This window comes from Nelumbo lutea, chromosome 2 (assembly GCF_056320005.1).
Source record: "Nelumbo lutea isolate HS-2025 chromosome 2, American lotus-T2T, whole genome shotgun sequence".
Taxonomy (NCBI): Eukaryota; Viridiplantae; Streptophyta; class Magnoliopsida; order Proteales; family Nelumbonaceae; genus Nelumbo; species Nelumbo lutea.
Window position 1 is genome coordinate 21326338 of NC_142685.1, and position 104090 is coordinate 21430427.

The 104090-nt window shown below is 36.2% G+C and overlaps 2 protein-coding genes, 1 long non-coding RNA gene and 4 pseudogenes across 10 annotated transcripts; 2 read left to right on the plus strand and 5 right to left on the minus strand.

Annotated features, from left to right (window-relative positions):
• Window positions 1-7670: 7670 nt before the first annotated feature.
• On the minus strand, window positions 7671-10384 carry LOC148869082 (uncharacterized). 4 transcript variants are annotated; one of them, XR_016107447.1, is made up of 4 exons: window positions 9039-10384; window positions 8615-8921; window positions 8456-8527; window positions 7671-8259 (listed from the first exon to the last, which is right to left on the minus strand). It is a non-coding gene; the product is annotated as an uncharacterized LOC148869082 (long non-coding RNA). The 4 variants fall into 4 exon arrangements; XR_016107448.1 differs by having other exon boundaries at window positions 7671-8921; window positions 9039-9155; window positions 9270-10384; XR_016107446.1 differs by having other exon boundaries at window positions 8456-8921.
• Window positions 10385-10743: 359 nt separating this feature from the next.
• Window positions 10744-17327, minus strand: LOC148869083 (protein MODIFIED TRANSPORT TO THE VACUOLE 1-like). Of its 2 annotated transcripts, XR_016107449.1 has the most exons (6): window positions 16447-17327; window positions 15388-16137; window positions 15011-15166; window positions 12147-13121; window positions 11192-11312; window positions 10744-11116 (listed from the first exon to the last, which is right to left on the minus strand). XR_016107449.1 is itself a non-coding variant. In XM_088970901.1 (5 exons), the coding sequence occupies exons 1-5, from the start codon at window positions 16651-16653 to the stop codon at window positions 11271-11273; spliced, it is 2130 nt and encodes a 709-aa protein (XP_088827027.1). In that variant the 5' UTR covers window positions 16654-17247; the 3' UTR covers window positions 11031-11270. The 2 variants fall into 2 exon arrangements, 1 of the variants encoding a protein (XP_088827027.1); XM_088970901.1 differs by having other exon boundaries at window positions 11031-11312; window positions 16447-17247.
• Window positions 17328-28044: 10717 nt separating this feature from the next.
• LOC148869084 (tRNAse Z TRZ4, mitochondrial-like) lies at window positions 28045-43724 on the minus strand (annotated as a pseudogene). Its single transcript, XR_016107971.1, has 10 exons — window positions 43443-43724; window positions 43129-43218; window positions 42533-42585; window positions 42372-42403; window positions 40210-40253; window positions 39539-40047; window positions 39135-39404; window positions 38883-39030; window positions 38700-38750; window positions 28045-28408 (listed from the first exon to the last, which is right to left on the minus strand). The product of XR_016107971.1 is annotated as a tRNAse Z TRZ4, mitochondrial-like (transcript).
• Window positions 43725-60714: 16990 nt separating this feature from the next.
• Window positions 60715-62506, plus strand: LOC148869085 (E3 ubiquitin-protein ligase ATL42 pseudogene; annotated as a pseudogene). Its single transcript, XR_016106568.1, has one exon. The product of XR_016106568.1 is annotated as an E3 ubiquitin-protein ligase ATL42 pseudogene (transcript).
• A 6972-nt stretch (window positions 62507-69478) lies between these two features.
• On the minus strand, window positions 69479-72739 carry LOC148869086 (uncharacterized; annotated as a pseudogene). Its single transcript, XR_016106602.1, has 2 exons — window positions 72174-72739; window positions 69479-69667 (listed from the first exon to the last, which is right to left on the minus strand). The product of XR_016106602.1 is annotated as an uncharacterized LOC148869086 (transcript).
• A 7874-nt stretch (window positions 72740-80613) lies between these two features.
• Window positions 80614-82236, minus strand: LOC148869087 (aquaporin TIP2-1). Its single transcript, XM_088971104.1, has 3 exons — window positions 82031-82236; window positions 81304-81554; window positions 80614-81186 (listed from the first exon to the last, which is right to left on the minus strand). The coding sequence occupies exons 1-3, from the start codon at window positions 82155-82157 to the stop codon at window positions 80815-80817; spliced, it is 750 nt and encodes a 249-aa protein (XP_088827230.1). The 5' UTR covers window positions 82158-82236; the 3' UTR covers window positions 80614-80814.
• A 13693-nt stretch (window positions 82237-95929) lies between these two features.
• LOC148869088 (protein JINGUBANG-like) lies at window positions 95930-97478 on the plus strand (annotated as a pseudogene).
• The last annotated feature ends 6612 nt before the right edge of the window (window positions 97479-104090 follow it).

The window sequence follows — 104090 nt, forward strand, 5'->3', positions numbered from 1 at the left end:
TATTCATCTATTTAAATAATATCACTATTTAGTTATTTCAATATTGCTTATTTATTGAATTTCATAATCCATAAAATTATAAGTTATACTACTATTACATAATTTTGTTATTAATTTTGTATAACATAAATTAATTATTAATTCAAATATCATAAATCTATTATAGTGATTTTCTACTTTTAATAAAATTTTTAAGTTTATTCCATAATTTTGTTATTTAATATTTTTCAATATTTAAATTTTATTTATTTTAAAGTTATTAGATACTATTAAATATTTTTATATATAATATTTTTAATATTTTGTTATTTATAATATTAAGTTATTGAAATTTTTAAATACTACTTTTAAATTTTAAATTTTATTATTTGAGTAATATTTAAATTGAATAATTTATAAAATTATAATTTATATTGTTAGTACACAATTTCATTATAAAATTCATAAAAGTATAAAATTATTAATAATATTTATAATATTAAATCTGTGATATTTTTTGTGTTTTTAATAAATATTTTAAAGTTATTACATAATTTTATTATAATTTTTAAAATTTTTAATTCAAACTTTCTTTTGATAGATATAGATGAAATGTGGGCGAGAGGATACATAAGAACTATAGATAATTTAGGAGAGAAACTCTATTAAATTAGAGATAATTTAAGAGATAAATAAGAATTATAAAAAATTTAGGAGAAAGTGGGGGATAGTGGTGCCACTTGGCTAAATTAGATTAAAATTTGGTAGAAAGAGATTTTAGGAATAGTTTTATGAAGGATATCCAAAGGGAAAAACATACAGGAAAGAGGGGTGGGCCAGGCATGATGAGGTGTGATCATGAGAGAGGGAGAAGGGAGTGATGAGGTGGCTTCATGAGGGAGCAAGGAAGGCTAAAATGAGAGGGGCTAAGAGTTCTCCGTTGGGGTAGTAATGGAGAAAGCTTAGGCCATGATGTGACATCATTTTATTTTATTATGTGTGTGTGTGTGTGTTTTGATATGACCACACCATTGATGATTTAATTTGATATCTTAATAAGGGTGATTTAATTTGATATGGTCATACCATATTTTGTATCTTTCGGTATTGAGGAAAATATGACTAACATTTTATTATTTGGGGTAAACTTCAGACAAATAAAGACTTTATTGTATAGGTAGATTCAAATTTGATTCGTCAATATTTGAAATTAAGGTTGCATTTGTTTGCAGTGTAAAATTATTATTTTATACTCCGGTTTAGTTTTGTATCCATTTGGATGGAGTGTAATTGAATACTGAAAATCGATATAAAACTCATGCATATCGAGTTTTACATCAACTAGTAAAAGTGTACGCACGTTGCACGTGGAAATATCAGATGATGATGATAGTCAACAACCAAATAGACTATGATTAAGACATTGATTCATTTTTTTATTTGTATTTTAGCCATTTCTATCTTTACTAACAATAATTCTTATTTTTTAAACATATTTTTGTTTAATATGAAAAATATATAATATTAATGCATGTTCAAATTTTTCTATAAAATTTATAAAAAAAATCTATATTTTTATTTTTTATTATTTAATTTATGATATAGTAAAAATTACTTATTTATCAAGAGGAAATGCAATTCTAATGTATTGTTTGAATATTGGTTTTTAATATTGTGGTCAAATCAATTTATATATATATATATATATATATATATATATATATATATATATGTTATTTATTATAAATATATTATTTATATTGCATTTTTATAAACTTCTTATATGATGAAAATAGTTGATAAACTACTTATATTTTTTGTTTTTCTTTGTTTTAATTATTATATTTTCTTTTCTTTTTAATAATTTATTATTTTTTAAATTAAATTGGGTTGTATTAGATTCAGATATACAACATATTGATCAGATTCAGATTTGAATCAATATTTATGAGATCTTATGAGATCTTTAGATTGAATCGAATTCAAATATATATACACCGATTCAAATCCGATTCAATCTATTTGCATCCCTACCTAACTACTTGCCTATAATGACCTAGCTAATTAAATCATTGAACCATTTGACATGGTTAGTGGGGTCATGTGTTAGACGTTAATGCTCTTTATTTTTTATCCTAATTTTTATCCCATTTCTATCATTAATGAAAATAATTCTCATTAATCACACTTTTTTATATGATTAGTATATAATATTACATAATGAACCCAAAATTATTTACAAATTTTTACATTTTCTAGAATTTTATTTATTTTATTCTTTAACAATAATATCATGTGTTGATCCATTTGACATGGATAGTTGAACCACTTACCCACCACTTGGATGGAAAAACCATTTTTTTTTTATTTTTTATGTTGATTTTAAATCACGTATTACATTTTCATCATTAATAAAAGTAATTCTTATTTCTGCATTTATTTTTGCACGTAGTAGTACCAAGTGATGATGATGATAATAATAAGTAACCAAATGACCTTATTTAACTAGGAAAATAGATTATGATTAAAACATTAATTCTTTTTGTTCTTGTATTTTAACCATTTTTATCTTTACTAATAATAATTTTCATTTTTTTTCAAACATATTTTTGTTTAATATGAAGAATATATAATATTAATGTATGTTCAAATTTTTTTACAAAATTTATAAAAAGTTCTATATTTTTATTTTTATTATTCAATTTATGAGATAATAAAAATTACTTATTTACCAAGAGGAAATGCAATTCCAATATATTGTTTGAACATTGGTTTTTAATATTGTGGTCAAATAAATTATATATATATTATTTATATATAATATATATGTTATTTATTATTTATTTACAAATATGTTATTTATATTGCATTTTTGTAAACTTTTTATATGATGGAAATAGTTAAAAAAATTCTTATATTTTTTGTTTTTTATTTCAATTGTTATATTTTTCCTTTTCTTTTAATAATTTATTACTTTTTAAAAAAATTAAATTGGATCGTATCATATTCGAATATCTAACATCTTGATCGGATTTGGAATCAAATCGATATTTATGAGATCCAGTCGAATCTTTGGAATAAGATAAGATTTGAATATACCTTAATTCAAATCTAATATGATCTATTTGCATCCCTACCAAAATACTTGTGTACGATGACCTAGCTAATTAAACTATTGAACCAATTGACATGGTTAGTCGAGTCATGTGTTAAACTTTAATGCTCTTTATTTTTTATCCTAAATTTTATCCCATTTATATCATTAATGAAAATAATTCTCATTAGTCACTTTTTTATATGATGAATATATAATATTATAGAATGTACACAAAATTATTGACAAATTTCTATATTTCTAGAATTTTATGTATTTTATTATTTAATAATAACATCCATTTGACATGTAGACATGTTCATGGGTCGGGCTAGGCTAGGCTTTTTACTCTTCATAAACAAGATTTTGTTAGGCCCGAGACCGAGACCAGCTCCAATAAAAAGCCTGAAGCCTGGGTCCGAGCCCAAAGCTTGACCTAACAGATGAAAGGACTCACCACCGGTGATTGTGTTCGTCAGTGCTGAGTTCGCGTCTAGAGAGAGAGAGAGAGAGAGAGAGAGAGAGAGAGAGAGAGAGAGAGGACTCACATCGATCTACCTGAGTTTACAGGTTGCATCAGGTCAATATGAAAACTGAGAAGATGTTCAACTAATTGGCTTAGACAAGAAAGAGATGAATGAGAATAGGGGTTAGGATATTAGGGTTTTTTTATTTAACCTATAGGTTGGGCTAGGCCAGGCTTTTTTAACAAATCCCGAGCCTGGCCCGCAACATATTCGGGCCCGGGCTTTTAGGCCAGAGGTTAAGCCCGTGGGCTCAAATGTGTGTTCAAGCCCCTTGGCCCAGGCCATCCCATGAACAAGTCTATTGACATGGATAGTTTAACCACTAACCCATCACTTGGATGGAAAAACCATTTTGCTTTTCTGATTGATTTTAAATCATGTATTCCATTTTCATCATTGATAAAAGTAATTATTATTTTCAGATTTATTTTTGTTTAATATGGCGAATATATAACAATAGAATTGTATCGAAATGCTTTATAGAAGGCTTATACTTTTATTTGAGTTTATGTATGTATGTATGTATGTATGTATGTATGTATGTATGTGTGTATGTATGTATGTATGTACGTGTGTATGTATGTATGTATGTATTTAATATTCATTACTTAGTTATGACATCATAGATTGACCCATTTGACCCGAAATGTTAATTGACTACCTACCATGTAGATATGGAAATTGTTTCATTTTCAAACTGGTTTTAAATTTTGCATTTCATTTATATCATTGATAAAATAATTAGTATTTATTATACTTATTTTTGTTTATATTATTAGTATATAATATTATAGATGTGCCCAAAATTGTTTCATATTTTTTGTACTATTCTATTTTAAACATTTTATTTTTAATCAAGGTTCATTGTATTGATACATATCGGCCCGTATCAATTGATACGTATCATGACGATGGCTTCCCAACACACCCCTACAAGAGATGTATCGGGGTTCTGACTGGTTCAGTGGGTGGAGGAGCCTTTAAACCGCCCCCCTGAATTGGTTTTGAAAAAAAAAAAAAGGCAAAAAAAAACACTATCGATATCGCCTGATATACCCCTACTGGCGTATCGGGCGTATTGATATTTTGAACATTGTTTTTAATTGTACATCATGGTTGAAGTACTAATCCACCCCTTAGATAGAAAGATTGTTTAATTTTCCACCGGTTTTAAGTTGTATATTTGATGTCCATCATTAATAAAATTATGTTTATTTTATCATAGTTATTTTTTAATATGACAAATATATAATAATAGAATTGTGTCCATTTTTTTTCAAAATTTTATTTTATTTTATATTTTTTGTTTCTTATTTTTCTAAATTTGTATTATTTATTTATGACACCATGAAATTATCCATTTGACCCAAATGATTGAAATACTTACTCATGACATAGATGGAAAATATGATTTTATTTCTAAGTTTATTTTAAAACTATAAAATTTCATTTTGTTAATAATTATTGTGTATGGATTTATTAGTGGAATTTAATGATGATAAACAAAAGTATAAATGTTGGATTCAATGAAGAGAGAATGTGATTTATTTAATGACTTAAATGTGAGGATTAATGAGAGGTAATTGAATGTAGTTAAATGTACTCTTTTAGTTACATTTTCCGCCATTTCAATGGAGATGAACTAAATTCAAGAAGAAGAATATTTCAATAAAGAAAATTTCTAAATACCAATATGTCATCATTCACACTTTTATAAGTAGTATAAATAGATCGATAATGGATGTAAATGTAACTTTGATAAAACGATGTAAAAGTTTACATCGATAATAATGCTTCACATTTAAACTTTTATACCAAACGATGTATAACTCCATAAGTACATTTACACCGCTTTTAAATGCCGCCTGGTAGTTATCCGATATTTAAAACATTCGACTAGAATCTGGTGGAGGTTGACTGTGCAGGAATTTTTTTAGTAAAAAATTATGCAGATTTGGTGGATTTATTGATAAAAAGGAAGAATTATAATAGGAAAACTATAAGTTCACTTTTAAATCCTAGTCCACACTTATATATGGAATTGCCCGAACCCATGTTAGTGGTTTTACATGTAGAGTAATCACATAAGTCATGACACATGGAAGGTCTATAATTGGGTAACCAACAATTGACCTAGCTAAAATTTTGAGCATTTTTGTTTTAGGCATGGATGCTTTGCCTCAACTTCTAATAGAATTCATTTTTCAATTAAGTTTTGCATTCCTACACTTTTTTCCCAATTAAGTTATTGATGGATCCTCAATTCAAATAATATTCAATTAACTACCATTTTTGTAACATTTGAACCGTTGATAAGGTATATTTGTTGCAGAAGTTTTCAGCTATTTTTCTTCACCATACAAAACCATATTGATGTAGGCATATTTACTCGTTCTATCAAACCCTAACACGTGGCATCGGCTAGGGTACTTTCGTCAGTTGACAATTCCCCAAAGGGTAATGGGTTAACTCCCGCCCTGAACGGTTGCACAGCATTTAATACAGATGCACGATCCTAGTGCATTTGCTCCTGGGTTGCTGATAAAGGGGTCGTGATCGGCTGATGGATGCTTCTCTAACTCCCCTTACATGCCTCTCTAACTCCTCTTTTGGGTGATTCTAACTATAAAAAGAACACTACAGCTACTCTCTTCTGATGACTTTAACTTACTCTAAACCCTTAGCTAACTTGATCATCGGAGTTCTTGCTCCTGAGAACACTCCCGGGAGCCTTTGATATCTTTTTACTCTCAACAGGTGGAACCCACAGCCCTCGGACCTTGAGAATTACCTCACTGCCCTCGACTCCAAATTTGGCGGCAACACATATAATATTGCAATTAGGTGCTCTCCCTCCGATTAGTATTTGCCCCACTTGAATCTTAACTGGACGTCTCGGCTTCCTCCTTCGATCCGTCTTGCAAGTGCAGGGTCACCCTGGGCCGGATCTACTTCATCGACTGTGTGCTTGCCGCCCAATCCTTCCCAACTCTGGCCGCCTGTAGCTAATGTTTTCCCAGTAGCGTCTTGTAAACACCTTCGTGCTGAGCCGTCAGAGCACAAAAGTGGATGCTAAACTAAAGGTGCATCAATTGATACCTTCTGCCTCATCAACTTCTCGAATTTCATTTATTAAATAAAATGTAGCTTCCTGAATGGACAGAGACTCCACTTCTCGTTGTTTCAATTAATACTCTACATTTCATTTTCTCGAATTTCATGTTGTGTTTGCTTGTGAAGTTTCTGGGTACTTTCCCTTAAATTTTTGTTTCTTTTATTTTTTATCAAACCAAATACAGACTTAAGGTTAGGGGTGCAACTCAGGTTGGCCCAAGTTAATTAATGTTTTATACTGCTTAGGGATTTGGATTTCCCCAGGCCCATTCAAATTTTGACAAAAGCCCAACCCAAGCATACTCAAGTTGCACCCTTACTTAAGGTTCAATATAAGACCTTGGAGGCGTGGGCCCTAGTATACATCAACCACTCTTCTTGGCACCTCACCTCTAACTCTATACCACCTAAAAGGCTAAAACAACTCAAATTAGAAGATTGGCAACTATCAAATAATTAGAAAGTAAAATTTGACCCAGAACATGAAACTACTCAAATTTATGAAATTGCCCCTCCATATTAGGAAAAAACTAGGGCATTATATATTCTTCAAATGTATAATATAGTAATGCAGTTATCAACTAACCAATAAATAAATATTGTTCAAACTACTGACCCTATCAATATCCCAAGACCATCTTAGTTAAGGTATAGCAGGAAGGCCTCTTTTCTTCTTCACTAGCAATACTTATTCACTACCTTAAAATAAGGGAAGTCCTTGCATCTGAGAGACAAAGGAAATTCATTGGCAAACAACTTATCAAGATCTGTTGTGAGGAAGGATCTTTTATGTAGTGAGTTTTCAAAGAACTCAGTCATGATTATAATCAATTTTACCAGGATCCTGTAAGAGTTCTGAGAAAAATGATCAATTACAGACCTAGATTGTGGTCAAATTGATTAGAATTGCATAAACCATAGTATTTAAGATTTTATTAGAAAAAGTTTTTCAACATAAACACTAGCTAAAATTTTATTAAAAAAATGTATTGTGTCAAACAGACAGTCTGAATTGGGCAGATGATCTTTCCATGTGGCAAACTGAACTATATATAGCCTATTTGTAAACAATCTTAATAACCTGACAAAAAACATCAAACTGAACCTGTCAATTTTGAACTACTCTTAGAAAAAAGAATCAGAGAAATCAGGTGGTGCTTCTAAAGAGCTGCTACTGGGATTTTTCCTTCATGGAGCTTGATGGGGCTTCTCATCTAGTGTGCACTAACAATGTTTTTCTAGAACCAATGCTCTTGGAACAGAAAGCTTATCTCCTCTATAGGCACCCGCTTCATTTCTGGTAGGAGGAAGTAAATGAAGCAACTCATGATGATGATCAAACAAACAGAGCAGGAATATACCATAACAGAGGTGTGTGTGTGTGTGTGTGAGAGAGAGAGAGAGAGAGAAGGAAACACTAAGCAACCAGATCCGTGAAGAAGATATTGGCACAGACCACCACACTCTGCCCAGCTGACCTTATGTCCAAGGGGAAGAGCGCACTTGGGACTAGCCAACCTAGAGGACCCAATGACCACCCATAACCTAATACAAAAAAGCAAATCATGACTACAAGAAGGATCGAATCTCCCTTTCAGTGCTAGAACAATGGCCACCACCAATTGTAGCAGACAAAGAAATGACCAATCAGATTAAACAGTTTTCCATTTTATTTGCAACAACAACAAATGGCTTGAAAATATACAAAACATATAAACAAAGACAGAAGAAGTGGAATCACCATGGGGAATATCAACTAGGTACTAGCTTCAAGGAAGAAAGCCCTCCTTCCCCACCCATCTAACAGAAAATTCTATAACAAATAAACAGATAATCCAAGATTAGTTACACAACTAAGAGGATGACATAGCTAGCACTAGGCAAGGTCATGAAAACTTACAGTTGCTAATTTGTCCGGCCAAATCTCTCGACTGTTAAAGAAAACTCAGATCAAAACTTATTAAAAAGCGGAAAACAAACGGATATCATACCAAAAACACAGAGATCATATCCAAAAAGAGACCCTCCAAGTCCAAGGGCTGCAACTAAACAAGCAAAAGTAAAAAGCCCTAGTGACTCGATCAGTACACGTACGTATAAGTAAGCCCTCTTAATTAGCACCCTCTACTCTACATCAACAAATCCTGCTCCTGCCATCTTTGTTCTGGAGTGGTAGAATCTCTGGTTTTGGAATGGTGGAATGCTCGCTGTTTGATGGTTTACATTTAAATCAACAAAAACGTGATGAATATCTAAATGAACTGATAGACTGATAAGGATAGTCTTAAAAACAAAAAGAGAGAGATGTATAGAAGAGTTCTTACCATTCAGGGAATTGATAATAGTCGATGAGCCTAATATCCATCAACCACTACCCAACCGGCCGGCCAATAACAACTTCACTCAGGTGAGTTAAACGTTTGCTTCTTTTTGTTTTCTAACTACAACATAGATACGAATTCTATCAGTGGCATCCAATCGAGACTAGGTTTGAATATAGGCAATGTTTTCTTTAAAAAAAAATTGAAGAGAAGAAATCATCGTTTTTCGGAGACCTTGACGCAGAAGGGTTGATCTCTGGATACTCTCGACTTGACTCCATCGGTCAACGAGCATTGTATCTTAACCTTCTGAACACTTGAAATCACTGTTACAATGGCCCGCATGAAATATCCGGGCGAAGAAGAAACCTTTTGGACCCGAATTCGGCCGTGCACGAGAGTCGGCCCGAATCCCGATCCATCATGCTGACTGCGGTTTGTGAATCGTGTTTGACCGGACCGAATCTACAGTCCCAGAGACGGTTCCAATTTAATTCAATGTCTTTCAACTGTGTTACCCTTACCCACTAACTATGCCAATTTCGCTTCGATTTTGCTTGATTTGATTCTGACGCTCCTAGACCCAAACCGCTTCATCATATGAGATCAATTCAGATTGACCAAATCTGATCAAGCCGAATCAAATAGAATGATCCGAACCTATCAGAGGTCATCCAGACAGGATGACAACAAACCGAACTGGTCTGAGCTTGATCTATATAAAAACTAGTTCAGCTTAGATTTGCCCAGATTCTGAGCCAATTATAAAATCCTAGGCCCACTTGAAGGAAGTCCAACCCAGGTTAGATCATGACCGGACCCGATTCAGAGACCCATTCTATTCAATTGTGGGTCTAGTTTAAGCCATTTATGGGGGCATTTATTTTGGGTCAATTTTAATTTTAATGTTTTGGGCATTTTTTTGGACAGTATTTAAGGCAGAATTTCAAACTTTTCTTAGTTAAATCTAAACCAATTTTGGACTGCTCCAGGGGATGGCTTTGGGGCCAATATCAAACTAGATTGGGAGCAGTTTTTAAACCATATTTTCAGTCAACGTAACTTTAGAAGCATTTTAAGGCAAATATAGGCTTATTTTTGGTTGATTTTAAGAACAATTTCAGAATTATTTAAAAGATGTTTTTGGCAAATTTGGACAATTTTAAGGACTAACAGAAGAAACAACTGTCTTGAATGTATTTCCATATGGCTGTACCGTGGTTGCATTTCTGTAGATAAATGGAACCAGATCAACCCTGACCCATTTGCAATAGACAAAGATTTCTTAGATTTTTTGTGTTCAATTTTTTTTTTTTTAATTTATGCCCATGTCCTTGTACAACTCTATGAGTCCTTGGTTTACAGCTTCACAATCATACGCCTTTATCCGCGGCTGGAAGAAATTTTGTCAAGCACATCAGTTGAGAGGTGATTTAGATCACATAATATTATGGACATTCCGCCATGCTTAAACTGGGAAGCTATGTTTCATCATGACTTCAAGACAGATGCACCTAAACTCGAAAAAACAAAAGGAAGACATTCAAAAGCTTAACTGCAAATCTGCAATGGTTTGAGTCTAAGGGGTATAACCAAAAATTAGGTAGTCTCTTGTATCCCAACTCCTTGTAAGATATCTATTTTCTTGCTAGTCTCTTGGATTTTTTTCATACATCTTATGTCTTGTTCCATACCATGAAATTCACAGTGAAACAAAAACGGAGAACTTTGTTCATGTACAGGGCTGTCAATCGATGGAATTGCATCTGAGTTCAATTTCAATCCAATCTCACAAAGTCGGATTCAGTTTTATCACAAAAAGAAACTTATTTCAATATAAAACCATAAAAGAAATTTATAACTTTAAGTATTTCAGATTGAATAAAATCCTAACAAAAAGAATCCTTAGAATGGCTCTGTAAGGAAAGCTCGTGCTTACAATAGAACCCAAACATGCCATTACCCATATACCACCTGGTGAGGAGTGAGGACACATTACTTCCAATTCAGATTTTCATCTCTTTTCTGGTTATGAGATGACTGCAACTCCATCAATAATTGACAAGATGATGGTTTAAATCCTACATTACAATAGTTGAGGCATCAAAACTAATTATTGCAAAAAGAATATTTTCATCTTTGATTGAAAAACTCACTTGAATCTGCATATACAAAATAAAGTATCCCATCATGTAGTAGAATAGCTCTGCATTCAAGCACCGATTGCATATAGTTTCAAATAACCTTCTTTGCATTACGAGCTGCAGATAAATGATCCTGCAAAACAAATGAAGGGTTCTGTAAAATAGCATGTCCATCTGTAGATCTTTTTTGATACTGCACACAAAAGGTACTCGGTGACTCTCCCAGTGCAATAACTTTAGTCATTTAGGTAGCAAGTAGGGGTAACAAAAATATGACTAGTTGCTGATTCACTAAGGTTTTTGGTGAACATGGATCAGAGATATGCCCTTTTTCACAGAAAAGAACATTGAAAACTTCAAAAATATGGGGAATTATTCAATTATGAAAAGAAATATGGTATAAGAGCAAATTGAGATAAGATGGCCTAAATCATCATCATCATCCAAGCTTTATCCCAACTATATGGGATCGGCCACATGAATCCTGTTTTGCCATTTGGATGAATCGGTTTATGGCAAGGATTAAAATATTAATACGATTGTATTGAATGTATCGTATTCCATATTGGTGCATGTGCATCTAGATACACTTGGATAGACCAATACAGAAAACTTATTAAAAACATTATAACTTTAAAATAGCAAGTGGGACCCTCTAATACCTATAAAATTTTAAAAAGTAGAAAAAAATTATAAAAATAGAGGGTATTGGTCACGGATACCCACTTGAAGGTATCAGGCATACTGATATTTTGGTGTATAAAATGTGGATACTCGTTACAAATTAGTATTTCTGTTGTAATTTTTAAAAGATTTTCAGCAAAAAAAAAAAAATCACATTAGGGTAGTCCAAGTGTAAAACAGTTCTAAGTCTTAGATCTTTTGATGCTATTTTGTTAACCAAATATGATATCAAGACTTCCTTTAAGATAGAAAATTCAGTCCAGACATAAGATCTTAATCTTACCGAGATAAAATCAAAGGCTTTTGTCTCCTCTCTCTTTGAGCTGTTCATCACTGTACTGGAAGCTTGAGTTGGAATACTTGGATGGAAAATATCAGGAAGTGGGGATGAGTATCCTCCTTCCCTACTATTACCAGAAGAATGTTCTAGACCAGCATTTCCTTGAGCATTTAAATTTCCAAGGTGTTGGAAATTAGACATTGTTGCTAGCAGCTGTTGTTGAGCAAGATAATTTCCCATAGCAGCATAGTTCATTGGCTGTGAAGCAAAAGCTGGGTTGAACGTCATGTTAGGAGATGCGTTGTGCATGGGACCTAAAAGCATAGCACTTTGATTCATTCCAGCCATTTGAGAATTAAATATGCTATTCAAAGAATCATTTGATGCCGAATGACTTGGTTGAATGCTTGGGTTTGAGAGGGTAGCTTCTGAAAACAACCCAGAGAAGCTTCCTTGTTGCTTAGTCTCTGAGCTCTTGTCAGCTACAGATAAACCAGCCATTAAATTATCCATACTCCCTTTATCGCCTGATTGTTCTGAATCAGAAATGGAACCAAAAATATCCAATAGTTGTGCTCCATTTTTATTTGCTTGCATGTGGGTTTCACTAGCAGCCTTCTTATCATCAACCGCCAACCCTGAAAATAGGTCATTGACAGGTTCTCTATCCTCAGTCGTATGAAACGAGACATCTGCAAATGGGTCCTCTTCAGTCTTATGTCCATTGGTGCTCAAGCCAGTAGCTGAACTATCTCCAAACAGATCATCAATTGTAGGGATGGATGGTTTCATCAGATCTGCAATATTATGATCACTGTGCTTCTGGGCTGAATCCTCCTTTCCATAATAATCATCTGAGTCACCAGTATCTATTAAATCAGGCATCTGAACAGTAGGGGGTTTTGCTCCTACACTAGATGACTTTTCTGGAAGACTATGTGTTTCAATTGTCTGGTCTCCATTCAGAAGGCTTAAGACCTGTCAATTAAAAGTAATGCTAAAGTTAACTACAACTAATACACTATAATCTTGCATGCCTCTCAATGTAAGAGATTACTCATACGAATGATTTGAAAAGGAAGTCAAGAACTAGATCACCATCATCTAAGCCTTGTCACAACTATATGGGGTTGGCTATATGAATCGATTAGGGAGATGAAGTTGTGCTTTTTTTATCAATGGAGAAGAAGTTTGTTAGCTCAAAGGTGGTGCTTAATGGCACTTTCCCAAAGTCCTCACCATTGCATCATAGGACCCTATTGTATGTCTGCCCAGGTAAAGGAAGGCAGTCCCATACTCTAATTGGCAAACAGTGATACGTTTTCAGTGTTAACTACATAATCATGGAATTAGAAAAGTGCAAAACATGAATTTTCTAATATCAACAAGAAAACAAAATTTGAAGATAAAAAGCAATATACAACATGATTAATTATGTAAACCCTAAACTCATGTACTCATACACATGGCAGTTGCCTCACTCCTAGCTAGGACTGTCAATGGGTTGGTTCTGCCCAACTACCCGACCCAAACTGAACCGGTTATGTCGGCTCTGGTTCCATGATTTTGTCCTGATTAAAATAATTGGGTTGGTTCTGGTTCTTTCTTGTTCCAAACCGGTTATTTTATTAAACATATACAAGGTTTTCCCAATTTTCTTATAATTTTTATCATATTTTATGTTTGAAATGGTAAACTTGAGAGAGAATATATAATATAATATTAGTTTAAAGTGTTTAACTTATTAACATATAAATGATTTAGTATTTTACTATCATTTTTATATTATCAAAATTTAAGTTTTAAGTTATTATTTAAATAAATAAGTATGACTTTCAGTATAATTGGGTCTATCAGGTCAGACATTATCCCGATTATTAACCAGGATGTTTCTTGGGCTGTGATTTTGTCTCAATTAATAATTGTTTCGGGACTAGGACCACCATGTCAGCCTGTCCTGATCCAAATCTGACCTGTTGACAGCCCTACTACCAGCTGGGTATAGTTAAAACTAAGTATATGTATCCAGATATGATAAAATATTGATCAAGCTCAAAAATCTTGGACAGGGCATATCATAGCCATTTATCTTGGTTGATCTGTGTTGCAGTGAATCCACTATCCAAAGGTACCTAATCTTGTCCAATATGTTCACAAGCCTCGACAGAAATATTCTTGACAAGAAACACACTCAAATATCCGAAGGAGTAGGGTTTCGTTTCGGAAGCCCAATATAATGGAGTTTCATCTAATAGAGTCCACAATTTCATCCACCCTTGAAGGAGTAGGGTTCCGCTTCGGAAGCCTAATATAATAGAGTTTCATCTAATAGAGTCCACAATTTCATCCACCCTTGCATTTTCGATATAAGCAGATCCTGCAAGTAAAATGCTCAAGATTTCATGGTAAATGGACCCCTTAAACCTACCAAAACTAGATAATTACAATGTCAAACAAGCTAGTTTACACAATTGCATTGCAATGGCTTGGAGTGTGAAATGTAGAAACTCATTATTGTGGTCATTATGAATGCAGATTCTGAAGTTGAGATAGTCAGAAGTGAACAAAGAAACCCATGATCAAATTAAGTAAAACAATTTTGTGAAGAATATAAATAAACAAGTTAGGGGCCACGATATGGTGCAATTGTAAAATTTTTGGCTGACAAACCTGAGAATGTGGATTTGGGTCTCAAGAGACCACTTTGTATAAATAAATATGAAAGGTTAGGTCTGTATCCAGTCCACCCCTCTGAAAACCCTGAATAGCTAGGACCAACATTGGGTAATGACCCTTTATGAACAAATAGGTTCTGCTTTGAAATAGAACCTAAAATCCGAATGTATCTAAGATTGCAAGACATTTACCTTGTTTGCCTTTTCCCTCAGAGAAGCTTGGGGAGACTCTGAACATCTTACAATAGCATCTTTATTTTCACTAAAATAGATAGCTATGGTTGAAAAATTCGCATCATCCTTTTTCCTCAAAATTGAGTCAAGGACACAGATAGCTTTCATGCGGACCTGACAAGGAGTATAAATCCAATGACCTTTAGTGTTAGTAAGTTCTAGAAAGAAAAATATGTCATCCACATGACTTTTTTTTCATAAAAAAGATCAAACAAATTTGCTGACTGCTGCAGCCCAGTGCCCCCATAGAAAGTAGCTACTTTTAAGCCATGTGCACCTATCTGTATCATGCATGCATGCATAAGTACGTATTGTTATTCAAAATAGAAACACACCTGCCATAAATGAGATTGCAACTTTGATTCAAGGGCATAGCTCAAAGACATTGCGTCCAGCTTTGAGGCCTCCACAAGGAAAGCCTGAATGGCGTCACGAGTGGGTTGTAGACGAACACCACCAGATGTAACAATCGTCTCCAACAGCTTTTCTTCACGGCTCTTGCTCCCCGTATAACTTGAGCTGGAGTCTCCATTTGTTGATATTGACATGTTCTGTCTTGAATCCTGGCCCCAGGTTCCAGCACCATCACTCTTAGAGGTTCCAGAAGAACCCTGAGTTTCACCATGAGGTTCAAATCTTTCATATCTATCAGGGCTCTCAATTTCTGTTGTCAACGACCTCCTCAAGGTTGGGCTTTTGTAACTCCCACTGTCATTCTTCCGCAGGGAATGAGCTGCGGTGATACTACTAATCCCTTGTATGATAGAAGCGCTTCCAAGACCAACCACCTCGCTGAGAAATGACTTCTTATCTTCTGATGGCATGTCAAAATTTGTGTTCCCAAATCCTTGTATTCTTTTAGAAAGATCTTCGGATGGTGCAGGCTTGTTTTCCTCTGCAGCAAAGATGGCCGAGATCGCCTCATGGGCTGTGTCACGAACAGCCTTATTAAGTGCATCTCCCTTCAAAGGATCCAATTGACCCTTGTAATGAAACAACTGGCGCACTGCCACTGAATGACGTTGCATCTCCCTCCGGAATTCCACACCAGATTTTCCCACGGCATATTTGATCAGCCTTAGAGCCTACACGACCAAAAACAAAACTATTATCAGCATTTCCTATAATTCAAGGTGAAAATTACTTTATAATATTAATAAAAAAATTTATGTTCCTTATAAATGCTTCACTGCTAACTCAATTTTCATCTGTAAGTGATGTGTTTTCCATTCGAATGAAAACTGAAAACAAATGTACCAAGTGAATGAGGATTTTATTAATAGCCCCTCAAAATCTTCCTAAATTATGCCATCAAGACCTATGCATTCAGCCAATAAGACCTCCGGCACTAAAATTACCATAAGAAGAAGCACAAAAAAAAATGTATTAGGTACCTTCTGTTTGACTATCGGGCTCTTGTGTTCTAGCCGTTTGAAGATAAATTCGGAAACTTCTTTCACGATACTGACATGAGAAGATCGAAGAAGCTCGCAAACTTCCTCCAATTTATAGACAGGAGTGACCTTATCCTCATCAGAAGTGGCTCCATCAATCATGCGGGATCTCCAGTAAGATTCGACAGCTCTTCTGCTCGAATCCATTTCGCGCTAAACCACCAAATAAGCGTATTCCTTGAATCTCCCAGCCGAATCACACCAAGTTCTAAATCAGCTGGACAACTTGGAAACTAGAAATTAACATAAGCAATACGCAGATCGATTCGAAATCAGGGTCTTAGGGCGCAATTTAAATAGCAGCCCCAGTTCCCCCGATCAGAAAATCCAATCACCCCAAGTCAAAGCTTTTGATCGGGAAGAAAACACACAAGGAAGAATATAACCATGAAATGAAACCCTAATTCCTTTGATCTTAGAAGGATTATTGAACACCATGAACGATCAAAGAAACACTATGAATGGGAAATAATCAAAACCGGTGCAGGCAATGAATCAGAGATTCAACTCCATAATTACTGAATTGGGATATTTCCTGGGTCTGATTATGACGAAATTCGAAGGGAAATAAGGGAGAGAGGCGGAGGAATGGAGGAGAGACACCACAGAGACGACGGAAGCCACGAAACGAAGGTTCGGTGGGACATAGAGGCTTTGAGTGCAGCCAGCTCCTCCCGAAGGACAAGAATGATCGATTTCGCTGGCGGCCGATTTTATGGCGCCGCGTGCCATAAAAGAAACGAAGAAATTGAGAAAAATTTTAATTTTTCATCGCAGCCTTTATGGCCCGTTTGGTTGTCGAGAAATAATGGGATGAAAATGGATGGATGAGAAAGGATGGAATGAGAAAGTAAAATTTAAGTTTTCATTTTTGGTCACTACATTTGTTTGTTGTGACACACTATCCTACTTCCAACATTTGGTTGGTGAGAGTTGGCTGATCCGAGAGCATATCTACAAGAGAAGTTTATGTTGTTTGGACAAATAAACCATGAAAAAATTAAATTCATGTTAGATCTATAACAAAACACTTTGGGTTTAGCATATTGATACAATGAATAGGGGTTTATAGCAACAAAAAAAATAAAAGGGTTTTAGATCTGGCAACCCAATAGCAAAGGGTTTAGCAAATGGAGAAGATGTGGGAAGAAGATGAAGATGAAAACTAACCTTCATAGAAGATGAGGATGAGAACTCTAGTCTCCATAGATGAATCCGTGCTCCTTGTCCGCTAAGCACCTAAAACACATGGAAAGGAAAAACGTTATTGGTAAAAAATGCAAAAAAAAAAAAAAAGACGTCAACGATGCATAAAATGGAATCCTATCTCCTTGCCATCTGAGAAGACGAAGATAAGGTTACCTTTGCCGAAGAAGATAGACAATATCCTATTTCCTTGTCGTCTGAGATTTGAGATCAAAGTTGAAGGAGGAAGAGAAAGGTATTTATTGGTGGAATAAAACACCAAATAGCGTGAAAGGAGATGTTAGTACTTACCAGAGGCCGTAAACCTTGCTAGAGATGAAAGATAAGGTGGTCGGAGTTCAAACCATTGTAGAGATGGGAGATGAGAACAATCCACCCTTGACAATTTTCTCACATTCGTCACACAACTTTCACTTCTCACTAGGGCCGCACCTATTTGGTGAGACCCCGCACCCCTTATTTTGATAATACTAATCCCATCTCATCGCATCATATCTCTCAAAACAAACATGAGAAAATAGAAATATTTGCATCCACGTCACACAAACCAAACATACTGTTAGGTTCTGTTTGTTTGATAGAAAATAAAAGACAAATAGAATGCTCTTAAGGTTGTATTTAGTTTGAAAATAATTACATCAAATTTCAAGAAAAAAAATTGCGAAAGGTAAATTTTCTAATTAAAAGTTTATTGGAAAAAGACCGATTTAAAATAAATAAAAAAATATGGATAATAATATATTTAATTTAATAAAATAAAACAATAAGTAATCACAACCATCGAGCAATAGAGTGAAAGAGGGAGAGATGACTTTAGTCATTGTATTTTTGTTTTATATAGTGGAATAATTATAAATAATTAAATAATTATTAATTTAATAAATAAATAAATAAATTTGTAAAATAAATGAGATAGGTAGACAATCAAGTGAGAGAGTAAATATATATAATTATATACACGCTTTTATGTCTTACTTTACTAGCAATTATAATTTGTTACATTACTAAATTATTAACTAATTAAATAATTTAGTAAAATAAGTAAATAAATAAATAAAACTTTATGTATTATCAACACAAGATTGGTAAAGGATATCTCAAATTATTTAATTAATTAATTTAGCATTGTTAATGGGTTGGGCTGAACTACTAGGCTATCAATCCCATGAATAGGCTTAGCTTGGTTCGTGGCCCAACTTGGCCTAAGACTTGGCTTGCGGAGCAACCTAGCCCGTGGCACGACGCAGGCCTGTGTAGGTTCGGACTAAAATAAAATTTTAAGATCTTTATTTTTTTTGCTTATTTTTTTTAATTTAAGTTAAAAATTTCATTATTTTCTTTCAAAATTTTTAGAAAACATGGCTTAGCCCGATTCATGGATCGGCCTGGCCTAAGGGCCTGTTCGTTTCCTCTTAACTCTTATCTCTTAAGAGGAATCTTTCAACTTTAAGAGAAAAATGGTTGTTCGTTTCCTCTTATCTCTTATCTCTTAAAATGCAATTATACAACTTTTTATTTTTCAATGATACCCTCAAAAAGACAAACAAAAACTCTAATATATGGGGTCAAAATGGATATTTGATAATTTTCAGAATTCATAATTCAAAGTTCAGAACAACATTCTCTGCATTCAGAGTTCAGAGGAAATAAAAGTTCACCAATACCAATATACCTCTTAATGTAATTATTGCACACGACACGATACGGGCCTGCGTGGGCTCAGGCTGTATATTATATACAATAATTATATAATATATAATTTTATTTTCAATTTTATTATATTATTTCATTTTATTATTACGTATATAAATAATTGTATACATCAAAATTCATATAAAATAAAATTTAAAGATATTTTTTAATTTTTATCTATTTTTTTATTTTATTTTAACTTTTTCATTACTTTTTTTTCAAAATCTTTTAAAAAACATGGATTAACCCAGTTTGTGGCCCTACTTGGCCTAAGACTTGGCCTGCAGCATGACACAAGCTTGCGCAAGCTTGAGTCGACCCTCTAAAGTATCCTAGGGGAAGGAAGTATAACCCGCATGGCATAGCCCAACATGGCTTGATTGTAAATAAAATGAGAGATAGAAGACAATTTTTAACAAATATGAAAATGGTAGAAGTTTAGTGGCATCATTGTAAATAGTTAGCAATAACACCATTGTAAACAGTTATATGTCAAATATGAAAGAGGAAAAGTAGAAAGGATAAGTAATGATTGCTTATTTTGTTTTATTCAATGGCATCATTGTAATTAAATTTATAATGGTAATGGTAAAAGCATGAAAAGGAAAAACTTACAAGATTTTATTTAGGTTATATAAAAAGATTCCATTTGGAAAATGCATAACAATCACTATTTAAATGTTTATCAAATTTCTTAAACTATCTTTACCGTTTGTCTTAAATAGATAGAGGGAGATCAAATTTCTTAAACAATAGCTTGACATTGGAAAATGCATAGCAATCCAATGTCAAGCTATTGTTTCAAATAGATAGAGGGAGATTGATCTGAATGTTTTTGTTTGTTAGTGTGCCAAACACATTAGAACAAACCTTTCTAGATCTTCTTCATTTTGGCCCCATTCATGTGCCAAACACATTAGAACAAACCTTTCTAGATCTTTTCCCGTTTGGTTGGGAAAAGATCTAGCCACTAAAAGCTACAGCCTTGAAAAGACACGGGAAGCCCATTTTGGGCTATTTTTGGGAAGGTCTAAGTAAAGCTTTTTGCCTTTTTTTCAATTCATCTTCGTTCGGAAAGACGCGTAGACAGATGCTCCTTAACCAAACGGTCTTCAAGTTGTTAAGATTTTGATGCAAAAGCTCACATCGTCTTTTGAGTGTCAGCTTCCAAAAGATCTTTTAAAAAAGACTTGCCAAACGACCCATTTGTCATCCGAAACACATACTCTATCTTTGGTAGGAGGTCGCATTCTGTGCACTCATGGGTGCACTCATCCGGTGCACCCACAAATGAGAGGCGAACACGTGTTAACCACGAATTAACGGAAATTTTCTCCGTTATTAATAATTTGGCTAGTTGAACCGGCTATTGTTGACTCTCATCCGGTTGAACCGCCCATAAAGGGATTTCATTCGAACTCCCTCAGTCCCTCCCATTTCCTCTTCTCCGGTTCTCCCAATCCTAGTCCTAACCCATAAAATCATCCCATCAGCCATTCACACACACCGGTGTCCATTAACGTGGTCCACCGGTGGCGGCAAGAATTTCGACGTTAAATATAGAAAAGTTCTCTCTAGTCTCCTAATGACTCTTATTTCTTCATCATCCTCTTCTTTCCATCTTCTTCTTCTTCCGAGAACCATTATTCCTCAAATTGGCAGTCATCAGTCATCAGAACAAAGCTAATCTCCTCAAGCCCCAACCCCTGTTTCATTAGTCGTTGTTTTTCACTCAAAACTGAGAAACAACGGTGGGATGTAGGATGTGAGATGTTTCTGGTCGACGTGTCCTACCTGTTCGTCCTTCAAATCAGACCTACCACCGGAGAAGACGAAGAAGAGTCGAATAAGAAGAAGAATGGAGAGTCGAAGATGAAGATAAGAAGGATATGTCGTTGTTGCCAATGGACAAAGGTTACTTTGTTGTATGGGTAGGGATCGGTGGAGAGAAATAAAAGAAAGAACTGAAAGAAGAACCGAAGAAACTGGAAAAAGGGGCTTTTTGATTGGATACTCGACTGGTTCGTGTTTACGCGATCTGGTTCGTTTCCGCATGAATCGACCAGACCACGTTAACACTCAAACGCACGTTAACATTGGCCTGGTCGACGTATCGATCAGCCATTCGCGGGTGCAGTCGTCCAGTGCACCCACGGGCGCACAGAATGCGAGCTCCGTCGGTAGTCTTGTTGGACTTCCGGGATGACTGTTGGTCCAACTCCTATATGCGCTATACCTTGAGCAACGGCTCAAATTTCGAATACAAAGTAAGCACTGCAACGTAAGGCAATTAGACGCGAGTCCGCGTTCTGTTCACCCATGGATGCACTGTATGCGTGAACCCAACAATGAGAGTTGACCACGTCGTCTAGGCCAATCTTTCTAATGTTAACGGATCTTTGGCCGATAACTGGAGTATTCAGTTGAACCGGACACAAAAAGACAAAATCAAATAAAAAATCCCTCAACCGAATCCTACCTCTCATTTTGTTGCTTCTCCTCCATTGAATCCTACCCCACGCACTAGCGTGCATACCTAGGAGAAGGTGATCCAAACCATCGGCGATGATAGCTCCGGTGGTACGTTCTCTCGCCTCCTCCGTTTCTTCTTCTTCTTACAAATGGATTTCTGTTTTCTTTTTTCAGCAGATCGAAGCCTTCTTTTTTCAACACCGGTGGGTGGAATTCCGACATATGGAAAGTGGGTGAAACCTTCAACAGATCGAAGGTTTGGGATTCATTCCTGTCCATATGGTTTTAGAAGAGGGCAACCATCTTGATGAGTATTCAAATTTCAATAAGATTGCTCCTTCATCGTTGACTCTTGATGAATCGATTTTTGGTTGATGGCCAACTTTTTGGGCCCTCGTCATTTGGTCTACTTCCAAGTGGCCGATGATTCAGGCCAAAGTGGAGAACTTTGGCTGCCTAACTGACTGTGAGGTGCTGAGCTGCCTGTGAGGTGCTGGGTTGACTAGGTGTCGATCTGTCTGGTGGCGAGCTGAATTGATGAACTTCGTTGCTCTTTAGAGACCTGCAATGAACCAATGTGAGAGGACCCGAGGTGGGTAACCCGACGAGGTCGCTCCGATGCTTAAGTCAGTACTCTCATAGTAGATTGCGAACTAAAAATCACAAAGTATGAGAGTTAGAATATGCTTACTTGCCCCTCCATGTCATTGGGGTTGGTGCCTTTATATAGGCATTGTTTGGCGTGGGCTTCACGCACCATGCACGTTGACCACCCTTCGGATCGTTCAGCACGTGGGCCAACTTCCAAGGATCATGAGAGTGTTAGGATATGCATGCCGAATTTGTTGCCGAACATGTCTCGCAAGTCGCTAGGTCGGCACCTGGGCCAGGCTGCCAGGTTGCGCCTGTGCCAAGCTGCTACATCGCGCTAGGGCCAGGCCGCCAGGTCACGCCTGTGCCAGGCTGCTAGGTCGTGCCAGGGCCGCCAGGTGGGACACCATCAACTTGACTAAGGTAAGTTGTTGCCAAAGTGGTTCCGGGTGTCACCTAATTGTTCTGAGATGCCATGTATCACAATATCATTGGAGGGCCAAATCCGGCCTCATCAACTCTAATATTACATAATTGCAAAGAATATTTTATCTTAGTTAACTAATAATTATAGAGAAGATCAAGTTGATCAACAATGTAAACTACAAAGTATCAAGACAACAGATTGGCTGATAACTAGAAATAGAAACGCAAAGAAAGCAGGTGCAAAGTCTCTTTCCTAGAATCCTTTTCTATTTGCTTTCTTTTCCCTATATAAACCCGATAGCATGAAGATCCCAAATAGAATTAATGCAGGAATACAACACTAAAAATCCTTGCTGAAAATGGCTAAGTCATGGATTAAATGCCAAATAAGCTGAAAGATGATTGATGAGTCTTAAAGACCCACTAAAAATTCAAAGAGATAACTCTCAACTAAGAAAAGATAATTCTCATAATCATTTAACCAAGAGAAAAATTACAACTTAAATAGACTCTTCAATATTTATCACTTATAATCCACTATCGTACTCAATGCAATCACTCTCTACCTAACTACCAAAATTGACCCACAAAACCCAACGGGAGCACAATACATGGATTTACAGGTCTTTAACCACTCAATTAGATGACTCCGGATCTCCTGAGAACATCTCTCTATATAATATATTGCTAGAGGATGAAATATTCTCTATGTGTGGCTGCAATAAAAGTAGGCAGAATTTGTGTAGGCAGGAGATCCGGACTCAAATTAGATACTTGCGCCTAAAACTTTCAACTAACAACCTTTTTAATTATTCTCCCCCTAATTCCTAGATAGATGGGCCAACTAATGGGTATGTGACCACAGTGGATCATTCCGTGTGGTGGTGTATAGACCATTAGAAGTCTCGAGTGTCAACCAATTGGGAAGAAACATGAATCGCAAAATTAGGTGCGTCAATTACTGTCAGTCGGTTAGTATATGCTTTAATGGTGTTATATACACAGAAATAGCCATTGGTATGTGGGTTCGAAGAAGTGGGGCGGTTCGGTGGGCCTCCTTCGAGAAAGAGCATTATGTATATATAGCTGCAGAGCCAATTCTTTTTTTGCTCAGAACAAACCATTAAGAGAAGAAAAGAAAAAACTCCTACTTGGTCTCCTTATTCATCCTCTTTTTCTTTGATCGGAGGCTTAAAGCTTGTTTACATGAGTGTAGACGTTTTGGATGGGCAACCATTCGCAGCTTTGTGGAGGACGAGCAAGCTTTTGAAGACAGTGTTCACGACCAATTCACTCAGCTCGACACCAATCAGGACGGCCGCTTCTCGTATGCAGAAATGGTGCTGAATGAAAGTCCTCTCGCCGCCGGTGACTTCCGAGTTGACTGACGCCGGTATGGATTGAGATCGTGGGTGCTTGTGGGGTAGGGTTCGGTGGAAGAGACAAAAAATGAGAGGGAGGAGAGAGTTTGAACTAAGAGACGATTCAACATTTTTTGTCATTTTGTGTCCGATTCAACCGGCCACTTTAGTTAACGGCCGACCCATTAACGTTACCTTCACTGTCGCCCAACAGACGTGCTCGCCTCTCATTGGTGGGTTCACGCATCCAGTGCACCCATGGGTTCCCAGAATGTGGATTCACTAGAAGCGGAATTGCTTGTTATTTTTTTCACCAATTCAGATTCGGTTCCCTCTCTTTTAAGTTGACGCATTTTTTCAAACATTTGTTACACCATACATTTGAATGATAGGTTCATGAGATAGGTTCAAACATTTTTAAGTTGACGCAACCTGCTCTGAGATAGGTTCATGAACTCTTTACTTGTTTGAAGAAGTCTTTTTCTATTTTTCACTCACCACGAGTAAGTCATCTTTTTCCATTTTTCACAATAACAGGTGTTTCAAAGAAAATACAAATGTACTAGAGAGAAAATTGCAGAAACCACTAATATTGAATTCTCTAAGATATACGAGAAGATGGGATTGAATAATTGTTTGCTTGTAGGATCAAATCCTACTGCCACTGAGGTGGGGGGTAAGCGAAGTCGATGGCGAAGAGTCCAGGGCATCTACGTCCCTGCGCTCCACTCTGGTCCATGAGATGAAGATCGAGTGCACGATCCATGAGATGAAGACCGAGTGCATCTTTAACAGGATTCAACACCTGCAACGGGCATGGCCAGGACTAACCGGTTAGTGATTGTCGCTCCGTATCTAGTTGCAAAAGAGAGCTTCCAGATATACTATGGCATAGCAGAGGTAGTGGCTATCTTGGTAGACTGGTTTATGGAACTTGAAGTCCCGAACTACGTGAAGGTGCATGAGATCTTCACCCAGCTATCAAAACAGTTCGAATCCTCTGAATCAATGGAACTAGCAAATCCATTCATACTGGTTTTGGCTTTTTTACCTGTAACGACAGGTGCGGATGCGCTCCTCCTTGCCCCAGTGGTCAAACTTGCAGGTGTAGCTACAGTGCTAGTGCGGGTGAGCGGGAGACACAACGTATGAACACTACGGCTGCAACCGGCAACCCCTACTCATGTTCCAAAGTTGACGGCTTAAGAAGTTCATACAGAAAACTAAAAGTGAGCTTGTAGGTATTAGATTCTCAATGACCCATGCGAACACCTTTTGGTTAGGCCTTGCTCCGAGGTCAGGTTAAGAACCTTCAGAAGAAGCCCAACTGTTGAAGTTCTCTTTTAAAAATCACCTGCTCCTAAGAAGTTTTGAGTGTTTGGATGTACTACGAGAGCTTTATAGCTCTCTGTATACACATAAGACTGATGATGAAGCATCGCAAAAATTTTGAAGGAAAATAATTAGTAAAATAGTCTTTTTTGTTTTTCCATAAATGGCATTAATGTCAGAACTTTTAGACAGTCGAGGGAAAACTTAATTAGGGTTACTCTAAGACTTTTAAACAGTAAGGGTAGAGTTAGTCAATTAACTAAACCATAAGTATAGTTTAAAAAATTTTCTCTAAATTATTTAAAGTCAAGTAAGATTTAAAATTTAAATAAGCATTTTAATTTATTATATATCCTTTTGTGTTATCTTTAGTTTTGTAAATTGATGTCAGTTTTATACAGTTGATACATGTGTAAAATCTAAAATCAATCAATATGCATCCAATTCTTAGGGTATGTTTTGGTTGTGGTTGGAATCGAAATTGAAATCCCCTGGAATCAGAATTTGAATTATGTAGGTATTTGGCATAAGAGTGTTTCACAAGTGGGCCCAGATTTACAAGTGATTCCTTTCACCTTTAAAAAAAAAAACACAAAATCAAAACTGGGATGTAGGGTGAATGGGCATTTAAAGTGATTTGGCTTAATATTAAAATATATTTATAACGAGAATTGTGTAACATCATAGAAAAGTAGTCAGCTTTTTCAAATTTTAATGTGCCATTTCACCGGGGCGATTCAGGATCATCAACACAATTCAAGAAACGAAAATTTGACATTTTAAGAAACCCCTCCTTTACCAAAAACGTTTCTTTGAGAAACAAGTCAACCAATGCGATTTTTTGCCATTTCAGTTTAATTGCTGATGTGACATGTATGACACATCAGCAGAAACAAAATGCTTGTGAAATGCTATATGCCAAACACCTAACTATTTTGCTGCAGGTTTGATTCAAAGGATGACCAAAATTAAATACCTTTTCATATTTGTGTGGGGGGACCAAGGAAAATTTATTTTCTTGGGTATTCTCATAGGGAAAATTTACTTTCCCACTTGGGGGAAGTTTCCAATACTTGAATGGGACAAAAATGCCCCTTTTAATAATGTATTTTAATGGATAAAATGGTTATTGTCTTATTTACATAGAAATAAAAGAACATTGGTAAATGCATTTACTCGGGTAAATGTTTACTTACTCGGGCATGTGCATTTACTTGGATAAACAACTTATCGAAAAGCAAACAGGGCCTAAGAAAAATAGGGTTTGAGGGGTTTTTAAGTCACTTATCTTTTCTTTAAGCATGCTAGAATGAGATTCTTATTTCCAAAGGAGGTTAAAATGAAAATTCCCTCAAATGGGGATTGTTGTTCCACCAAGGAATGGGAATCAGAATCCTATTTTGCCCAACCAAATGACTAGAATCAGAATGGACCATTCTAGTTCTGATTTCAGACCCTTATTCCTGTGAACGAAATGAACCTTTAAATTTATTAACAAGCTGCTTCGTTAGGGGTATAACTAATTTGGGCTGATTTTGAGGTCAGTCCATGCCCAATCCAACATTTGGACCCCCGAATTCAAGCCGAGCCTGATATGGTGCCCAAATATGTCCAATCCAAGCCCAACTCAAATTAAAATTCGACATGCTCGGATTGGGCGCAGGCCTGAGTTGGGCCTGGGTTCATCATTTGGGCTCATCTTGAGCCTATCTAACTGGGGCACGTTTAGGTTGAGTTAGGGTTGGGACAGCTTAGGGCTGGTCCCAGCCCAAAAATGAAAAACCCGAGATTTTCAGCCTGGGCTCAACTCAAGGACTGAAAAATCAAATCATACATTTTGTGTAAAATTTTGGGTTGGATTGGTCCAAGCTCAGATTGAACCAACCAAGCCACACCCCAACAAAGTGGGATCATGAAATTCTTAACCTGATCGGGCCTGATTTAGTGGGTTTGTTTGGATGCATATCCTTAATTTACAAGTAGGGGTGTCAATTGGACCAGACTTGGTTCAATCCAATCCAGTCTAACATGAATCCATCAGAGATGGACCAGGCTCAATCCAATCCAATAAATACTCTAGACCATTTTGAACCAGTCCAGTTCAATATTTGGATGGTCCAATCTGTTCAAATTGGTCTTAATTTAGATTAATTCCAACTAAAACCCAGTCCATTGACACCTCTGCACCTCTATTCTTATCTTCTATCGATAGACTAGATATTGGTTCAAACCAACCCAATCCAATATAAATCCATTATAGATTGACCAGGTCCAATCCAATACAATAAATCCTTTGGAGCATTAAGCCTAAATTGGTTCAATCCAAAACCGGTCCATTGACACTCCTATCTACAACATAGTCTATCACGCATAGGCAATGTTGGAAATTTTTTCTGCTTGTTGGGTGACATTGAACCACACATAGAGGCGATGTTAGTGGGAATATAAGCTATCACACTACTCAAGAAAAAAAGATATTCCTTCCCATTTTTAAAGAGGAGTTTTTGAACATTGTTTTCATGCTTCTGAACCAATGACTTCATCAGATTCATCAGCCATTGTTTGATTTTTAAAGAGGAGTTTCAGATATGGAAGAACATTTGGAAACAGAGGTAAATTTGCTAAGTTCACACTCATCATGTCAAAAGCAATACATGTTTTATGCATGTGTTTCTCATCAAAAACTGGGATTTTCGGGTATCTCTGGCTGAAATGTGTAAGAATGATGCGGTATACATCTGCCGAGGCCCCCACTTCAATGGCTTCTTTTGTTGTGGTGCGATTCCTTGCAATAGCTTCTTCTGCCCATCCTCAGATGTTGCCTGCAATAATGACAAACATAAACCATTTAATCACCAATGCTTCCTTAACATTCTTTCCACATGATTCATAAAATAACTAGCAGATGGAATGAGTATTTACAAACTTAATTTTTCTTTTTCACATGGTGAAATGTATTAACATACATGGAGACACTGGAGAAAGGTACAAACACTCCAAAACCGAGGCACCGAACATGGTTGTCAATATGGGTGGCCACAAGTTGAGCTTCTCACAAGCTATTCGAGCTCAACTTGTGAAAAGCTCAGCTCGATTTAAACCGAGCTTCAAGTCAAGCCCGCAAGCCTAATCGAGCCTAGTATAATAAATAAATATTTTTTATTAAATACATAATACATGCATACGTACATATACATATAAATATATAAATATATACATAATAAATATTTTTTATAATTTTTAATTTTTTGTATGTAAAATAAAAAAATATTGTTATATGTATACTTTTTTATTTTTTTAGAAAAAAACTTGGCTTGCAGTTAAGCTCAAGTCAAGCTGATCTCAAACTTGTGATCTTTGAATCGGGTCGAGCTCAAATAGCCAAGTATTTGGCTCGGCTCGGCTTGAATCCACCCCTAGTTGTCAACATGGCAGGCAACAAGGCACCCAATACCCAAAGAGGGTTGCCTTACCCAAATGCCTAGTTTTTGTACAAGACACCATAAAACTTTCATATTTTTTGTCTCATGAGATTATAATATTGAAACAAATTTTACTACTTGTTGATATTATTATATGTGGATTTTGTACAATGGCTGAGGGACCCTCTCCCTTATCAGTAAATACAATTTCTTTTTTTTAGGGTAAATTCCACTTTAGTACTTTGAAGTCTGAACTTTGGGGGTAGTGTCAAGTTAGTACCTGAACCTTCAAACATGTCACTACAGTACCCAAACTTTCAAAAAGTGTCAACTTAGTCCCTATCGTTAACAGTACTTCAGTGTTATTATCACGTGATGACATGTGCAACTTAAAATTTTCCAAAATGTCAAAACTACACTTGAAAACAATACACTATTCATTGTCTTCTACGTCAAGACTGAACCATAGTAACACTGAGCCATCACGTGATATTCTCAAGACCATATTGAAGGATATTCTCCATTTCAGATAGCAACTGGAGACTACTACTATGGGGAAGAAAGAGAAAGGTACTTTGAATCGAAGAGGGTCCTTGTACAAGGCATTCAGTGGGTTAACTCGCCATTACAAGTCTGGCGCTTCCAGTGACGAGGATGACCAAGTGATACTGGTGAATGCAGTGCATGGGGAGGGGTCAGATGAGCGCTATGAGGGACGTGCAGCTGCATTGGTGCTCACCCTTACATTGTTTAATTATTACAGTTGAAAGTTGCAAAAGGCTTTAGTAGTGGCTCCAATGGCGGAAGCAACAGAAAAAGGAACAAAGCTAGAAGCTAAATTTGTAGGATGGTTAGATACGGCTTATTTGTTCATAGCTCTTGTTCATCATCACAAATTCCCTTGGTTGGAAGAGAAAGCAATGCCTTTGATTTCATGATGGCTTTGGATGGTTTGAAAGTCATGGTGAGATGGGTTTCCATTGCTATTATGTACAAGTCATCCTCAAGCATGGATTTGAACATAAACAGAGAGCCCATCTTGTCTTTATTGTCTGCTCCTCCTTCGACGTTGTTCCTAGTCCATGAAACATCATCTTTTTCTCTCCTGGTTCCTCCATCCCAACGACGCGATTAACCCTTGATAGCATTTCTCCTCTGCTTTTCTTCTTTGGCTGGGTTCACCAACAAATTTAAAGCCTTCGGAAGAGAGAGAGAAGGGAATCCTCGGAGAGAGAGAGAGAGATGTGGACTGAGATGCGGAGAGATAATTTGAAGGTGATTGAAAGGTTTTAGGAGAAAAAATGGTGGGAGAAAAATAGTGGGAGAATGAGAAGGGTTTCTGTTGATTCGATATTGAACTGGTTGGTAGATTAGGAAGTGTAACAAGTTTGACTATTAATCCTTGTGCTGGCTTGAACATTTGGCATCCGATTGAAACAAAAAAATTTGATAAAAATAGAGAATGACGGTAGTATTTGGCTACTACTACCTCAACTGATTACCGATGGTGAAATGATGGAAAGAAATGGAAGATAAAGGGGGTCCGGTGTAAGGTGAATTGACAATGAAAGAATGGCTGGTCATTGTTATTCTATTGAGAACAGCTGGTGCTGCAAACAATGATGTGAAATTGGGTGTTTAGAATATCATCAACGAGCTCTGATGACTCTAAATCGTAGGACCAGATTTCCATTGGCTATAGGATGTCGGAATGTAGACCGATTAGGGACTGCAGAGCAAGACTGTCTCACTGCTGCTTTAGTAGCGTTTTCACGGCTGAGGATGAAATAAAGCTTGGTGGTGGAGAGACCTGAACAAAGATTCAAAAATGGAGGCTGTGAGATTACTTGGTTCAGTTATAATAAAGAGGGAGAGGGCAAAAAAATAGGGGGAAAAGATGATGTGAGTGAGACAGAGGGAAAGAGATGAAGAGGAGAGGAAGAAGAAAGAGAATAGGAAGAGACAGAGGGAGGAGTGGGTGGTACACCGTACATGTTAGATGAACAGGGGAATCACAGCCTAGAGTAACAAAGAATCAAAAGCATGTTAGATATCTCAATATGATACTTAACGTCGGTTAACGGTTTTGGAGCAACTTGACACTTTTTGAAAGCTTGGGTACTGCAGTGACATGTTTGAAAGTTCAGCTACTATCTTGACACTACCCCCAAAGTTCAGAGTACTAAAGTGAAATTTTCCCAAAGCCAAAAAAAAAAAATTATTGTATACTAGTTCTTTCAATTTGATCAACACACTAGTTACTAGACATTGTGTTGAATCCTTGAAGGTCTCAAAACCTGAACTGATAAGCAAGGAAGAACTTGAAAATCTTATTCAATCAACACACAAGAGCAACTGAGGTATGCCTTCTTCCGCCCCTTTCATTTTTCATTTTCTGCAAAAGAAACATGGGTACCGGCCCCTTTCTTTCTCTAGGACAATCTTCTCTTCAATATCCAGATTTTCTATATTTTGATACAAAGTTTGAAGATTATTGGTAATTATTAGTTGTGAGCACTGGAAGGTGGCCCACTTCATGGCAGATTGCTGGAGCCGCCACCCATCATTGGATAGAAAAAGGAGTGATGGGACTCCCGGGGAAAATGAATTTTTTTTTTTACTTGTCATGTAATGACTCCAATGCCGAGGAAAAGATTATCCAGTAAGTTGGGAAGAGAGGGAAGGGGTTTGGCACCCCTCTCTCTTTTCAATGTGGATGCCACTCTCACGATGATGAAGAGGGTAAATGGCTGATTAGTGGAGCTCGTATTTTAACATGAAAAAGGGCAAGGGACTAAAAAAACAAATTATGATAAAACATTATATACAAGAGTATGGGCTAGAAACATGTTGGGGTTAACTACCAAAAAAAGGAGAATAAAAAGGTACTAGTCAATTTTTACATGAGAGTGGAAATTGATCCCATTCGATACAACAGTTGAAAGCCATTAACAGTTCTTATACCATACACAAAATAAATATATATATATATATATATTTCTTATTCTTTTAAGGCACATGATTCATTCCCAAAGCTAACAACCTAGCCACTGACAGAATCTGAATATTCAAGAATGTTTTGTAATCTGAAAGTTGTTCTAAGAGAGTGTACTGATAATCTGGAAAAAAAACAATTACTTATCATAACGGTTGAGAACCACAAACAGTCCAGGTAAGAGATGATATCAAGAATAAATAAGATAGTTGGCCATTGAATTAGATATTTATTTCACTACAAGATAATGGGAGGTCCAAAAGAAGTTTAGAAAATGTAAAAGGTATCCTCTGGTTCCCATTGAGTCATTTAATTCATTTCACCAGATCCAGAGAATTGTTTTGAAAACACACATCAATTATATACTTGTTGGGCCACTTAGGGATTTACACGAACACTTGGCCGGCAGCCAAGGAAAATGGTTAGAAGCCATTCCAATATGCCATATTCAGCAACTAAAATCAATATTTTTGAGGGACTTCTAATTCAAAGGTCAACCCAACAAACACGTGAGTGGAACCCTGTACCATGAAACTCATCCAAATTTAATGTCTAATAACCAAAACATAATTGTAATAAGACAAAAACAATTGTAGGATAGAATAGGGGTGAGCGTTATTCGATTAAAACCAAAGACCGAATTGAAATTTTTTGTTTCGGTTTTTTCGATTTTTGGTTATTTCGGTTCGGTTATTTTGGTTTTGTAAAATTTCAGTTTCAATTTTCAGGTTTATATATATATATATATATATATATATATTAAATTCTATAATATATTTTATTATATTATATATTGCAACATATAATTCATTATATACATTGTATAATATATATTATATATTAAAATATACACTATAGTAAATATTAAAATATATATACAGTGTTGAAATTCGGTTTTAACCGAAATAACCGAAAACTGAACTGAAAATTTCGATTTCGGTTATTTTGGTTCGGTTTTCATTTAAATTTTTTATTTATTTGATTCGATTTTTAACCAAATAAACCGTTTGCTCACCCTAGGATAGAAAGTGAAGAACGAAGTCTAAGAATTAAGCTATCCAATGTTATCTACAAGATGCCAAGAAAAATAGAGAGGGCTCGAATTCACCAATCTGCTCAGCCTGTCTCAAACTAGGAGTGTTCCCCACTCCCTCCTATGCTTAGACGCATGCTTGGCGAGACACGAAGCATAAAACCAAAGCCCAATGAGTGGGGGTGGTACTGGGGATTGGATGCCTACTTAGGAAGGCAAGAGTACAGACGTGAAAAGCCAATCTGTAGTGGGAACTGGGAAGTTCAATCAAAACTGGCCAACGCTTAGGAAAATGAAGAACACCGATTTTATTTGAGAGGGCTTACCTATTTCTTGATGCAAAAGGTAGTTGACACCTCCAGTAGAACCTAGAATCGCTATTGCCATTTGAGGGAAATGAAAATTGGGTATCACCTGACTCAGGGGATTCCAACTTTGGTCTTGGCACCTCCAACGCCGAACAATAAACGAATAAACCCAGTAAGAAGAGAGATGTGCTGCTTCCAATTCAGATGGGAGAAGGTCTTCAATCAACTTGCTCAAACTCAATGTTTTGGGTTGTTTTGTAATTGTTTCATGAATTCGGGTTTATAGGGTATCAGGGGATTAAGATTTTTTAGCTCCTTACCTTGCAATTTAGCTTTTCCTTCTTTTTAATAAAATTCACTGTTACTGATAAAAAAAAAAAAAAAAAAAAAAAACTTGCTCAAACGTTCAAGGGTCCTCAGAAAGTGTTGGCGGGAGGAGAAATGCAGTGGTGGTGGGGTTTGATGGCGGTGGATGATGATGGTGCTTCCTCCCTTCGACATTCAAAACCCCCTTCCCCTTTTTCCAAGATGAAGAGAAAATTAAAATAAAAAAAAAAGTGAAAAAAAGAGGGTTAAATGAGGTAGAGAGTTTTGCTAACGTGGTAAGGGGAATCTTGAGAGGAGTTGAATATCTTGATGCCATGCCCCTTTGGGCTCCCTTTCACAGTTTCACCCCATATTTATAGGCCAAGGGTAGGGGTAGTTTGGGAATTTTGAAAAGGTTTAAGGGTAGGAGGGTCAAAAAGTGGTAAAAGTAAGAGTATTCTAGTAAGAAGAAGGTTGAGGGGGTATTTTGAAAAAGGTCTAAGGTAAGAGGGTCCAAAAGTGGTAAAAGTAAGGGTATTCTAGTAAGAAGATTAAGGGGTATTTTTGGTATTTTAAAAAGGTTTAAGGTAGGAGGGTCCAAAAGTGGTAAAAGCAAGGGTATTCTAGTAAGAGGCAAATTGAGGGTAATTCAGGCATTTTGGATTTTTTGAGGGCAAAAGTGTCTAAATGCGGTAAGAAGGGTATTTTGGAGAGAGGGAGAATAAGGGCATTTTGGGTATTTCAAGTTTCTTAGGGGGTGAAATAGTCCAAATGTGATGAATATGGGGCCTTCTTTGGTAAGAGGAAAGGTGGGCGCATTTTTAGGTATTTTGTGGGTTTTCAGGGGCAAAATGGTCTAAACGAAGTGAGTTTGGGGTATTCTAGAATGAAGGGTGAAGGGGTATTTTGGACATTTTTAGGTTTTTAGGAATATTCTTGTAAAAGTTGTAAGAATGGAATATTCTCATCCCTGTTAGCAGATTTGGGTGGCCAAGATTACTTCCAGAGAGGTTATTGTGTTACCACTATACGTCAAGGAAGTTGTGCAAGCAAATGACAGCTTGCGAAATAGAATCTTGCTTGTTTTGAAGTTCAGGGATGGAAGTTTTAGGTGAATTTTGGTAGAGTGGGGTCTATGGCCGGTTTATGGTTTAAAGGGATGGGATGTTCAATTTTAGGTGCTGGCATTAGGCTATGTTTGGTTTGAAGGAAAATGTAGGGAAAGGAAGGGAAAGGTATCAAAACCCATACAAGGTTTGTAAAGGTTTCCTTACCTTTCCATCCCTTTCTCTACTTTTTCTTTCAAACCAAACATAGCCTTAATGAAAGATGATTGCTGGTTGCTATGGAGCATAGGGAATTACCAGATGATAAATATAAGAAAATAATGAAGGACTTTCTTTGGGAGCTTGGGGAGGAGAAGAAAGATCACTTAATTAGATGGGAGGTGGTATATAGGAGGAAAGAGTGTGGTAGGTTGGGTTTGGGAAGACTGAAGGAAAAGAACTAGGCTCTATTAGAATGGCTTTGGAGATTTCCAAGTGAGACAGACAAGCTATGGCATAGAGTGGTAGCGAGAATTCATGGGCTTTCAGAGAACGGTTGAGATGCTGGAATATCTAATAGAGCTTTTAGTGCTTCTCCTTAAAAGGCTATCCACAAAATTCTTCCACACTTTTTGCCTCATACCAGGTATGATACCAACTTGGGAAACAAAATCAGATTTTGGGAGGATCTATGAGTAGGAGAAGATCCTTTAATGGAGTATTTCCCTTCTCTGAGTAGGAGAAGCTCCTTTAATGAGTAGGAGAATTAATGGGCTTTCAGAGAATGGTTGAAATGCTGGAATATCTAATAGAGCTTTTAGTGCTTCTCCTTAGAAGGCTATCCACAAAATTCTTCCACACTTTTTGCCTCATACCAGGTATGATACCAACTCGGGAAACAAAATCAGATTTTGGGAGGATCTATGAGTAGGAAAAGCTCCTTTAATGGAGTATTTCCCTTCTCTGTTTGCTATTTCATCTTCCAAAGGTAGACCCATTTCTGAGTTCTTGGTCCATTCCCCGTCTCAGTCTGGAACTGGTTGGAATTTGGGTTTCCGTAGGAATGTGAGGGATTCAGAATTGGATCTTGTGTCACAATTGCTTATATTGTTGGATGGTGTTTTTATCAATAATAGCAGAATGGGTAGCCAATTATGGATGGGTAACTCCTCAGGAATTTTCACTTGTGCTTCGTTCTTTAAATTGCTGGTTCACTCTCCACTTCCTATGTCTTTCCCTATTAAGGAAGTGCGGTAACGTCCAATCCCCCTAGGTGAGGTTCTTTTTGTTGAGAGGTTTACCATCATGCAATTAATACTCATGATTTTTTACAGAGGAGACCTGGATGGTGTCTATCTCCAAACTGGTGTGTCCTATGTTTATCAAATGGTGAATCTGCTCATCACTTATTCATTTCCTGTCCTTTCGCTTATTGTATTTAGGATTGGTTTTTTTCCTTGTTTGGTTGCAGGTGGAACACTCCACTTAGCTTGGATAAATATCATAAATTGTTTGATCCCTCAACTTTAAGCTTGCCAAGAAAAAGGGGAAGATTACTTTGGAAGTGCACAAAAGCTGCAGTGATCTGGACATTGTGGGAAGAAAAGAATAAGAGAATTTTTGAGCAAGAGAAAAGAAGTAAACAGGCTCTGATTGAAAGTATAATGGTAAAGGTGACACATTGGGTGAAGACAACTAAATTGTTTCTAGACTTCACATTTGATGATATTTTAAGACAATGGGGCACAATTGCTGCATCATCCTCAGCTACGAAGAAACAAATGGTAATCTGGAAATCTCCAAGTGATGATTTTTTTCAAGTTGAATTTTGACAGGAGCTGTTTTGGTAATCTGGGTGCTGCTGGAATGGGAGGGGTGATAAGAAATAGTGAAGGAAAATTGGTGTTCTTGTTTTCTGGGCCCGTAGGGCAAGGGGACTCAATGGGTGCAGAACTAATGTCTGCTTTTTTTGGAGTCCCAAAGGCATGGGAAATAGGGATCAGGAAGTTGTTGATTGAAGGTGATTATCAGCTCGCTAAAAGATAACAATAAAATTCCATGGTATTTCAGAAATGAGATTAAAAAGTTTAAAGGTTTCTAAAAAGACATGCAGGTGAATGTGCAGTGGGTACCTAGATCAGCAAACAGTATAGCTGATCATTTTGCTAAGCAAGGGGTCAATAGAGGGAATTGTTTTTGGGCTCAGCTGTAACTGAAAGAATATGGTTATGCTATTGTCCTAGAAGTTTGGGGTAGCTGAGGCTACTCATATTGTAAATTTTCTTCCTAAATAAAAGAAGTTTTCTGTTGCTGATCTATATATATATATATATATATATATATATATATATTAAGTTGAAATATGTATGTAAGAAGGCCTGAGGATGAGGGAAATGGAATCTAACAGCATTTTTTGCCTTTTTTTCATAGAAATTACAAGAATTCCACTCTCTCCTACCAACTCTCTCTCTCTCTTTCTTACAAATTACAAGAATGCCATCTCTCTCTCCTTATAAATTACATGAATACCACTCTCTTTCCAACTGATGGAGACCTCAGCTCGGCATCTCAGCTACTAGGGGGCCTGTAATCAAAGGTAGTCGAGTTCGAGCGGAGCCGAGCCTGAACTTCTGAGCTCAAGCTCAAGTCTCTAATTCGAATCTAGCTCAAGCTAGACGATACCTCGACCACTGAGGGAGACCTTGGCTCGGCACCTCAATCACTGAGGGAGATCTCGGCTTAGCACCTCGACAACTGAGGGAGACCTCAGCTCGGCACCTTGTCAACTATAGGAGACCTTAGCTCGACGCCTCACCTGCTAGGGAAACCTCAGCTCGACACTTCAGTAGCTGAGGGAGACCTCGGTTTGGCACCTCGGCAATTGAGGGAGACCTCAGCTCGACACCTCACCTACTTGAGAGACATGCAATCAAAGGTAGTCAAGCTCGAACTTCCGAGCTTTTGACTCAAGCCGAGCTCGAGCTCGAGCTCAATTCTCTTATTCGAATCGAGCTTGAGCCCGATAGTTTATGAGCGAGCCCCTGCAACGCAGGGCCCACATAAAGGTCTCACAAGCAGTCTCTGAAGTAGCAGAATTCTCAGTCGACATGGTCAAGCAGTTACTCAGTCCCACACACCGGACTTAGGACCCCTCCTTACTCCACAAAGCAATGCTCCACTCAATTCACACCCACACACTCGGGTTTACCAACCAGATTGTGCACAAACAGTACCAAATTCCTGACAAAGTTGAGGTAATATTCGGTAGTTTCAGACCTGTATGGTTTTATCAGTCCTCACCTACCAGAATTCCAGAATGGCTAACAGCCACTAATCAGCAGGAGAGATCCTTCTTGCTTATAGTCAACTCAAACCATTGAGAAGACAGGTCAGCATTGACCTACAGTTGTCTTAACACATGAACAAGATCACACGATCCAAGAAAACTAGGGTTACACAGGTTCGACAGCATTCAGCCGCCCCAGATTCATAGGGTTTTCACTCGGCCCATGACCAAGGAGAGTGAAGAAGAGAAAAATATTGGGAGAACTGTACCAGTCATAGCTATTCTGTAGTCTAGAATCAGATTTCCTTTTTGCTAGTCTGTTCGATCTATTCTTTGGATTGATCGATCTTCTCTTGACAGTAGGGTTGATCGATCTGCTCTCTTTTAATCAGCATTCCCGCTCTGATACCATCTTGACAGTGTAGCCGGCCAGAGATAGTGGAAGAGGAGAGAAGAGAAGAGAAGAGAAGAGAGGAGAGAAGAGAGAAGGTTTGCAATGTAACAGTACTGGCAGCGCTAGTGTTTATTTTACTATATATAGGGCGACAGAAATAACAAGGGAAAAGACCCTTGTGCCCCTGAGTACAATAACAGACATAACAGAAATAAAAAAACACTTTAATTAGACAAACAATCCCTAACAACTGCAACTAAGTTATTTTAACATTATTCCAACAGTATGAATCTCCAGAGTTTAACAGTTCACTAATTTCATACCTTTAGAAGATTTTCAGCAGAAGTGCCTTCACAAAGCTTTGGAACAGAACCCTGGAAAGAAGAAATCAACTGCTCAATAGCCCTGAACATGTTAAAAGTAACGATCAACTCCTAACCATACAGCGTAATCCGGGAACCAGTTTGGTATGGTAATCTTACTTAAATGAGAAACCACATAATTACCTCATTTAAAGCAAAAGTGTCTGGTTCAAAGTTGTTAAGGTGCTGAAGAGACCAAAAACCAAGAGCTGGAAAGAACTGAGGACACAGGTAATTAAGCCTTGCTGAAACTCTTGCACTAGATTTTAGAATTGGAACTTCCAAGTTCTTTCTGCAAATAGGAATAAGAAACCCCATAACAAGTTTGCAAAGGCAAAAATGATGATTACTTGCAACGAATTTGATAGTAATACTGAAAAATGAATAAGTTCTCACATTTCATGTCCAGCCATGAAAATGTTGGGCCCCACCAAATCTGTTCATCCATTTCTGGTAATAAGGAGTCTTTGTAACAAAAGATGGACTCAGGTGAATTACACAATTTACAGATTTAACACCATCCATCTTGTCATCCAGAGAATCAGCATAGTAAGAACTTAGAGATTGTAAAGACAACAACTCTTGTAAATGAGATAATGTAGGGCAGTCGACAAGGGGTACAATTGGGCCAGGAACCGAAGGACCAAGCACATCACTTGGATGAACCTGCATAACCAGGCAAATGAAGCCATATGTTAGAAAAAAATATAATTTAAACATTGGCTGAACAACCATGTACTGGTATGTCCTTCATGTGTGTGCAAGTGCCAGGATATTAACAATAGTTTGATCTAACCCACAATAATATTTTGACGATCTGACATGACTGAGTTCCCGAGTTGTAGTTCACGATATTTTGGACCAGGTTTCAATCCAAGGGCCACAGCTTTTGCTGGGTCAAACTTCCCCTTATTTCAGGCAACTCACAAACATAAATTACAGAAACACCACCAGGCTTCAAAACTGGTAGAACTTTTCTATATGGACTTTTTGGATGTGGCAAAAAGGGTTTTGTAAACTGATCCTTTTTCTCCTGCAGACCTACAGAAGGATTCAACAAAGTGGAATCTTCACTCATGACTTGATGCCCTTCAAAGCAACTTGGCCATAGGAGAACTGCAGATATCTTAACAACCTCATCATCAATGAGAACAATGGGGCCTGTAAACTTCCCCATATCAGAAACTACAGCTCCTTTGACACTTGGTGCTGGCCCGAAACTACGGGTGTGAACCATGGCAGCATTTGGAATAAATGAACGCATAGCATCAACTAAATATTTGAGATCAGAGGGGCCCCATATGTTAACCTTCAAAACAACAAAGCCATAGGTTATAGTTCTATGATTGCATATAAAGCATAGGACCCGATATTTGTTCCAAATAATGGTTCAGAAAAAGCTAAATAATACACAAGTTAGAAGTTAGAATGATGATGGGCATTTTATGCATCTCAATTTAAGTTAACTTACAGACATTCCTTCCTCTCCCATGCCAGCCAAAGTCAGTAGAAGACCTGTGATAGTACAAGATTACAGGTAAGGAACTATCCGGATAATCATGTTTTACTTCCAACTAAATGTGAAACAAAATATGAATATTTAATTAAATAAAATATGCATATTGACGCTACAGTTTTTTCTGCTTTATTTGAGAGACTTAATCATGAGAAAGAACCCAGCCTAAGGTTCTTCTAAGTGCAATGTGGAACCTGAGGAGCATATTGGTCTGCTTTTAATCTGTAAATTGGACCCATTATATCAATCATAGCAAAAGTGAGGCCTTTAAATCCAGCGTGCGGGGGAATTAATAGAAGCTTGCATTGTAAGTCTATCCATATAGCAACTTCCTTCCAGATACTTGAGAAGCCCTTTGGGAGAGCCCAATGTCATATGGAACCCAATAGTAGAGAGATTACACTAGTAGATAACTGGCTTGAAGAAGGGTTACTTATTGAAGGGAGACAAACATACTCTGGTTAAAACAGAAATTTGTTATTTTCCTGTCTAAAATTTATAACTCTTTTCCATCCATTACCTCTCCAAAAAAATCTGAATATCCAGAAAGAGAAAGAAAAGGAAACATGTAGATGGAGAAATCCCAATATTTTTTGGACAGTCATTGCAAGCAAATATGGGCATGACGCATGGGTGAGAATTCCTACCAACAACAAAATTTTGCGGTTCTATGATTCATTGTTCCATCTTCGGTTCTCCTTGGGTTTTAATATGCATATTTCTTTTGTGGTGGACCAGGGAACAAGCTATGACTTTTAGAAGATAAAAGGTGCCTTTGCCAACACTTCAGCTAGCGTTTATTCTTTCCTATTTTTGTACCACATGACCACAGATAAAAGTGAGTCAGTCCAGGAAATACTTTGAATTGTAGCCATGAAGTATAATGGACCCTATTTTCAGGCTTCATATGAATGATTAAGAAACTGACTCCTCATGGACTTCTTGGTTTGACTGCCACAGGTTCTAATATGCACGGAGATAATAGAAAGGTGTGGAGCATCGATCCAGAAGGAACTTCTCCTATTAAATCATGCTATCTAACTCTTATTGGTGGGAGAAGCTGTCTTTCAGTCTTCCCATGGAGGTAGATATCAACGCTGAGATACCTGCTGAAATATCTTTCATGCTATCTAACTCTTATTGGTGGAAAAACATATTCTTCCCATTGAAATGGATGATATGGTCCATATGGAAACCAACAATACAACTAAGATATCCTTTTTTCTTTTTTTGAATGGTGTTTGTGGATAGGGAAAATCTATGATGCGGAAAAAACATGGTATGGGAAGAGTTTTGACCAATCAAAACCCACCCATGAATTTTGATAAATAAAACCTTGATTGCTACCACGTTTATGATTCTAGTTGACTGGTCAGAAAATTTTCAGATATCATATCTTTCCCATATCATAGTCAAACCCTTGTGGATAAATCTCTAACAACAGGTCATCTCACATCCGGGAAGAGAGATTCATAGAATGTGTGCTCATTATTCCACTCCTATCTTACCTTCTCCTTGCTTGCAACTATTCTATACATATATGTGAACCTTGTATAAAACCTTTTTTGGAGGACAAGTGGTCATCATGAGAAACAAGCCTTCATTTGTTCAAGAATGTACAGCAAAGAGCTTTAGTAGGAAAGGCTGTATCCTCTAAAACTTCGCTCCCATTGGATCTGTTGGATATTTGGAAGGAAAGGAGCACTTGTTTTTGTAAAGGCAAGATCCATTGATGATAAGGTTACAGAGAAAGTTGAGCACATATGCAATTTTGGTTCTCCATTTTGAAGGACTTCAGATTCCAGAGGCCTGATTCTCACAAAATTGTAACAATCCGCACAGTATCATATTTTCTTAAAATGATGTTAAGCTTTACATAAAAATTGATATGGCACTGAATAGAATGGAATGACAGAACAAAATTCATGCAGTCAACCCCATACAATTGGGACAAGGCTTAGATAATGGTGATGATGATGAGACAGCTGTACATGCTTGTACATTAAGGATATAAGAAAATCTGAAGATTCTTAGTTATGCCCTTCTTCTGAGTACAATAAAGAATTCTGATCAGATAATGAAGTAAAATACATCATAGAAAGCTCATTTGCACTGACCTGGAAGTCCACCTGCAGTTTCTGAGCATACGCTGGAAAGGAACATGTGATCAATCTGAAGACATTTAGAGAACACTACCAGGACGCATTTCCACAATTTATTAAGAAAAGCTTCTATCAATACAAGAAGGAACAGTGAGCAAACAAAAGATATACCATACCTTTGAGGCTTTGATAACTTAATCTTATGCTCAGTACAGAACCGCTGCAACCCCTGGAACAAGAAGAAACCATTCAGAAATAGAACACCATTACAAGGTTTCATAAAGTGCTCTTTGAAGGACCATCACTAAAACATCGTTAATTTTATATGCAGGCTTGCAGAGTTATAGTCAATACCAGCTTTTGAAATGCTTAGAGGTTAAAACTTTCTTGAACAATTTTGATTTTTGAATAAGCCGTTTGGTGAAACGAACGTACTAAATAAAAGAGAAGAAATGATAACCTACATTTCTTCTAGTACAAGAGAAAAGAGCTACACAAAATGGAGCACAGCCTCTCAATTCCTTGCAGATAATTTGTAACTAACAACTTACTACTATGGGGAAGAGGAAGTGGAGCTGGTGAGAAATGAGATTTCTTAGATAAAGGAGGAAGATAAGAACAATTTTTTTTTATGATTTTCCACCTCAACAGAATTTAGGAAATTGTCATCATGATATAAAAGACTAAAAGTAAAGCCGATTCCTGGTTTTTCCTCGTTGAAAAAGAAAAAAAAAAAAAAGGAAAAGAAAATCTTAGTGTTTCTTCAACATACCTCTACTGCATTAAATATAAATCTTGGCTTGTCAAAAAATAGTAGAACTGATGGCGATGTATCCTGAGTATCCATCCCAGTACCTAAAATCTGTGAAAATAAAAACCAGAGATGGCTAGATAAGAATTAAAAGCAAGGAAAAGGATAAGGAAAAGAGCAAACCATTAGCACAGCCAAGGATACAAGTCCTTCGTTTCTACAAATAAAACGGAAATATTGAACAATTTCCAGAGATCAATTATTATGACATAAGGTTTGAAAATTTTGGAAATAAACGCAAGCCCAGATGCCATGAACCAAGTCCAGAGAAATACCAAACTCAAAATATGAGAACTTTTCATAAAACAAGTATTCTCTCTGTTCTTAGCCTCTCGGAGGGTACTATTGCCTCTAGTCCTGGGCGGAGGAACCTTTCGTTCTCTTCTGATAGAAGAAGAGGAGACAGTGACGAGATAGAGAGGTTTTTGAAGGGTTTTGGGCTTGCGCAGAAAAGAAGAAGAGAATGAAAGCTTGAAGGGAAAGTAAAGAGGAGATGAGTAACCGCTCGGAAAGAAGAGTCTGAATATTCCAATTTGAGACATTAACGCATCATTTTCCAATTGGGTGGGGCGTTTTCAGCGAGTTGGGCGTGAACCCGCCAACTAGAAAACACCACGTCATCAACTTAAAAAGTAAGGAAATTTGTGAAAAACTCACCATCAATTTTCACCATTCTCTCAAAGTCTTAAATTCTATACATCATTTCATCATTTCTCTTAAAGTCTTAAGTTCAATACATCATTTCTCTAAAACTCACCGCGTGTCACTAACTTGACGTTAAACAGATTATCGGATATATTATCATTTTAACTTTCATAAAAAAAAGTTAAAAAAAATTAATATAAAATATATAAAAAAATTATAAACAAAATAAAAAAATATATTTTTAAATTTTAGAAACTATAGAAATTGAAAAATAAAATCAAAAAATAAAAATTGTAAAAAAAACATAAAAAATTATAGAAAACCATAAAAATCGTAGATAAATAACAAAAATAGAAGAAACTTTATAGATTATAGAAAATAGGAAAATACAAAATAACAGAAATTATAAAAACACTGAAAATTATAACAAAACACTGAAAATGCAAAAAAAAAAACAATAAAATTGAAAAAGACTATTTTTCTTCTAATTCATTATTCAAGGGTAATTTGATAATGAAAATAAGGTGAGTTTAAGAAAATTATAACTTATACATGATGAATTTTAGACATTTTAAAAAATTGTGATGAATTTAAAAAAATATTAAAAAAATCATGATAAATTTTGGACAATTTCTCAAAAAATAATTAACATTAACAGCAATTCCATGTTAAGTGGAGCAATCCAATTGAACCAGCGCCTCCTGTAACCACAGTCCGATTTATTTTAATTTGCCGAACAATTTCCACCTGATTGGGAGCAACGATGGCGAGGGGATCGAATTCGATTGTTCACAGTTGGATCAGTTCTTTCAAGCTGCTGGGTACCTCGAATCCAACGAATCACAGTCCACGCTGACGATATTGGCACGGCTCAATCAGCGATTGCAATTCCCAATAGGAAAGCCGCTTCAGAGAGCTGCGTTTCACTTCAACAACGAAGCTCTCCGTTCACTTCTTTTTTTTATCAGATTCATAGAAAAACTCGTATCTTTCGAGTACAACTTAAACCCTTTAAAGAGAGAAACTAAAAAAAAACAAAGTTACAGCTTAATCCAAAACACTGCTTTCCTTTCTATCCTTTCTTTAGCTAAAATATCAAACTATTTTAACTCTCCGTTCGTTTTTCACCGGCTCCAACCGAATCAACTGTTCACTGCAATCAATATCCCCTTACTTAGATCTTTGGAAGTTTATAAAAGAAGCAAAAAAAAAACGATCACATTATAAGAAAAGTAAAAACCCATAAGAAATCCAATAACAAAAAGAAAATAAAAAAGAAGATGAAACTTAGGTGAAAAAAAAAAAAAAGAAAAAGGCGATGGGAGTGACTGGAGTCAAAGTAGTGAATCGATATAAGAGAAGGGAAATCTGAACCTCGTCTTTACCCACAATGAACCGGTGTCTTCGGTGGAATGTTGGAGCCAAAAACGAAAGACGAGAGAGAGGGAGACGACGGACAACGATGAACCCAAAAAGTGAACCGAATCGAATAGGAAAATGTCGTTAATCAACCAATCGGTTCAATTTCGGTTTGGTATTTTTAAAAAATTGAAGAATTAGTTCAGTTCTTGGTTAATTTATAAAAAAACCGGAGATTAGTCGAACCGACCAGTATATATATTTGTATGTATATTTTATATATATTTTTAATACATGTCACATATTTTCTATATATTATATATAAATATATATTCATTATATATACATATATAAATATATATATTGTATTTATAATAATCTATTTATAAATATATAATATATTTTTATAATATTTATAATATATTATATATCATTTATATTTATAATATAATATTATATATCTATAAAATATATATTAAATATAAAAAACTGAAAAACCAAATAACCGAACCAGTCAAAAATTGAAACTGACAGACTGGTTAACTAGTGGTACTGGTTCGGTTTACAAAAATTGCCCATGCTTCGGTTAACCGAACCGTGGACACCCCTACGTAGAGATGCCGCAATGTCGTTGTTTCATTAGAATTTCATTGGCAAGCTTGAGTTTTACACTTCGGTAATGGAACCGATTGACGTTGATTGATAACTTCTTATTGATTTCTTACCGTCGCCGGTGGATGTCACGTTCATGGACGTCGGTGTGCAATGAGAGCACCAGTCGGAAGCTTCTGGATTAGGGCTCGGCAGAGGAGAGAAGAACATGGGAGGGAGTTCGAAAATCCCAAAATGATTCAAAAATTTGGTTTTGTCCTTTTGTGTCTGGTTCAACCAAATTGCTTCACCTAACGATAGAATCCCATTAACATTAATCATATTTTAAGTTGATGACGTGGTCATTTTTTATTGGCAGGTTAATGGTTGTGAACTCGTTTTCAGCCCTAAAAGCGTTATAACATAGAGAGTGTGTGTGTGTTCCACACAGTCTAGAGTACTTGACTAAGACTAAGAGGGTGTTTGGAACCATGGGCGTTTATTCAATAAACGATGGCAACCTACCACATAGGCGCCATTTCAGCAATTCCCCTCTCATGCCCTTCCGTCCGCATCGAAAATAGAAAAATGTGACTTTGGTTTTTGTGCATGCCTACCGCTTTGGGAAATTATTTTTAGAAGATTCCCCCAACTATTAGGTGTTTTTCGTTGTAATGCTAATGTGGTGTCTAGTGGCACCAAGTTGTCATAAACTATTGTAATCATTACCTTTATCGGTTTTGCAAGCAAATAAAGTACAAACATTAAATGGAAAAAACGCCCACGGTTCCAAATACATACTAATTTGTGGGCACGTATGGATGGATCGTTTATTTGTACTTTTTTGCTTTAAACATTTATTTATTCTTTTTTTCACTTTAAATGTTTTTTGTTTTTGTTGTTTGGTTGGGTTTCATTTTAAATGTTTTTTACTCTCAACTTCATATTACCCATTAAAGTGTGCCACATCAACATTTGGATTCAAAAAATGATGGGGCATTGGGGGAAACAAAGTGTTTCAGTTTTCTACCATTCTATTGGTTAGAACGATTAGACCGTTCAATCCGAATAATTGGCCTGTTTTGACAAAAAATAAAAATAAAAAATAAAAATTTGGAAAACGGTCAAAACCGTTCGAACGATTATCCGACTGGTTCAGCAGTTTGCTAACCAAAATCATCAGTTTTGAGGGAAAAGCAGTTTTGGAGGAAAATAGAACCAGTTAGGTAACCGGTTCCCAATTTTTCCGGTCCGGTGTAGTTTTGAAAACAGTGGTTGTCACCACCTGGACTTTACATATGTTGTTCACGCAATAATGCAAATGGTTGTTCACATATCCAAATGGATGGTCCAACCTTCTAGTCTGAACGGATGATTCTTTCTGACAAAAAATTAAAAAAATGATCAAAACCATTATTTGGATTGATAGTTTGCTGATTCAACTGCTTGGGTCAGTGGTTTACTGACCAAATCAACGGTTTTGACTAAAAAGAGGTTACGAGGAAAAACAAAACTGATGAGATGATCCGGTTCCCGATTTTTCCACTCCAATCCGGTTTTGAAAACATTGTATCAAAAGGAAGGAAATGTCGTGAAATACATCACCCGATCCAAAGGAACAACAAAGGTGGGTAGATAAAATAGCCCAGACTTAATTGACATTTGGATTTGACATCTTTGTGAACAACCACCTGCTCCCATTCTTCATGCCGATAAAATAGCCTAGAGGCTACTCCTTTGATTATTTGAAACCTTTGGGCATGTAATCATTTACCAATAAGAGCTCTCATTTATGTTGACAATTAGGGGTGTCAATTGGATTGGATTTGGTCCAATCCGATTCAGTCCAATGTGAATTCATTACAAATGGGCCAAGTCCAATCCAATCTAATAAATATTTTGGACCGATCCAATTTGTTCAAAAATATTTTAATTTAGATTGATTTTAACCTAAACTTAGTCCATTGATGTTTATATTCTTATCTTCTATCAATGGACCAGATATTGTCTAAATCCAACCCAATCCAATATAAATTCATTATAGATGGACCAGGTCCAATGCAATTCAATAAATACTTTGGACCATTCCAGACCGGTCCAATTCAATATATCTTTTTGGTTCTTTCAATCCATCCAAATTGATTTTGGTTTGGAAGGGGTCCAATCCAAAACCAGTCCGTTGACACCCCTACTTTGGCTAATATATATTATATTTATCTCAATCTTTTAAAACCCAATTTTCTATATGGGTTCAGACCATAAGCATTAATCCTAGGTAGATAAATTGATAAATCATAACCTAAGTCTGTTTAATTTGCTAAGGGATTTGTGTTATCTATATTAATATATACATATTAAGTAATACATGCCACAATCAAAGCCTAAGCTTTCTCCTTTATCATGACTGAGAACTCTAGCCCCTCTTCATTTTAGCCTTTCTTGCTCCCTCATGAAGCCACCTCATCAATCTCTTCTCCCTTTCTCATTTTGACATCTCAACCATCCTTATTTCCTCCACTTTTATCCCTTTAGACATCTCTTCCTAAAACCATTCCTAAAATTTCTCTCTACCAGAATCTAATTTAATTTATCTAAATGGCACAGTTATTCCCCATTTTCTCCTAAATTATCTATAATTCATATTTATCTCCAAGTGAGTTTCTTTCTTAAATTATCTCTAATTCCTATTTATCTTATCCCCCACTTTTTATCTATATCTATCAAAAGAAAGTTTGAATTAAAAAAATTTAAGAAATATTTAAAAATTATAATGAAATTATGTAATAATTTTAAAATATTTATTAAAAATACAAAAAATCACTATAGATTTAAGGAAAAATTCTCAATAGGTACCCTATACTTTAGGCCAAGTACCAATTTAGCACCTGAACTTTAAAATGTAACAATCTAGTACCAGACTTTCATTTTGTGACGAGCCGATGTCGTCAAGTGGCATGCAAAAAGACAAAAATGCCCTTCAAGTGTCATCTAATTTTCTTTATCAACCATCCAGTAAAACCAGAGTGCCTGTTCATCGTCTCACCTCTTCTCTTCAACGGAAAAACCAGGGATTTCGCTCTTTGTTCTTTCGGTTATTTTGCTCAGCAATCCATTTATTAAGGGCTCTGTGTTCAACCCAATATTTCAAGGGTTTAACAGCATTACAGGTAATTCTTCTCTTATTTTGTGGTCATTCTCGTTTTCGAACATTTCTATTCTTTCTTCTTTATCTTCTCGTTCTTCTTCTTCTCTTTCAGGCATCCGAAAACTCCACTGATGTATTACAGACGGGTGTTTCCTTAATCCATATACCCGCCTTACACCGGTAACCCTCCTTCAGGAGGCAGCAATGGTGGTGGTCTTATTGCCTAATTGAGATGGTTCATTTTCATCCATCAGAAATTGGTCAAATAACATAAAATTCGATAATCAATTATGCACTTTCCCAGAAATAGTTACCAACAAAACAGGAATCAATAAAACTTAAACAAAGTCGCTAAAACGAAGGATGATGCCATGAAAAAGAAAATTGTCAGTCACTTGAATCGTATTGGAACCGTAATCGTGAAACACAATAAATGACAAGATACTCATATGAGGGATGGAATGATTACATGATTTAGCCAATTTGTAGAACGTCGCAGCTTTTTCGTATAAATCTGCGGCATTTTCGTATTTATTGCCGAACAAATTTCAGCTACCGATCTTCTTCTCTGTTTTTTTCTCAAACTCCTCTCCTTTTACAATTTGATCATCTCCCTTCCCAATGTCCTCCGCCATTTTCTTTCTGATCTGTCGTGTCCCAACTCGCAAAAGCGAGAAGGAGATGGCAGTAGAATGAATGTGGGCTGTGATGTCCATTTATTAGAGAGAGACGACGAAAACATTTCTTTAAAAGGCTGTGACGGGTCCTCTTCGGAGGACGAAAAATCCTCCACCTTCAACCAGTCCAACATGCTCGATCAACGCGTTGAAACTAGGGTTGTCCTTGGATTTTCTTGGTAGGTTGGTATACGTCAGATTAAAGAACCCAGTAGAAAATGCTTGCTGTACAGTGCGTGGAGGTTTGATAGAGCTTGAAGTAACCGTTTACCTTTCTTTTATTTTATTGAGAAAGAAGATGATAAACAGTGTATAAGGGTAATTTTGATATTTTAAAAGTCTTAAATCTCATTTGAAGTCACATGGTATACATAACTGACGGTCCATTAACAATAGATACTAGATTGTTGCAAACTGAAATTTTGGGTACTAGATTGTCGCATTTTAAAGTTCGGGTACTAAATCGGCACTTGGCCTAAAGTACAAGGTACCTATTGGGAACTTTCCCTAGATTTAATAATATTCATATTATTAATAATTTTATACTTTTAAGAAATTCAAAATGAAATTATGTACTAACAATATAAATTATAATTTTTATAAATTATTAAATTTAAATACTATTCAAATAATAAAAATTTAAAATAAAAAAATATTATTTAAAAATTTCAATAAATAAATAACAAAATATTAAAATAGATAAATATTATATAACAAAATATTTAATATAATGTAATTGCTCTAAAATAAATAAATTTAAATAATGAAAACTTTTTAAATATTTTACATTTTATTTAAATATTTAAATAACTAAATATTTTTAATAATAAAATGTTTAACATAACTAAATTTTAAATAGATAAAATAACGAAATTATGTAATAAACTTAAAAATTTTATTAAAAGTGGGAAATTGTTATAATATATTTCATAATATTTGAATTAATAATAATTTTATATTTTACAAAATTATGTAATAATAGTATAACTTATAAATTTATGGATTATGAAATTCAACAAATAAGTAACTAAATAATGATATTATTTAAATAGATAAATAATATTGTAAATAACTAATTTTAAATAATAAATAAATCATATTTTAAATATCATTTTAAAGCAAATAAAATAGATTGAATAAAGAAATTATGTAATAACCTTAAAAATGTTATCAAAATCTTGGAAGCCATAGACAGTTTGGCTGAAAGCACATATTTCTGCGCAAAGTTGAGGAAAAAAGGCGAGAAACTCCAATTCTAGCTTCCCGAAATAAGCTTGAGTCGAGCTTTTTGTGTCTTTTTTGGGTACAGTCTTTTGGCGGCTAGATCATTCCCCAATCAAACGGAAGAATACGAAAATGTGTACTACCGGGCTTCTAGATAGCCGACAGCCCACATTGAAATACGCACCAAATGGGGCCTATGTTATTATTAGTAAGCACTTGGGTAGTTCAGCTTGCCGAGCAAATCAATTTTTTGAATTTTAATCTTTAGGTTACACTGCTTTTGTATATATTAAACGTTTTAGTTTTCTGACTATCATTGGAGCTTTGTTTGGTTTGAAAGAAAAGAGAAAGGTAGGGAAGGTTTCCCTAGAAGGAAGGATGCTCTACCCCTAGCCTTCTATCCCTAGCCCTAGGGAAAGACCAAAAATGGTGATAGCCAAAATTTTCTCAATTTTCTTCCTAATAAAAGCCTTGCAAATATAAATTACAAACTATGCTCCTGCAATTTATAATCTTATGGTACGAACATGGTGATCAAGGGCCAAGCTGGGCTTAGCTATAGACTTGGGCATAGGTTTGGGCCTGATTTCGAGTCTATGTAATATATAAAATATTATATATATAAAATCTATTTTATACATGATATAAATATAAAATATTACATATAATATGAATTATAGGTTTGATATTATAATATTTATATATAAAATATACAATATAACATAAAATAATATATATTAATATGTATAAAATATATGTAAACTGGGTTGGGTGTGAAGTATTGAGCCCAAAAATTTACAATGCCTAATACGAGTTTAGTCCAGATTGGGCTATGCACAAAACCTAAGCCCAAACCCAGAATTTTGAGGCTGAAAGTGATCACCCATTCACCCCTAGGTAACGCGACTTATTTCTAAATTTAAACATTTTAGACCATGTAAAATTTTGATGTGGGGGGTATATTTAGGGGTGAAGAAACGGTTTGTTTGGTTTAAAACTGAAATTTCCAAAACCAAACTAATATAATTGGAAATCGAATGAAAACCAAAACTTGGTTAAACCGAACAAATCGAACCAAATTTTGTTTTGTTTTTTTTTTTATTAGTTCGATTGTTTCGATTAAATTGAACTTCAAATAGGTGGGTCATTTATAAAGACCTGTTATAACTTCAAAAAATTGAACATAAATATCAAATTACAAAGAATCGTTATCAGTATTCATTGCTTCATAATTTCTATGATATGAGGAAATAATTAAAAATTTAGAAAATTATTAATATCAAAATTTTAATTAATTCTCAGTTTGACAGCTGAACTGGGAAGAGAGGAAGACAAACTGACGAAGTGGAAGGGGATTTGCATTTTTTTGAATACCCTAGTGCGCCCATTTTATTAAGATTTAGGAAATCACTAATTTACGTATAAAAGTTTGATTTTTTTTATTAAATTAACTGCTAAATACAATAATTGAAACCGAAACCAAACTTCTAAGAAATCGATGTTTATAACCGAACTGAACTGTACTCAAATTAACCAACCTAAAAGCACCGAACCCAAAGTTTCGGTTTGGTTATTCGGTTTTAAGCGAAGTATGCTCACCCCTACATATATTCTGGAGGGAGAAGAGAGCACGTGAGTCTAGACAATGGGCTCTCAGATTGAGGATTGGCTGGAAGGTGCATGCACCGACTACATATTCCTACATTTTTGACCATAGAAGCCTTCTAAGGAAGTATATGACTTGACCCCTAAAATAGGAAAATGAAGTAAATGCAAGGTGATAGCTCTTGCACGTGGAGGCCACTGACTTACTGACCCAATTTTTAATATAAGGACAAGACTAAGGATTCGCCCCATGAATACAGAAAAAGGAAAGTTCTTGTCCAAAGCGCTGATAGTTGATGCTACAATTAAATCATATTAACTTTTAATTATTGCTTTTTAAATTTTGATTCCAGCCATGGTTTCCAAAGTCAGAAAGTCGGAAGCCATAAACCTACTACTATTCTTGTTTCATAGATCAAGTTAAAATATTTAATTAGAAGCTAAGACATTGTCGGGTTAGAATTTGATAGATTAATATTAGGATATGTTCGATTTACAGTTAGAAGCAGAATCAGAATCCCTTGGATTTGAAATCAGAATGGTCTATTCTTTTCACCTATTTGATTTATATTAGAATTGGAATCAAAAACATAAACGGATGGAGTGAATTCTCATTCCTAGGAGAGGGGGAGAGAATGATCATTCCTTCAAATGAAGAACACCATTTCATCAAAAATGGGAATGAAATTTTGATTTTACCCAACCAAACAGTTGGGAGTTGTAATATCCCAATTCCGAACCCCTATTTTCAGATGTTGATCTTTCATAGTTGATATCAATGCTCCTGCATCTGAAATATAATAGAAGATTAGAATTGATACGAAATCTCTACTCTTTAATTAGATATAAGAGTCCTTGCCATCCAAGGAAAATCAGAAAAAAGAAAAGATGACAAACTACATATATACGAAGAATTGGGTGACCAGAAATTAAAGAATATTATCAAGTTGACATGTGATGTTTGGAAATCTCTGAAAGACTGAAACCCAACAGCCGTGTCTGGGCACATCTAGTATGTCTTCAGAGTGTTGATCATATGCACATGAATGGTTGGCTTGTTGTCATTTAGAAATACTGAAACTATAGAACATGGCCAATTTGACATCTGGGTGGAGGAATTTTGACTTAAATTTCTGAGGACGATTCATGAGCACTGAGCTTAAATGAACACAGGGATAATGGTTGGAGTCTTCTCAATGGAAGTTTCTTTCTTACATCATTCAACTAATCTGGGACTGAGGAACGAAAACTCCAACTGGTAATAGTTGGCAGTTGATATTAAAAGCACAAAATATTCTGTGTTTGTTGTAGATCACTTGGTTTTCTGAAAATATAAGAGGTGAATGAGCAGAATGTTTCAACAGAATACCAACCAAAGTATTTTATTATAATATTAGTAAGTAAACCCATATACAATTAATGGATAGGGTTAAATGAAATTTTGGTTGATAAATTTGGGTTTTGACATCAATTTGGCTTGAAGTTAGGGTGGTCAATGTTTTGGGTTGATACCAAGTGGCCTTTAACCCGATTCAAATTTTGTTTTTACTTTGTAGGAGAGACCTAAAAGTGGTTAAGACCTAAAAAATAATAGTATGTGCGCACGTGCTTTGCCCGTGGTAATTCTAGATGATGATAATGGTAGTAATAATATATCCAAACTTTCTTTTATAAATTTTATGTATTTTTTTATTTTTTATTATTAATCGGATGCAAATTGCAAAATCCAAATCTAATTACCTAAACATCTCATCCAATATATGTGATAATCAAATTGAGTTGTAAAGTTTTAAGTATCATTAACATGCCTACTTGCTTGGCTAAACTATTCTTTTTGTAGTGTTTTATCATTTTGGTGTATCTTTTTGTTTTGTTCATTTATAAAAAAAAATGTAAGATTTAAATAGAGGTAATTGAATGAAGTGAAAAGTAGTAGTTCAATTTACAATTTAAACCTTATAATTAAATAGTGATTAAATTAAAAAATGAATATTTTTGTCAAAAGAAAGTTCCAAAATCTTATCAATATTTTTAATAATAATGTAAATATAGAATTATAGATGTGTTCAATTTTTTTCTATATATATATATATATATATTTTATATTTTTGTGTGCAAAAATAATTTTGGTATATCACACTTACTTTTTGTTTAATATGATAAATATATGATATAATACATGTGCATGAATGCTTTTTTTACAAAATTAATGTATTTTTATATTTTATTAATTTTTATGATATTAAAGGTTAACACGTTTAACCCAAAACTTAAATTATTGTTTATTATTTTTAATATTTCATTTTTGGTCAATTCTAAATTATGTATTTCATTTTCATTATCAATAAAAATAATTCTTGATTATTACACTTATTTTTTAATTTGAATAATAGAAATATCATAATTGAAGTTACATTTTCAACTCTTATCATTAGAGATGGACTAATTACACAATTATTAGCATATTAATAGCCATTAAAGCTATAACAAAATGGTTTTTATACCATTTTTCAAACAAAGGAGTAGAGGGTAAATTTAGTCTAGAAAATGTGAGTTAATAATTTAAGTATAAGACTTAATGATAGGGGATTAAATGAGGTGGTAAGTAATAATTAAAGTTACATTTTCAACCCTTACCATTAGAGATAAATTACATACAGAATTATGAGTATTTTAGTAGTCATTAAAGCTGACACTAAAGTTGTAATAAAATGACTTTTAATTTATACCCTTTCTCAAACAAAGAAGTAGAGGGTTATTTTAATAAAAAAAAAGTTTTGCATTTCATTCACACTTTTATATAGTATACATATAGATAAGAGAAATTTAATGGGTTAGTGAAGATGCTACAAACATTGACTACTTGGGGGTAGGAGTATTCATAAAAATCTAAAAAACCAAAATTCCAAACTGAAACCGACAATATCCAAAGTGAGAAATCTGGGAAATTGAACCGATTGGCTTGTTGTTGGTTTTTTTTTTTTTTTCCAGAGATTTGATTTTTTCAGAGTTGTGAGTATTGAGGATTAATGTGTACATGCTTGGTTTATCAAAGTTGTGAGTATTGAAGATTAATGTGTGCTTGGTTTATCAGAGTTGTGAATATTGAATATTAATGTGTTCAATAACACAAATGTTATTGCAGATCTTTGTTTTGGTGGTGGTGAAATATTAATTGGTTGTTTTCCTTAATTTAGGGAAAGATGATTTTTTTTTTCTATTTGCATAAAAATCACAACAAAAAAACCAAAAAACTGCAGCCGAACCGGTTAATCGATTAATTCGGTTCAGGTATTTTCATAATTAAAAGTTTTGGTTCATTTAGCACCTAGGGAGAGAGAGAGAGAGTTAGGAATTATCCTATTAAAGAGAACAATGATGGATTTTATTAATTAAAGATAAACTTAAAAAAGAATTTTATTTTAACTTTTTATATCTTTAATAAATTTAATTAATAAAAAAAAAAACCCACATGTATGGTATACGAAAGCATTGAGCAAGAGGAATCTTGGGCTCTCTCTTTCCTCTATATCATTCATGTAACAGGTATAGATTTAGACATTTAATATTAATATACTTAGGTGGCTGGGTAACTGCTTCCTCGAAATAAGGATGGCTGACTTGTTCAATATCATCGTGACAAAATAATGCTGACGGTGGCACTACATATAATTTTAATTATTTCAAGTATGAACTAACATTGCTTCAAAAATCAAAACCAAATGCAATTGAACACAATAATGTCAATTTACCTCATTGCATTGCATCTTTCTCGCTTTCTCCTCTTTTGACTTGATAAATTAATCAATTTAAAATAATTTCCCCATTGTTTTTAGTATTGAACATTATATCGAGTCCAGTGATATCTACTACAGCACACACACATATATATATATATAATTCACCGCGTAGCTTTGAGACTATGAGAGAACACTCATCAATAATATTTTACACTGCTTTGGCCTTTGGGCTCGGGTTTTGATTTTCATTTCATTCAAAATTTAACAAAATCTCAACTCTATTCCACTCAAATTGCACGCCAATGTATTTTATTTGATTGATTTTTAATTTTTTATAGACATTGAATATCAAGAAAAATGATTAAACAAGATCTTATCTGGGAGAGTAATTCATCAAAGACAACTAAGATCTTAATAACTTAATTTAAAAATAAATAACAACATATGTGAAAAATGGAATATAAATCAGTCTTTAACTACCTGTTTTGGTTATGTGTCTATTGTCTTTTGCCAAACAAGATGACCTCAGCCTATCAGCTTATTTTAATATTATAGCCTAATAAGACATGTGCATCAAATTGATAGCTTCAGCCCTTCACCATCTATATTGTATATATGAAGAAAGGTATATCACGTCAGGGCCCTCTCCTTTCAAGTATATCATTTATTTATTTATTTTTTGCTTTTTTTTTTCTCTTTTATATTTTAAAATTTAATATAACGTGCACTTCACAATTGTTTGCGTCAAATGGATTCTCCTTTACAAAAAAATATATTTTCCTGATTCTTTTAAAAATTTTTAACTTTAAAAAGTAAATAAATGACGCATTCATTCATATTTCTTCACAAGACATTTCATTTTTCAATGATCATTTCTCCATGCCTCTATTAGGTAATACTATCATTCCAAGTTATTCATTTAGCAGTATTGATAAAATCAAGGAGTTTGATCCTCAAAATGAACAAAGCGAATTTGACAATTATGGAGTTCGGATCTGCTCCTCACACACTCCTCGCAGCATGTCCTAGCTACACATTGGGAATATCTCCCGTGCTCGTGTTTGTATTTATTATTCATGGGGAAATATTCCTAACATATGGTCGGATGTAGCTGTAAGGCCAGTGTGAGGAGCGCTCTATGAGAAACAGATCAAGAAAGACTTAAAATTGCCACAATGAGAATCCAATGATCTCAAACTATTGAAAATGGGCTTTTTTACTGGGTTTTGGGACAAGACGGGCTATATCGTCCTCTATATTATTTAATTTCCCTTTGATAATGGCTCCACTTGGAATAAAGTTGGAGTTTTAAAAAGAAAATAATTGATATTAAGCTTAAGCCTATAAATGATTCACAATTAGGGGTAGATTCGAGTCGAGCCGAGTCAAATAGTATTAGGTTCGAGCTCGATTTTGAAAAAAAATATTTTATAAAAAAAGTTGTATATAAAAATATTTTTTATTTGATATTTAAAAAATAAAAATTTATAATAATTTATAATTATAATATTTTTATTATATATATTACTTTTTATAATTTTATTATATATATTTTATATATATTAAATATCAAATATATATTCGAGTCGACTCACGAACCTCATGAGCCGAGTTTTAATAGGATCGAGTTCAACTCGTTTAATAATTGAGCCAATGAATTAGACTCGAATTCGAGCTCAAACTCGATTGAAACCGAGCCGAACCAAACTTTTCACAAACCGTGAAAAAAAAAAGGCAAATATGGCCTTCCAAACCGTCTAACTGATGAATTGATTCCGATAATTCCCTTGTCTATATCAATGGCATGCATATATAACCACTGTTCCAACTCTGGCTGTGGAGTTTTGCTGAGGTTACTCTGGTAGTAGTTGTCATCAGCCACTGGTTTTATTCTCTGAAAAGAAATGAATATGGGGTGAGACCGTGAGAACCGACTCCCTTGCTGCAAATTTGCAACGTGGCAGAGGTTGAAGTTGAACTCGTGAATTTCTTTTGTCCCACGAAAATCTATCGCCCCACTCTTTCTTATTAAATGCTCCTTCCTATATAACCAATTATCAATATATGATGGATGGTGATGGCTTTCGAAAACAAAAATAGCGATGGTGATGGAATAGACTTTAGCCCTGCTGCCATGCACTAGAATTGATGTAAATATTTAACATTTTTATTTTTGGAAATCTTTTGAACCCATCAAATTTCTCTTTCTTGAGTTTTCTTTTTCTTTCTTTCTTTCTTTTTTTGAGTGGTTGTAGTTTTGCAAGAAGAGATATGAAGATGGAGATGGCATGTCTATTCCTTTAGAACTTGTTAGAGATTGATAACATATTCATGGACCTTGCCTAATAGTTTACGCCCTGTTCGTTTGCCAGAATTTAATGGGGGTAAATTGGTCACAATCCCTGTATCAATTATTTGGGTAATTGACTTGGAAGGTGGGTAATCAACTTATCTGCGCAAAAATAATGACTCCTCCCTTTTACCTCCTTTTATCTGAGTAATTTGTAGCACAAGAACGTTGGAATCTATTTTATTCAGGTAAGTTTTATGTAGGAAATGCTTGCCCAAGTAAACTCACGTACCTATCTAAGTCAAAACCAATGAGGCCTTATGTTTTTATGTTGAACATTTTTTTACATAAAATTGGAATATATTTGATCAAATGGTCTACTATTTCATCCTCGCCGCTCCTATTATAATTAATTAAATTCTAGTACAAGATATAAGTGGGTCTATGATTATCCATGCTTCAAGCCTAATAAGTTTTTACATAAGATGGTGTGATGGAAAGCTTTAACCTTTTATTTTTAATTATAAAATTCTCTCTCAATTTTCTCATCGCTGTGCTTGACATGAACATCCCAATTTGATTTATAATTTAAATATTTCCATTTAATTTGTCCTAAAAAAGGAAAAAAAGAAAAAAAATGAATTCATCATACATAAATAAAGCCGAAAAAAGAATTAAATATGCTGAATTTGGATTATATGAGCACATTTAAAAGTCATGTCTGCAATTATTTGTTTTACGTATTATAAATTTATAATAATTAAACATTACCACGGAGGCAGACATCGATCTCTTATGGGCTTTATTTTTGTAGGCCCACAGGTAGGACCACTCATTGAATGAATCCACATTAATATTAAGAATCCCTACGTCACAATTTCAAAAGAAACAAAACTCTAGTCGATGGAGACAAATAAAAAGAATAGGTCACTCACGGATTAGCGAAATAAAGGTTGGAGACTGGATCTGCTCCTCACAAAAGGGGCGCCTCACAGGCACCTCACACACACACACATCTCCTATACTTTCCGGTACTTATTGGTTATTATTCACGGGAAATGTTTCTGATGGTAGATGTGCCTGTGAGGCGCCCCATTTGTGAGAAACAGATCCCGTCACAAAAAGTTGGGTCAATATAGTGCTGATTTGCTGTCGTCCTCTTCTGTCTTCTTCGCTTTTCATTTTAGATTCCATTGATTGATGTTCCACCGTTGTCATAGTATTGAGATGATACATATGGGGCTCAAACTCAATTCAAAGTTCAATTTAGACCAAGTTTTTTTCACGAGCTGATCTTAAATGGCTTATGAATAGATTGATTCATGTCCATCCTTAGGTGTTGCGATGCTGCGATGCACACCTACTTCAAGCTTGGGTCTAGTTTGGTTGGTAGTTTTTGAATTGACCTGACTCAATCATAGGGCTGTTAATGGACTTCAAAAGTTTGATACTGATTTCACTCTAAATCCGATTATCTCAAGTTTGGATGTTAAAACTTACACCCAATTAATAATCAGATGAGATGCAAATTTAATCCCATCCGATCTAATTAAAATTATTATTTTATGTATATATGCAGTATATATAAAATTTATAATTAATATATTTAATATTTAATATTTATATATTTATATTAATTACACATATATAAATTATAAATAATTAAGTTTTCTTAAAACTTTTTTAATTTTGCAAGTATTTTAAACCTAATAAAATAATTGCGAATTAAACACAATCCAACATAATAAATAGATATGAATGTGGATATATATTTCAAAATTAGATAAGAATATTAACATAAAAGTTTTATAATTGGATGTAGAAACAGATATAGATGCGGATGCAGTTAGATCCGATAAGAATATGCTTACTATTACATCCATACACCATACTGGACCCCAAATGCCACTTTAAATAATACAGCTGCATCATCAGCACAGCACATGTGAGGACGGTGTGAGGTTGCATTGGAGATGTTCCCAATACAAGGTGATAGTGTTCTGTAGTTAGGGATGTGGGAGCAGGTTGTAGGTAGCAAGATCGGGCGTAATTTGGTTGACACATGCAATGACGTAATCTACGATGGGGTTGCTTTGATCAATCAATTATTATCATTTTATATTTTTCTTCCCTTTATATATTTAACCCTTTTGATTCATTGGGTCTACAACCAATGGTTTTACAGTTGGGAATCGGGATTTGGGATCACTTATTAGACACTTTGTGGGAATTGCCTCGATCTACACCATTTACATCCAAGGGGACCATTGAATTTTTGTAGGCTGAGGCGCACCCAATGTTTCCCCCTCCACAAGGTCAGCACTCGGCAGTCAAGGCCCCCCCCCTCTCTTGCACGTCCTCGTATATAAGCTCTATATGTTGTCCAAACTCTAGTGTCGTTTCTCTGTTTCTACCTCGCCGGAATAATGCTCGCTGGAAGCCTATAAGATTCCGGATTTTTCCATGAACCAATTTGGCTCGCTCATCGTGTTTTTCTTCTTCTTCTTCTTGTTTTGCGATGTCGAAGCCCAAAACGGAACGCGAGCGGATGCATCACCGCCAGATGCTGTCTCAGCGTTCTGTCCCAGCCTTGCTGTCGTCGTTGGGATCCTCTCCGCCATGCTCTCACTGACGTTTCTTTTTATCGCTTACGCGAAATTCTTTCTAAAGGGTGAGGATTCCAGTGCAGTGGATCAGGATGACGACGAAGACGACCTCGATCACCGCCAGAACGGAGGGCTATTTCAAACAAGGTCCAGGTTCTCTGGAATCGATAAAACCGTAATCGAATCGCTTCCAATCTTCAGATTTTCATCCCTCAAGGGGTTCAAGGAAGGCCTCGAATGCGTTGTCTGTCTGTCGAAATTCGAAGATACCGAGATACTTCGGTTGCTTCCCAAGTGTAAACATGCGTTTCATATCAAATGTGTGGACAAGTGGCTCGAGAACCACTCGACCTGCCCACTGTGCAGACACAAGGTTGATCCCGAGGACCTTACTCTTTTCACATATTCCAATAGTTTGAGATTATTGGGAGGCCCGCCAGAGCTGATGGAGGATCCTAATGTCGAGCTCTTCGTCTGCATAGAGCAAGACAATCAAGGGTCGTCCAGGTTCAGCGTCGGAAGCAGCTTGCGGAAGATAGATAGTGATAAGAAGGACAACGAGTTGCCGCTGCAAGTAGGAGGAAATGCCGATGATGGTGTTGTGGGTGGTGAGGATGATCGTAAGCCGTTGCATGATAAGTTCAAGCATAAGATCATCGTCTCCGACGTCGTCCTCAAGAACAGATGGAGTGATGTCAGTTCCTCCGACCTGATGTTCTTGAATTCAGAGATGCTTAGCCTCATGTCGAGCAACCGATTCTCTTCTTCTCCCTCCCCGAATAGTCAACGATTCATGGCCGCACCGTCAACTTTCGAAGATGGGTCTCCGAAAACTGAGCATATAATCGAAATCAAGGAGGATATGGAGAGGAAGAGATTGCTGGAGAGTGAGATCATCAGTAGAATTAGCACAAGCCATTCAGTGTCCGACACATCTGAGCTTCCTTCCACTTTGGATCCCGAAGCCAATATTACGTCGAGGTCCTTGAATAATCCATCTGAGAAGAGATCAATGTCGGAGATAATAAACCTCTCCAGGTTTAAGAATAGAACCAAAGAATCATCCGTCGTTGGAAACAATGAAAAAGAGGAGAGGAGGAGACGGCTTTGGATACCCATTGCGAGACGGACAGTCCAGTGGTTTGCCAGTAGAGAAAGGTCGTCGCAACAGCAATCTGATCAATATAACACAAGATCGACAGCCTTCGAAATTATGAAGTTCCAGAAATAAAATTCTCATTCTGTAAATGGTGGGTTTGCTATTTTTCAGCAGCCATTGACGTGTGCTTCGAAGTCCGTCGAGCGCCGCGATGGTGATTTCACTTTCACACTTAACAGAGATGGTGAGTCAGAAATTCGGTTTGGGAGAAATAACAAACACAGACTTAATTAATATCATGTAGTAGTACTGTTCAGTCAAATACATAAATGGAAGTATATGATTTTCATTTGGTTCATTCTTTCATTTCGTCAGGTTAAACTGCTTCATCCTTCATTCATTCATGGAGTATATTCTCTTTCTTTTTTCAGACGGCTGTAGTTGTGGTTGGGCTTCACTTCCAAATAATAAAGTAAAAGAGATTGATTTATACATACGACCCAGATCATTATTTTCATCAACTTAACAAAATATTAGGTAAAATTAGATAAACAATTCATCGCGTATATCATTATTTGTTGTGTTACTGCATAAATTCTCTTCTCTTCCATGTGTTTGTGCTTGATGGACAATTAATTAATTGTATTTAAAAATAAACGAACATGTGATTTTTCCAAGAATTATCCTCTAGGAGATCCAACGAATCAAGCGGAGAGAATCCCACTCACACGATGAACTTAACTCACAGCCTCACATGGTAAATGATAAGTACAAGACACTCGCTCACTACAAGTTTTTCTGTCTTAGGTGATGTTTCTAATTGTTTTGGTATCATTTGTGCGATGTATGCTGACTTTTGAGAAATATATTCTGAGTCATTATTTGGTACTGATTTTCTAGGGCCGATCATTTTTGTATTAGAGTTATTATTCAATGCCTGGATGTTATCTCATCCTCAAAAATTCAACATCAACTATAAATCATGAAATCATAAAAAAATAAAAAATGGTAATCCCCAAAAATTGTTGATTTCAATAAATCAATTTTTGGCCGATTTCCTTAAAATCACCAAAATCAACCAATTAAACAGAAATTTCAACGCCAATTCCTCCCAATGAGATGGCTGTGATTTTGAAGAAATCATCAACGATGCCAAACATCACCTTAAAAGCAGGCTATTTTAATCCTCTCGATGCTTCATCAACCCATAGGGCTAGGGGTGGACTCGAGCCAAGCTGAGCCAAATAGTACAAGGCTCGAGCTCGGCTCACCAAGGTAGTATAAGGCTCGAGCTCGAGCTAGAACCTTGAGTTCAAGCTCGGCTCGAGTAAAAAACTCATAAGTTTGAGCTCGGCTCGGCTCGGTTCGAGCTTCATTTGAGAAAAAAATGTTTTATAAAAATAAAAAATTATATGTAAAAAATATTTGTTATTTGATATTTAAAAAATTAAGAATTATAATATTTTTATTATATATATTATTTTCTATAATTTTATCCTCACGATCCGAGCTCTATTAGGCTCAAGCTCGACTCGTTTATTAATTGAGCCTATAAATTGGGCTCGAGCTCGGCTTGAAGCTCGGTTGAAACCGAGCCGAGCCAAGCTTTTCACGAGTAGAGCTCGATTTGAGAAAAAATGTTTTATAAAAAAAATTATATATAAAAAATATTTTTGATTTGATATTTTAAAAATTAAGAATTATAATATTTTTATAATATATATTATTTTCTATAATTTTATTATACATATTCGAACTCGGCTCGCGAGCCTCACGAGACAAGCTCTATAAAGCTCAAGCTCGACTCGTTTATTAATCGAGCTTGTAAATTGGGCTCGAGTTTGGCACGAAGCTCGATTGAATTCGAGCCGATTCGAGCTTTTCACGAGTCAATCTCGAGTAGCTCGTGAAGAGCTTGGCTCATGGCCATCCCTACATATGGCTAGTAAGTCATCAGATCAAATTATTTGAATCCAAATAAGATCTTGTAGGAGTTGGATTTAGATACCTCCCTCGATCTTAATAAATCAGTAGAGGTGTATCGGTTTAGTCTTTTTTGTAATTTCAGTTATATATACATTTATTACATATATTATTCATTAAAAAATTAGGTCCCTTAAACTTGTAAATAGGTGAATCAAATACTCAAAGATACGATGTAATACACCATCATTAACAGATTGAATTCGAATATACCCAATCTGATCTACCATGACTCAATCCAGTCCATTAGTTATGAAATATTATATATGATGTTATAATATTATATGTATATTCTACATATATTGTATATTATTTATATAATATATAAAATATAAAATATAATATTATTTGATTGGTCAAAATTCTTTCCATGCTATATCTTTCCCGCATCATAGATTTTCCCATATATTAATTTTATTATATCATCAAGTGTTTTTTATTATTATTATAATCCAAATTGAATTAGATTTGAGTTGGATATCCCATAAGATAGTTGAATTCAAATTCGAACCGCATAATTTTAAAAATCTGTGTTAGACAATTGTATGCCCTTAGCTCCGATCAGAATGATGTATATTATGAATTTATTGTAAATGAATAAAGTATATATTTGATTTATGTTCCTGTGGTGTATTTCTGTGTAATACCCTTAAACTGGACACTTATGAGATTCGTATTAGTTTAGAATGTTCACAGCCATTGGATAAGTCTGGGGAGATTTATCGTGCTAAGACTAACACTGGTGTGCTGCCAAATGTTTGGGTGGCCTGTCTCAGCCGCTAGGGTGAGATCCAAGGCACATACAGTGTAGGATTAATTGAATCTTTGAACGGAACCAGATTTCCAGTATTGCCCTGTACCTTAGAGATTGATGGGCAAAACTGAAAAGTTACACCTGACCCTTAGACTCGATTATGATACTGCACTAGGTGTCGGATTGGGCTGTCTTTGATATGCCAACTAGTGAGATCCTTAGCGGGGGTCAAAACCTGAGTATGTTGGGACATTCCGAGAATTCATCTGAGTGGGTGATCATATTGACATGATCAACCCTTTTGTCGGACAAAGGTAGTGATTGGGGGTGCACTATCTCTGATGGAAACCAAGACTGTTGGCAGCCGATTTCAATCGTTGAGATTGAAATCCGATGGATCCTTATTAGTTTTGGATCAATCAGATTTCTTATCGAATTGGATTGGATATGCCCTTTACTGAATCTGATCCCATCCTTGCCCTTGTCAACCCAAGGCTATATCCCCATAGACCCATTTCCGAACCAGTCTAAAATCTCAACTTTGTTTCTTTATAGAATGGAACTGATCGACCCAACGATATTCACTGAAGCAAGTAATAGGTCGACAGCTCCCACACTCCATGGGGAGTTTAGATCTGTTCCTCACATAGCGTGTCTCACATCGATTTCATAGCATGTCCTAGCTCTGCACATTGAGAACATATCCCGTAGTTATATTTATTATTTATGGATTGGATGTGGCTGTGAGGAGCAAATCCAAATACGTCGATGGGGTATTGGCATCTGAACCTAATTCTTGATAAGCATAATTTACTCAGAGGAATAAAACTCCAGAGATAACTGATTGCTACCCAAAGGAGTTGACATTTGGGTAGGCTAGTTGAGCAAGAACCTGTTGTAAAGAAAGAGATTGGCTTGGTCAGTGCAATGTCCGTTTGAAGAGCCTTTACAGTCTTTCTTGCATTAGAAACGTTGAAGAGACTGTTGGAACAGTATGAGCACGGACTTGCACTGACCGAAATTGAAGTCGTCGTAAATATGTTAAGGGGTGGGTCTTGCCTGCAGGCTGCAGCAGCCATGGTCAACCCCCAACTCGATTAGCTTACTTCAGTTTTAATAAGAGAGAAGCTGGTAAAGCAAATGGCGTAAGAAGTGAGCCTTCTCTCGCTGTCTTTAGTGGAAGAGTCGGGCATGAATCATGTAATTTGAGACTGAACTGTGTAATAAGTAAAAACCAAATCCGCCGGTCCTCACTTTTCATGCATCTCAGGAAATTTTCATGCAATTAATTAGTCTAAAAACTAATCGAGAGAGTTATTATGTTAATGGCAATTATTATTCTAATATTGGATTGGAGGCCCACCAGACCAGATATCCACTTGTTAAATTTGTCTCTGCTATTTGTTTTATCTATATCCCTGTTTTTGTTTCTGTTTGGTTGGTGATGAGTTGTTGTCCATGTCGCAATATATTACTTGTTTGGTAATTGATATTTTATGGTACTTCGTCATCCAATTAACAAACTCTCGTCATATCTCGTATTCCAACTAAAACGGCCCCCCAACTAAATCCCATGGATATGACCCAATATCCAAGGTATGGAGTCACAATTGTTGTTTCATTATTTTCACGGAAGACAGAATCTTACGTCATGTTTGGAGTTCTTAAAAATAATAAGTATTTATTCAAAATAGTTGTTTATTTAAGCTAGTAAGTACTTATTGGTATTTAGAAAATAACTCTAAGTATTTATTTTAAAAATATGGGTTTATTTTTTAAGCTCAAATTTTCAGTTTTTTTTAGGTGTTTATGCAATAAGTACTTATTCAATTTTTTTTCTTCCAATTAAAATTATCACTAGTTGAATTTTAAAATACCACTTATAAAATTATCTATAGTTAAACTTTATAAAAGTACTTTTATGAAAGTCACTAGTTGAATTTTAAAATACCACTTATAAAATTATCTCTAGTTAAACTTTATAAAAGTACTTTTATGAAAGTATTTTTATAAAAGTATTTTCATAAAAGTGTTTTTGTAAAAGTGCTTTCAAATGGTATATTTTAAAAATTTGAAAAAATGAAGGACAAAATAATCACAAATGTTTATTAGAGAAAAAGACTACCAAGCACCCAATATAAAATAAGTGCTTATTTTAAAAAATAAGCACTTGAAAAAGTTGGGTGCCAAATGCAAATAAGTGCTTATTTGAATAAGCACTTATTTTTTACTTAAACACTTTCAAACATAACCTTAAACTCACATGAATGAGATCAGTTCTTCTCCTCAGAGAACACACCTTACACCAACCTCACAGTGCCTCGCAGTCGTGTGTTGAGAACATCTCCTGTACATGATGTTATCATTCCTGGGAAGATATTCTCAATGCACGGCTGTGATGCACTGTGAGGATGGTGTGAGGCGTGCTCTATGAGGAGTAGATCCGAACTCCACATGACTAAGGGGCCTTTGGTTAACAGCTTAAATGTTCCTTGTTGAAATGAAAACTGTTTTGTAATAGATTTTATGGGGACTCTATATATAGTCCTTAGTAATAATTTTAAATATTTTATTATGTAATTATTTTATCCATTAAATGGTAAAGCAATAAGTCGTCCAGTTTGTCAACTTCAGATGTAGTGGCTTTGAAGCTCTGGTTCAGCTACTTTGGGAGTGAGCTGAAGATTCAGATAATTAAGCTGCTTTAGCTACTTTAGAGCACTCCAGATACGTTATTGAAAGAGGTTGAAGTAGGCATCCCTTCAAATGGTTGGCTGAGGCCGACAGCTCATTTGGGCTCTCCAAAATTTTCACCTCAATATTTTCATGTGGGGCCCACTTTGAGAAAGCCAAAAGCTGCTGCACTTCATCCCTCCCAATTGGGTACTTCAAGTAGGGCTGTCAACGAACTCTAATAGTGATTTGGGTCAAGGTTCAAAGTATCGATACAGGCCGATATTTTGGTAGGACATATCAGTCTGTATTGGTATTTTTTTAGGTCTTATCCTCTGAACCAGTGTCTAACTTGATACAACCCTTAGAGGGGCATATCGGAAAACCATCGGCACGATACGTATCAACCGATATGGGCTGATATTTATTGATACTTTGAACCTTGATTTGGATTTTAGAACTTGTAGATTTTACCCTATCCAAATAACAATTATTATTATTATTATATATGTAATATAATTATATGTTTATATTATGTAATTATATAAGTTTTATAATTGATAAATTTAATACTTTATATTTTATATACTTATTATACATGTATATAAGTTAAATGTAATTTATTATTTTAAAACTTTTTTTTTTGACATTTTGAGAACAATATGGTGGATGGGGACTAAATCCAAATCGATACTTTCCACAGATTTGATAATTGGATCGAATCGATGCGGATGTAGTTGATCTCATCCAAATCTAATCTAATTATTAGTGTTCTTGAGTCATCGTTGACCTAGATGGTCGGACCTTTCGGCCTAGGAAGTGTTCAAGCAATCGGTTATGTTTCACCCTTAACCTAGCCCTTGACCAAAAACTGTTGATTTGGTCAGCGATCCATTGACCCAAGCAGTTGAACTGTCAACCCGTACAATGCAGACAACGGTTTTTGATCACTTTTTATTTTAATTATTATTATTATTTATTTATTTTTAAGTTAGAACAGGTCATACGTTCGAACCAAACAGTTGCACCACTAACCCGAAAACCGGTGGTCAAATTAGTTCTTTAAAACCTTGCTAATTACTGCCCTAACTAACGGTGGCTTTTATGGATGATGTGGTTTATTTTGATTGGCTCAAACCAGCCTAAGTTGTTCAGTTTGGGTATTGCCAATCCTGCAGAATGGCGATACAGTGATACTGTACCATTGTTATTGAGGGTTAGTTTGGAAGGAAAATAAATACAAATTTATACAATATAAACATATACAAAATAATACAAAAATAAAGGTTTTGCACTCTGCATATAAACTCAAGGAATATAAATACAATTATGTAGAGTGCAAAATATTATATTTTGTATGTATCTATATTCTACATATTCGTATTTGTACTTTTTACAAACTGGACAATTAACTTTTCCTTCATATCAAATACAATCTAAAATAACATTGTTAGATGAGAGTCTATACGTGATTAAGGGTGTTAATGGACTGGTTTTGAATTTGACCCCGTCCAATCTAAAATTAATTGGACGGACCAACAAGACATATTGGATTGGACCAATCTAGTCCAAAATATTTATTAGATTGGTTTAGACCTGATCTGTTCGTAACAAATTTATATTGGATTGGGTTGGATTAAGCCAATATCTGGTCCATTGATATAAGATAAGAATATATATATATGTCAATGAACTCGGTTTGGATTGAAACCAATCTAAATCAAAATAAATTTGAACAGATTAAACAATCCATATATTGAATTGGACCAATCCAAATTGATCTAAAATATTCATTGAATTGAATTAGACCTGATCCATTTATAATGGACTCACATTTGACTGGATCAGATTGGATCAAATCCAGTCCAATTGACACCCCTATACTTGATAGTCGAAGTTCGTATCTGTATTAAACGTACATTGAGAGGAAGCTAGCTTGCTATTAATCCTAGAAAGGATACATGCCCTCACTTTCAGAGCTCTACCCTTCTTCCTGAAACGTAGCTCATCATCCACACGACTACTCATGCTATTCCGAGGACTACTTCCTTTTTTCTCTCTCATCCTGCAATTCCAGCTTTCTCAGACGGTGCCTCGCCAGCATCAGCCCTAGACCAACAAAGGTGGACATTAGACAGCTTGCTCCAATTGATATTAAGGCCAGGAATGAATCGGCATCCGCTAGTCCCCTGGACCAGCATCTTAAGTTGATAGTCCAAACCAATAAAAAACCTCCACGAAGCCCAGTCCCTTTAATTGAAAAACTAACGGGAGTCGAAACTAATGGTAGTCTTGGACTCCCAAATAAACTGTGAATTTCGGCCTTTGAAACCCTTTTACCCTCCTTGAACCGTAAACTTCGACGGTAAGGTCATCTTTACCGAAAACCGTAAACTTTTCTTCTTCTTCTTCTACATCAATCACATGGATTTAGATTAAATTCGACTAACAGACCAATATAGAGTTCATGCTTAACCACTAACAGAGATTATGAAAAGTTCACCGGGGTTGTCATCGTGTGAACTGTTCTGTTCAAATGGTCGCCACCGTCCAGTGCAGTAGTTCACAGTTCACAGTTCAGGAGGAGGGTAGAAGGGTTCACAGTCCGCCACCCTCCAACTTCTTCTTCAAAAGCTAACCGGTTGAGGAAGAAAGAAACGTGTCGTTGGTTTTGGAACTCAACCAGATCTTAATAAAATTGAAATATCTACTAGAAAAAAATGAAATATCACTTGGAGTATAAGACGGACGTTAGTATGGACTCCCGTAAGTCTTACAATTAAAAGGGTTTAGGCTGCGTTGGTTTGGACTAGCAAGAAGCTGGTCCAAGAGACTACCAGACGCGGATTCACCAACACCCATCTAGTCCCCTTGCCACGTGGCAAGATCACCCATTTGGCTGCTATATATGCTGCAGCCATGAATGACACGGACACCCACATCGCTTTGTGGGCCACCACCAGCAGTTTCACCGTTGATTTCCGTCAAAACGGGATGTTGCTCACTAGGACGACGACAATGCCGAGGGACGAGAACAATGCCACATTGTTGTGAGTTCGGATCGTCTGTCCCCTAGGGACAGCCATCCAATACTTTTCGACCACGTTATATTCGCCCGCTCACTTCGAATCTAACGGAAAATATATGCTAACGGGCGGTGTGGACTTAAGTATTTATCAAATTTGTTTAACCCATAGGACTTTCTCTCTTTTCATTCCATCAATCCCAAATCCCACCGCCGAGAGTTCTCTTCTTCTCCCTCCCCTCTCCACCCACCGCCCCTTCACCGCCGCCGAGAGTTATTTTCATTCCATCTAGCCGCTGCAAGTCTCTCTCCCCACCGATATGCTGCGCCGTGACGCGAATCGCAATCCTCTTCCGCCGCTGCAACCCTCTCCGGTGCTGTACTCTGGCCACTTCAAGAACCCTCTTTGCCGCTATAACCCTTGCCTGTGGATTTCTCGTGGTTCTTGTTCCGAATAGATTCGACGACTAAAAACTGAAAAGGAAGATTCAGTAATCGAATGTAGAGATGGCGAAGATTAAACCTTGTATTTGCTCTGTAGATATTAATTTGTATTTGTACTCTTCCCAAACAGAGCCTTTTTAATAATTTCTGAGTTTACGGGCGTTTCTTCTTAGAGAGAGTAAGCAATCAGATTTAGGAATCTCATAAATTTATTCACTTGATATTCATTTGTGTTTGAGCAGATCTTGAGAATATATAGAAAAAGACTTTCCATTAATCCTAAGTCTGAGCCATACACATAGAGAATAATTTTTAACTACCAACCATTCAAAGTACTCACATCCGAAGAAGTTGCAGGAAAAATGAAAGAATGGTAAGTCCTACCTTTCACCACTAATATAGAGTGCGTAGCTACATGTGATTCAAGCTTCCAACTAACAAGAGCTTATTCCAAGATGAAATTTGGACCAAGTTGCACAACATAACGATATGATATATTTTGTTGATGATAGAACTCGTCATGATTTTGAGTACTACGCAAAAATGCATGTTGCATGATCTCTATCTACCGTTCAATATGAACAGAAAGAGAGTACTAATTTCCTAGGGAAGCTCGTGACGAGAACCCAGGAATTTTGTACTTGAACTTTTCAGTACTAAAGAAGACCATTCAATAGGCAAGAAAGCTGGAATTACTAGATGAAACCAGTTGGCTACTTCCCAGAACCCAATGTTTAATTTAATGGTGTTCAGATCTCTGCAGGCTTGGTAATTAGATGGTTTGAATGATGAAGGACCACGAGAGTTGTAGCGACGGCGAAGAGGGTTTTTGAAGTGGTCGGAGTATAGCATCGGAGAGGGTTGCAATTCGCGTAGCGATGTAGCGTGTCCTGGGGAGAGAGAAGAAGAGAGAGAGAAAGCAGCTCAGATGCAATGGAAAGAACTATCGGCGGCGGAATTTGGGAACGATGGAATGAAAAGAGAGGAGGTCCGAAGCATTAAACAAATTTGATAAATACTTAAGTCCACACCGTCCGTTAGCATACATTTTTCGTTAGTTTGGAAGTGAGTGGGCGAACATGACGTGGTCGAAAAGTATTGGAATGGACAGAAAATTTTCTGTCCATTGTCTCAGAGCAGGTATACCTTGAAAGGGATTTCCTTTGCCTTTGTTGCCTTCCCATATTGATCATGGACACCGTCAGGAAGGTTTACTCCACCGGAAAATGCCACCGTCGCTATTAAAACGGTCACCACCGTTATGGTGTTCCGAACGTTGCGTAGGCTCTCATTGTGCAGCTCTAGTTGCTTTTCTCGGGATAATGGTGACGCCGCCCGCGATGCAAATTCGCAGGAGAATCCAAACTCTTCTTCGACCATGAAGATGCTCCGTTGAAGCTATTCTGGTGAGATCTCCCCGAGTTGTCATTGGCGACACGCTGCACCTCTGGCGATCCTGGTGGCAATTGATAGCATCTCTTACCGCCAGCACATCTTGTAATGTAGGTATAAGCGCCAGAGCACCAGAACTTCTGTTACCAGTGGACTAAACGACATCAAGAGCCGTGAATCCCTTGTGGTTAAGAGCATTTATGTCAATGCTTGTCTTAGTGACTAGATACGTAACCATCTGGTATCAGACCCGAGCTATTGAATAAACAAATTAAGGAAACCAAAGTCTTTAGTTACGATTTGTCTGGGCTTCAACTCAATACAGACCAATTAACCATGGAAGAGAACTTACTGCTTTTAGTTGTCCAGCCAGAAGCAATGTGTAAAATGGTGTTTCCGTCGTTGTCCGGCAAGCTTACAAGGTCGGTGATTTCGAGGGTCTCCACCAAGTACCTGATCGCCTCGTACTGGTTATTCTTGACGCCCAGATGTAAAACTGTTTCTCCGTGTTTCGTTAGCATCTTGGCTGATTCCAGGCTTTTGAAAGGATTTCGTCAATGACATTAAGGGTCTGTTTGATCAGCTGTCGGAATGGGAATGGAATCTGAATCAAAATCCTTTGGAATTGGAATTGAAATGTTCAATTCCTATAATTTGTTCGGTTCAGAGAATGGAAATTAAAATAAGCAGGAATGAGATTTCATTCCAAGGGAGGGGCAAGGAATGGCCATTCCCTCAAATACGAAAATGTCATTCTAATAAGAATGAAAATGAGATTCTGATTCTATCCAATCAAACAGTTGGAATGGAAATGGACCATTCCAATTCCGAACCCCTATTCCTATGAACCAAACGGGGCCTAACTCTTCATTTGATTGCAGTTTGCAGCGGAATGGGGAGGCCTTCTTCCCTCCTTGTCTTGCAAGGATGAGAGGTCAGGGTGAAGCTTTAAAAGCTCTATGGTTACCTCTAAATGACCTTTGCTGCATGGTGCAAGGGAGAACATCCATGTAAATCCCTTTTGCATGCAAAAAATCAGGGCGTACATTTAGTATTTCCTTTACAAATCTCTGCAGCCATGTAGTGATACAATAATAAGGGTCCGTTTGTTGTATTGGTATACCCTGCGGGGGTAAATTGGTCAACCAGTTAATTGACTATATCCTGCGTTTTTTACAATGCTATATTGGATTCCATGGTAAGCGAATTTTTTATAGAGTATGAAAAACCCGGATAACCAATACCCTCTTCGAGGATGGATAAGTTTGCATATCTACCCTTTGAAAGTTCTGTTTCCCTCCTTTACCCAAATAAATGAAAACAAACGGGGTCTAAGAGATAATTAAAAAATAGTTTATGTTTGTTGGACTATATATGGGCCCCATTACGTACAATAACTTTGGGCCCAACAGGGTGGGGGGGAAGCTTGAAAATGGGCCTAAGCAATGGTCCATACATTCTTTGAAAGTTTGAATTAAAGACCCGTATCACTAGCAAATCAAATGGTGATAGAAGATGAAACATGTTAGAGCGAGTACCCTTTAGCCCATATATGAGGATTAAGCAGATAAGAGTTGCTCCACTTACCTACATGCCCCGCTGATGCTGCAACGTGAAAGAAGTAGTTGTTGTTCCTCCATCCTCTTCCAGCAATAGCAGCTATCTGTAACTCAACAGATGCTCCACTACACTGAGCTGCCCATGGCTACAGGGCACAGAGAGCACGCTCTCGCCATCGCCGTTCAGCCGGCCGGGCAGCAACCCAAGGTTCCGTCTCCAACAGCAGCTCTATCAAATTAACGTGTCCTTCACGACATGCTTCGTACAATGGGGTTTCGCCCTTCTCGTTTTCTTCCCACACCATCTTCGGCCCTAGCTTGATGATCTCCGAAGCCAGCTCCAGACGTCCGAACCTAGCCACTATGTGTAACACATTGTTCTATAGGGTTCATGTCTTTGGGTGGGCAGTGAAGCTTACTGAAAACTGAAGTATGAAACTAAAGTGCAGCTTGACATTTTTTTAGAAACTCTCTCTCTCTCTCTCTCTCTCTCTCTCTCTCTCTGCGTGTATGACGACAGACCTCAAAGCGTAGTTTGCCGTCTTCGTTTGCATGATTCAGTAAAATTTCGTCGAACAGGACCAACGACCAAATCAGCCCAAACTTGCAAAGACCCTTAATCGTGTCCAGAGAAGGTTTAACTAAAGTATGACGGTATGACCCACCAAATCTAATTGCCTGCATTTTTTAAAGAAATGAACCTTCTTCATGTATAAATGAAGTTGTCTTTTTGTATGGTTTGGGTAGTTGAAACTTGGAAAGGAAAATGAACGCTTTCTCCTTGCTTCCAAGGAGCCCAATTCATTGATGCGTCCTGATTCCCTCAATAAATACTCTGTTGTTACAAAATAAAAGATTTCAAGTCTCCAATTAATATAATTACATTCCATCATCATCATAATTGAATAATGTGAATTTAACATTCAATGAAAAATGAATCCTCATCATGCTTTTTAGTTTATATTTTGTTGTCTTCTAAGCTGAATTACAACGTTACAACAAAGTCTACTAAACGCTTCAACCAAGTCTATGCCATTGAAAATGGAGAAATAATGAGTAATATATTAAGGGTTTGTTTAGTTTACATCAAAATCAGAATTAAAATGGTTTTTGATGAGGGCGGATTTGACACTCCAATGACATTGTGACACATGGCACCTCAGAACAATTAGGTGATACCCAAAATCACTTAGGCAACAATTTGCCAAGTTGATGGTGTCCAACCTAGCGGCCTGGCCCAGACGCCGACCTGACACATGCACCGACCTAGTGACCTGCGAGTCGTGCTCGCCGACAAATTTGGCATGCATACCCCACAATCCTTGGAGGTTGGCCCTCATTCCGGAGGATGGTCAACGTGCATGGTAGTTACCTCTGAGGATCTTGGACAAGTTAGACATGACCTCCCAGAGATCTCAAGGGCGGTACGTGAGCAAGGCCTATATAAAGGCACCAACCCCAATGACAACAAGGGGGCAAGTGAGAAGCAAGTTCTAAAGAGCAACGAAGCTCATCAATCCAGCTTGCCACCTAGACAACCTGACATCTCACAGGCAGCTCGTCACCTGGTCAGCCCGGCACCTCACAGGCAGCTCGCCACCTGGTCAGCTTGGCACCTCATAGGCATCTCGACACTATAGTCAACTCGCCACCTAGCCTACCCAGCTCAACTCAGCTCGGTAGCCAAAGTTCTCTGCTTCGGCTTGAGTCATCGGCCACTTGGAAGTAGATCAAACGACGAGTTACTACAAAAAATTGATTCTTCAGGTTCAATTTTAAAAATATAGCCACGATTCGGTTAATTAAACTATATATGAGTACCTACCCAAAGCCAACCTGTTGTTCGACATAGTATTCACTAACTGTATATAGTGGTCTGTGATGAGGGTGGATTTGTCCCTCCAATGACATTGTGACACATGGCACCTCAGAATAACTTGGTGACATGCAGAACAACTTAGGCAACAACTTGCCAAGTTGGTGGTATCCAGCCTGGCGGCCTGGCCCAGGCGTCGACCTGGCACATGCGTTGGCCTGGCGACCTGTGAGACATGCTCGCCGACAAATTCGACATGCATATCCCACGATCCTTAGAGGTTGGCCCTCATTCCGGAAGATAGTCAACGTGCATAGTAGTTACCTCTGAGGATCTTGGACTAGATAGACACGACCTCCTGGAGATCTCAAGGCGGCACGTGAACAAGGCCTATATAAAGGCACCAACCCCAATGACAGTACGGGGGCAAGTGAGAAGCAAGCAAGTAAGCAAGTTCTAGATCTCAGACTTTGTGATTTTTAGCTCGCAGTCTACCATGTGAGTACTGACTTAAGCATCGGAGCGACCTCGCCGAGTTAGCCACCACAGGTCCTTTGACATTTGGTTCATTGCAGGTCTCTAAAGAGCAACGAAGTTCATCAATCCAGTTTGCCACCTAGGTAGCCTGACACCTCACAGGAAGCTCGGCACCTGGTCAGCCTGGCACCTCACAGGCAACTCGCCACTTGGTCAGCTTGGCACTATAGTCAGCTTGTCACCTAGCTTACCCAGCTCGATTCAGCTCAGCAGCTAAAGTTCTCTACTTCGGCCTGAGTCATCGACCACTTAGAAGCAAACCAAATGACGATGTAGTATAAAAAATTGATTCTTTAGTTTCTACTAAATTTCTAATAATATATAATTCAGACATGAATTAGAATGAAAATTAAAATCAACTGGAATGGGACATTATTCACAAGGAAGGGGAAGAGCATTCTACGGGAATGGAATTCCGATTATCCCAGCCAAACAATTAAAATCGGAATGGCCCATTTGAATTCCAAAGCCCTATTCCAAACCAAACAGGTTAAAGTGCCAATTGTAATTATTGGTTTTATAGGCTAATAATACCATGGGCTTTTTGTGTGCAACGAAAGGTCCATGACTTAATTTGACTCTTGCTAAACAACCAAATTAGCCCAACAAGTTATAAAACAAGGTCGTTAATAGTCTTTTCAAAAATTTCCAGAAATGCGGTGTCAAAAATTCTGTAAGAAAGTGATTTTCTGTTCGTGATTTTTGGATATTATCAATTGATAATTTATTTAGGGCAAAAGACTTAAACCTCCCTTGAAGTTTCCGATAAGTAATTATACCTCCCCTTTTTTTGTCGTAGGACTAAAACCTCCCTTGTTGTAATAAAACACCGTTAAATTTGATGAAATAGATGAAAAGACTTTTTCACCCTCTGTCATTTTTCAAATTTTCATAGGGAACAACCAATCAAAAACTGTATTCTTTTTGAGGCCACGGTAAGGCTCGTTCAAATTAACCACGGAATGAATAGAGAACACAATTCCTTGACCATATTATTTTGAACACTGTAGTGACAGAATCAGTTTAGAGAGAGAGAGAGAGAGAGAGAGAGAGAAACAGGGAGAAAGAGAACCTCTATCATGCTGCCTAAAGAAACCAAATGAAGAAGCATATCAACGTAATGACATATCTTTGAGAAATAGCTTTTGTTCCATCTATTTTATGGATAAATATAATCAGATAATTTCCCCTTTTGGTTTCACCGATCTCGAAATGATAAACTTGTGGCAAGGGTGTTAAATGGACCGGTGATGGATGGATTGAATGGACTAACAAACCATATTGGATTGAATTGCACCTGGTCCGTTCATAATAAATTTATATTGGATTGGGTTGGGTTATGCCAATATCTGGTATATTGATATAAAATAATAATATAGGTGTCAATGGAATGGGTTTGGGTTAAAACCAATCTAAATTAAAATGAATTTGAATAGATTGGATGGTCCAAACATTGAATTGGACCGATCCTAAATATTCATCGGATTGGATTGGACCTGGTCCATTTTGTAATGGACTTACATTAGACTGAATCGGATTGAAACAATTCCAGTCCAATTGACACCTCATAAGTCATAACTTGCCCGTACATCTAAAGATTTGTTTTCTTTACTCTTGCCTAGGAATTAGGAGACCAAATCAGCCCCCCACAAGACTTCCCTCCACAACGTCCTACAGAACATCCCTGCCGTGTATTAGGAACACCTCCCGATGATAATACCAAAAATGATGATGTCATCATCAGGAGATGTTCCCAATACATGGCGGGGATGTTCTGTGGGATGTTGTGGGGGGCAACTCGTGAGGAGCTGATTTGAACTTATGAATTACAAATTCGTCCATCATAAACTTGCACAATTATGGATGGAAAGTCTTTTTCAGCTTTCCCTCTTCTCAAAAAATGCTCCTTACATATATATATATATATATATATATATATATATATATATATATATATATGTGTGTGTGCTTTATTTTCTTCTTCTATTTCCTATTATCAAGAGGGAGATCGGATCTGCTCCTCACATAGGGCGCCTCACACCAACCTCATATGCACATCTTGTCATGCATTGTAAACATCTCTCGTACTTATTAGTTATTATTCATGGGAGATGATCCCAATGCACAGTGGATGTATTTGTAAAGCGCCCCTTTCGAGCTTTTGCTGGAAATAGGGTTGTAATTAAAAGAGTGGCCAGTGTCTCAAACTTAGGAAGTACTAAGCCCATATTTGGTCCTGCTAGAAAATTTAAAATACATCGATCTTTACTTTTTCTTTCCCTTTTTTTTTCCTTCTTTAGCCCTAGTTTGTTTGCAATTTCATTTGTAACGGTGAAAAACCATAAAAAGTGCAAATGAATTGAATACAAATATTCATTCCTTTTTATTTTAATTTTTACTCTGTTTTGTTTGTTTGCAGGTGCCAATTAAGTGAAACAAAAACCTAAATGAAATAAAGCAAAATCCAAAACAAAAGTGAAATAGAATTTAAGCATTTTCAGTTGTAACCACATACATTATACTAACACAAACGAAATTATATTGTAAACAAACAGAAGCTTAAATGATGCAAATATGATAAATGAAAATTTCATAGCATAAAAAAGTATTAAAAATAAAATCTAAGGAAAAATCCGGAGATATATATTATTTATGAATAAAAACTTACTAAAAACTGCATTTAACAGCTTAAACTTTTAAATTGAACGATTTTTTGAGATGGTATCAGATAGTTTTTCACGGTCTTGGCTTTATACCATGCGCCTTTTTCTTTTTTTGTGGATAGAAAAAGTAGAAGTTTTTCAGTGCCACCATATTTGAACTTGTTTTGAAATCAGGTCACTAATAATTGAGGCCTCAAAATGTTGAAAATCCTTCAATTTCTGGAAGGTGGGGACATGAAAATGTAGCTCTAATATGATCTATGGCTAGCTGGACATGTATCCTTTTGAATATTTGTCTTCTACCCCAACTCCATCAGGATGGAGCCAGAAACTAAGATCATGAGAATCACCCAAAACAACCCTTGATGTTGATTTCTTTCTTTATAATAATAATAATAATAATAATAATAATAATAATAATAATAATAAAAATAATAAAAATATGTGCCAATGAAGATTTCATAGAAATATGGACACAAAAGTTAAGCAGAAAGGGAGAGGATGAAAAGATTTTATTGCCACGAGGAGATTTTTGGGCCAATAAATTGCCAGGAATCTCATATTTAGGGGAAAAGGACCTCAACTAAATGGGTCCCATAAATTGAAGCAATCTTAGATTTTTATTATATGCAGTTATAGGGAGCGTTATTCAATGTAAATTGTATTTTTTTTTTTGTTGTAACTGTGAGTTCCAGAACCCCCCCCAAAATAAATAAATAAATAAATAAATAAAATTCTGATTTAAAAACAACCAGTTCTTAAAATAGGAACATATAACATATGTTCTTATTTTTATATGTTGTTCTTCTTTTGCAAACTGATGAAACCAAAAATATGTTTTTAAATTTTTAATTCATAAAATATGTTTTCATCTAATTATTTAATATTATGATTCACAAATTAACAGCAAATATGACTTTAAATAGAATGGATTGATGAAACGTGATTGATGTAATCGATTCCATGTAGTTGAGATAAAGCATGGATAGTGATAATAATTATATTACAAAACTTGTTTTATTTTTGAAAATTATAATTTTGATGATTTCAAAAAACATGTATCAAATAAAAGCACATAGAGTTTGCTTTTCAACTGATTTGACAATTTCAAAAACAAAAACAGGATCTTATCGTCGGTAAGTTACGAGGGCTCCAGACAGCAAATATGGGTGCAGTAGCCCCACAGCCCATGTCATCCCAACAAAGAAAAAGTGGGGAAATGGGCAGCCTGGATGGATGGGCCAGAAGGAGAGATGGTTCTGAGCATGAGATAGAAACCACAGAATAACCTTGTTAAGTTTAATCAGGGACTCGGGCCAATTAGTGTAGAGTGTACCATCTATTGACTATTGGTAGGTCCGTCCATTCACTCCCCCTTTAATTTACCAGTGCATCATAGTCATTATTTGCATATTCCAAAATATACAGACACCAGTACTAGCATCAATTTTGCAAGCTAAGAGTTGGCCCACAAGAAAAGAAAATGAAAAAAGATGTCCACCCAAAACAAGCACAGATGATGCAAGAAAAAGTGGAAAATCAAGAAAATCAAATGATCACAAGAGGATGGCTCACAGCTGCACTGCACGATGCACATCACTAGTTTTCATCCACTGTAGTTGAACTTGAAAACCAACATTTACTACACAAGGCTTTACAGCTACATACAGGCCAAAATGAAAGCAGCAGATCACTACTGATCACAAAGAATAAAAGGAATAGAAGAGCAGAAGCTTCTAATCCTTCCATTATTACAAATTAAGACAATGGATTGGAACAGCAAGAATTGATTTCAGTCTTGTAACTCAATCAAATTGGATTTAGAATTCGCTACTGGAGATAGGAGCATGGTCAGTGCTCATGAACACATTGCCATAGATGAGGCCGGCCAAGCCTCCGCCAATGAGGGGACCAACCCAGTAGACCCAGTTGCCCTTGAAGTCTCCGCTCGCCACGGCGGGGCCGAAGGATCGAGCAGGGTTCATGGAGCCACCAGAGAAGGGCCCGGCTGCCAAGATGTTGGCACCCACGATGAACCCAATGGCGATAGGTGCGATGATGCCCAAGGAGCCCTTCTTAGGGTCGGCAGCCGTGGCGTAAACCGTGTAGACCAGAGCGAATGTGATCACAATCTCAAAAACAACACCTTCAAAGGCTCCAACTCCCGCTGCAACACCGTGGGTGGGAATTGTCTGGAAATAAAAACAGGTGGATCAGATATTCAGATGACTTCTCTAAGAACAATTAATTAATCCACGTTCAATCTCTCTCTCTCTCTCTCTCTCTCTCTGTTTATGTTTTAATCTTACCAAGCCTCCTGTGACTGCCTTGAGGAGGAAGCATGCTACAATGGCTCCAACCAGCTGAGCAATCCAGTAGAAGATTCCTGTGAGGATGGTAATCTGGCCACCGAGAGCCAGCCCGAAGGTCACAGCTGGGTTAACATGGCCACCGGAGATGTTAGCGCCAACTGAGACGGCAACAAAGAGGGCGAACCCATGACAGACAGCGATGGCTACAAGTCCAGCAGGGTCGAGGGCGGAGTTTGATGTTAACTTGTCTGCAATTATACACAAGAAGCCACTTCAGTTGCTATTTTTCTTTCTACCAAACTAACTTAATATTACGTACTTTTAGCAACAAATATATTTAAATAATTGTTGACCAAACCCCCTTCCCCCACAAATAACAAAACAAAAGAATAGACAAACAAACAAAGGGAAAGCGTGGATGGATGATATGAAGAACTTCTGCTACAGTTTTGAACCCTAGAGTTGGAGCAAGCCCATGATCACAGACATCGGAAACTGTAAAAGTACTGTGCAGAAAGTGCAACTTCATACCCTAAACAGCCACAATTTACTCATTGGAACCCAAATATTTAACCCATGATCAGCATGGTTAAGTCCATCTGTCCCTATATATAGTTATTAGGAGACATGAAGATCATCTCTCACAAACACTTAAAAGCTCCTGACCATCAATGAATGAAGATAAACAGATTCTTTTGTTTGGGGGGTGGAGAAAAGCACTAACTGTAAGCTATGGCGGAGCCAACTCCAGCGAAGACAAACAGTAAGGTGGAGATGAACTCAGCAAGGTAGGCCTTGAGGGAGCCTACGCTGAAGGAGTCATCAAAGCGCCCGAAAGCGATTCCGGCCATCTCTAAACTCTAGAATGACAGAAAAGAGAGAGATAGAGAGATAGAGAGGGCTTGATCACAGACGTACACACAAGTCTCCAATGGAAAGATGTATATATATATATATATATACACACACAGAAGTAAGTGAATATAATATAATAATTAAAAAACCAAGTCATAAGAATCACTTGATAGTGGATGAGGAATATGACGTGGATAAAAATCATCTATGTACATACAATCAGATTGAACAAGGCAAGCCTAGCTGTCATTAACATGGGTGCAGAGGAATTGTCGCGAAGCTCATTAATAATGCGTCCATGTGACCGACCGCTGTTTGGTTTCAAAAAAATGGGGGGAGAGGCCCATATGTGAGACAAATTATGATAAGGAAAAGGATGGGTGATGGACGCATGACTTTGTTTGGGGCAGTAATTGCACCGACCATGTTTCAAGGACGACCAATTCATCGTTTGGGTGGATTTTTTATTTTTTCTAATTTAGTGGATAGGATTAGCTGGTGGGTTAATGTAAATTAATGGGGTTTTTTTAGCAATATGGGTCTATTTCTTAACATTTTCTTGCTTAATTTATAAGCTTGGAAAATGGGGTCATGGGCCTCATGGACGGCTATATATGATCAGAGATAGATGGATAGAGAGGAATCTCTTGGCTAATCAAGTCTGTTGGGATGTCAATAATTTTTTATTAATCGTTTTGGAAATCTCTAGATGAGAGAGCTTGGTCTTCCTTGTGTATGTGTCTCTCTCTTAGGGGTTTGATTATTTTTCGATCCCGTGGGATATTTGGATATCCCCTTGTGATGCTTTGTCTTCAGAGATCAACTTGGCAGTTGGGTTTACTTTGTAGTATAGACAAGGCCAAAGGAGTAGTTGTGGATCACTGAACAGAAACACCCACACACACCTACACACTCTCACGCCCCGCCACACACAAACATACACAAAAAGAGCACTCTCTCTAGTCCAGTCCATTGAACAGTCTCTTGGGTGCAACTTGTCTCCCTTTGCACAGAGAGAGCACCCAAAAAATCAGCTATCAATATTACTTGAAATGTTCCTTTGTTTTCAAAAGTGAGAAAAGAGTTGTTTTTGAAACTTGAAAAATGATTTTTCAAATGCTAATTTAAATTATAAAATGAACCCTATATATACTTGAGAAAATGAGAAATAGTTGATACTGAAAAATGCATTAATGACTCAATTTCATTTATGGGAAATTTAAAGATTAACTCACTTTGTAGAGCATCCAAAGTAGCTATATCTCTGTTGAGTTCTCTTTACGTTTGTTTGGATGAATGTGTCTACTTAATATGTACCAATGAGATTATCCCACATCAAAAGGGTGGTCCATTTTCAGATTATAGGTTAAATAAATGATGAACAAGAACTAAGGAATCCTTCATCAAGGTTAGAGCCCACATTAAGGTTAGATATATTGGATTCTAACAACATTGATAGAGGATTTTGTTTCGTGTTCACAGCTAATTAAGCTTCTCTCTTAATCTGATGTGGACCACCCTTTCATGGTTCTTATGATCGAATTAGGGCCCATTTAATAACAAATGCTGAAGTGGATAAATTCAACGTTCAAAGTATGGATATGTGCGATATGCAATCAAAGGGGGCGATTCACTAAGATTAAAAATGTTTCGATCTTTGAGATTTGACTCAAGGTATCTCTAAGAAGGGTGTTCTTGTTCATAAGTGGTCACGTGTCTTAATAAATCCTCTTATTTCACATACCAATGGATTCAAAAACTGATATCGGTTGAGACTTATATTTCGAACCTTTGCTGAACTGAAAAGCTTTGTTGTCTTGTCTTTTGCTAAATAAGTTTTCATGAAGAGGTCGTGGGTTCCTTAATAATTGAAGTTGAAGTTGGATAGATTATTGTACCATTGAATATTTTATCATCTAACTATTATTACTGTACCCTTGAATATTTTATCCACTAAAAGATACAAGTCAGTAAGCCATTCAATTAAGCAATTTTAGAGTGTCAGAATGCTTATCCCCAAGGCCATTAATATTGCACGAGTTAAAACTGAACTGAAACAATGTCAAAGAGACACAGCTAGCTAACTTAGAGAGAGAGAGAGAGAGATCACTGTTTGAAGAACTCTTATTAGAACATTTTTTCCATTGCTTTTCCTTTGTTTACTTAAAACCAAAGCTTTGATGAAGTGAGTAGCTGAACAATAAATAAATAACTGACAAATTCATTACTCATTTTTTAACAATTGTGAGAAGGTTTTGGTCAAGAGCAGGTTGTTAAAATCATGAGATATAGGAAATCGGGTACAGGGTACTCCAGGTCTATGTATAATTTCATATTTATTTATTTCAATATGGTATCATATGTAGTACAACATCCAATTAGAATTTTCGAGACCCACCATGTGGTAGACTAAAATGGATAAATATGGAAGACTTTATTGTTTCAATAATAATTAAATATGAAAATAATTTGGAATTTTCTTTTTAATTTCAAATATTATGATATTATGATACAAGTAAACTAGTTATCACCACTTGAAGCTTGATCCAGCAGGGTATATATTAATCCTTGTTTTTTCCACATTCCATATTCAATTTTTTTTTCTTTAAAAATCAAAAACTGTTAGAATCCGTTGGATTTGGGTTACCATGGTCAGTATAAGCAATGTTCACATGGTATTTGGTTGGTAGAGAAGAAGAGGCCAATGTCTTCATCAATACATCATCCTGTATTCATGGCAGATTCAGCCCAAAAACCAGCTCAGCTCCTGTAAATTGGTGCCAGAGCCCTTTCTTCTGCCAAGTTGGCATGATGTGGCAAATCCAGACTATAGATCAGAAAGAAGACCTTATCCAATCCACATCATCAGCCCTGTATTATTCACCATTTAAGGAGCCTTTTTCTACATCTGTATTAGCTGCCAAAAGCCAGCTCCGCCCTTTTGAATTTCTGAACATAAACATGCTCCAGGAGTAAAAATAGATGGGAAAATGGGTATAAGAATTCTCAGTGACTTAGGACCTCTCGTTCCCAGATAACTCATCCAGTAAATTCATCCCTAAAAAAGTTATAATTGGACGTTGCCCACGTTTTCTTAGTAGTTGAAGTACTGCCAGCCAATTCCTGGTTTGCAAACCGGATATTAGCCAACTTTTGTGGGCCTGACGACATTGGACAGCTGGTAGTTTCAGTCTTGGGCACCAATTAGGATCCACACTCTGTTGGCTCGCACCCAATGTGGTTATAGGGCCTACTTAAAAACTGTGTACCATCAAATTACTTTTAAGTTTTAACCAATTCATCCATGCGTTAGGCCCCGTTTCGGACGGCTTCTGAATTTGCGGAGATTTGCATCACTGTTTTCAAAATCGGACTGGACCGGATGGTTGGACCGGAAAAACCGGTAACCGGTCACCTGACCAGTTCCGTTTTTTTTCAAAACCGCTTTTCCCCCAAAAGCGTTCATTTTGGTCAGCAAACCGCTGAACCGTCTGGTTAACCATTTGAACCGTTCGAATGGTTTTGACTGTTTTTCAAATTTTTAATTTTTTTTGTTAAAATGGGCTGGCCGTTTGGGTCGAACAGTCGGACCATTTGAATCGGCAACCAGAATCCTGACCGGTTCAGTCACCGATTCGTTTTTAAAAACCATGATTTGCATCCACTGAGCGAAACAGCAGGGGTCGAGCCTATATTGGTTTTTCAGATTTTCACCAAACACAGTTTCAGAGGTTTCCATGTGGGGTTGAGCCCAAAACAGAAGAAACTGCATCTTGAAAGACCTCTCAAACGGACACTTAGTATGTATTTGGTTTTGTTGGCCTTTATTGAATAAATGTTGTGTACTCGATGTAGCTGTAAAATCGAGAAAAACAATTAATAAATGCATTTAAGACACATAGGCACCATTAGGCACTACAACAGCAAAAATGCCAATAAACACTTAACTGTCAGGAGAAACTCCAAAATAAAACTTCCTAAAATGGGAAAAGTGCACAGAAATCAATGTTTTCATTTACAAACATCCATAATGGATGTACATAATGAGGTTTTTGCTAATAGACACCTATGTAATAACGTTTATTTAATAAACACCTACAGTTCCAAACACCTTATTACTCTCCAAGATCTTTAAGAGTCTGCACCATCCACATTTATGCATATGATGAGATCACGATTCGAGTTGATTCTGGTCATGATAGGTGGGGGGGAGGGGGGACCCATACACTTGGGTCGCCCACAAGACAAGCTTTACCTGTGCAAATACCTAATGAACTCGTTGGTCACCTTGGAATACTAATAATCTATAGAGTAGAATTATTTTAAAAATACAATTCAAATTTGGAAATAGCTTAATAAGTGAGGCATTTTGATGATTTCTCACCCTAAAAAGGAGGCAGAGAGATTCATTCACTTGATGGTTTCTATTAATACCATTTTCATTTCACCATCACTATAATTATGCCACTATTTCTTTATTCTTTCATGGGAGCGGGTCTGCCCATGAAAATGACCCGAGTATTATAACATGCTTGGTCGGTTGTTATCGATGTTTCCCTGTAAATCCTTACTCATGGATCAGTCAAGTTTCGGCCCAAAATCCCTTGATATGGCTAGATTGTCCGTATCATCTCTTCGTGGGCCTGCCTTTGGCTGAATAATTCAGCCCATGGGCTAGGGTCGAACTCAACTTATTTAGGCCTGGGTGATGCCATTGATGTTCATGAATCATGATAACAACTTTATATGCATAACGCTCTTTAGTGGTTCATGAATCATGAATCAACCGAAGGCTGACTTGTTTGCTGCTGTATTAATTGGTTTGTTCCAGCCTTGATGTAAAATCAAATCTCACAACTAGCATTTTGGGAAAAAAAGGAATCAGGGGAAGTTAATAATGGTACATAACAAGGAATAAAAAAAAAAAAAAAAGAATTGGGCTTGTATAATCCATAGGTTTTGATGTCTTGACCCATTTATTAAGCAAGAGAGCATTTGATGCGATTAGCAACCTAGGAAACCAGCTCAGCCTCCCCCTCCTCCCTCTATCCATAAAATGCAAAAAAAAAAAAAAAACCAGCATTTGCAATAAATTCAAGGAAAAATATACGATGCCCGAAAGATATGACCACTGAAAGGATTTGACCAATCAAAACCTCTCATGAATTTTGACGAGAACCCACTTGATTGGTAACCACTTTTTATGATGCTGATTGATTGGTTTTGCGTTTTTTTTTTCCGGTATTATAGTCTAACCCTAAATTCAACTAATCATATCAACTGATTTTTTTTTTATTTTTTGTTTGAAATGCGGATATATTCAAATTTCATTGGGGTTCCATGTGACACATGGCCACAGAAAATGTTTTCTCCATGCAATAGGCCTTATGTATAAGAAAAAAATGTTCAATTATGACACCAGAAAAACTTACAGCCAATCAACAAGTATCATAAAAGACGAGACGTATCAGATAGTATCCATAAAAAATTATCAGAATGCTTTGACTGGTCAAAGTTCTTTCAGTATCATGTCTTTTCGGTTTCATAGATTTTTCAAAAAAAAAAGGAATGCATTTTATGTTGTCTTTAGTATTATTTTATATATTCTATTTTTTATTAATAGTTTTATTTTGGGTTATTTGTTAAAACACCCCCTATAGTTTTATAAATTTACTAAAACCTACCCTAAAGTTTGTGTTTTACTAAAACATTCCCTATAGTTTGCAATCAATTTACTTAAACGACCTTCCATTAGATGAAAGTGAAAAATGACAAGTATAACCCTAACATCTATTCAAATAAATTTAATGAAAAGAAACAAAATAAATCTATTTTTGCCATTAGTGTAACATGGACAGCCACTCTATTTTTCTCTATTTGGTCAATTTTATTTTCTATACAAAAAAGTGTTAGGAGTACTTTTGGAATAAACAACCATAGATCCATATCCTTGGACATTTTCACTCAGTTTAAGGTACTTTTATAATATACAACCTTGGGTCCATGCCCTTGAACATTTTCCACTTAGGTTAGGTTATCATGTTACTATATTCATATGTCAAAACAAATATTTCTTAATTGAAATTTGATTAAAAAACAGGTTGCAAACTATAAGGTGTGTTTGAATAAAATGCAAACTATAGGGTAGATTTAAGTAAATCTATAAAACTATAGGGGATGGTCCAGAAAATGACCCTTTTATTTTTATTTATTTTTTTATCTTGTACCCTTGCCCACTTTGTGGTCTGATCCCATCCTGTCCCATTCTATTAAGAGGATGTGGTCAATTGGGACTGAGTTTTAGTTAAACCCCACCCATAAGGTAATTGATGTACTTTTCTTTGCCGTTTAATTTTTTGGTGTATTTTTTTTTTTTCAAAGTGTGTTACTGTGTTTATTTCTGTAAGGTTGCGTTTGGTTTGAAAGAAACAAAAGGAAAACCTATGCAAAGTTATATAGGTTTTCTTTCGTTTCCCTACCTTTCCTTTCAAACCAAAGCCTATATGAGTGTAAGCTTTCTCAGACTGAACATTTTTTCATTTTTTTTTTAATTTTATAATAAGCCTCAATTAAAGTAACAAACAAAGAACAAAACAAGCAACCAGCTATAAAGAGAAACAAAAGAAAACACCGACACCAACCACCATTCTCTAAAAGAATGTTCAATCTAAAAGTTTAAGCTGTTAAGTCTGTGAATAGGTTTAATTTTAGGGAAGATTCTTGATAGATATCCTGTACTTTAAGCCGAAAGCAGCAACACTAGGATTCAAAACACTCCCCTGTATTTATCTTCCAAACGCCAAAATCTGAAGGTTGTCAAACTAAAGAGGAATCAACAATTGAGAGGCGATTCAGTTGGTATGTTAACCGGTTCGCTCCAGCATGGATGGGTTGGATGGATTTGAAAAGATTTTTTAATGCACCCACACATTAATAAATGTATATATACACATTTGTTATCTTCTGAATATGTGAATTAATCATTTCTGCTATAATAAGGTAAATGTTAGATAGTCAGTTGGTAGAATTTCGGGTCGGTTGTATGGGAGTAAAGGCATGTACTATAAACATTTGTAAATAACATTATATAATCAAATTTGGTTTTTATAACTTACATCAAAATCAAAATACAAATACCAAATTTCAAAGTTGTCTTCTACCTTTTTTCTCTACAATAACCAACTTTACATGTAGATTTTGCTTCGATTTGTATTTACTAACAATAATGAAATTCTTCAGTTTGTAGGATCTCTATTCATTATAGGAGAGGCCCGGGATCATATCTTTCTGCCATTAAGGTTGGGAACTTAAGGGGATCGAAAATGGGCCCGCACTGTGTAGCCCCATGAAGCGGAAAAAACTTAGAAAAACCTAATTAGACAATTTTGTTCACATTGCTCCCAAACACCCATAAGTCAACCAAAATAAGCATTACTCTTGTTTATCAGCATGCACATTGAATCTAACAACATAATTCTTATACATTTTTTTCACATATAAAGGGCTTATACTATTGATATAATTGGAATAAGAATGAAATTTGGTTGGGTCTATTCCAATAAGCCTGTTTGGTTAAGACATGAATGAAAATGAAAATTGGAATAAGAAAGAATGAAATTTAATTCCCAAGGGAGGGGGAGAGAATGCTATTCTACTAGGAATGAGAATGGGATTTCAATTCCACCCAACCAAGGAATTGAAATCGAAATAGTTCATTCTGATTCCAATTCTAGATCCCTATTCCCACAAACCAAATAGGGCCTTAAAATCCAAAAGGTTGGAGGGAGTACTTTCATCATTGATGGCGTATAATCTGGAAGCTCATAACTGGAAGACTACCTAGACACTAGTCGTGTAGTGAGCTAGACCAAACTGCAAGACAAAGGATCAGAGAACCTGGGGTGGTTAACCCGACGAAGTTGTTCCGATGCTTAAGTTAGTATTATACTCTAGTTGCGAGTTGAAAGCTTGAATGTAAGTAAGCTAGTGAGCAAGTAATTGCGCGTACCTGAGTCTTGGGGGCTGATGCCCTTATATAGTTGGGCTACTGTGGGTCTCGCGAAATGCTCCCGGAATCCTCATCCCGTGACTTAGGTATCCGTTCTGCTTTGAAAGGAGGGTAGCATACCAATTAATAAAGCTTATCGTTTCCCTCCGATTCAGGCGGGGTGAGAATAAGGCCTACAATTACGCGACGTGATCCCGAAAAGTTCGGAGACAACTTGCAAGCTTCTAAATTTGGTTATGTGGCACCTTGGAGTATGTGGGTACCAAGGTGCTCTAGTTCCTAAGTGACTGAGCGCCCGAGGTCCCCCGATGTATTGACATGACACCACATGCTGATTTGTCGTATGGCTGGCAGGGCGCATCCACGTGTTATTTACTTATTAGGTCGGGCCAAATCACTCCTCATCAATTATCATCATCATCATCATCATTATTATTAGAATAACCCATAGCCTGAAAATTTTGAATTGGATTGAAGTTTAGTTTATGAGATGACTCAGGATTGAAGCTTTAGCCAACTTGACTTGGCTTCATATTTATATGCCTGTATGCATGTGTATATATGTACATATTTAAAGCACATGCATTCATTAAATTATTTATATACGTAGGTATGTAACTAATTATATACATGTATGTGTACATATATAACCAAAGTTTTTCACGAACGGAGTGAACCTCAATCTTTGAACTTGAGAAATAAAAATATTTGGCAAAAAAAAAAAAAATTGGTACAACTAAACCCAGCGTGAGCTGAAACCAAACCCAGTCCGGCCTATTTCAACCTAACCCAAAAACTTCGGGTTGAGTTAGGATTAGGTTTAATTTGAGGGTCCCAGAGCTTGGTTTGGGTTTGGATTAACTTCTAATCTGACCTAACTGACTAACGAGGGCTGGCTCATTGACGTAAGAGTTGAGGAAAAAGGGGATCAAAGGAAAAAACCTAACCTAACAGGCCCGACCTACCAACAAAAATAAATTCCAACACGTTACCGACTCGATATCCAAAAATGATTAATTGGATTTTGATGTCAGACTTTCCAACTCCAATATTAACTGTACACACAGAAAAGGATGATGAAATTGGAATAAAATATGGAGTTGCAAATTACAATGGCCCAGCTTTTAAATTAACCATCTGATTAAATTAGGTAGCTTCACCTTCAGGTTTAAAATGAGAAGGAATCATAGTTAAAAGGCTCGAGAGGCGGACCCTCAAATTCTTTTAAGTGACATAACTTATTTTCTCAAGGTCTGCACTTTTCTTCACCATTTCTCTCCAAGAACGCTGCCAAGTTAAATGCTATCTTATTAATCTGGCCAAGTTCCCGAAGCTCATTGGTTCAGTAAAAGCCATTTATATATATAGAGGAAAATAACTATCCTAGGGTCTCACCAAAACGTGTTTGAATATTAATATATCAGGAGTCGAGATAAACATCAAAGCAATATTATATATATATAGTTAGATAGATAGATAGATAGAGAGAGAATAATTAATTCTCATCTTTTATTTTTTCATTTTCTGTGTTTTTTGTTATTATTGTGCAATTTATGTTATAACTTTTTGTAATTTATGTTATTATATATATTCTGCAATTTATTTATTTTTTTGTAATTTCCTGTTTTTGTTCTTTTTGTAAAATTTGTTATTTTCTTCGTCTCTTATGTTTTTTTTTTATGATTTTTATTTTTTTTCTGCAATTTACGTATGTTTCCAATTAAAAGATTAATGCATTGGGTGGGTTGGATTGGGTTAAGGTGGGTTTGGATTGAACCCAACCCATTTAATTTTATTATCCGAATGGGTCCTTAATAGATTGATGGGTTGAATTCAAGCTTAACCGAAACCCAACCCTATCCAAGTGCCACCTCTACATACATACAAGCACAAAAATCAGTTGAATTAAAATTAATCATTAAAATGACTAGTCCAAATCAACCCCGAGCTCAGTCAATAAAGTCTCTAACTGCTTGTAGTGGAGATTTGAGATCACGTCCAACCTTCATCAGGGTTTAATTTGTGGGTTATGAGCATGGGATGAGTGGGATCTACTTTCTAGCTACAAAAACTACCCCAACACATTTTCAATATTAATTATATTATCTGTGTCATCACATCTCAGACATGGTTGGTGGGTTTCAATCTTATAGCGAGATGTGTAGATACAGATCAAATTTGCATACGGTGCCCGACAATCCATCCCAACTAGGTATTGGAAATATTTTTCAGAGATGTTTTTAATGCATGCTAAGATGTACACGTGAGATGCCTTACAGAAATAATGTTGGAACTGTATTTTGTCGGGATGAGTAGATCTGGAATAAAAAAATTTTGTCTATTTGAAAAGAGCAACTCAAAAGAACTAAATTAACGGCCAAAGTTTTCTCATTGTACAACCAATGAAGAAGAGAGAGATGGCTCTATTACACCACGTCCATCAATCATTGAATGGCAGATCTAAGCTACAGGTACAGCGTTTTGACTTGTTTCCTCTGAACCTTGAACTATTATTGATCAATAAAAACGGGATACACGGAAAAAACAGAACTATTCAGTTCTGCTTATTTGCACTTTTGCGGTGTAAATCTAATTATACACAAGTTTTATACTTGGTTCAATTTTGCATTCACTTTGTATCATGATTTGTACTATTATTGTTCTGTTTTTCTTCTTCCATTTTTTTCCATAGAGCTATATATAGTAGCACAAGAGGGGCGTAGCCCATCCTCCCTATTCATGACCTTCCAACCCAACCCAAGTGACAGCAGGATTTCACAAAGTCTCCACTACAACCAGCCTGAGACCGTACCAATTAAGCCAAATTTGTAGTATAAAATTTGCATCGAAAAAATTGATACAAGTGCCAATTTAATCAATTTAATTAAGGTGATATTTGATATTTTTTTGTTGATTATCCAGAAATCAGTGATTTTAAAATTGTTGTTTGGTATTATTTATGCCATGTAAGTTGACAACTAAGAAATCGGCTTCGAGTCTGGTACTAATTTTCAAGAGTCGGATGTTTTTGCATTAGAGTTATTATTCAATGTCATGTCATCCTCAAAAATCAGAATTAGTTAAAAATCAGGAAATCACCAGAAGACACCCCTATGCTGTTACATGATTATTATTTAATGGTTACAATTGAATCACAACCGTGAGAACATGATTCCCTGATCAAATCGATGTAAACCTCCCCGTCGGTTAAATTCAGACTTGCACCGAAAAATCTATGACACCTACGCGAACCACGCGTAGGACATAGAGACATTTGGAAGGGATGCAATTTATTAAAAAAAAATTAATTGGATCTTAACAAATGACCAATGGAGACAAACTTTTTTCCTCAAGCTCAACTAATGAACCTACCGTTCAAGAGCTCAGATCATACACCTCTTCTAATAAAGAACTAAAAATAAAGTTGATTTGGGGCCAAAGCCATTTAGATTTGAAACAATCAATTAAGGGAATCATTGAGGAAGCTTGGAGAATGGAAGTAAGAGGTTATAGGGACCGACATTTCATTTGAAGTCAAAATTATTAGCAAAAAAAATTAAAAGAATGGATTAAGAATAGATTTGGCAATAATTTCATTCGAAAGAAAATTTGTTTGATGAAATTCTTAATTTCCAAAAGGAGAGAGAGAGACCCAATAACTTGGTTATTTGAAACAAAGAAGAGGCTTTCCAAACGCGTCTAAGTAAAGTCTTAGAAAAATAAAAATTGTTCTAGGCTCAAAAGTCGAGGAATTCTTGGCTTAAATGTGGTGATAACAACATCAAATTTTTCCATCCAACTACCTCGATAAGGAGAAACAAGAATCGGATAATTGGTATCAGAGACTTAGAAAATAACTAGATAACTGAGGTAAACCACCTTTGTCATACCTTAATTCTCTCTCTCATATAAAATGGGACTTTCTCACTCACTTCTCCCAAATAAATAACCCTCTTCTTCCTTGCGCTCTCTTTTCTATTAGGTGAGGAACACATAATTTTACTTTCTATTTTACATAAGACAAAGTCAAATCGGACGCATAAGTAAACCAAAACTTACATTTGGCTCAATTGCACTCCCATGCATGCATTTGTATAAGAACAAATGAGATAATACACTCAACAAACAAAGGAAGCATTAACAAACTCACTTATTTCATGATCGGTCAATGGAGAGAAACCTAATTATTTGCTTTAATTCTCAATCAGTTAATAACGTTTTAGAGGGGCATTTTGGTCACCCCACACAATTACTGACACGTGGACGTTGTTAGTGATACAACGTCCAATTCAGCAAGACAGCTTGATAAATCAACATGTGGCAATCAACATCAGGTGTGTGGCCGAGTTCGGCCCGCCGACAACACTAGCTCGTCCAAAAACTGTTCCACGCACCGCACCCGCACGAACACTATTACCGTGACTATAGGAGCAGCTCATTGAACCATATGCCACAAGACCCGTGGGTGACTTGTAACCGCCGTGCGGATTTAGCAACTGACAGTCTAGCACATCGCCAAATTGCGGAAATAGTTTCGTAGAAGACTCAGAGATGTTGCCTGATGACAACTGAACCTCAAATAGCTATAAAAAGACCCCAGGACCACTTTAAAAGATATGCGTACATAAACTCTTGAACTCTCTCACATATTCTCACTAAAATCCCCTTACTGACTTAAGCATCGGAATATTTTTCTGGGCAAAACCTACCCAGGCGCTCTAACTTTTCTCCTTTTACGGTCCTTCTCAGCTCGGACTAATAGTTACCAGCTCAGCATTACCAGATCAAAACTCAGTTCGAGCCCAATCAGTGACACGAGAGAATGAGTAGATAGCGCATAATCAACAATCATCCACACCCTTTTGTGCCTCGACAATGTCTCCTCTTATATTTTTGTGTTAAATCCTTTAGTAACTAAATTGGAGTAGGTTTATTTTTGTTATGTATATAGTGCTTATAATGCTCCCTGCTCATAGGATACGCCCAATATGCTAAAAATATCGAACCCTTAGGCATGGTTTGCATGGTTTGCTTTCTCCTGTATTAGACCATATAAATTAAAAAAAAAAGAAAAGAAAAGAAAAGAAAAGAATTGATCCACAATGCAATCCATTAAAATACTGCCTCCCGTGGAGTATACAGTACAGGCCGTTACAGTAATTATTGGGACAGGAAGGATGCATCAATAATTTATATCATGAAAAAAAAATAATTAATATCAAACTCGACCGACCCAATAATTTCAAGTATTTAGGATTGTATGGTTATAATGCAACCAGCAATGCATGGCTCAATAATTAATAAATATACCAGATTGGTTGACCTCTTGGCTCAATAATTCGACTAAACTCCTTGTCCAAGTCTTTATTCAAACAGTACTAGATGTAATTGCTCGATCTACGCCTCTAGCTCTACCTTACTAGGAAGGAATTAAAAAACATAAGAGCCAGCTATCTATCTTATTGACAGAGGACATTTGTTAATGGAGAGTATTGTTGTAAACCGGCACAATGACCACCATCCCTGAAAACCAGCAGCAGCTAATAAATAAAGCATGCATATGGTGGGTTTTAGGCTTTTGCCTTGGAGATGTTAAATACATGTAATCAAATAAATCAAATCAAAACCTCTCCTAAAAGCTAAAAGTCTAAAACTGACAAGAGAGTCTTTTCTTTAGGATTACCAATTAAAAAATAATAATAACAGAAGATTGAAGATAGAGCATTCGAAGGGGAATTGCCCTGTTGATGTAGTGCACCCCACCACACCTTCCACTTGATACTGCCAAAATGTGAATTTATGCCAACATTGAAATGCCTTAAATGGCTTCAAACTAGCCATGTCGACGTCTACAAATATAGCACTCAGCAGCGGTTTGTCTCTCTAGCTCATCACACTACTTTCCTGCACTCATCATCAACTATCCCAGCATCTACAGTCTCTGTCATGGAATTCTATGGCGAGAGGGCCTTGTGGAGCTTCGTTGATGAAGAAGCAAAGACCACCACACAATCACCCAGTCGGCATTCCTTCAGAACCCACGAACAAATGTCTGAAGAATCAGAGTCCGATGAGAAGAGCCCCCCAAGGCCTTCTACGGTGTCCACGATTCAGTTTCTACCCCCAAGTCCCGGGTCACCATGGACGGTACTCTCTCCCCTCCACAGCTCTCCTTCCCCTTCTCTGCTCTACCACTGCCTTGTCTCACTCCACCGAAATGAAGGTAACGTCCTGTCCATCGCTGTCTCGAGGGGAGTTGTGTTCACTGGCTCTCGAAGCAGCCGCGTTCGCGTATGGAGACAACCAGACTGCACCGAATGTGGATATCTCAAGGCAAATTCTGGTGAAGTTCGTGCCATGTTAGCTCATGGTAATACACTCTTCACGGCTCATAGCAGGGACTACAAAGTTCGTGTATGGACCGGACCTTCTCACTGTCTGATGGCTTTCGTTCCAAGAAGATCTCAACATTACCTCGACGGAACTCGTTCCTCTTGTTCCCAAGGACCAACTCCCAACTACACAGAGATTGCATCTCTTGCCTTGCTTACTACCATGCAGAAGGATTGTTATACACTGGCTCATGGGACAGAACAGTTAAAGCTTGGAAGGTTTCAGACAAAAGATGCATTGATTCGTTTGTTGCACACGAAGACAACATCAATGGAATTGTAGTCAACCAGGAAGATGGGTGCGTCTTCACCTGTTCCTCTGATAGGTCGATCAAGATTTGGAGGAGGGTGTCTGGGGAGAGCTCGCATACGCTCACCATGACACTCAAATCCCAGCTCTCGCCCGTCTATGCTTTGGCCTTGAGCTCTTCTCCCAATGCTGGTTTCCTCTACTCTGGCTCATCAATGTTTGGCAGAGGGAGAAGGTTTCGGCAGGTAGATTTAACCATGCAGGGTTTCTACAGGGTCATCACTTCGCTGTTCTCTGCTTAGACGCCATGGAGGGATTGGTGTTTAGTGGTTCAGAGGACACGACTGTAAGGGTTTGGAAGAAAGAAGGCTGCGGCTTTCATACATGTTTGGCAGTGCTGGAGGGTCATCGTGGGCCGGTGAAATGCCTTGCAGCTTATCTGGAGATGGGGAAGGTTGGAATGGGTTTCCTAGTCTACAGTGCAAGCTTGGATGGAGTTTTTAAGGAGTGGAGACTTGCTGTTTTCTCCAGCGCAACGAAGGTGGTCAAATCCCAGGACACAGAGAAGATTGATCAGAAGAAGAAATTTATGGAGTATGAGATGAGTCCAGTGTTATCACCATCATGGGTTGAAAAGAAGCTTCAAGGTAATTACTTGCTGCAGTAGAGAAAGGTCATTTGAGTAAGATGGAATAAGTAAAGAAGAAGTGGGGTCGCTATATTATGTGACTAATGTGAGCGTTTGGAATATGTATGCTTAACAGGATAATTTGCACAAAAAAATTATTTAATGTAGTGAAATTTAGAATTATTAAAAGTAATTGGTTAGAAATAATGAAGTTTTCTTTTTATGGTGAAAGAAAATAATGAAGTTTCAGGTTCAGCCCATCGCTATTTTGCCAAGTTTGATCCCACACGACTGAAATGGATTTGGATGTTTCAAATTTGTGCAAGTGAACTCCATGAATGAGTCTATGAGGTATCTATATATATAATAGAAAGAGGAAAGAGGGGAGGTGAGGGGTTGTCTCACCACGAGTCCTCCTCCTACTCTCATTTCTCTCACATGTGCATATTTATTTTCAAATAAAAATATTAAAAATAACAAAATTAAAATCCTCATGTGTCCTCATTGTCTTTTATAAAATCTATATTCTCTCTAATAACACCATTCTTAACTCTCTCTCTCTCTCTCTCTCTCTCTCTCTCTCTCTCTCTCTCTCTCTCTCTATCACACACACACACAATCCATATTTTCTCTATAACATAACACAGTCAATATTTGTAACATCTCCCTTCTCCATTAAATCCCTCTTTTACTCTTAAATCTCTTTTGGCTCTCTATAAAGTAAGGATGTAAATTAGATGGATTGAATTAGGTTAAGGGCCTACCTAATTATGAACCCTAGCTTGGACCCAAACTAATGTTAAAATTCAAATTTGCCCACCTGTGCATGAGTTGAACGAATTTTCTTCTTATATAAAAGTCTAAAGAAACCATTTCTCCTTTGCATGGATTATTAGTTTTTTTCTACTTTTTATTAATTTAGTGTAGAATTTGTTTAGTAGATTTTTTTTTTTTTTTGTTTAACAATAAAATGTAGTAAGAAAGCACTTAACATGAGATTTTGGTTATCTTGGTCATTTCAATTTTAAATTTGTTTTTAACTTAGTCATTGATGTCATGCTGAGCACCTTTTTTAGCTTTATAGGGTTACACAATAGCAACGAGTAGCCCATCCCCCAAATCCTTAATGCACCAACTTACACCAGGATTTGATCCCAGGTCTCTACTACAACTAACCAAAGAAACTATCAACTAAAGCTGCCATCATTTGGTTCTCAAGTTAAGCAGTTTGATTTTTGTACTTCTCATAATATATAAAAGCTATATAAAAAAGAATAAATTTGAAGGTCAATAACTAAAAAAGAAAAGAAAATTATTTTTTACTATTTTATATATAATGAACTAGAAATATTTAAAAACTTTGGTGAATAATCGTTACTTCATTTCTTCTCCAAAAATACATTTTTAAAAAGCAACTCGTGCATTGCTTGGGTCACCACTAGTTATTTGGAAAGAAAAAAAAGGAACGTGAATACTTAGCAATTTAAATTAACATTTTGTATGAACTAATTCATCCCTTTAGGCTATATTTGGTTTGAAGGAAAAAGTAGGGAAAGGATGGGAAAGATAGGAAAACCTATACAAATCTTGTGTAGGTTTCCTTACATTTCCCTACCTTTTCCCTCAAAGCAAACATACCCTTGGGGATTTTTTTTTTTAACAGGATGAAAAATGATATTTCAGAAAAATTATTAATTCCCTTAAATCATACACATAATTAATATTTTTTTCATCTCAATTTAAGAAATTACATTAAACCACAAAATTCCACTTTCTTAATCCCAAAGTTTACTCCTGGTCGAGGAGCAGTCATGGTAAATTTTATTCGCTCTTCAGACTCAGTTTGGAAAAAGTACAAATACAAATTTGTACTGTGCAAATACATAAAAAATAATATAAAGTACAAGGTTTTGCGCTCTATAAATTTGTATTTGTACTCCATCCAAGCTGAGCCTCAGGAAAAAAAAATGAGCCGGGTGATGTAAAATGCCTTACCCCTGTAAAGAGCCTGTACATCTGAAGTCTAAATTTCCCTTATAAGATCTTTAAAATCTAAGTCAAGTTTTGGTCTAAATTAATGTATCGTGTGCAAAATTCGCTAATTATAATATAGACTTGATTGTTATTTGCTATGCTTTATATTGGTATAATCCAAATCACAAGGATAAAAGTATTTCGCAAAATTTGCACTCTATCAAAACCTCCACCTATGATACAATAACCCTCTTGTATATATGTTATATAAAGTGAATGCTTGTCTTGATTTTGGCGTAGTTCATGTTATAGTTTCCAACTATACAAACCAATAAAAATCTATAATGCAAGGGTATCAATAAAAATTATACAAACCAGTAAAAACCTCTTAAGTCTATTAATTGGTTGGATTCTGAGGTAAATACCCCTTTATACTTCTAAAGGTTGGATTACCCTTCGGGTCTTAAATCTTACAATGTGTGGCAAGATGGTTTAGATTTGATTTATAATAGTACTAGTTCAACTGTAGTCAAATTGTGGGTGACATAGACTGGTGAAGCACGTTCAAGGGTTTTGTGGGTTGAGTTGGACCCTTGTGTGTGTGCTATTAATGGGTGATTGAAGGACAAAGGTTGTTATTGAAAACTATTTATGAACTCAAGCTTAAACCAATCATACTAGTTCAACTGTAGTCTCCTCTCGATTAGGTGAGGCTCGATATATATTAATGGCACCAACAGTGAAGAGCTCACAATTTAATATAATGTTTCGTTATTGCATCTTTTCTTAAACTGTTTAATAGTGGTATTAAACATAATGATCAAACTTAATTAAGTTAGAGTTTTTCTTTTCTTTAAGAAGATTCATCAAAACGAAGGAAAAGGAAAAAACTCTAACAAAACAAACCAACTCCAAAGAAGAAAAGAAAAGAAAAACAGACCAACTTTATATATGACAAATTTAAGGTTGATGCTTGTAAAGTTATATACAGTTCCACAAATGGAATGGTTTTCAACTAAAAGGTTATTATCCAATGTTGGTCCCAGCTATCTAGGGTCTTGAGAGGGATAGATGGGAAAGGATCTTAACCTTTGTCATTTATTTGAGATCAATTTGCTCCTTACAGAACATGCCTCACACCAACCTTATAGCACATCACAACCATGCATTGAGAACATCTCATGTACTTAATGTTATTACTCATAGAAAGAGGTACCCAATGCACAGCTGTGATGCGCTGTAAGGCTGGTGTGAGGTGGGCTCTGTGAATTGTAAATGCATGAAATGGCTGCTCTCTACTGAAATCTGTGTTTTTTTTTTTTTTTGTTAACACTTGTCACTCAAGATTTTACCATTACACCAAGTAGTGGCCTCTATGAGAGGCGATAAACATCCCGCTTATCCTTGTTAAATTTAATAATTTACTATCAAATGCGGAAATGATGGATCCAATTAGACTTAAATAAGTTTGGTTAGTCATCGGTAGGAGCGGATTCGAGCTAAATACTATCAGGCTCGAGCTCGGCTCGAGATTGTTCTACAAGGCTCGAACTCGATTTGAGCCATAACCTTGAGTTTGAGCTTGGCTCGAGTAAAAAATTTATAAGCTCGAGCTCGGTTCGGTTTGAGCTCGATTTTGAGAAAAATATTTTATAAAAATAAAAAATTATATATATAAATATTTTTTATTTGATATTTAAAAATTAAGAATTATAATAATTAATAATTATAATATTTTTATTATATATATATATTCGAGCTGGCTCGTAAGACTCATTAGCCAAGCTCTAATAGGCTCGAGCTCGGCTCGGCTCGTTGCCACCCCTAGTCATTGGTATGTATTCATAAATACATACACATATGTTGGGTACATGATTAAAGTACATGGATTATGAGTTAATGTTAGAAGTAACATTTTTAATAAATAAGTATATATATATATATATAACTTTTATCATAAATTTGATAAAATAAATCAAATGTAATGAACTAATGGACTTGCTAATCACGCCATATGATGAAAGAAGATAAACATGCCAAGAATCTTCCATCTGATTATAATGTTGCTCTTGCTGCCCTGTATCCATGGGTCGAAGTTTAGAACAAATAACCCCATTGCCGCAAGCCCAAAATATATCGTGATTAGCAGCCCCCTCTCTAAAAATCGCATCCTGTTCATGAATTTAACATCAATCCACAGTCAGGATTCATCCACAGTCAGCATAGATTACCATATAAAAAAAGAGGTTGAGGTTAACCTTTAAAATGACATATCAGCACCCTGGTGATACGATACAATATATCTCAATCGATCGAATGTATGATATCAATACTTTGAACCTTGTGACCGATACAACAATTTAACACAATACATATTCTAACTCGATGCGGAAGAAATATATGAGATTGTAGGAGCCTTTTACTTGAACGTATAGACTGTGTTTGGTTGAAATTCCAAACTTCTCTTAACCGTTCTCTTTCTCTCTTATATTCTATCAAATCAAACACAACGATAAGGATATGCACTTTACTTACAATCAAATTTTACTGTGTTTCAACTTAAACAAATTCAAGGTGAGATTCTTTATTGTTTACAACTGAAATTTGGGTCTGTCCGTTCCGGTTGAAACTCAGCCCGACTGCAGTTGCTGAGATTAAGCAAGATTTGTTAGGCTAAAATACAAGTCAGATGTTAGTCAGGCTGACCTTAGGGCCTTGGCCACTACCGGTTAATTTGCAGCCCTACCCAAATTGCAACCCAAACATGCTTCAAGCATCCAACATATAAAAGCGATTCAAACTTCATTAAATCATTTTTCACCGGTCCAAAGTGATGATCAGATGAGAAGAATTGCAGTGAGTAACCGCACCCGGCTCCTGCATCTCCATGTTCATCAGTCATTAATTAGCTCGAATGACCGGAGAATAAAACAAAATCGTACGCTGCTTTATTTTTCAGGCCGGTGAGAAGAGAAAGATTCATGGACGCCTCGGCAAGGAGAACACGTTACCAGGGTCGCAGAATAACTCAACGATCCCCCACTGATAAAATATCACATCTAGGAGTCGTTGAGTTATTCTACAACCCTCGTCGCAGGTAATGTTTTCTCATCAGCAAGAGCCACTCCGGATCTGTTGCTCAAATTGTCATCACATCTATCTCCACAAAATACCACTGCCTGTGGGGATGCAAGGGAATTAGGGATTGAAGCGGATTCAATCAAGGTATATTCAAATTCAATCCGACACTGTTTATGTTGGATTGGATTCGATATGCTGGATTCGATCTTATATAAAGATCTGAGCAAATCAGATAGGACTCAATTTAAATTTGAATCCTATCGTAAATTGGATATTTGAATTTGATCGATTTATTTATTCTTTTTAATTAATAAATTATTAAAAGAAAAATAAAATATACTAATTTAAATAAAATAAAAATAAAAAATATAATTTTTTTAATTATTTTCATCATATATATATATACATTTATAAAAAATATATTTATAAATAAATAAATAAGATATATATATATATATATATATATATATATATATATATATATGATTTATATATTTTTATAAATATATAATATATATCAGATCAGATTTATCCAGATCGGATAGGAATGATCCGAATTCGATCCGATTTATGATCGAATCCTATTATCTGGATAGGATATCGGATCCATTTACACCCTTAAGCCTTAACACTGCCTGTGTATTGAAAACATCTGCCATGAGAGATATTTGAGACAACTGTAATATTGCGTGGGTGCTGGGTAGGTATGTGAGAAAAAGTCGTGGGTAGCAGATTGGGTGGGTCAATTGAATTGGCAACCCCACCCGGCCAGCGGCCACCCCACGGTCCACCTACTACTGCAGGACGGTGGGTCCCATCTCATGCCGACATTGTTATCTTCTGGTATCAGCAATGTATTTTCGTGGGTCCCATTGAATATGAAATGGGTAGATGATTCATTAGCTTCTGCGTTTTTTTTTTTTTTGACAGGTAAAGGCAAAATATATTAAACTGTACAACAAACTACAAAGTTTTGAACAGGAGGGAGGAAGGAAGGATAATGATGAAATAAAACCAGTTCCTGCGACATATTTTTACACCATCTTGCTAGAATATTATGCACAAACTTTATAGAGTTAAAAGAAGAAAAGATTGAGCAAAGGAGCAATCAATGAATAAATGGTTGGTGGATTCGGAATGAATTTGACAAAAGACACAAAGTTGATCTTGGTTTGGTCCAAAAATTCTTGTTTTTACTGGTAGATAATTGAAGATAATGCGTTATAAAAGAAGCTGATAAGGAGGAGGACAAGAAAGTTGCCATAACCATTTAATTTAATACAGGATTGAATGGAATTATTTAATTGAGATAAAGTATCCTGAATTAATATTTTATAGGCAACTGAGTTTGAAAGTTTACCTGTATAATGTTTAGTCCAAATCCAAGAAGTTTGTAAAATGTGAAAAACTTGAATAATATCAAAAAGAGAAATGATTAGCCAAGAGTTCCATTCTCCATTCTGGATGAAATCATTAAAAGTCGAGTTAAGGATTTCAGTATATAAAAGACACTGGACCATATGAAAAGAATGGTTATTCTGAATCCGAGAGGTACTTGAGATATGGAATCCGTTGAACTTATTGAAACCAGATATG

Excerpts from the sequence above, each read along its gene's own strand:
- LOC148869083 (XM_088970901.1), bottom strand. The coding sequence starts at position 16,653 with ATGGATTCGAGCAGAAGAGCTGTCGAATCTTACTGGAGATCCCGCATG. Across the intron at positions 15,167-15,387 it reads TGCAATCTCATTTATGGCAG|GTCCGCATGAAAGCTATCTG; the intron begins GTGTGTTTCTAT and ends ACTCCTTGTCAG. Across the intron at positions 13,122-15,010 it reads TGAGGGAAAAGGCAAACAAG|GTCTTAAGCCTTCTGAATGG; the intron begins GTAAATGTCTTG and ends TTTAATTGACAG.
- LOC148869087 (XM_088971104.1), bottom strand. The coding sequence starts at position 82,157 with ATGGCCGGAATCGCTTTCGGGCGCTTTGATGACTCCTTCAGCGTAGGC. Across the intron at positions 81,555-82,030 it reads TGGCTCCGCCATAGCTTACA|ACAAGTTAACATCAAACTCC; the intron begins GTTAGTGCTTTT and ends GTATAATTGCAG. Across the intron at positions 81,187-81,303 it reads AGGCAGTCACAGGAGGCTTG|ACAATTCCCACCCACGGTGT; the intron begins GTAAGATTAAAA and ends TTTTATTTCCAG.